Source organism: Anas platyrhynchos, chromosome Z (assembly GCF_047663525.1).
Source record: "Anas platyrhynchos isolate ZD024472 breed Pekin duck chromosome Z, IASCAAS_PekinDuck_T2T, whole genome shotgun sequence".
Taxonomy (NCBI): Eukaryota; Metazoa; Chordata; class Aves; order Anseriformes; family Anatidae; genus Anas; species Anas platyrhynchos.
The window spans coordinates 65,956,277-66,100,455 of NC_092621.1; the positions used below are offsets into that span (position 1 = coordinate 65,956,277).

General features: G+C 39.7%; 2 protein-coding genes and 1 long non-coding RNA gene across 11 annotated transcripts in view; 1 reads left to right on the plus strand and 2 right to left on the minus strand.

Annotated features, from left to right (window-relative positions):
* Window positions 1-7,227: 7,227 nt before the first annotated feature.
* Window positions 7,228-97,291, minus strand: SNCAIP (synuclein alpha interacting protein). 6 transcript variants are annotated; one of them, XM_038170531.2, is made up of 13 exons: window positions 97,133-97,291; window positions 96,639-96,714; window positions 61,641-61,743; window positions 53,913-53,985; window positions 38,981-39,843; window positions 37,077-37,256; window positions 34,451-34,564; window positions 29,922-30,047; window positions 26,297-26,466; window positions 18,703-18,795; window positions 15,112-16,174; window positions 13,314-13,384; window positions 7,228-7,796 (listed from the first exon to the last, which is right to left on the minus strand). In XM_038170531.2, the coding sequence occupies exons 3-13, from the start codon at window positions 61,695-61,697 to the stop codon at window positions 7,712-7,714; spliced, it is 2,895 nt and encodes a 964-aa protein (XP_038026459.2). In that variant the 5' UTR covers window positions 61,698-61,743; window positions 96,639-96,714; window positions 97,133-97,291; the 3' UTR covers window positions 7,228-7,711. The 6 variants fall into 6 exon arrangements, with proteins under 6 accessions (XP_038026459.2, XP_071887110.1, XP_038026458.2 ...); XM_072031009.1 differs by lacking the exons at window positions 61,641-61,743; window positions 97,133-97,291 and adding exons at window positions 40,400-40,463; window positions 96,873-97,126; XM_038170530.2 differs by lacking the exon at window positions 97,133-97,291 and adding an exon at window positions 96,873-97,126.
* Window positions 97,292-128,764: 31,473 nt separating this feature from the next.
* Window positions 128,765-144,179, minus strand: part of ZNF475 (zinc finger protein 475) — a 25,219-nt gene continuing 9,804 nt past the window's right edge. For all 4 annotated transcript variants that reach the window (XM_027446859.3, XM_027446860.3, XM_072031415.1 and 1 more), the window contains exons 2-4: window positions 143,792-144,179; window positions 135,251-135,431; window positions 128,765-131,772 (exon numbers count right to left, since the gene is read on the minus strand). The exon at window positions 143,792-144,179 is cut by the window's right edge and continues 502 nt beyond it. In XM_027446859.3, the coding sequence (XP_027302660.1) occupies window positions 131,621-131,772; window positions 135,251-135,431; window positions 143,792-144,179 (721 nt within the window). In that variant the 3' untranslated portion in view covers window positions 128,765-131,620. The remainder of the gene's footprint in view (window positions 131,773-135,250; window positions 135,432-143,791) is intronic.
* Window positions 139,877-144,179, plus strand: part of LOC119714559 (uncharacterized) — a 13,751-nt gene continuing 9,448 nt past the window's right edge. The window contains exons 1-2 of the long non-coding RNA XR_005261879.2: window positions 139,877-140,094; window positions 140,235-140,323. This is a non-coding gene — a long non-coding RNA (uncharacterized lncRNA). The remainder of the gene's footprint in view (window positions 140,095-140,234; window positions 140,324-144,179) is intronic.

Below are 144,179 nucleotides of genomic sequence, written 5' to 3' on the forward strand. Positions count from 1 at the left end.
TGTGATGTCTGTTGCTGCATTTGCTCAGCTTTATGAGTTTTCTTTGTACATGTTGTCTTTTAAAGCTTTGACGTATACTTTATAGTATCTATCTTCACCACCATTACATTTATAAAGAAAGCACAGTTCTACTGAAAATGGTGAATTTTTCATCAGATAATTAGTGTTGCCCATAAATATGTTTGTCCGTCTCCTAACTACTTCAGAATACGGTGGGAAAATAGCTTCTGAGATGAAGCTTAGGAGGGGATGCCTGGGAAAATGCTAGACAAACACTTTCAAGAGATTGAGACTTCCGAGTGCCCTTTAGTTGGGAACAGTCAGAACATTGCACCCAGAAGCACTTGCACTTTATTTAAAAGCCATGCATTGAAAAACGCTTTCTTATGAAACCATTGACATGGAAAATGTTAGGCTAAGTACTTTGAGGATACTTCTTATTACTGGTAAGATTTAATAAAGTTCAAGTACAATTGTGAACTGAAACATCATCTGAAAAGAGTGGCCTGAAGCATATTCTCATTATTAAGCACTTGAGAAAGTATTTTGTACAAATGCAGATGCCTCAGGTGCTGTCCTGGGGAACAGATCTTCATCCCAACGTGAAGCTTATTGTCTCTCCTAGGGGAACAGCCAGGCATCCTGCTTCAGAAAACAAAAGAACTTGGCTGGTTTGTCCAGGTACATAAAGGGCCTGGAGTGATAGAGGTGCAGCCAGCAATCTCGTGTGTAATGCCAAGTGGGTCCTTGAGCAATGCCAGCGAGTCAGCCCCAACTCCGGCAGCAGGCAGTGAGAGGTGCAGCATGTACCATGAAACAAGGTCCCAAGGGAGCTGGCAGTACCTGTAACAGACTTACCCAACAGCATCCCACAGGCATTTTCCTCTGAAGCAGAGGGAGAGGCTCACCACCAGCCTGTTTTGCACACACTTTCTCTGTCAGTGCAGCTCTCACCCTCTACACAGGCCTTGCTCCCATTGCAGATGTCTGGGCAGCAGAAGTGATAGTGGCTATTGCTAGGGGTGAGGCAGGAGTGCTCAGGGCAGCAGCTGTGGCTGAGGAAGCAGCTCACCTCTCCTCTTTTCCACCCAGAACCTGGCAGCAGCAGCAGCAAGTCTGCCTTTCAAGAGCCCTTTGCCACTGTGGCCTTTCCATGCCAAGAGCCCAACCCTTTCTCACCGGAATGGCAAAAGCAACCTTTTCCCTTGCTGCTGGTAGAAGCCACATTTATCTTTTTGATATCTCTGGCTTGGTTTTTGATGGGTATCTCTAGCAAGGGAGAGACAGCATACACATTTCAGCAACAGGGACGGGAGCTGAAGGAAATGGGCACCATACAGGGCCAGGATCACTCTCAGCTCTGCCACTTTGCCATCCCACACTTGTTTTTATGGCAATGGCAACTTCTCTTCACCAAACTGGGCAACTTTAGTTGCTGCTGGAGGCTCTTTCACTAAGCATGAACCACTCTCAGTGAGAGATCTCTCTCCTCTTTTCTTCTGCACCACTACTGTTTGTACAGCAAAACCTGAGGATGCTGGAAAACAACCTTTTCTTATGGCTCAGAAACCTGGTACCCAGTGAATGTTCAACCTTGCACTGAAGAGATGGAATTTATCCGATCTGTTAATGGACCAGAAACACATTTTAGAAGCTGCCAGAATTCAGACAGACATTTTCAAGGAAGTCTAAATGCATGCCACCTATTAGATTCTTTAGCAAACCCATATGTGGATATTATTTGATCAATGCTCTCAGATAATAAATGCCATATCACAGACCTCTGGCAGAGTTGCTGGTTGTCTTGACAGTGCTATAAAAGACACGAGTTGTAACGACCACAACAGTTTTCTCCTCTCTTAGGCTGATTCTGCCACAGCTGAATCACAGACCCATTAAAAGAGAGCAGCTTGAAAGGCATCTCAGGAGGTCATTGAAGTTCAGCTGCCTGCCCCATCACATTTCTGACAGTTTTTTCTCCCACCTGTTCTTAAAATCCTCCAATTATGACTCTCCCGCATCTTCCCCCAGACTATTGATTATGGTGCTATTATTACTTGTGGAAAGTTTTACTAACACATGACCTTTCTCCCCTTTATTACAGTTCTATATTCACTGCTGCTTGGACTACACATATCAGACAATGTGTAGGGCAACGAAGAGGGGCAATATATTCCCAACCTCTTTTTTACTTATGTCCTGGAAGACAGTTGTTTTGCCTTCGTCACTCTTTTTATTATTAATTTATTTATGTATTTATTTTCTCCAGTAAATTACTTGTTTTCATTGGTTCCTTAGGGCTTTACATATGCTTCTTTATTAAATATATTCCTTAAAGATTGCTGTCCATATCCACAGCTGTGACAAAAAGTGCAAAGATTGTCTTATTCTACTAACAGCACTTCCATATAGATATCTAATCTATCTGCATGCATGCGCAGACACACATAAGCACAGCAGAGCCATAGTCACTGCCAAACCTGTGACTTGATCTCCATACTGCAGTGTTTTGAGATACAACAGAAATCTCTACACCATCAACATTTATGTTCACATCTATACTTGAAGCAGGTTAAATTCATTCCAGGCCTCTTTGCTTCCCTTGCAGACCCACATGATTTTATTTCATCTTTTCTTGGAGCAGTACTACTGACTCTGACAAAAGAGATACATAAAAGCCAGCTCTGTGTTCTAACAGCCTCTGGATTTCTTATCAGTTTCCCAAATATACCCAGAATAAATCCTTTCCTTCCTGCTTACACTGCTTGCTGGTAAGCACAATACCAAAACACCTAGCAGTTAGAGTGGGAAAGGAAGTGGCTGTGCAGATGTCAAAGACAAAGAGTAATGTTCTCTTCAGGAAACAGATGGCTTGAGCTGGTATTTATAGCAGTCCATATATGTTAGACAAAAACAGACCGTGGTACAAAAGCTGAAGTATCTGGAAAGCTGGCAAGGCATTTATAAATGTGTGCTAGGGGGATGGATGGTGGATGCTGTTTATGTACTACCTCTTCTTTATTTTGAAGAGGTTATGTGGCATATTAAGGATCTACCTTGTTTCTCCTGGCTTCAGTCTCTGATACTTGTGTCAAAGTTATGCATTCACTGGTCAATATAATGAAGAAAAGATGGGTAAAGACAGTGGTAATGTCTGGTGCATGCAAGGAGGTGATTTAACTGTGATACTGTGCAGAAGCAGGGGATGACAACTGCAGGTTAGCCAGTGCTCACCTACATTACTTGGTCCTCATGCGCAATTACCTACTTACTTGCAACTTAGTATTTGTACCTCAAAATGTTTTTATAAACAATGAAACAAGATTGCACAAAATCCAGCTAGGTAACAAGCTGCACCTGGTCACAGCTGATGTACAGTCAGACATTTTTGATGTTACAATAGGAAATGCACAATAATTTGAGAGATTATTCCCACTATGTCATTAAGAAACTACTTCATGCCACAAAATTAAGCCTAGTAGTTTGATACTATGAATGCAGAGACCATATTTTTTCACAGTCTGTTCTGTCAGATTTTCATCAAGTAGGTTTTTAAAAGGCAAAAGAATATTTCCGTGGTACAAGGGAGCTGAATCTCATTCCACAAGCAGACAAAAGTTAGTGCGCCATGAGATCCATTCACTAATACATTAATTCATACCGAGCAGATGACATGCTGACACTTTTACTTTCAACTGTGTTGCACGGCCGTATTCTGACATTGTTGTAATGGTAGGTGATAAAAACATGCAATGGATTGCCTCTCAGACAACACATTTTGAGACAGTTGCCATTTTATTATAAATAAGTGGACTTTTTTTTTTTTTACGGCTATGCTGTCAATCATATTTTGTCATGTTATTGATCTTATGCCAGCTTGATGCTACAAGAAGGTTTCTGAATGACAGTCACAGTGAAGTGAATATTAGATCTAAACTGTTTCCTTAACTTGTCTCCATCTCCTTCATACACCAACTTTACCGAATATAGTTATTTTCCTCACTTGTAACCCAGTACACCAATGTATGTGCCACCTAGCCTGGAGACTGAAAGGGAAATAAATAAAATATTACTAAAATGCTTCTTTATTAATACAGGACAAAGCATAGCCCACCATCCTACTGATGACAGAAAGAGTCATATCCTAACACTGCACATATCTGGGTGTTGTCCATCCCAAATACCCACAACAAACAAAACAATTAGACAAGCACAAAAAACAAAGCTCCCAGCAAATCTCTTTCGCTCATTTTGAAGAATGGTATCATTCTTCAAAAATTAGGAGAGCCATGCAATATGAAACTGTGAATTCAGGGCTCTCAAATGCCCTATCAACTGGCTTTGATACAGATCTGCAGGACATACAGAGAGAGGTCTTCTTCTGCAGTTTCTGGGAGACAGTGAACATGAAAAGCCGTTCTTTATATCCACGGTGCTCACAGATAAGAGCATTACTAGGACACAGAGAGATTCACTAGCAAATGACTCCACTGCCTCCTTTTGACCAGAAATTTCCCAGTGGGCAGTCAAAGACCTTTTCTGGCAAGGGCTGTGATTTAAAAGCTTTTGTGCTGCTGTTGAAAGCTGTGGTCAACTGATATTTTCTGAAGATGTTGGAAAATCCCTGATCAGCTCTTCTGGGAAATGCTTATACTTCGTTGACAGAAGCCTGACGTAGACCCATGCCAAGGGGATCTGCCTGGAGGATTATAAACCAAACAGAAGGAGTTATGGCACCTGGACTCTATAGCTACTAAGGATACAAATATACAGAGCACACGCTTCAGCCAGCCGAAGATCACAGAATCAGCATTTCTCTAATAGGAATGACATCAGAGTGTACCACGTGTAGGCTTTGGGGCCCTAGGTAGGAAACAAACTACAAATTAGGAACAATAAAACCAGCAGTTTATACATGAGTTCACCTTCTCCAGGGATAAAACCCTCCAGACACTACTTTTCATGCTTGCATCAAGTTGGCGACTGCTTTCTGCCCCAGCATGCTCAGAACAGTGGGGAGTCATAGAAGCAGCATGTGCAGCTCTCACTGAAAACACCCAGGCTTTCCAGCTGTATGCAATTATCCAATTATCCGGGACACAACATTGATTACCTAGCAGATATCTTTAACCACAAACCCTGAGTGTCTTCTGGCATCCCAATCCTATCTCATGTAGTAATCTCTTATTGCCCTACAATTTCTTGTGTAATTTGTTTTAATGTGTGCTGTGTAAGAATACACTCTACAGAAACTGAAACCCGGCAGAAAGCAGGTGACTTTTAAATCTTCATTCTCCACATCTGGTAATTTATTTATTCCAGGATTTGACAATATTTACACCTTAACCTGTTCCAGATCATTTCACAGTTGTTCAGATTTATTCCCTGCTGCACCTAGATATTAGATAGCTACGGTGGACTTCACAAATCCCCAGTAACTCAAGATCACCAGGCATGCTTTCATCTTTTTTCCTGCACAGTGTCCCTTAAGACTGAAACTGTCCTTCGAGCCTTTGTTCACTGCTCTCACACACACACAAAAAAAAAGACCAAAAAAAAAAAAAAAAAAAAAATTAGGTGAGTCATTTTGATGGTGATTTGTGAGGGTTGAGACCTTTCAAGCATATTGTATATTTGCTTTTTCGAATTGAATATTTGTCCTTCACAAATCTTTATTTAACTCATGCTTCTGCCATGACCACAGTCAATGATCTTCATGTTCTCAAAACTGCAGATTACAAATTTGTTCTGAGCCCATCCACTGACACCAGATTTCTCTTTCTTATGCTCTATTTCAGCGCACAGGCAATTGCAGCACATGTGTCTCTTCTCACTTCGCATTTAGATTTTTCATGCACACACAGACGATGGGAGGCCCAGTTAGAGGTACTGCTGTTCCTGGCTGACAGATATTTTTGGAGGTTTGGTTGTTTCTTTAAACAACACAGCTCAGGTCAGCTACAGTGCTAAGTTTATTACTTTAGCTCAAAAACCAGAACATTGCCAAGTGACAGATAAGAACTGTGGAAAGAAACTCAGAATTTCATTTCTGTAAGTGGATGCTTTTCTTATTTCAAGTTGCAGTTTTTTCTGATCTCTAAATTGGCTCCATTTTATCCAGTAGTACTCCGTGCTTATCCAAAGCCCCTAAGTAGGGTGTCTGGGGCATTCGGTCATCTTGGTGTATGGCAGCTGTATGGCCAAACATGACATCACTCCGAAGAGTGAACCAAGTTAAGTACATTCATACCACTTAATTATAGGTATCCAACTACAAAGTAACTCTTCCAACAGCTCTACTACCTCCACTTCCCCTGCAGTAAGTAAGAAGGTGCTGGCATCTAAAAAAGCTCACATGAATCATATTCAGGATGCCTCTTAACTATTTTCATGGAACGGAAGCCCAAAGGTTAAGGTGTGCACAGCAAAAAACAGGCAAGAAGAACTGGAAAAAAAAAAAAAAAAGAAGTAACTCCCATCATCAAAATCCTATTGGGTGCCCACATTATTCACTGACAAGTTATGAAATTGTAGGAAATTAATTTGCATAATTTCAGCATTGTGGTACAACTTCTGTGTAACATTTTTGAAAAAATGTCTTTGGCAAGCTTCCTCTGTCTTCCATATGTTTTATTAAAACAATCATTAAAAGAAATCCTCATGTATCTGGATCTTTCTCATCAAGCCATAGCAGTCTTCAAAATGGAAATGGCTCAATATAAATAAAACAAATACATACCTAACTGTTTGGTATAAATAAACGCTTCAAATGAAGATTGCCTCCAAGTCTGCTTTTGGATGCCGTGCTGTATGTGACACACCTATAGAAATTACTGTAGTTTAAGAGAAACAAAGTGGATTCAGTAAGCCACTGAAGATTCACTTTCTCTCAAAGGTTCCAAGTGCGTTCAGTACAAGGATCATAACAACTTTGAAAAAGTATGGTCAGGGTCTTAGCAGGTCACCTGGTGATTTGAACAGACCTGAGCAAATTGCCAGTGTTTGGCTTGTTAACAGTAAACTGTAATTTCAAATTGCATTAAAAAATAATCTATGTGTTTTAAAATTGAAAAGAACCATTGAACATTCAAGCAATTCTCGACTCAACTGACTGTACCGAAATTCTGATATTGGACATTGCCTTCTTATCAAATGAACATGGAAAAGAGAAACAAAACACTTGAAGCTTAGAAGAGTTAAATATGAGAAGTATTTGCACTCAGTGTGTCCTATTAACACTGTTTTATTTCCTTTTTACAAAAGTAGAAATAACAACAGACAAAACTTACTTGAAAAAAATCAATGCTTTTGCCTCAGTCTCATTGAAAAGCTGAGCAGGCAGAGTCCTGGATGAAACTTTGATAGTATATTTCATTGACAAAGGGAACTAAAGATATATGACAATATATCCATGCAAAAGACAAAGTACAAAACGTGCTCTGTGGCCCAACAAACATTTTGGAGGTTGCCTGTGTCATAACAATTTTCAAATTGTTACTTTTGCTCACCCATGCCTTTACACAGTACAGCTTACAAACAAGTTACATATACACACATATCATAAAAAAAAGTCTTGTATATGGTCTAACTGCTACGAATTAAGGCATCCTAACAGCTGCTGTTTTGCTGGTGAGGGATATGTCTCGTATTAGTGTTTCAAAAGGATTTATTTCAGGCATTTCAAACAAAGTGAGACATCATGAGATGTGGTTTAGAGGAAAAATTCCTGCAGCTCTGGCTCTTCAGAACTCTTTTGACTGTAGGATTTCTGGCTTTTCTTACTGATGTCATCATGCCTGGAGAGAAAAAGAAGAAAATTACTCCTGGTAACACTGACAATTAAAGGGATTTGTCTTGTGTTTATTTACCCTGTTTTATCTGATTTGCAAGTTTTGAAGTCTGAATTACTCTTTTTCTTTGGACTTATTTCTCTACACAGGTATTACATACATTACTTCTTAATACTGTAGATTGCTACTGACTTTCCCATAGCTTCTACTCTGCAATCAAAACTGGAAAGCAATAAAAAGATTAGTTTTTTTTTTTTTAAAAACGCATCAATAATTAATAAATTGTCAAAAATTTTTGGTAATAATGGATAGAATGTCCCAAATGTCCTAAATCCTTTAGAATACAGTACTGCAGTGATAAAAAGATCAACTACCACAACCATCACACTTATCCTGCTTGTTCCTGACTCTACCTGAAAGGGAATCTTCTAGATTCCATCGAAAATCATCAGAGAGAAATAAGCAGTGACAGGACCCGCGGGAACGGGGTTAAGCTGAGGCAGGGGAAATTTAGGCTTGACATCAGGAGGAAGTTCTTCACAGAGAGGGTGGTTGCACACTGGAACAGGCTCCCCAGGGATGTGGTCACTGCACCGAGCCTGTCTGAATTTAAGAAGAGATTGGACTGTGCACTTAGTCACATGGTCTGAACTTTTTGGGTAGACCTGTGCGGTGTCAAGAGTTGGACTTGATGATCCTTAAGGGTCCCTTCCAACTCAGGATATTCTATGATTCTATGATTCTATAAGCATTTTCACAAGGTAGTTCACTGGACTTACTTTATGTGTCTACTTCAGGAGAAGATGGTGGCACATGCAATAGGAAAAATGATAAGGACTATGCTTCTTTCTAAGACAGGCACCATACCTTATTTGACATTGTCATTAGGTAATATCTTAATCGTAAGGGTTAAGACTTTTACCAAATGCATAGATAAGGATTGTTTCTCTATAATACGTCTTCATTTCCACATTATGTAAAATTTAATTAAAGAAACCTGTCTATATTTGACCCAAATGTTACTTTCCAATTGAAAGTAGAAAAACTAAACATTAAACATTTGCAATGTTAAGTTTCTTCAGTTCCTTTCATATGCCCTTATTCTGAATCCCCAGATGGTTCCCCTTCCTGTCAATTAACCTTTAAAATGAAGGATTTTGGATTAATCATCCAGCCCACAGCAACTTTCACAGAAAGCTTTCATTTTTAGTTACTACTGCTGAATGGTGAAACTCCTACAATAATCATGACTAGCTGGTTGGTGGCTGCAAAGGACAGATCCTGATGGTTAAAAATCCACAGCAAACAGCAAGAATGTGTATAAAACTTTTGTTTTTGGCTTACAAATCTGTGAGTCTGATTCTTGCAAACCAGAATTTCACTCTAATTTATTCCAGTCTACTATCACTACAAAGAACCAAACATCCCCAAAAGGCTGATTCTTAGTATGCTTAGATATCCTTCTGGTTACTTCAGGATTCAGCAGTGGCTGACCTTCTGAGGGACCACCCTTGCAGATGCTGGTAAGAGGGTAGAAGGGAGCATTCTACTTTGAGTCCCCTGCATTCATCACACATACTGTGGCTTACATACCCAACATAAGAGCAAAAGACTTAGAACCGACTTAGGGGAGGCAGAATTTGCAGGACTGAGAGGAGGAGGAGCACTTAATTCTTTGCCAGTCTTGGCACTTAGCATGTGTTACACTTGTCAGAAATATGTTTAGTGTTAAATATGGAGCTTTATGAAGTGATGCTTTCTAAGGCTAAGATAATTTGGATCAATTAACTACTGAATCAGCTTGGGTTTGCGCTGGTGAAAGACACTGTGTCCCCGCATTTAGAGGCAGCCAGGCATTTCAAGACCTCACTCTGCCATTCTACAGTTGCACTGTAGAATGACCCTTAAAGAGGGTCACGTTTATATTACTAACTAGTAATATTACTAATATTATTAATATTACTATTGCCAATATTAATAATATTATGTATGTTGCTATTAGTAATATTACTAATATTACTATATCACTAACTAGTAGTATTACTAACTAGTAACCAAATTTCTAGTATCTTCTGGAGCCTGTAGGAACAGAAATATCCCCAGAACTATCCAACATCCCTTCATGCAACAGGCACCAATATATAACCGTAACAGTTCACAAGAGAACAACAGTAAATTCTGTGGAACAAGACCTAAATTATTTCTATATTGATTTTATATTGTATTAGTTTGACTCAAAACTGTTTATTAGACATACAGATAAACATCCTTTTTATAGAGCACATATTTGGGATGAAGCTGCAATTTATCCCGCACTGTATCTGGCAGTGGGAAATCTGTTAGGTTAGAGGCACTTACTATTTTAGAGGCATGCCCAGTTTACTATCTGACAGAAACCTGATGGTAGATTCTGCTGATTGCCCCTGATGTATGAAGCAATTTTAGCTGTTGATAGCTGCAGCTAATACAGGGCTTTGTATTGATATGGTGAGTTAGTGCTTACTTTAATGTTCTGCAGATCTCAGATGAGTTAAAGTGTGGTGAAGAACAGTTCATTGGCCCACATGAAAGATGGATAAAACTACAAGCATTTGCTTGGAATTGTAATACACAAGAAACTAGCTGATCCTTCCAACAGGGGAAAAAATATCCCAAGATATCCCACACATCTGAAATTTATGCTAGAACCTTAAGAAAAATAATGTGTCTGAAATTTTATAAGGACCCTAGGAAATTTAATAAAGTTCTCTATGATTAAACCGTAACCAATATGAAAATATAAACTACACAGCCCGGATGTACCTGGGTATTTTAATGAAACAATAAAAAAAATGCAATAGAAGCTGAAGAAAAATCACAGGAAATGGGTGGAAAAGAATGTCATTTGACTCCAGATAAATTTTGTATAATGATTTCAGATTTGAGAAGATTCTAATACTATCCCTTATATAAAGGTCTAGAGTTAAAATGGGCTTAGGACTGTGCCCCTGAATAATAAAACTATCTACACAGGTTTAAAACACCAAAGACTGCATTGTTTTCCAGAAAGGTTGTTTTTCCAAAACTACTCTGAAATAGTAATAACACAGCCTCCCCAGAACACCCAGGGAAGAGTTCAGACTATGTACAGAGACACACAGCACACCTGATGGTGATGATTTTCCATTAATTTTCACAGGCTAGACAGCAGCATGCAGTGGACTAATGACAGGCACACATTGTGCCCTTTCAAAAATCACAACCCATGCTGAAAAGTACACCAAGGGTTGACTCAGAAATTCTTGAGAGACCAGATATCTGTGTTCTGGTTTGTGAAAAGCACAATATATTGCATGAAATTTGTAAATATCATGCCACTTAATCTGACACACAATTTGCCCACTTCTGTCCTACTCTGTTTGTACAGTAACAGCCCGATCAAGCTCTGCTCCAAGTGCATTCTGCTCCTTGTTTCCTGCTCTGATTTTTCACATGCTCCACTGCCATGAGAGCATGAAAAAGGACAGCAGCTTCAGGACATGGTGCATTGATCAGCAGTGCCCATGTGGATGGTGAGATGTGGGAGCTCAGTCCTCATGAGACTCTGGTAGCTGCAGCCAGACCTGCACCATTTTTTACTGCCTCAGGGGAAATGCCACCCTGCCAGGGACTTCTCACACAAGAGCATCTACACAAGGCAACAGCAAATTACAGCAACTAGCTAAATCCATGAGATGGCTCTAACATAAGTGTGCGATTAATGGCTGTTTCATTACTCCGGGACTGGACACACAGCTGGGCATTTTGACTGGAGACTGCCCGCTGATGTTACCTCACACTGCTGCTGTACAGGCAGCTTTCTACACTGGAATTTCCCTGTTTCCAAGACAGAATGAAACTTCTTGGAAACTTTACAGTTCTTTGTTTCACATACACTTTGCCAATGATTTCAGAAAAAAAAAAAAAAAAGACTTTCCTTTGCGTTACTGGAATTGACATTTTAAATATGGGAAGATCCTGGCACTAGAAAACAAGTGAACAAAAAAAAAATTAAGCATTTAGAAAAAGGTAATTTGAAAGAAATTTAGGCTCCTGAACTGCAGGATGACTAATATATAGTTTTCCCAGAAGGATCTTGAAATGTGTAACTTTGGTGTGAATAACAAACATTTCCAGGCCCAATGAAAGGATTTGTATCAGGAATGCTGTAGCCAGCAGAAGCAGAGAGGTGATCGTCCCCCTGTACTCTGCTCTGGTGAGGCTGCACCTGGACTGCTGTGTTCAGTTTTGGGCCCCTCACTACATGGACGTGCCTTCTCTGGACATGCCTGGAGCAAGTCCAGAGCAGGGCTACGAGGCTGGTGAAGGGCCTGGAGCACGAGTCCTGTGAGGATCAGCTGAGGGAACTGGGGCTGTTTAGTCTGGAGAAGAGGAGGTTCAGGGGAGACCACATTGCTCTCTGCAACTGCCTGAAAGGAAGGTGTGGGGAGCTGGGGGTCATCCTCTTCTCATAGATAACCATTGATAGGACCAGAGGGAATGGCCTCAAGTTGCACCAGGGGAGGTTCAGGTTGGAAATAAGGAGACATTTCTGCTCAGAAAGAGCAGTCAGGCATTGGAATGGGTTGTCCAGGTAAATGGTGGAGTCACCGTCCCTGTGAGTGTTTAAGGAAAGGTTGGACATGGTGCTTAGGGATGTGATTTAGTGGGTGACATTGGTGGTAGGGGGGTAGTTGGACCAGATGATCTTGGAGGTCTTTTCCAACCTTAATGATTCTAGGATTTACATCCCAGTTTAACAAAAACAAAACAAAACAAACAAACAAAAAAATCAATCAACTAACCAAAAAAAAACATATAATCACATTTAGAACTTACCAGTTGAAAAGCAATGACAGGTAAACTTTACAAAGCATTTGCTTTTACAATGTACATACATTTTATCAAATGTTTTTTTTTTCCACATTGCTTTTACAGACCTTGAGGAACTTGTCTCTATCTGCCTGAATAGTCTTCCTGGAATACGTCGTCATTAAGCAGTTTAAATGAGTCAAAGTTATCTTTTAAAAACAGACTTAACGTCAAAGTTTGAAGGACAGTAAGAAAAATCTGTAAAAAAGGGAGAGCACTAGACTTAAAGTGCAGTATTTAGCCTCATGTTCTCTGTACTCTCCATTTAGAGATGAACTGTGGCATTTCTGGTCTCCTCGTGAGAGGAAATTTAATTTCCATTCTCATCTGGTACTTCACTTCCATTCAACAGAGGCTGAATAGTCAGCCAAAGTGAACTATACTCCCTGGTGGATTTATGACTACTTTTTATACTCACTTGGAATTGAAATCTTGTAGCCAGTTCAATGGTGACATCAGCAAAAATCCATCATAAATTTCTGCTTTTCTAGGAATTGAGATGTTCATCTACTCATGTATTTCCCTGCTTCTACATCAATCAATTCTACTATTTCAGTTATGAATAATGTTAGCAAATACATGCAATTTGAGAAGACAAAGCGACAGAGATGCTAAATATCACCATGCACATACCAAGCATAGTTACACAGATGTTCTTCATTCAATGTGCTAGAGGAAAAACTGGTGTGGCTGCAGTAAGGCCCCTAAGGAAGTACAACATCAAATCAGTTAGAAACATGCACTGAGCTTATCACATGCATAACATGGAACACTATCAAAATAGCCATGGTAACATTTTAACAGATTTCTTTTTAAGTTAGTAAAAGGTCTGAATCTGTTACCTCTTCAAGATACAAGCTGTGGCTCTTTGGGCTGATACCAAAAGGTATACCTTCCGTGTTCTGATGTTCATAACAATGACGTGCAGACATGACCTTTTCACAGATAACATGCATGTTACAGTGCAAGCAATAATACTGTTAGAATTACCTCATCTAAATCCTTAAACTTGTTCTGGAACTATAAAAAACACTCATAAACTTGCAATCTATCAGAACATCTTTGAAGAAGGATTGTCTTTTCCTCTATCACTACAAAATCTGAACCACCCTTTAAAAAAAAAAAATAAAGTGCTATTTGGTTATGAAAATGTTTCCATGGTAAATCAGCACTTTGATTAGACAGCGTGTCTTTAAAGGCTGAAATCAGCAGTCCATACTGTGATTCTGACTAAACTTTAATAAATCAACTTCCACTTTAATTTGGCCCATTAGATCTTCTTAATTTCATTTCATGTTCTAATATCAGTGTTTTAGCAGTACACATTAATACAGACTGCTTGCTATTTCCCAGTTCTCTCTTTCTGATTTTTCCATACTCATTTTGCCTGCTTTGTGCTTAAGATTTTCCTGTGTTTTTCTTCCATTACCTCGTCATACTTTTTGCAGTATATAATTCACTATTCCTCCTCCTACACATAGTCTGTTTTATGTTCTTTCTCTTTTTTTATCTTGAAATTATCCTTTTGCCTAATGTCTTTCCATCCACTCCTCCCCTTTCACCCTGTCTTTCACAGAAGATTAAATGATCTACTGTTCTCTTTCACTCAACCCTTTATTATATCTCCAGATACCCAAACTTCTTTCTGTTCCACACACACACTATGCTCACACTATTTCCTACCTGTCTCTCTCATTCAATACCTCTTTCTTTCTCTTGGAAGACACATTAGTTCAAAGTATATTTCTCCCTTCTTTTGAGCAAGAGAGCCAGCCTTCTAGATGGACATGTTCCTTTTTCTGTTGTGATCCACAAAAGGGAATTCTGTTCTTCACAGAGAGGGGATGATCTGGACCCAGTACATTTTGCTACAGACCAAACATACACTCTGCAAAGAGAAGACCGTGTGCTCTGAGGAGAGGGTGGGTACTGGCAACTTAGATACTTAGAGGATGGCAGTAGATGCAACAGAAGCAGGGAGAACCCCTTCTGCTATTTTTACTCTTTATATTTTGACACTTACTTTTATCCTGTCGGCCTTGTCAGTCATGCCTACAGAACAAAAATGGACGAGTCCTTCAGGAATTTACTCCTCAGAAAATACCACGGATTCAAGTATGGAATTCTCTTTTTATGACTTGTCATTCAGAGCAACATTAAACATCATTTCCAGATGAATCATGTCTCTGCAGAGAGCTTTCAACACAGAATGCATGCACTAAAAGGATGGACTAGCAACGCCTACCATTCCCTGAGAAAGCCTTCAAAGACTAAAACAGTGGACTGGCTTTCTATTGCTCAAATAAATTACTTGTGTATATCCTTTTGCTATAGAAAGATAGGAAGAAGAAGATGTCAAACATTCATTACTTTAAAAGAAAAAAAAAAAAAGAAAAGAAAAAAGGGCCCTTCCTCCTTTCAGTGCACTCACTGGCTTGCTTCTTCCTTTTGTGAAAGCTGCTGGATTTCCCTTGCTGTCTGCTGTCTTCCTTCCTAATGACGTAAAAGGCAGCGTCGATGAGGTTTTGATCAGGTTTGCTGTTTGGCAGTTGTTGTTGTTATTTTGGTTACCACTCAGCGTCTCCATTATGGATCTAAAGGTTCCAAAAGGCCTTTTTAGCTGGTCTCCTGCTGGTTCCCCAGTGCTGGGTGGAGCCCGCAAAAGTGCTTTGCCCCGATCTTTGTCCTTTTCCTCATTTAGTTCTGACTCTGCTAGCTCCACCTGCACCACCGGCTCCTCGAAAGTTACTCTGAGTTTCAAATTCTGGGAGGTTCTGCGCTTTGAAGATGGAGACTTGAGAGCACTCTTAGGGCTTGTGGCAACCTTTTGAGCAGTGGCACTGTCTGTGCTGGACGGAGAGCTGTCTCCACAAAACTGGCTCTGAGGTACAGTACCAGACTGATACTGGGCTTCATTATCTGGATCACTGCTCTCCGAAGTAGGGGAAGGACTGTGGCCATCCACTGACTTAGAAGCTCTGGTACCAAAAGGGAAGCGACGCCCTGCTGCTGAAGTGTGTTTCTTAATCATCAGGTGCAAACTTTCTGTGCTCTCAACACTTTCCACTATGGGCTGAGGCCTTGGCTTGTCAGTTCTTTTCACAGGGGTGTTCTTATGGTCCTCAGAATTAGCTGAGTCTGTGTCAGACTCACTGAGAGACCTCTGCATAAGCTGCCTCAGTCTGGCTAACTTTAGCTCCCTTTTCTCTGGCAAAATCTTCTTCACGTTCTTGGAGGATGCATGAGCATCCTGAAATTCCAAAGTCAGCTTTTCCTGCGTACAGACATTTTCAGAGATTTCCTTTCCCAACAACTGGCGCAAGATTTTATCTGAGTCCTCATCTTTTATCTTGGCTCGAGTGCGACTAGAAGTTCCCAAGCTGCCAAGAATCTGAATCCCATCTTGGGTGTTCAATTTACTTTTTGGTGGAGACAATTCATCTGCTTCAGATGGTTTCCACTGGGGTTTGCCAGAGGCAGGGGATGATGGCGAGCTTAAAGAAAAAAAGAGGAGGAAATACCACGGCCAAATTAATGCACATATAAAATGCAAAACTGCCATTTCCAGTTTACAAGTCTGTCTCAGCTTATTGTTACTTATCCTCTTTTTTGCTACTCACGTGGAATTCATTACTATGATGCTACAGTGAAGAACACAAAGAGAAGGATGCAACCCTGCTTCCATTCCTAATGAGGATTTGAGCCTCTTTACTTTCTTTTACAAAGAAAACTCCTTAAAACAAAAACTTAGGATCATTATTTCAATGCCAAAGATGAGTTTCTCAGGAAAACTTTTGAGAAACAACTGTCTCCTCTTTGTGGGAGTTGACATGGTTTAAAAGGTGAAAAAAAGCCACAAGGACAAATGCCTACTTGGAAGTCATATCATAATACAAAAGTAGGCTATTCTAAATACGGACAAGGTATCATCTCTCTGGATAGCAATGATTTCATAAATCTAAACTTCATCTGGTACTAGTAAACTTCATCTGGTACTAGCCATGTAAGACCTCATAAAAAATCAGATCCATTCACACTCAAAACCTTCTCTGATATGAAATACTGAAAAGCATGTGAACAGTGACATTGATTCATTTCAGAACAATTAGATTGACGAATTAAATTTAAAACTCCAAATGTTATATAGTGATGAAACAGTTATCTTAAGTCTCATTTGCAAAGAACATAAATTACACAGGCTATTTCTTTCCCCATGACATATGTCAGAGCTCTTGATAATCCAAGTTCTTATTTTAAGCAACTTTTTCTCTAAGCAATGGTAAAGTGACAAAATTAAGGTTGGTGTAAGGCAGTGACTCTATATATCTTGTTTTTTTTTTTTTGCAGGCAACTTCTACCCTGCTGAGTCTATGAGCAGTGTACAAAATTCACGTGTATATACTATCCATTTCATCTTCAATCCATTTTGAGTTCTCCTCTCTGCCAGAAGACAGGAAAACCAAAACAGTCACTGAAGAATATGCATATGTCTAAAATAGATAATCCTATCAAGATGGTTACATTCTCTTAGATCAGCTTCTGGCTGCTTGGAAAATGATAAAATCCACAAGGGATTTATAGCTGGAAGAAAAAGTAGTAGCCAACTATGAAATCAAATTTAAAATAATAGTTTATCATTTTCAGGCTTGCTCATTTAACTAAAATTATGATGAAACCTACTCTTTTACAGAAATAATGAATGATGAGAGGTCTGCTCTCACCTGATCTTATCTGATACTGAAAGTGAAACAGTCCTGGTGCTCACAAGCACACAGATGAAAGACCACTTGGAAAGTCCAGTCAGCAAAAATCACAGAAACCAAATGAGCTGGAAGACAGCGTTTGGTCCCATTGCCCCTGCTGAGCTGGCAGACATGGAATACAAAGACCATGAGTCTATTAAAAAAAAAAAGAACAGAACAACTCTTTCCAGTGTGGTTTTCTACTTCAGAAGGAGTTCAGATTTTTCAGCCCTTTCCTAGCCAAAATTCTTTCAAAGAAATGCATCACCAATCCCAGTGTCTTTATCTACTGCTGTAACTGTTTGCACTTGTCTGAAACACTGACATGAACTTCACGGACATGGTGTACTTATTCAGTGCATGAGATTCTGTAAAAACAGAACAGAAAGCAGTCACTGCTCCTACACATGATGTCTCAAAGTTCAGGCCACCAATGCCAGTGGAAGAAGATTTTGTGCTGGCTTTCTGTTTTAATATATATTTAATTCCCTAAAAATGTTGTGAAACACTGCATGTATCTTCCAGAGAGGAAACTGGATTAGAAGGTCATGATACACCGTGCTGTATTTGTACATGAGTTACTTAATTTATTTCAATGTCATCTTGAGATTGCTTTTGGAGGGAAGTTGTGTGCTTACCTGATTACCATGCACCATATTGGAAATCTATGGCAAAAGTCAGAGAAAAATATCAGGAGACTATAGGCTCCAGACATGGGCCTCTACTGGAAGGACCTCTTTCCTCTTCTTTAAGGCTGCTCATTTTGTATCTATTTCCAGGACTTGCACTGACAGAGTATAAACAATATATAAAATTTCTGGAGTTTTGACTTTTTATACAAGCTACTGCAGGCAAAAGATTTAATGAGTGTAAGGAGTCTTATTAATCTGAAAGCAGGTTTTGCTGGTAACTGGCTTTATGAATCACAGCTGGCAGTAATGTATGGTGGACCACCATAAGGTCAAACTTTACAACTTTCCTAGGGGGTTCTGGGATTCTCTGCAATTCATCTAATACAAAATATATTCTATTCCACTATAAATCTGATTTTTACTCTGGTGGGAAACTGGGACTATTAATACCATACTCAAAATGTCCAATATTTATACAGTATTATACACTGTCAAGTTCTAAAAGCTCAGCTTCAAGCCCACAAGGTAAAAGAAACACATTTGCTTTGACAGAACACATCTACTATTTGGCAGGTCACAGCTTTTCCTGATAAGTGTTACACCATCGAACTGTAAATCCATGCAACAGTAGAATTCCAGTCACATTACCTTGAGGACATGGGCAGTGACTTGCCCTCTGACCGCTGGGCTTCTAAAAGCTGCTGGAGCTGGTTCTGTAATGTCACGCGTTCTACTGTCTGCCTGCAAGAAAATGTAAGGCTGTTTACCTTGAATTTCAGAGCTGTCAGCATTAGGAAGCTACAGGATAAATGATACTATTTGTTCAACTGTGCATTCCACAGAGAAACCTTGTTAACTTATAATTTAGATAGTAAATAAAGCTGGAGATTTTAAATTATGACATATGAAGAGACCATACTTCTATAAGCTATCTCTGAAATCCTGAGGGCATTTTGTGATCACTGTACAATATAAAGGTACAACATAAAGATGTTCCTTTATCAAAGATTATTTATTTTACTTCATATAAGGACAAAAGTGGGATCATAAGCAGCAGTTCACTGGATTTGAGTCACTCACAGAAAGTAATATTCCAGAAACAAAGATCTGTCAGAGCAAAAATAGAGCCAATTGGTTCTTGTTTGTTTGTGGAAAGGAAAAGGACAGAGTAAGAAGTCACTTGCCATGTTTGGTGGATGGCCTTTGCTGAGCAGACAATGGCTCAGACCACTGCTTTCTCCTTTTCTCCCTGCAAATGGACTCATGGAGGAGTCTTTGACTACTGGGAAGGGCAAGTCCAAGTTTACTCAGCTGCAGGATGGAGCTATGTATTCCAAGGGAGTACAATAAAAACATATCTACTTACTGCCCAACCTTCCTGAAAGTCCTACCTGTGCTCTGCACCCACATTATATTCAGTACTGCTGTACATCCTGCAGTCTATTACCTTCAGTGTGGTATTATGATCTACATTACTCTGTAAATAATTTTATAATCCAATGTCAAAAAAATTATAGTAGATTCAAATTACCAGCGGTACGAAAGTGACATCCATAGTGGAAACTCCATTTACCACAGAATTGTAAGAACATTCTCTGTTTTCTTGCTAATGTGCTTATTTCCATAGGATTTAGTTTAATAAGTAAACTGCAAATCTTCAAGAAGTTCAACCAAAATGAATTTGTTACAAAAGTTCTTATCCATGTCCCTGCCCCCATCTAATTTTGACCCTCTGTTCTAAAATCAAAATATCTTTTTAGCTTATTATCAAAACAGATAACATTCAATCTTGTTTAGTGACATATGTAGGAGTCAGTGCCTCTAAACACTGCACAAACAGAATTATTGGGAAACTACTGGAAAAGAAGAGGCTTCCAGCTTTTCATTAGCGTATATGCACTGTCTTTCACCTGGAATATAATCAGCACATTTGGTTTTATTCCCTGGTCCTGATCAGAAAAAATGAACATATGAAAATGACTTCTTATCTTTTTCTTCCAAGCCCTACTTCTCTTGCTGGAGAAGTAATATGTTTTCAGTACTTCTGTTCTTATTAGACCTGCAGAACTAACACAGTTCTCCAGCACTGAGCTGGATTCTTTCCTAGCTCACATACCAACAGCAGAAGAGCTAACTATGTTCCAAACGCAGTCTTTATAACTGGCAATGTCAAAGCCAGAAAGAATCCAGATGACTTTCAGACTACGGGCTTGTACTTGCAGGGCTAACAAAATTAAATGTTTTACTTATATCAACGTGGATCTGAAAAGTACTAGAGAAATAAAGAGGGAACTTGACATACTGCCTTGCCATTACATTTTATAGCACAATCATGCTTTAGGTAGATCTTGGCTTCCTTTAATTTTCCATCTTCCTTCCTCTTGCCTACACACTTCCTTACACTATTTTAAAATCACTCCTACCATCTGTCAACACTGGCTTATCTTGCAAGTCTTTGCAGAGACACTCTCTTTTGACAGATAGGGAAATTTTGATTTGAGATTTGATTGTGATGCAGTTTATCTGATTACTTGTCCTTTATATTTTTTCAACTTCTATTTTCTGAATATCTAAATAATGTAATTAATGTCTTAAACCTTTAGCTTTAATGGAAATGTCTAACAGCTCTTCTGCAGAGTTAGCATCCTCATTGCATTTAAAAATTTGATTGTGCTAAAATAATTAAAGTTTCCTCTATTTTCACAGTTCAGCTAGTTAATAAATACCTCACAGTAGAGAAACCTACACATCTTGCCAGTAGGATCCCTAAGGATGTATAACATACACACGTATCTACGATAACATTGAAAATAAGGGATCTCAGCTCCTTGGAACAGCAATATTGCTAAGTATTAAAAATGGGCTGATTCAGGAGACAAGACCACTGTAACATTATAGGTAAAGTGAGAAAAATCTCAATTTTCTTCAGATAGGATTTTCTGTGAAGTTGTTTTGCGATTGCAATGGCAGGTGTCCTGTCAATCAGGAGCACATTTTAGTAAACAAATCATAACCTTTTATTCCCTATTATCCAACGCCTGATCACCTCCCCTGTTTCTTCTTCGGCTGAGTACTACAGGTTCACAAGCTACTCGATTCTCCTCTATACCATATATGTACAATTTTTCTTTTTTCCAACCATTTAATTTCTCCTTTCTTATGCTTTGAGAAGATGTGATCTTTGTTTTACTGTTCTCACACTGCTCATCCTGTTTTTCTCAAGCTTCCACCTTATTTTGGAACAGTGAGGTCTTCTACTGTCCACTTATTTGCTTAGCATTTCTCCTTATTATTACTACACAACTACCTTGGAATACTGAAAATCAGTTTTCCACTGCATAAACAAAACTTAGTTTCTCCCAGTAAGAGGCTCTATTTACTTTAGGATACCTAAATAACTGTGGACCACATCTACCTCCAAATGAAATCAAGGCTATTCAGTAACTGAACAGGGAACAGGCTAAGGAATTAGGCTCTAATGAAGGTTCCATGGTTTGTTGCTTTACTCCTTCGTTTCAAATAAAACAAACAAGGACAACCCTATAGAGCAAAACCAAAACATCTTAAATAAGTTAAAACAAACAAACAAAAAAACAACCAAAGAAAATAAACAAACAAAACCAGACAACCATTATAAAGTTTATATTGTCTGTTATTATACTTCTATACAACATGTATTAGCACACAAAAATCTCCCGTCAACTTGTACACACTTTACTTTACCACCACTACAATATTTTTTTGTCAGTCATTTTTACAACTATTCCTGTGAAGTTTCAGGAAAAGTATGGCTTTTGTCTACAGAACACAGAAAAGTGTTGTCAACAGAGAGCATTCGACCTTTTCTCACCTTCTTTTGTCTCATGGTGTGCTTTGACCTTTGCCTTGCCAGAGATTTTGGCTTGATAGTGTATCAATAAGTTATTAGTAAGTGTCTGATTCATTATTTGATTTGTAAATCCAGGTCCATAAACACAGGAAGACCCTTTCACAGACCCTTCAGGAATCCAGTTCTGTCATCAAACAGCATTGTAAAAGAAGCCTAGGCAAGCATTAATTTTATGTCATTGGTTCTGACCTGGTCTCTTCAGGCCAGGAAAGCCCAAACAATACAAGTCATTACAGCTATAGTCATCAGCGATGGAAACCATACACCTGTGCAGGCAGAAATTTTCTACTTTGTAGACAGCTGACATTTTTATAGACTCATGAAATCAGTGAGAGAATAAGTAAGATTGTAAGGCCTGCAGAGATGTTGGAAAGCAAAATGAAAACCAGTATTTTGATAGGCTCTGTGAAAAACTTGTGACTACATTCAGAAAACCCTACTGGTTTGACCAAACCTCTACAGTTAACAAAAGATGCAAATAAAAGATTTTATTTTCATGCTAGTAATGGCATTTCATTTATTTATTCATTTATTTATTATTGTTATTTACTATTGTTATTATTATTTTTTTGTGGTCTGCTTTCCTGTTTTAGCTATGGAAAGGACTTTTTGGTTCCTTTGCTCTTTGGGGGCAATCTCAGTTAATCCCCTTGTAATGACTGATGGACAATTTCTAGTTAAAACTTATTTCCTTCTTTCAAATATCAAGGCTTTTCGTTCTGAATGAAGACTTCGATCCAACTCAGACGGTTTTGTTATCTTCTCATGTTTGTATCTTTAATCTGAACTGCTTTGGAAGGAAGAGCTGCAAGATGTGAAAACTCTGGCAGATTGTGATGTTATTGTTTTCTGCCTTCTTTTCAGGAATGGCTCCAAAGCTTGTGAAGGATTGGGATAATTTCTCTCTAGAACCACTCTGTGTGGTCCTGATGACTGGAACAGCTCAGAAGAGAATGAAAGAAGGTTTGTTCTTTGGATTCAGACTTTTGAAGATAGGTCTTGTTAGTCTGAGACAGTTTCTGTGCTGCTGTTCTTGCACAGTGTCAACCATTCCAGTCTTCCTGTGGTTGAGCACATAGCAGAGAGAGGCTCTGGTTGATAAGAAGCCCAGAATAAAAGCAGCTTTCATGATCAGCTCATGTTTACAGCAGCTGAGAGAAAGTTGCAAAGCAGCAGATAAGCACTTGGTGTGTTGATACTACTACCCTGTGTTGATACTACTACTCTTCCGTTCAAGTGATTCATCATGATCCAGCTGTATCTGAAACAATTAACATCAGCAGAATTAGGTGGAGAAAATATAGCAAAGCCAGCACAGCTGACCATGTGGGACCCTTTCCCGCGTAAAAGAAGTTTCAAGTGACTTGGACTGTAAACTGGACTTTAATCTGATGCTTTTGGTTTATCCAGAGCTGTTGCAACCAATGAACTCCTTTGCTATGTTACAGGTAAGGTTCCTTGAGAAGGTGAAGAAACTACCCCAGCCACATGCTTCATGCTGTACTTGGATTTTTAAACATCCTCTACCGATGATAAAAGTCTTCTTCCATCATCTCCCCTGACTCCTGAGAACAGGCCTCTAAACGTGGTGCAGTGCTTCTTTAGGAGCCTACTCACAGCTTGAAGAATGCAGCCCAAACAGCCATGCAGTACCTATGCTTTCAAGCAGAAAATAGAGTGTTTCACTGACTCAGTAAACTGTAGCAGGGTAGCACAGCAGATTCATGTCTCTTTGTGTTTGTAGAAGAGGAAGAAAAAGCTGCTGTGGCACTTACTGGATGTAAATAAGAAGCCTGAAAAAATAGGCTGCTGAAGGGAAGAAGATTTAACTCCAGCTGAGACAAGCAAAGGAACACATCAAGAGTCAGATAAGAATCATTTAAATGACTTCCTGTGCATGTAGACTGTGGGAGGATAGAGGGGATGCTTGGAAAAATGATAATGCTTTTGTCAGGAAAGTCACAACCACACTGTGTCTATGGGGGTAAATATCCTGCTATCTGACATAAGAGGTTTATTTTCCATATGAGAGGTAACACGTATCAAGTACTGAGTGAGCACTGAAGAGACTGAAACATGGAGAATCCATGGTTGCCATTGCTACTTCTTGTGCTTGTTGTTTGTTTTCCTACTGAGTTATGGGGAAAACAAATCATTAGATACTGAGATGAGGCCGGGGTTAATGCAGGCTATTCGGGAAATACATTTTTTTCTTCTTCTTTATATCAGTTGATCTGTATATTTTAGTGTTCCTTAGCAAATGAACAAACAACATAACACCTGTTATTTCAAAAAGCCTAGTGAACACAGTGCCAGAAAGTAAAATTATGAAAATTATGATACTCCTGAATTCACTGTTTGTATTTACAAGAGTATAAATGTAAAAGAAGACTGATGATTTCTTGCAGAGAAAATGCCTTTATAGCATAAAAGCTTTGAGGCATAAACATAAAAAGCATACTTTAAGTGCAGTAAGTTATTCTGCAAAGACAAAGGACTACTACTACATACTCTCTCTAAAAACAGTATAAAACAGAGAGTTGATTATAATAAAATAGTTTTATCTAGTTTATTTTATATTTTATTATTCTAATAAAAACTGTGTCACTGTGGCATGTTGGCTCTGGCTGGCAACTGAGCACCCACATATCCAGTCCCTTATTCCCTTCCCCCTCACCCCCTCAGTAGGACATGGGTAGAAAACAGGAAGAACAAAAGTGAAACTCCTATCCTCCGCCATTCCAGGTTCAGCTTCACTCCCAGGTTCATCTACACTCCAAGCCCCTCTCCTGCCTCATTGCCAGGCTTCCCTCCAGGCAGCTCTCCTATCCCCTTGTTATTGTTGCAGGTCATACGAGCCTCTTCCGTGATGTAATGACTGACACAGGTCAGGGTCAGTGAGTAGCAGTTTCTTTCTGCTGCTTCTTCCTTCTCACTCTTTCCTGTGCTCTGGTGTGGGTCCTCTACAAGAGCTAAAGTTGCACTAGGGGAGGTTTAGGTTGGACATTAGGAAGAACTTCTTTACCGAAAGGGTTGTGAGGCATTGGAACAGGCTCCCCAGGGAAGTGGTGGAGTCACCATCCCTGGAGGTCATTAAAAGACGTTTAGATGTAGAGCTTAGGGATATGGTTTAGTGGAGGACTTGGTAGTGTTTGGTTAGAAGCTGAACTAGGTGATCTTGGAGGTCTCTTCCAACCTAGATGATTCTGTGATTCTGTAACTGATATGGCATAGGCTTATGCATGGGCTCCAGTCCTTTCAGGAGTGTACCTGCTCCAGCAGGAGTGCTCCATGGGTCACAGTCCCTTTGGGGGTGTGCCTGCTCCACTGGGGAGCACCTGTTCTCCTCTGACCTTGCTGTTCCCTCTTTTTGTCCCTCTTTTGTACTCTTCTCCTCTCTCTGTGTCATCTTCTGCCCTTATTAAAATGTTTCCACTGAAGCACCCTCAGCTTGGCTGATAGACTCAGCCATGTTCTCCAGTTGGTTTGCTGTGGCGCTGTCTGAAACCATCTGTGTCTGCTGCCAGGCAGCCTCTAGCCTCTTCTCGCAGAGGCCACCTCTGCAGATCACATGCTAATAAAACCTTGCAGATTACAGCTAGTACTATTGTCCACATGCTGTTTGCATAATATGATATGGTCCCATTAAACATGTTATTTTCAACCAGCATTTTCATGGCTGGTGAGAAGCTCTTGGTCATATATCTAAGTTGGAACTAACCTAGATCAGTGCTGGTGTTTTCTAAAAGTCTCGAGACTATTTAGATGCTAAATCACAATTACTGCACCTATAATAAAAGCAAGCAATTGCCTAAATTAATGTTTCAATATAATAGGTTCTTTACAGAGCACTTGTAAAAAACATACTAAAATATTCATGCCAGTTTCTGTGAAGAAAAAGCAGAGCACAGAATATATCCTGTGTGGTTGATGTAGGCTTAGTTATCTTCTGAGTTGAAAAAACACCCTGAAACTGCTATTTTCATTTTTCCTCACAACATCAGAAAACAATACTGTAACTGTGAAGAGACTCCCGCTATATAGAAAACAATGCTGTGTGAAATGAAATTATGATCAGCAAAGATGTTAACTCAAGGGAAAAGGGACAGTACTGCTTATATACATATATGTATCTCATGCGTGCCTTTTTTCACTCCCACTCCCTTCGTCTGTGTTCACAGCAAACTGCCTGAAAAACTAGCTGCTAAAGGTGAAGGGGCAAGAAAGTGTGTTGAAATAAGGGAGAAACATGATTTTAAAAGATCACATATGAGAAGCATAAAATGGACACTTAAACTGAAGACAACAATATTGTTTTAAGAATGAACCCTCTTTTAAGAATTAAACACTTACTCCTTTAGTTGCTTAGTTAGCTTCACAACCTGAGAGGCCAATGACATACATGTCTCCACAACCACTAAGTAGCGGGAACACATGGTGTGCCCGTGTCGCTCAGCACTTTGTGAAGGTTTCTCTCCTACATGGTTTTGCATGGTGACATTTGCTCCATATTCAACCAACGTCTGTAAAAACACAAAAGAAAACACTTACATTTGTAAACATAAATCTCTGTGGTGAATTCTCATCAACACAAGAAACTTCTGGGTGCAAACCACTCCTGAATAAAAAGCTTGAAAAATTTGAAAAACCAATCACTTTGACAAGTCTGTATGCACTTGGAATTCAAAATACATACTACTAAAATCCATTATTCAGGGACAAGGGTAACAGAACAGTATTCTATGGTGCAGAAGAATTATACTACACTTATTGCTGCAGTTTCAGTGGCCTTTAGACATGTAATATATGTATCTGAAAACTACGGTAGATACTTTCCAAAAAATTCTTCAGGTCGAGCAGGCACAAATTTCTTTTTGCAGAAAATTTTTTTTGCAGAAAGAAATTTGTTTGATGATAATTTCAATCTTTTTTTTTTTTTTTTTTAATGCAGAAAAAAGTCTCGTTTTATAGTTGCTTGGTTACCCCCTATTACCTTTTTAAGATACTGAAATAGTTGTCAGATCCTAGTCTTTAGGAAAAACAATGCCTCTTGTTCTGGTGGATACTGATGTGCTACTCACTATAATAGCCCAGAACCTTAGCTTGTTGCTGGAGAACTGTCCACGCTGTGAGTATGGTCTCTCAGTTACCCCTGGAACTTGAATCCAGAGCATTGTAAAGACAAAAGAAGTTATGTCAGGCTGACTTCAAGACATCCAATAACTGAAGCAAGAACTGAAACCCAACCTTCACTCTTTGTCATTTGTTTGTGATAATCAGTGTTACACACTATTCATGCCTACAGTAAGACTTAAGTGCCTGCAGCAGTGTTCAGATACACACTGCATACAGCAGTCTGAAAAAAGTGCTGAACAAAACCATAAAGTGTCCAAAAACTAGAGCATCATCAGAGGAAGTGGGTGGCTGAGCTCTTGGCTGATTTATTCAGGCAGAGCTGGTAAGCCACCCAGGGTTTAGAATGGCCTTGTTGATGCAGAATCACAGGCACAGAGACATTTACATCTGCAGACAGAAAACAGGAATGGTAGGCTATCTTATTTGCTAACTCTATAAATGAAAGAAACTTATGAACAGTCTTGCACTGCATCTTATGTCAAAAATTTGGGGTTAACTTACCAATAATAAGGAGGTACGAACCTGCAAAAAGCAATCATATGGTCTGGAAAATGATAGGCATGTTGCCTGTTCATAACAACTTTGAATGAGAGAGAAAGGGAATCATTGACTCTCTATTACACTAGATTTTCTACACTAGTACTCATTCTCCCTCTGCTTTCTTTATTGCTTCTTTCTTTTTACCAAATCATACACTGCACCCTGTTTAAAACTAAACTGTTATCTCACTGGGCAGGGGCCTTATTTGGTTTCACAGCACAGCAAAACATGAACTGCATTTAGCACAGTGAGTTGTTAATGAAGTGATATATACTAAAATTGTTTATTTTTGTTGTCATTAGATATTTTCATGATTTATTCCTTGTGGCTTCACATCAACAGAAATCACTATTTGATTTTCATATTTATATACAATAAAATAGTTTTAGAAATTCTAAGCCATTTATTAAGGTTCATTTTTCATAGAGGAAGCACGGCAATTCTCTTTCTTGTTCAGCTTCATCCATGAAAACAGCCTGCAGATGTCACCACTCTGTTCAAAATAACTTACTGCCATTTCTCCCCTAAGTACATTGTACATCTTGATGAGGATTTGTTGAGGTTAACAACAGTAAGCCCAGATCTACAACAACAGTTTCCATTAGTGAATCACAAACATCTATTCTATCAACTTTTTTCCAACTGATCATAACAATTGTCTAGAACACAATAACAAAAACACTAAATTTTGCACAGGTGTTATGACGTATTTATTAGATTCTTATAAGAGTCTGTATAGAGTCCATTCCTGACAACTTTAAAAGAAAAAAACATGTTCCATCAATAAGAAAATACAGAGGTGGTCATGTCCTCTAAATGTACTTGACTGTTTTTTTTTTTTTTGTTTTGTTTTTCCCCAAGTCTATTCATTCAGCTCAATTGCTACCTTGTTCTCTTTCTCTCTCTTTTTTTTTTTTCTTAATTGTGTCAGATTCTTAAACTGGCTTGTATGTAGTTAGGTCTTCTCTGAGCCTAGACATATAAATAAACTGTTATAGTAATAATAAGCAGCTATGCATCTGTAGCTTCAATGTTATAGTGTACATAAATATTTTTAGATCCCTGAGAGGTTAGCTAACAAGAAATAACTAGGTGTATTTCTTTTAGGGTTGAACTATTACAAATCTTCTGTGTTTGCAGTGGTCTAAGATGTGCTGTGGGTCAGCTCACCTGTGGAAACAGGACTAACATGTTTATTGATATAAGCTGAATGCTTAGACTCTGAGAAATACTCCTCCTCCTTTGACATATTTTCTTCCCCATGTTGACTTGATCACCTTGACTTGTATTTCTATTGATTTCTATTTCTTGGCTTCATCTACTCTTTTAGCTGTTCTTTCCCAATGACTAATTTGTTCTTGAAACACCTTTCTGCAATCATTTGAAATAATTTTACCATTAATTATTCTCCAAACAGCTTTCACTCAAAGTTATCACAAACCCCAAACACTAGAATGTACTCCTATGACTAATGGTCCTAGTGACTCTGATGGACAAAGGGTACATCCGTGTTCTTCAATTCAAGTCAAGATACTTGTACCTAGCCATCAAGCTCAACCATAGAGCTTTTTTTTATGTCTACACTGAACACTGGTACCGTAGTACCGTACAAAGGTATCTAAACTGGTTTATTTAGATATGACTCTCAAAAGCACTATAGCTGTGTAAACCTTTTCAGCAAGCCAAACCATCCTTTATAGCAGCTCTGTACAGCAGAACTGTATGTTGGCCACTCAGTGGCCAACCTGATTCACTGAGAGCTGGTTAAGAAATCACCATCACATTATTTTGTTTAGCATAGATAGGTTTAAAGATTAGAAGTCTGGAAGGGATGATTTGCTAAAAGTGTAAGTCCTTCAAAGCAAAACAAACTGCAACTGTTAGACTTTCATACAGAAAAGATGAAGAGCTACAGCTAAACAGAAAAAGAAACAGAAAGAAAATATCATAACAGTAAGAAGAGCAGGCTTATCTACAACGGATGCTCTTTTTTAACATAAAAACATACATTAGGTATTTTTGTGTATATACTACGTACTATATAATCATGCTTTCTTCTTGCAGTATGATTACTTCAGATTTATAATAGCACCAATACAATAGCATCCAACAGAACAGAATTCAGAAAGTAGAACTTTCTGGTATTTTAGTTTGAGTCCTACTTGTTTAAAAGCTATTTCTTGCAGTATATTTTAGGGTATCAATAGTTATTCCTACTTGTAAGACCTCCTGTAAATGTTTTAATAGTTGTTATTATTCAAATTTGATTTAAATTAGGTTTCTGATGCAGCTATTACTCTACCTGTATGCATCCTAGATAGCCATGTTGAGCAGCTATATGAACAGCAGTATTTCCATCCTGGTCAACTTCATCCAGTGAAATCCCTTGTTCTTGCATAAACTGAAGAAGCCACAGAAGTATTTTCTCCTAAGAGAAGGGGGAAACAGATGCCACAAAAGATAAATGACGAAAAGCTACAGGTACAGGAGGAATACTGGTACTGTCATCTGGTGTCAATAATGATCAATAATTCCTTTCATAAGACCTTGCTTTCAGCCTCTCTTAACTTTGTAGGACATAGTATGTCAGGAGTTTATCTCTGACTGTTTTTTTGTTTTTTTGTTTTTTTAAGGAAATATACCAAAGTATTTTAATCTGCTTTATAAAAAGACGTTACATCACTGTAACACATTCTGACAAAACTGCACACTGAAAAGCATGCATGCCTATATCTTGCAGAGGACTCCTGAAGTACAACAGCTTGTGTGTCAGCCTGAAAATCTTTTTCTGAAAGCTTCACAAGCTTCTTTGGAAAATTACAACAGGAATATGTACAGATCACAAAGATGAGCAGTTAGGTTCTTCAAATCAATCATCATGCTCCAGTTATTGTGCAAGAAGAGAAGCAAGGCAACTAAACTCAGGAAATCTGTCCATCCTGAGCTCTCAGTGCACTGATTTTTCAAGGAAAAGGAGATGGAACCTCGGATTCTTTAGGTCTCCTCCAGAATATTCCATCCATTCAGGATCTCTGCTTTCTACTTCATAGGGACAAATTGTCTGGAACTTATCTCCTTTGCATTTCCATTTTAACAGCAATTTTGTTTTTTGTTACAGGGTGAAGGAATAGGTATTTATACTTGGCTGAATGCCAAATATAGATGACAGCCAGCATGGAGGAATGACTTAAGATCGCATATCACTTTTAAAATGCTTTCGAGCAATTTCTGGAGATGCCTGTGGTGTTGGCAAGCAGTGGAGAAAGATTGCACTACTCCTGTAAATTTCCCTTATGTTTTAATAATAAAAAGAAAAATATTTTAGAGACATTCCTCTGCGGAACTGGAATACAGTTATAGCTGTGAAATTATATATATCTTCAAAATGTAACAGTGACTGAAATGCTGAGCATGGCCTATAATTTTATGATCACAATCAGCACGGAGAAAATTAGGCTTTCCAGTCATTTATGTTATCAACATAGAAACATAGAAATCAAGCACCTATACGACTAAATGCCATCATCTCTACTTAGAAGTGTCTGCGTATTAACTCATCACAGGCACAACATTAGAAACCTACTGAAACAGTTTGTGTTTCTCTCAGATGACTATGTTTTTTAACAGATGTATCCTTGACATGACAAACACGGGTAAAATAACTTCAGTTTTCTTCACTTTCATACTGAAAAATCATTTATCAAAATATACTATACAACCCTTTTGTAACACTCATATTATATACCTGGAAGAAAATTCTTCTTAGGAAAAGGTTTATAATCATCTATTTATTCAGACAAAATGAAGAATAATAAAATTTATTTAGAAGGTTAAGATAATGGAAAATAGTCACATACTTGTTATGTAACAGGACCTGATATATACTGACAAATTACTCAGTACAGCTGATAATTTTAAGACCTTCAATGGACTTACGTTGTAGCAGTGGTTATTGTCCCTCTGGCATATTCCACACCTACAACTATGCAAACCTCTTTAAAAAAAAGATTCTGGGAAAAAGTCACAATACATAATTTCTGTTTTGGGACTGGCTCCATCAGCTTTTGAAACAGAAATAGCAGTTAACAAAGACCATTTAAATGATTAAATATACTACAAATGGAAGGATTAGCATGGTGAAGAGTACAGACTTGACAGTCAATCTTTGCCCCATTACTTGAAATTGATTAAATAAATACTAGGTTTTCTGAATAAAAGACTAAGGTGTGTGAAAGGAACACAAAAATGACATTACAAAGGAAAAAAACAATCATCTTGAGGTGTATAAATGTGCATTTACATATCTGAATGCCACATACTGTGCCCACATTGTGGTCTTTTGCACTACACCACTGCTGAGAGGCACACAGAAACCCCCCGAGGCTCCCAGTAATGCTGTAGCTCTGGTTCCCCAAAGTCCCTCTTGACTCCCTTGAGCCTGCAGGGAACAAACACATGGCATTCCCCACCCTCCGTCTGTTACCAGTGTGGCCCACGCTATGATAGTATCCATGTTGGAAAGAAGCTACAGCCCTTTGAAGCTCTTAGTCAGGACCTATTATGTACATCTGGGATTGCACCATCACTCCTTCCTGTTGTTCAGGAGCAGCTGGTATGTGATCTACCATGCACCAACATCCTGGTGTGAAGAGCCCTGCCCACCACGGTTGCTTCTTGCAAAAGCTCATGGTTAAAGAAGCCCTAGGTAGGAGGTATGCAGACCAGGCTACTGGGTGACTTTAAGCTCTTCTTCTCTTTCATCAGATGAATTTATGCGGTTCCTCTCTCATTTGACAAAATACAGTATTGTTGAGATGTTTTTGGAGTCTGTTCATGACTGTGGTTTGATGACCTTTAACTTAGGAGCTTTGCTATGAAATCGCTTTTGTTGCCCATTCTAAATTATATTTATTGAAGACAAATATGGTATGTATGCCTAATGCCTGGGGAAACAATGGATGGGCTGACTCTGATAGAAAATGATTCAATAACAGGTCTTCCTTGTGAAAATATTACTCTTGTAATTCTGCCAAGACCAGTGTTTACATGGATTATCTCTCATGTAAGTAATGGTAAAATAAATTAAAACTTTGAGGATAGTGCCAATTACGCTTTGGAATATCTCAACTCTTTTTTCTTCCTAACACAGTTGGGCAAGATAGTCTGGCTTCCCTTCAGCCTCAACATTCCTTCATGTTTGTAAGACATTTATAGATTATATAAAAAAAAAGATAGTTGACATTACATATGAACTTTCTTTGGCATTCAGTTAACTAAGAAAATTTGGCAGTGATTTTTATATCACCTTTGTAAATTTCATGCATGGTTGACTGTAGCTGGTGTTTCTTAACTGGTGGAGCTTCCGTCCTGCTCTGAAAATAATATCTAGATAAACTGTGCCAGATCTGCTCCTGGCAGTACACAGTAGAGCTTGAAAAAAAAAAATAAATCTTGACTGGATTTAGTTTGTATAAACATCTTTAGAGATGAGGACAAAATTAGGCTAATGAAAAGAAGACATTAACATAAGTTCATATGAAGCTTTCTCTTCCAAAGTTTCTTCTCAGTAGTAAACATTTCTTTCTCAAATCCAGCACTGATTGGGCTCCCAGCTTCCTTGTATCAGTTGTAACTTTACAAGCCCTTATAGTTATAGAAAGCAGAATAAAATCAATCAGTATATCCAGCAGGTTCCTAATTTGCACCAGTGACATCTGCATAGCAGGTGACTGAAGAGTAATGGAGGTGTTTGCACAGCCAAGAACAAAGGTGTCTGTGTTGCCTTAGGAAACAGTAGGAGAAAGGGTAGACTTCCAGCTCCATAGCTGTCCAGATCTGCTCCTCTCTTTCCATCCCCCTACAGCAAATCCACCCTTGCAAAGAATCAACTAACAGCCAAAACATGCCACAATATTTGTAAACCACTGGAATAAGATAACCATGTTTGTACACGAAAGAAAAGGCAAATTTTCTTAGGGAATACATTTTGCTTATCCTCTCTTTTACCAAGGAAGAGAGAAAACAGCATGAGCACATAAATAGTTTTTTCTGCATTTATCCTTAATGTTTGTTGAAGAAACTGGATGATACAACTGGTCCATCTGCCAAAGGCATTAGAGAAGAATAACCAATCACTATTACTTGTATAGTAAATCCTGGAGAAGGTCCTTTGAAGAGGGGTTATTGCAAGGTCTATTTAGGAAAAACAGACTGTGGGAGGAGAATCTGGTCTAATCAAGCGGTATATGTTTCCCCAGACATTAGCAAAACACCAAAATGCTGTACTTCTGTGGTTTCCCAAGATTAGATTTATAGATAAGTTAGGTGTGGAACAGGATTGGTTTACAACATATTTTATATGTAATTCTTAATACGACTGGCTAGAGTTAGGCAGATGATTAAGTTCTGTCACACTTCATTTTACTGCCAATATACTGAATTCATAAATTGCCACAGTTTGCCATTTTTTTGAGACTAGTCTCTCCTGGAAAACGAATGTGAGCTATTCAAAATGTTTGATGATTTTCTAATATCCAAGGGGACCCGTAAGGGATAATAAAGGCTAAATTTAGAAGATGCTCTTGGGAATGATAAGGCTGGCATAATATGGCATCTAATCTTCTCTAAGGCATTATTTAAAGCTTAAAAAAAAGGACTTAAGAGGGAGAATACTGAAAAAATACACAGATTAAATGGGAAAAAGATCTTTCAATATTTAAACTGTTTATGAACACCCGTGTTTAAAAGCCATAAAATAATAAAGATGCTTTAAATTGAAATTCCTGTATAAGCATCACAATAATCTCTTTGAAAAGTAAATGAAAACCATACCTGACCATAGCAACCTGCATAATGAATAAGGCTCGGATGATCTTTGGAGCAACTTAATTCTGCAATAGCTTCTGTTTCACTCACCATCCACCGAACACATTCCAGCTGACCATTCTAAACAAACAACAAAAAAAATTATTTAAATTCCAGCTGTTTCATTCCAAACACATCTAATAAACAGGGAAAAGTATATCAGAAATGCAGTATGTCACAAAACTCCACTTTTTTTTAAAGTTTTTCTTTTATCTGTCCTCACGTATTGCACTTGTTTATCTTGCTGTCCTGGATCAAATATAATTTGGCTACTTATAATTTACAGTTGCCTCAAGCTTACCTTGTGATTTCCATCTTTTCCCTCCTAAAACTACAGCTGAGCAAATGTGTTGGCACAGAATGTTTGCTGAATAGCATCACAGAAGACACCAGCTCAAGAGGTAGTGAAAGAATACTACATACACAGTCTGATTCCTATTGTTCAATTATTTAAACCAAAACCATAGCTCTGCTTTTATCACTCATACAACAAGGCTTCATATTTAAAATTAATAAGATCATTTACTGGAGCAGAGTGAACAATCACTCTCCCTACAAACTCAATAATTAAGTGTATATTTCCTAAGTTATTATTAAGTATGTAGTATCTGAACACCTAAACCTCTTAGATTAGGACGTGCGATAAATATTGTACAAACACAAACAAGGAGAGGTTCTTGCCCTGAACTCCTTTCACAGCCCATTCTCAAGTGTTCCAAATTACCATGAATACTCAGGGAGGTTTACAAGTTTCTATGAAGTGGGATGTAGATGCTGCAAAGACCTTGATCCAAGTGCAAAGTCTTGCATCTAGTCTGGGACAATCCCAATTACAAATACAGGCTGGACAGAGAATGGATTGAGAGCAGCCCTGAGGAGAAGGACCTGGAGGTGTTGGTTGATGAGAAGCTCAACATGAGCTGGCAATGTGTGCTTGCAGCCCAGAAAGCCAATTGTATCCTGGGCTGCATCAAAAGAAATGTGGCCAGCAGTGGGAGGGAGGGGATTCTCCCCCTCTACACTGCCTTGTGAGACCCCACCTGGAGCACTGCATTCAGCTGCGGGGCCCCCAGAACAAGAAAGATGTGGACCTGTTAGAATGGGTCCAGAGGAGGGCCATGAAGATGATCAGAGGGCTGGAGCACCTCTCCTGTGAACACAGACTGAGGGAGTTGGGGTTGGTCAGCCTGGAGAAGAGAAGGCTTTGGGGAGACCTTGTAGGGGTGGGCCTTCCAGTACCTAAAGGAGGTCTACAGGAGAGCAAGAGAGGGACTCTGTCAGGTAATGTAGTGATAGGACAGGGAGTAATGGTTTTAAACTAAAAGAGGGTGGGTTTAGATTAGACACTAGGAAGAAATTCTTCCTGCAGAGCATGGTAAGGCCCTGGCACAGGTTGCCCACAGAAGCAGTGGACGCCCCATCCCTGGAGGTGTTCAAGGCCAGGCTGGATGGGGCTTTGGTCTACCTGGTCTGGTGGGAGGTGTCCCTGCTCATGGCAAGGGGTTGGAACCAGAAGGTCTTTAAGGTCCCGTCCAACCCAAACCATTCTATGATTCTATGAAAGACTGACGAACATTTTCTTCAGAGCATGTTTGTGACCCAGATTAAAAGCAACATCTTTTAGCAGCTTCTCTTGCTGCAGTGTCTTCTCTTTCAAAAATTATACCTCACTGCATGCAGGCGTGACCTGCTCCTATTTCACTATTCAACTGTCTTTTTCATAAATGTTATTATAGTCTTTATAGCTAAAAGAATCATTTCAAGCCCTCAGTCAAAACCTCATACAGGACAACAGAGAAAACATAAAATACTCTCTGCATTCATAGAAAGGAAAAAGCTATTTTGGAAAGGAAAGAAATATCAATTTCAAGTTTCAGATTTGTTTTACACAGAGAAGAATGCAAACCTGCAGGTTGGAGTCCACCAGTTCTCTGCCAGTTTCTAAAATTTTCCCAAGAAGTAAATAACAATTGAAAAAACTATATCTGAAAAATCAGAAACCCTTGTCATTGTTTTGTCTTAAGGTACTCCATGACTAAGATGAATGGCATTCGACCATCCAATCTTATTGAAGACCCAGAATCAGTTTGTCAAAATTATCAGCCTTCCTATACACCTCTAGGTTTTACTTTAGGGCAGCAACACCAATTATCCTCACATTTCCCTACATAATAGTTGTTTCTGTAAGTTTTAACAGTAATTATCACACTTTCTGACTGGTTGCTCTGCAATATGTATATTTTAACTTCAGTGCAATTGTTGTAGACAACTGAGACGTTTCATCTCCAGATGCGGATCAGATTTATTTCACGCTTTGTAAACATGGTCTCACGCCTTTTTTTTTCTAACTCTCTTACACTTTTCTGAAGACACAACTGAGCCTGATTGATGAATGTTCCTCAGAATACTGCATTTTTATAGACAGTTAACAGATTTAAAAATGAACATATATTCATTGACAACAATGTATAAAAATGTCATTTAACAAAAGGCTTGAAAATGACTTCCTGATAGATGTAATACCTACTGCTGTCACAGAAAGAAACTAAATCACCTTTATGTCACATTACAGTAGAGACAGAGACTAAATTACCTTTATTGCTAATCCAGCTGGAGTTAGCTGCTCAATGTTTCTTTCATTCAAACAGTCTTCGCCCATCAAAGAAGTGAGATGCTGCAGGCACTCTGCATGTCCCTTTGATGCTGCTACATGCAACAGATTGTTGTCACATTCATCATGAATCTTATCCAGATTATCTGCTGCTAAATGTGGCTGATAAAGAAGGCGTTATGTTAGTTACAACTAGGGATAAGAACACAGAACTCTAAGCCTCGGAACCCAAGATACAAGACAAAAGACATTTTCCCATAGTCACATTCTTTTACAACTCATAACCAGCAGCTTTTAATTTCCTGGTACAGCAATTGGCTACCATTAGTGAAAGGATAGAGGCAGTACGCTCATTGGCTTCATTCACTGCTTAATTTCTCTCCATCTAGGGTAAATGCCATAAAGAAGTGCAAGGTTCTTGAATAGCTTTAAGTCTTTGTACTAGTTTGTTCTACAATGCAGTTGTAAGAAAATATATTTTCATAATTTCTGTCAATTTTGTGATTGGTTTCTTTTCTCTTTTTTTTTTGGAAGGGATGGGGTTGAGGAGAGGGAGGGGAGGAGGGACAGTAGGCATAATGTGTAATTCAAGAGAAATCATTCACAACTCTTAAAAATCTTCCTGTTTAATTTTGCTCATCACAGAGTGGTAGCTTGTATTGTTCAGCACAATCTAAATCGTACTTAAAACATGAGGCAGAAGACTCTTATTTAGTAGCTTGTTTCCGTTAAAAAAATAATTTGTTGGAATATTTACACAAAGTAATTCATAACCATGACTTAATACATTATTCCTGCCCAAGTCTAATTTTCAGACAAAACAATTAGTCTGATAAACCCCAGAAGGAAAATGGAAAAAGGAACACAGAGTTAAGCAGTAACAATGACAAGTTTCTCGTGTAGTGCAGGCTTGTCAGAGTACTGTTTGATGAATATACTTTACTTACAGATTTCGATCTGTTTGGAAAAAAAATACATATTTTCTGTCCACCTGCCTACTTATTATGACCTTTTTTTGTTTGTTTGTTTGTTTGTATTATTTTTACCAATTCCTATTTTGGGTGAATTCCATCTACTTTTATTTCTTACTGAGCACTCTAATATACTCTTCTGCCTCTGTCTAGTCTTTGAATGTCTGTCTTTGTTTTTACTGCTATGTTAATACCATGCCTTTGTGCTTGAGCTAGACTGGTAAACAGAGAAGCTAAACAAAAATCTAACAAAAACAGTTCTTATACATACACAGGGCCTCCACCAGCCATTCTGACTGCAGATCACATGCTCTGCATCATTGTGTTCACTTGCATCTAGTTACTTTGGAAAACATCATTGATAGTGTCTGATCACTGTGCTAGAATTTACTGAAAACTTCATATGGGTCAGAGGCCATTGAGGCTTTAGAGAAAGCCCCTGCCTGAGAATGCTGCTGCAACAAGCCAGCATAAACACTCCTGAATAATAATCAGAATACAACAGAAGCCCCTCTGTTCCCACTGTCAGCTTCTAAATAACAACTGAGGTAAACCATTAATAACTGAACAAAACAACCCACAAATGTTGTGAAAAGCAAAGCCCATTTAAGATTTAAATTTGATATTGAAATGATCTCAAGAGTTAAAATGCCTACCTTCTATATTATTTCAGTTTACTGCATAAACTAGCAATCTTGCCCATGCTCACATAAAACTAGTATCCTCTTTTTGGTACATACTTGTTTTAAAGATGAAAACTTTCTATCTGGAAGACAATTTACCCAATTTATAAGGAGCATACAGGATACAAAGGGTGGTGATGCAAAATACACACTTCATAAATTTTGCTGACGTAACGAACCACACCACAGAACCCTCTTATTCTACACGGTTTATGAAAAAAATGATACTTACCAGTAATGATATTTGGCCTTCCTTTACAATGTTTAAGATGCTCTTAAATTTTTTCACCTCTTCATTCCTCTCTTCTGGGCCCCCTGCACTGCTCCAGTTCATATTCAGTTCCTCAAGCTGCTTGTTTTCTGCCACTGCTGTCTGCAGGTGAAAAGTCCTCAGGTGGCAGTTAGGCATAGTCTTCTCAGTTTTGTGAGCCTGAGGATCAACAAATGTCCTACAGAGGAAACCCTTGCCCTGGGCTTCAGATTCATGGACTGAGCTACACTTAACTAAAGGCTGGGAAAGCTCTAATTCTTCTGTTATATGCTTGTGCTGATCAAGGACAATGGGCTGCGTTTTTCTCAGCTGAGAGCCTTTCACAGGAGAGAGAACACAGAACTGTGTCACCCCAGAAGGCGAGTTCTCTGTGCTCCCTGTAGGGCAGGTCTTGCCACTAACACCATTGACTGTTGAACATACACCCAAAATTTTTTTCTCAGGAGCTACCTTTGAGAAAGGAACAAGTTGCTGGCTTGATTTAATATAAGGCACATCCAAAATTTCATCCATATCCAGGTCATAGTGCTCCAGCTCCCCAAGCAGAACAGTAGGCTCAATGTTTTTACTTTTAAGGTTCTCTCCTTCTCCTGGGCTCTGGTCATCATTCGGAGGTGCAGGTTGTGATTCGCTGCCCTTCTGGTATTCTCCCTTCTGGTTCTTTTGGTCATCGCTTTCATTGTTCTCAGAGCTCTCTGGCTGGTGCTTTAGTGGGGAAACCCTCTTCACTGGTCTGAATTTATTGCACACATCTGCAATGCCTGTTGGTTTCTGTGCATTTCCGATAAGAGTTGAGACTCCACAGTTCCAGCTGCTGCTGGAAACTGAAGAAATAGAGGAATATGATTTAGAACTGCTGATCACTGCCAGATGTGTGACATGATATATATAGCATGCTTCAAAGATATACCTGGATAAGCACTGGTAGCCAGAATTACATGACACCTTGCCAGATTCATATCTAAACAGATTTAACTGCAACTCTAAGAAAACAGCTGAAGAATTTCACATTCTAGAACAGAAATCTTCAAACAGGACCTACACTGTAATCATTTACAAATAAAGCAGTTTTAATCAAGTAATAGGAACCTGTAAGAGTCCAGTAGCATTCACAGCGGCCTTACCCAGCTATGCTAGTTGGAACTGCACTTTTTGCACATTTCTAGTTGAACAGAAATACATAAGAAGAGTAGGGCAACCTCCCTGGTTAAAACTGTTTTAAGTCAGTTTGTTTTAGTAACAGCAACAATTTATTCTTTTAAGGCTTGTTATCTCTGGAAGATGTATTTTTGACACAGGAAGTGGAAATCATGTTTTCATTAAAACAGCAAGTCAATAGAGGTGATCCTTCCTCTCTGCTCAGCCGCAGCAAGGCCCCACCTGGGGTCCTGGGTCCAGTTCTGGCTCCCCAGTGCAAGAAGAACACGGACTTCCTCGAGCAAGTCTAGCACAGAGACACAAAGACAATTAAGGGACTGGAGCTTCTTTCATACGAAGAGAGGCTGAGAGAGCTGGGACCATTCAGCCTGCAGAAAAGAAGGGTCAGGAGAATCTTACCCACAGGTACGAAGGCATGTTGGGAGGTAAGGAAGAAGAGAGAGCTGGGCTCTTAGTGGTACCCACTGACCAGATAAGAGGCAATGGGCACAAACTGAAACACACGAAATTCCAGCTGAAGGGAAGTGTAAGGTTGTATAGAAGCAGAGTGTCTGCTACTTTAAGGGCACTTGGCGAAGAACCTTTTCCAATGCAACAAGGGATAAGGGAGGAGGTGGTGGGAACCAAAACTTGGTCAGTTTTAACAATTGATAAAGAAAGATGGAATGTGGGAATGTTATTTAAGCAAGGTTGACTGAGTTGATAAGAAGTAAAGTACCATGAGCAAAATGCTGAGACACAGACCTGACAAAACAAAAATTGGGACAATGGCAAGAAATAAACCTCCTAGTCACACTAGTGGATGGACTGTCTAAATACAGGTGCAGCTTCCAGGAAGATCAACCTGGATTTTGCAGATGATAATACTGTGAACCGGAGGGTGAGGGGAGCCTCGACTGGGAGGCTGCAGAAACTTCAGACCTCTGCAAATCCATGGGGGTATGTAAGAGAAAAGGGGAGCAAGAGGAACAAAGAGAATAAGAAGAAAAGGGTATAAAAGAGTGCAGTATAAATTAAGAAGGTCAGTGTGCTTTTCTAGGTGGGCCGTGCACCTGATCACCTGGTGTGCCTGGGGTGTGCATGTGAATTCACCTGCAAGCTTTCAGCTGGACTCACTGACAAGTAGTGGGGCCCTTGGATCCTTGCTAGGGTATCAGGCATAGAGGGGGTCTCTGCCTGTGTGCCCATGGACAGCGTGGTGTGCGTGATGGCAAGTGTGTGAGTGCTGCCTGTCTGCATTGAGCTTCAAGCTGGACCAGACAGCGAGTAGGTGACCCATGAAGCAGGTAGTAGACCTGGGGGACAGGGTGCTGGGTGGACAAAGGGGCTGTGCCAGGGGTTTGAAGGATCCACAAATGTGTGTGTGCTGCACAAATGTGCGTGTTGTGAAGCTGCAGAGTGCTGTGTGCAGTCCTGTACCAGTGAACCTGTATCTCCTCTACAGCCAGGAGATACAAATGCGTCTGTGTGTTTTGGACATGTGCTCAGCTTTGGTACTCTTTGAACCTGCAAAAGGGAAAGCTTTCTGCTGGGCAGAAACCCTGGGTCCCTAGGCACCAGGCTGGGCTCCAGCAGCTGGGCAGGAGTGGACCTGGGCTGGAAGAGCTAGACCAGGCTGCCCAGAGAAGCTGTGGATGCCCCATCCCTGGAGGTGCTCAAGGCCAGGCTGGATGGGGCTTTGGGTAACCTGGTCTGGTGGGAGGTGTCCCTGCCCGTGGCAGGGGGTTGGGATTAGATGGTCTTTAAGGTCCTTTCTAACTCAAAACATTATATGACTCTGTAAATTCTGTGTCTGTGAAGATACTCAAAACTCAGCTGGACATGGTCCTGAGTAACCTGCTCTAACTGACCCCGCATGGGCAGAGAGGTTGGGCCAGATTTCAAGAGGTCCCTGCCAACCTAAACTATTCTCTGATCTGAAAATTAAGCCTACTTATTCAGCTGCAATGTTTCTTTTTCCATTTCTCCTCTGTATGCTGTGCTTCTCGGTCCAAATTTCCATCTGTTAATGTGCATACATTTATACACACACACACACACACACACACACATACCTATAGCTCTGGAACTTCCAGAAAATTATTTCAGCACATTGGAGCTTGACGAGTGAGTCTGAATTACAGAGAAGAAAAGGAGCTTAAGACACCTGAGCTCTTAGTCCTATTGGATCTGCATTCTTTCCTACAGTCCCAGTTGGTGATATTTATGTTCTCATTAATCAGTGAACTCTGGTAAAGAATTTTATTTATTTATTTATTTTCATTAGAGAGACAGTGCTAAAAACACTAAAGCCTTTAGGCAGTTTCTCCTTCAATGCTCCTCTCACTGTACATTAAGAGTTAATACGTTCTCAAACTCAAGAATGCAGTTTAAACATAGCAGATTTATTACACATGCTAACTGCATATCAGGGGGATCTAATTCGTGGTCAAAACACACAATTTGCCATGAACACCTTCCTAAGGAAACAGATATATACACTTTCAGTGCAACATTAATGTTTGAAGTGAAAGATTAGTATAGCTTAGTAGTTAAGGATATCTGAAAATTACCTTAATACTTTTGGAAGTGCTTAAGAATACATTTCCGAAAAAGAAATAAAAATAATAATAATCAGAAGGCATGTAACTTAGTGGGCCAATACAAAGAACGCACTGTACTGACTTATTTATGTGTTGTATAAGATTCTAGGTTCAAAGGCCTACACTTTTATGTTGGTTTTATTTACATGTGAAATTTTTTCCAAGTGATACAGGGAAATGGATACCATATGTTTCCCAGCTGTTTTGTTCTGACAGGAACTATTAAGCACTCGGTATGGAAATGAATTCTGTCTGCGTTTTATGAAAACACTGCTTTCAACACAGGGGTCTAGACAGAGGAAAAGGCATCAACATTTTGTTTGTCGTCACTTTCTTTAAGCTTTCATTTATTTTGTTGCTTTGCTTTTTCTACACTCTAACCTTAACAACAAGTATTTACAGAAACCACTGATGGTAAAACTGTAAAATCGGACACCGCAAAGAAGCAATGACCTTTGTTACAAATCTGTCTTGGATCATTGCACAGTCATATATTTCTCTTTCATTACATCTAGAGTGGCGTAAGGCAATCTCATTCTTCATTGTTTTCCTTCCCAACATATTGGTGGAGCATCTCTTTACAAATACTAGCTCCAGAAAAACAAACTGGGACACTAAGAACAATTAGCAATATTTTTACTGACTTATGAACATATTCTGTACTTAACTGGGATGATGAATTCACACTGCATTTAATAAAGGACTAGAACATGGCATTTAACCACAGAAGCACTAGGAAGGAAAGCTAGTCAAATTGGTAGATGCAATCCTTGGTGCAATTATTCACTTGGATGCTGTATAGGCTGCATTACTGCTTAGGCAGTTACAGCATGCTTTCCTCCTACAAAGCACCGAGAACATTGGTCAGAATAGTCCAGGGCATTGCTTGAATCTTCTCTCTTCTGTTTTCAGATGTTTGTTCTCTGAAGAAGCAAAGGCAAGCAATGCCTATGTCCTCCAAAACACCAGCACAGCAGGAGTTATGCAAGTAGTCTTCAACAGCTGCTCCAGGGGATAAGTGTCTTGCTCATTTCTCCATACTTATGAACGCAGGCAGGGGCCATTAAAAGTCTGGGTCAAATAAATACTGCTTTATTCTCTTATAAACAACAATAAAGGATGGTTTAAGCTTAAGGCAGTGGACTAGAATGTGGAACAGCTAAAATGATTCCCAAATCTGAAAAATAAGTCTGGTGCAATCTTGGATAAAACAGATGTCTTCCATGCACCAGTATTTACAAAATCATAGAGTGGTTTGTGTTGGAATGGACCCTAAAGACCATCTGATTCCAACCTCACTGCCATGGGCAGGGACACCTCCCACCAGACCAGGTTGCCCAAAGCCCCATCCAGCCTGGCCTTGAGCACCTCCAGGGATGGGGCATCCACAGCTTCTCTGGGTAGCCTGTGCCAAGGCCTTAGCACCCTCTGAAGGAAGAATTTCTTCCTAATGCCTAATCTAAGTCTCCCCCCTTTTAGTTTAAAGCCATTACTCCTTGTCCTATTACTACATTACCTGATAAAGACTCACTACCCAGCTTTCCTGTAGGCCCCTTTTATATTGGAAGGCCACTATAAGGTCTCCCCAGAGTCTTCTCTCCTCCAGGCTGAACAACCCCAACTCCCTCAGCCTGTCTTCATAGGAGAGATGCTCCAGCCCTCTGGTTATCTTCATGGCTCTCTAGACTCATTCTAATAGGTCCACATCCTTCTTGTTCTGGGGACCCCAGAGCTGAACACGGTACTCCAGGTAAGGTCTCACAAGAGGGAGAGAATTCCCTCCCTCACCCTGCTGGCTACATCTCTTTTGATGCAGTTGAGGACACAGTTGGCTTTCTGGATTGCAGGAACACATTGCTAGCTCATGTTGAGCTTCTCATCAACCAGCACTCCCAGGTCCTTCTCCTTAGGGCTGCTCTCCTTCCATCCTCCACCCAGCCTGTATTTGTGCTTGGGATTGCTCCGACCAAGGTGCAGGACCTTTCATTTGGCTTTGTTGAACTTCATGAGGTTCTCACAGGCCCACCTCTCAAGCCTATCCAGGTCTCTCTGGATGCTATCCCGCCCCTCTAGCACATCAACCACAGCACACAGCTTGGTGTCATTGGCAAACCCGCACTGTCCATGTCACCAACAAAGACATTGCACAGCACCGGTCCCAGTACTGACTGCTGGGGAACACCACTCATTACTGACCTCCACCTGGACACTGAGCTGTTGGCCACAATCCTTTGAGAGCAGCCATCCAGCCAATTCCTTACCCACCAAGTGGTCCAACCATCAAATCCATGTATCTCCAATTTAGAGACAAGGATATCATGGAGGACAGCATCAAATGCTTTGAACAAGTCCAGAGAGACAATGTCAGTTGCTCTTCCCCTATCCACCAATGCTGTAACTCTATTGTAGAAGGCTTCCACATTTGTCAGGCACAATCTGCCCTTAGCAAAGCCATGTTGGCTGTCACCCATCACCTCCTTATTTTCCATGTGCCTGTTTCCATGCAGAGTTTCCAGGAGGATCTACTCCATGATCTTGCCAGGCACAGAGGTGAGACTGACCGGCCCGTAGTTCTCTGGGTCTTTTTTCCCTTTCTAAAAATGAGGGCTATGCTTCTCCTCTTCCGGTCAGTGTGTACTTTGCCAGACTGCCACAACTTCTCAGCTATGGTGAACAGTGACTTAGGAACTATATCTGCCAGTTTTCTCAGGACCCATGAATCTGACCATGTCCCATGAACTTTTTCACCTTCAGGTTCCTTAGCTGGCCTTCTCCTACATGTACAGCGGGTGGTTCTTCATTCTCCCAGACCTTTTTTTTTTTTTTTTTTTTTTTTCTAACAGTGTAATCAAAATTCTTTCTTTAACTTTTAATCACAAATATGAGAGGCTTGGTTAATCTCACTGTTGTGATGCTTCACTACTAAGAAAGAATAACAAAAAAAATGGGAAAGCTTTTCATTGCCATCAGTTAAGATGTGAAGGTCTGACACGTCTGAAGTAGCAAAGCATTTCCTTGGCAGAAAATATTACCTGAAGAAAATCTGCAAAAGTCAAATTTGCAAAAAGTAGTTCTTTGCCATATATTATGCTCTGTGACGTTTGTGAGGAAGAAGCACAAAACTTGATTAAAGAGGCCTGTGGGCATATTTGCAGTTTTATTAATTTATAGGTCAATTCAATCACTTTGTCATATTTGATTTTAAGAATCAAAATTTACCTTGAACTTTGAGAGGAAGAGAGAGAGGGAGAGAGATCCTTAAAACATGTTTCCAATTTGAAGGATCTGCTGACAGTTTTTCAATGTTATCTAAGTATCTAGGGCAGGGAGAGGTGTGTGAGAGAATCTTATCTGGTATACATGTATGGGCATCTATGGAAATACATAGTAATTATATGAGTTTTGTCCAGCCATTGAGACTACCCTATGCACAGACAAATTCTGACAGGCAATTTCCATGATTCTTGCCACCCAATGCCAGATATTAGAATATGTTTAAATTGTCCTGACTATAATGAAAATAAAGAGCTCAGCTTTTATTTCAGAGAAACTACTGCTGAAATTCATTTCTGATGTTTATGCAAGAGTTCATCTCCCTAGCACAAGGGTACAATACCATTCTGTAACTGCTGATAGCTTCGTGAAGTTTACAGCACTTGGAACACAAGAAAGAGGTGGCAAAGAGCGATATATCATCAGAACCATGAAAAAATGAACTGAGTGTAATTTGTAGACGCTGCCATGCAAGATCTTCATGGATCCACCTAACAAAGATCCCAGAACAATTCACATTTTCAGAGCACTGACTGGTTGCAGATCTGGGGGAATGGCCAAACTTCTAAAAGTGTCTTTCTGTTACCATCACCACAGCCTCATTTAATTTATGCTTTGACTTATTTCTGTAGCCATGACTGCTGCTCTTGAACAGCTGGGACATACAACAGGCAGTGGTATAGGCAAGCAGCAAACGGCTGAAAAGATATGAGTCAGTTGCAGATCAGCTGGCATTGAATCCATGTTGTTCTAGCAGATCACCTGATAGACCTCTGTTTAAGATGACTGAAAAAGAGTATTAGTTTATTCCCATTCTGTGGGTGGAAAGTGGTGACTCTCATCATTGTTATATCACTACGTAGCATTTTTAGCTTGCTGTCCCTGTTCTTTCTCTGGATAGACAGCAACACCTTAATGGTAAACTGTGTTGAACCATTGTCCAGGAGAAAAACTGCCTGACATCCATTTATGCAAATAGCTATCAGTCATAAATGCTATTAATGCTACTTCTGTCCAGTGACCTGATCCAGACTGTGCTAACTCTAAATTTACTGTATTTCAAACTTTGTTTTCTATAAAATCTATACATGCACAGTCACAAAACACAGGAAAATTATGAGTAATGGAGAACAATATTCTGCTTGAGCAATGAAGCTGATAGTCCTACAGTAGGCAGGTTTATCTGCTAATTTTATCATGCCTAGTAGATTTCCTAAAGGTCTATGAATCAGTCATTTAGAGAACAGATCCTTGAGCAATCTCCTGCAACTAGACCTGCTCTGAGCAGGGAGTTGGACGATTCAGATTCAGATGTGCCTTCTGACTTCAGTTATCCCATGATGAAGATGTAACCACCTTGAAAGAACACAACCTGTTTGCACATAGCAGCAAGACTGGAATTAATGTGAAAAACTGTCAAAGAGACAAGACAGGAGACGGTTTGTGGGCTTTCGCCTCAACAACTTGTCACTACATATTTGAAAGTCTTCCAGTATGAAATACAGGAAGGTACTCTCTGCCCATGCTGAGAACATAACAGCAAGCTTCTTTACCATGTAGACTCTGATTATTTATGAGAACAAACTCTGTTAGGTTGGCTCTATTGCCACCAAAGGATGAATGCATTCTAATGACTTATCCAAAACAGTTCCTCCAAGTTTTACAAACTCTGTGACTATGCAGATTACTTCCCATCATTGTCATTAAGGAAGTCTGGCAATTTACAAATGCCCATACATATATTTTTTAAAATGCAGTATTTCACCATATTGTTCAAGAACTATGTAATTATTTGGGATCACTAAGTATGTATAAAGTTTCACATCTGGAGTTTTACTGTCTTTAACCTCTGAAATAAACACCTGATCATCTTTGTGATAGAACTTCAGTAAATAGTCTTAAATCACTAAAAACTCATTGCAGATCCATTTAGAGAACTGTAATTCTGACTTTGTATACAAGCAACAAGGTGTTGTCTACACTAGGGAAATTTTTAGAAAATTTCTCACACTTTTTAACACTGATTTGTCTACAAAACAGGCAGCAATACTTAAGCTCCAAAGAAGGGAGGAAGGGATGTCCCTTACATATCAATGGATAATAAAAAGCAATTATGAGTAACTTTCTATTTATTGTTTCATTAATATAACTGAAATAATATTTAACAATTGTAACTGAAGGTGGCACTGTTTTACAGTTTTAATATATTAATAACTTCCAAGAGTACATTTTACAGTTCTTATGTGAGTGCTATGGATGACAATCTGAATCGAAGAACAACCCTGCACAGGCACAAACAGAGTGGGTTTGTTTCCACTTAAGTGGAATTTGAAGCTATTGTAAAGAAGAAAGAAAGGGTCTGGAAATAATAGAAAGAAGGAAAAGTAATAATTCATCCTTTTAAATAATGATACGTTATTTCCAGGTAATCAAACCTTAATATGAGCATCAGTAAATGAATAATTTTTCATATCTTGTCTTGAGGAAAAACACTGTAAAAGCTGTCATTTTTAAAGTAAATAATATATAAGAGGCAAGGAAATTTTCAAAATGAACAAATTGGTTTACCCTTGTCCAGACAGATCTAAGGATGTAAAAGGGAGGTAGCAAGTCAAGTTCTACTGAAAAATCAGAAGAGCTTTTCCTGGCACAAATATGTAAAACAGGAAGAGGAAGGATGTGAAAATGAGGTAGGAGAAGAAATTGAATAGCTATCACCAGCATCAGTGCATAGTCATCATTCTAATTTTGTTTTCCTTTATTCATTTATTTATTTATTTAGAGATAATTCTTCACTATTCTACCAAGGATTACCCAATCAATTTGGTACTATTTCAGATATATTTACCTGGGAGGTATCTGGAACTCTGTGGACACTTAGAAATAAATGCCATATGACACTGCCTCTAAATCAAATTTTAATTTCAGTTATAGCTAAAAAAATTACAAAGAGCTTGAGATAAAAATTGTCTGCAATTTTATATTTCCTGACATTTTACAGTCACTAATTTAGTTTTCTCAAATAGAAAGTTGATCTTCTGAATTCTTTGATGAGTAACGGTTCTGTGGGGAATTAATAAAGCACTGCATAAGGATGCTAAAAATAAACCTGCTTTTATCAACATGTAAATAAAGATCTAAAGCAGAATATTTTTCTTATTTGAGACAAACATTTAAGGACAACCAAAAGTCATTGTAGCTGGCAAATATACTTCAGCACAATGATATGGTTTAGAGAAGCCTGTTGAACACAGATGTGGTACTCAATGATCTTTGCAGGTCCCCTCCAACTCAGGATATTCGATGATCCTATGAGGTCCCTTAAACCATTTACTCAAGTGGCCTTAGAAAACCTGCCCAGAAAGAAAGTAACTAATTTCATGCTTAATAACAAAAGCATAAAGGACTGATTTCTGATGCCAGAATTCAGTGGGCAGGCTGGCTAACACTTCTTTCCTGAAAAATTAGTTTGCTAGATCCCTATTTAAAATACGTTCTTTAATTCTTGATCCCTGAAGAAGAACAATGCACTTCTTAGTGGTTATTATGCTAAGTAAAAAGATTGTTCTCTTGAAGGATGATGGATGAAAAAATGATTATCCTTATTCTCACATTATTGTGGGTAAAACAGGATTTGGCCTACACCTTCTCTCCAGTCCTGTAAATATTTTACCTTGTAGCCCACGGTTGCTGACAGATATACTTTGGTTCCAGGAATCCCCTGGAATTTTCCCCAGTTAGAATTCCCTCAGTCTGAGGACGAACATGGAGGAGTCACAGTGAGACTATTAACTGCATGACTTTCAGACACATCTTTCAAGATACTGAGGGAAAAAAAACAACACCTTCCCATAGTGACAGATCATGGCCACTGCAGTTTAAGGAAGGGAGCAGGCAGTGTAGAGTTGATCAATTCAGGGAGGAAGAACTATAAGCAGTTCAATTTCTCAGATTTTCTAATTTCTCCTCATGGAAAAGAACAATTTGAGCAAAGGTTATAGGCAGAAAGAAACAGTTAAAAAAATAAATCTTGTGAAAGGTTTATGAGAAATGCGTGAGAAAGCGTGCTGACTGGTAAACACTGGTATGTTTGCCTAGGGTTGAAAGTGTTTAGAGCAATTTGAAACAATGTAACCAAACACTTTCACATATTACTAACATATTATTCAACATTTAGATGAAATGTGGGAAGAAAATGGGACTTACAAGGCTATTTACTAAACTTATCTGTGAACAATGAACAGTAAGACTAGCCATGTAATTAAAAAATGTAATTCCAGAAAGAGGAACTGTTGTTTAAATCAGTTCTAACAATCTCATGGTGAAAATGTTTGCCAGCATATTTACATATATATTAAAGTTGAAACTTATTTTCTCTATACCTCGGTCTTAATTGTCTTAGTGAACTAAATATTTTTTCCGAGACAAGGCTAAAAGAGACATAATAGATTATTAGGGTACTGACATGTCTAGTCTGACAGCTAACTTTTAACTCTTGTTTGTTTGCTTGTTTTGTTTTAATTCTTCTATGGTTCTAATTCCACGTTCTTTGTTTTAGAGAAAAAATGTTACTTCAGCTAAACAGGAGTCAGTATGAGGCAAAAAGCTATACCAGCTCTTTGAAAGACTTCTGAATTTTTCTATGCCCAGTCACTTAAATTGCTACTGGACTACAGATACAATAACTTATGATATCATAAAATCAGATAATGGTTTAAGTTGGACGGGACCCTAAAGACCATCTGATTCCAACCTCACTGCCATGTGCAGGGACACCTCCCACCAGACCAGGTTGCCCAAAGCCCCATCCAGCCTGGCCTTGAGCACCTCCAGGGATGGGGCATCCACAGCTTCTCTGGGCAGCCTGTGCCACCACCTTCAGTGAAGAATTTCCTCCTAGTGTCTAATCTAAACCCACCCTCTTTTAGTTTAAAGCCATTACTCCTTGCACAATTACTACATGACCTGACAGAGTCCATTCCCAGCTTTCCTGCAGGCCCCCTTTAGATACTGGAAGGCCCGCCCCTACAAAGTCTCCGCGGAGCCTTCTCTTCTCCAGGCTGAACAACCCTAACTCCTTCAGCCTGTCTTCAATGAAGAGGTGACCCAGCCCCTTGACCATCCTTGTGGTCCTCCACTGGACTCATCCTAATAGGCCCATGTCCCTTTTGTTTTGGGGACCCCAGAGATGAACACAGTGCTCCAGGTGGGGTCTCAAAATATATATATATTGATGCAGACACACACACACACATATATATATGTTTATATATCTTTCAGTGCAGGATATATCTTCATCAGAAATAGCACACAACAACAGTAATTTGGGCAACTATTTTTAATGTTCTATGATAAGAGGAAGGCAGAAGACTGCAGCAGAAGCTACTATGATCAATTAGAAAATTGGGCCTTAAACAGCATTGACTGCTGCCGTTTCATTGATATTTCAGCGAAATCTGTGCAGGGATGTAAAGTGATACTTTCCTGTACAACACTATGTATGTGTACTTATTGACTGAGTAAAAAGAAAATAAAGAAAAAAAAAATAGATTTTAGTTCTATTTTCAATTCACCAAAACTCTTAAGTGATAAATAGAGTGAAAAAATAGATTTTAGTACTGTTTCCAGCTTGCTGATATTATTATCAGTACTAAAGACCTATTTTTTGACTCAAGAATTTTAAACAAAGCTCTGAATTAACTTCCACTGGCAGACTCCCCAGTGCTGCTACTGTCTTCCAGCAATGCCTGTATTTACTTCTGTCAACTCCTTTTCAAGCCAATGGATGAGTGGAGATGTAATTGAAGTCATCACTGAAAAATGGCTGATTGCAGAGGCGATCATGAAACATGACTACACAATAAGCTGTCAATATCCTAGGGCCTTAAAGAACTCATGACCAACGCCCCATCCTTGCCATTTGTGGGCATTTTCCTTTAAGACTACTATCTGTATTTCTGAAAGAATACTCTTTCCTTCCTGAGAGCAGATATTGATTCTGTCACTCTGGCTAAGCAGTACTCATGAATAGACCTAGGAGTACAATATGTCTTACGTGATATTCTTACTTTCTTTCTCTATCTTTCTCGCTCTTGGAGAAACAAAGTGAATAAACGACTGTCTATTTTTGTGAAAAGATGAGGCAATGTCCTGCTGCCACATATCACCTCTTAATACTAATAGGCAGAGAGAGGGAGGAAAATAGCGCTGTGGGAGAAAATGAAGGGGGGAAATGAGGGGTGGGAAAGGAGAAAGTGCATTGAGGATGGAACTAAGGGAGCAAGAATGAGAGTGGTGAATAGTGGGGAGGAGAATGGTGGAGACAATGGTGAGAAGAACAGGAAAAAGAATGGTCTAGAAGTACAGTGTAAAGAATATCAGGAAAGACTTGGTGGGATGATGGTGGGGATGACAGGGGAAGGGCTGGGAGGGCAAAATATTGGGGAGGAAATGTGTGTTAGAAAGGAAAATATTTGGGAAAGAAGTCGGGAAAGAAGGAGAAAAGGGGAGGAAAGAGACAGGAGTATAGGGGCAAGAATACGAGGGAGAATGGGGGGGGGGAAATTGGAGGAGAACAGGGAGGAGACAACAGCAGAGACAAAACAAGGTGAGAAAGGCATGGGGTAGAGGATGGATTGGGAATGAGGACAGGAGGGAGGACAGGGGCCAAGGACACTTGCAAGGGGTTGCAAAGATGGAGGGTGTAAAGGCAGAGAATGAGAGAGGACAGGGAGAGGATGGGACAGAGAAAACTGAGGTGGTGGGGAGACTGGGGATCCTCTCCCTTTCCTCTTATTCCCTGCTTTTCTGCTTGCAGCAGGTAATGCTGGTTGCACAATTACCACTGAGCCTTGTGTGCGCAAAAGCACCGCAAGAACATATGGTAAGGAAAGCTTCACTTCCCTTTTGGTCAAGGGCAGTGGCACAGGGCTATGGTGACCTGGTCTTTAATGACTCTGGCAGAAAAACCAGCTCATATAAAGTTTCAACTTAGTTACGCACCTTGGAAATTTACAATTCTCTGAAAGGAAATATAGAAATGAAAGTTGCCAAAGCATAGCACAGTTCCTAAAGCCTTCTATCATCCCACAAATTCCAGGTCTGCCGTTTCTGTTATAAAAAGTCTTTGATTCAACAACATTAATGAAAATTCAATTAAAGCATCAGATGAAAGCACAATAAACTTTTCATAGCTCAACAAAAATGCTCCTCTCACCAATTCATTTATCCTCCATCAGGAAGAGAAAAACAAAAAGGGATTAATCTGATTTACAGAGTGAAAAACAACACTGAATGCACTTTTTGTTGGGGGGGAGGGAAAGAAGGGGGAAGGTCCCCAGCTGGTTCTCATCTATATGCCATGATTCTTCATTTAGTTTACACTATTAAACTCAAAAACTCTGCTTTAATCTTAACTAGTACAGTATGCCTTAGAGTGGATTCTATCATGTAGCATCCTTGATACAGTTTCAGACTCTGGCAAAACATCATCCCTCAAACTGGTCGTGGCCATATGGGTAGTAAATGTATCCAACATTTTTTCATTGGCGCCTACATTATTACGTCTTGTCACCAATGGTTTCTCGGGTTTTCAAGTAAATTGTTGCATATACTGTGGTTTGGAGCTGCTGAGATGAAGCCCTACATTTATCTGTATACAGCCAAATCCTTTTTTGGAACTTTTTTTTTTTTTTCTCCTTCTAATGAACTAACATCTGTTGAAAAAAAAAAAAAAAAAAAAAGAAAAGTCATGTTTCCAGAAAGCTGTACAAAAATGAGAGAAAACAAAACAGAACACTGCCAAGAAGCAATTGTTGCCAAGTTGTACATGATAAAAAGCAGCCTAGAAACTGATGGGTGGACAGAAGTAGGAATCATACCTGATCTGTCTTCATTTTGTGAATCACACCTTCTACATAATTCTGGGATGGTCTTGAGAGAAGTTATAGAATACTGTAAAAAAAAAAAAAAAGAAAAAATTGTAATTTCTTTAAAAAGATAAAAAGTAAGACTTTCCAAGAGGTCCTGATACCATTGGCATTGTCTATATCTACCAAGCTGTTATATCTACTTTGGGTGGCCTGATGGTTTCTCATCTTTGCAGGAAAAAAGCAGATGACATTTGCTTTTGTGTCCCACCTCAAGAGATCTAAGAGACTTTCAAAGCCACAGCAAAGCATCTCCCCACCTGAGAGTTCTCCTTCCTGTACATCACCATTATTCAAGTCACAAATGTACTTTACATATTCTTTCCACGGAATGCACAGATATATCAAAGGTAAGAATAAATTTAGACTTCACAGTAAAGATGTACGGTCTGATTTTGCCCATCTTGGTATGTATTATGGAATTTATACTGCAAGATTCTTCATAATTAAAAACTAGAATTCAAGTTTTCACAAAGAAATATGTAAAATTAATGAAGAATATTTACAGCTAAGACATCTGTTTTCAGAGATGGATACATATACATGCATATTATCAGACAAACTAATTTCTGTAATTCAGGCTTTACTGAAATAATCTTACATTGTTACTGTGATGTTACAGTATATGACTGATAATGATCAGTATGTTTGTCTCTGAATTTAGCATTAAAAGGGTATTTTACAAAACAGAAATTTTTATTTTCTATTTTTTTAATAAACTTGTGGAACACATACGATCATTACTCAGTAATACATACGATCCAGAGTTATAAAACTATAAACTCTGGGAAAAACAAAACAAAACAAAAACAAAACAAACAAACAAACAAACAAAAATTAGGTTACTTAATATGAAGCCTTCTTTGCCTTCTTTAACCTTATGCTTAAATGTTACAGGAATCTTCACTTAAGCAAATGAAAATCATTATGCCTGTGAAAGATCAATGGCTTTGCCCATTAAAAAAACTATTAAAACAGTATTTTGGAAACTAAGACATAAAAAAGCACTTAGGATAAGCACAACTGAAAAAATTTAAAGAATACATAAACACCATATGTTTTCGAGGAAACATATTTTTTGCTGGTATGTGATTGACCAATGAAGCAAAACAACTACTTATACAACTACAACCCCATCAGCTTTTTGCACAAAACATAAATGGTCATACATTGTCCTAGTTTTTGCTTACAGTTCATCATTCAGACTTTGATTTGCTTCTAACGCACAGCTGGCACCCTACTTCAAAATAATCTAAAGCCAACCTCATTATCAATTGCAGAAGTTATTTACTTTTCTGGTGCAAGTTTAAGTAAGACTGTTGTTCACTTGATTGTAGATACTTTATTAAGCCTCAAAAACCTCCCATGCCTCACTTTTTCCTTTTCTGGCCTGATTCAGAGACGTATTGATAAACCTCAGCTACAACAAGAATCTCTCATAAGTATTCCCAGGATGAACATTGAACTTATTAATTAGTACGTGTAGCAGAGCTACTCAGTGACTCCAATCCCCATTAAACAAGGGGTTGACTATAAGGCTGTGACTGCTCTAGGATCTGACAACTTAAAGCAACAAACAACAGAAGAACTGAGACAGAGAAAGATGCTACTAAATACAAATTAATACAAGTTAAACACACACATTCACAAACACCATGTGCTTTGCTTCACTGTAGTTATTGTTTAATAAAGATTGAGCTGTTAAGCTATACATCTTGCTATTTCAGCACAAAGATTCAGAAGGCAATGTTGAACTGGTCTAGTAAGATTCTTAAGAAAATCCAAGGAACATGTCTCCAAGGAATATGGTAGCTTCATAAGACCAGCTGGTGCAGTTTAAACTATTACACAGTTTGTAATTCAATTAGAATGAGGTCTTTTGTATTCCATTGCTATGTGTTTTGTCAGGCACCCTCAAAAAAAAAAAAAAAAAAAAAAAAGCCTCTTCTCCTCTTCTCTTTCTGTCTTTTTTTCCCATTCTGTCCTGGAAAAATATTTTTTTTCTGCTTCAAAACTGCACTAAAATGTATTCAATTACATCTGACCCTCCCCACTACCAAAAATTTAATGTTATAAATTTGATTATGCATTTTAATCATGTTGGTTTGATTTCATTAACAGATTTCCTCCCACTCACCTCTGTCCTCACAAAGACTTTGCACACTTACATTTCTGCCATCTGTATTTTGTAGCCAAGTTGTGGAGAACTGGCTTTCAGTCTAGCAAGCAACTAAAATTGCTCTTTAAAATGGATCTTTCCCAACTATAAGTGCAATACATTGCCAGCTCTTCCTTCTATAACTACTTTCTCACATATTCTAGTTCCAGCTCTGATCTAACAGTAATGTCTATTAGCTTTTCTTCGACCAGAATTTCAAGGTTATTACGGGTACCAGAGTGACAGAAAAAGAGGCTGAGATTGCAGCTCTCCCCCAGAACATCATTGAGATTCACTGCCTATTCAATGGCTTTTAATATTCATCATTTCCCACTTGTTCCATAATCTTAAATTGTTCTACATACAAAAATAAACCTCATTTCTCACAGTTCCCCACCAAAGTAACCAAGTCAACCAAGAACTGAGGACCATGACTAAAAGCATAGGTGACAGTGTGAGAGGTAAGCACATCAGGCTGCTTTGCCAGTTAATGTATCTGTGCTCTTTGCTATTTTATAAAAGTGTGTTGTGGTTCAGAGTGAAACTCAGTAACAGGCTTCTTCCCAGATTAATGCACGTAATGGCCTTTTTGACTGCTGTGTGAGGGTTGTTTGCTTTTCCGCTGCTTTTAAGGCATTCCTATGGCCAACCTGACATAGTTAATTTTAGAAAACCCTTAAGAACTTTGCAAGATGGAGGAAAAGTATTAACAGGAAATAAAAGTCAAGAGGCAGTAACAACTATTCCATGTAAATGTAAAATATTCCCATATTCCCAATTTTCTTCAACAGACACTACCAATTCAGGGGAAAACAGAACCTCCCTTGTCATACAAACATTTATAAGTCATGTAAAACTGGGCTACAGAATTTGAATGAATGGAAAATGTCAACATTTTACATTTCACTTGGTTCTCAAATTTTAATGCAAAGAATTTTAAAACAAGATATGAGAAAGAAAACTTCAATCTCTAGCAAGGCTGTTCTGGCTGTGCAACTTGTCTGCCACTTGCAGACTCACTTTTACCTGTGAAGTAGCAGAAAGAAGAAATACCAGATCATGAACTGTGGCACAGAAATGCATGTATGAGAGGTAAAAAAAAAAAAAAAAAAAAAAAGTGAAAATGACATTTTAAGTTTCTGTTGTCGAGAACACCTTAAATATTTCCTGAAACAGAGTCAAATGGCAAAGTTGGACAGATAGCATGACTCTCAGACCATGTCATCAGAACAATGACAACTCCAGAATACAGAATCACAGAATCACAGAATTTCTAGGTTGGAAGAGACCTCAAGATCATCGAGTCCAACCTCTAACCTAACGCTAACAGTCCCCACTAAACCATATCCCTAAGCTCTAGATCTAAACGTCTTTTGAAGACTTCCAGGGATGGTGACTCCACCACCTCCCTGGGCAGCCTGTTCCAGTGCCTAACAACCCTTTCAGTAAAGAAGTTCTTATACTACGCACTATGTCCTGGTTCAGCTGGAGTCAGTACCAAAGCTCATCTAATTTACCTCCACTGGATCAAGACCCTTGTGATTATGTCCTGATCTGAAATTCACAGCTCCTTGATTTTACTTAGATAGAGAAAACAGACACCCTCCTTCTTCATAACGTTCCTAGGTGTTGTTACTACTGTATGCCATCCAATAGCCTCATTTCAGTTTATTTGCTATAGTGGAAAAGAAACCACTTCATTAATACGGAAACGATTGCCCTCTGGTGAGGCTGCAGCTTGAACACTGTGTTCATTTTGGGGCTACTCACTACAGGAAGGACATCGAGGTGCTGGAGCATGTCCAAAGATGAGCAAACAAAGCCAGTGAAGGGTCTGCAGAACAAAACTAATGAGGAATGGCTGAGGGAACTGGGTTTGTTTAGAATGTAGAAAAGGAAGCTCAGGGGAAACCTTATTAGGCTCTACAACAACCTTAAAGAAGGCTATAGTGGGGTGGGGATCGAGCTCTTCTCCCAACCGCCAAGAGATAAGATGAAGGGAAAAGGCCTCAAGTTGCACCAGGGGAAGTTTAGGTTGGATATTAGGAGAAATGTATTTAATGAAAGTGTTTTGCAGCACTGGAACAGGCTGCCCATGGAAGTGGTTGAGTCACCATCCCTGGAGGTATTCAAGAAGCGTGCAGATGAAGAGCTTAGTAGCTTGGTCTAGAGGTGGACTTGGCAGTGCTAGGTCAATGGTTGAAATAGAGGTATTTTCCAACGTAATTGATTCAATAATTAATATTCAAATCCCCTTAAGTTAATATCTTTATATTACTTTAGCTTAATCATTTATAACTCTGTAACGCTAACCTTTGTCCTAGATGCTTATTTGGGAGCAGCTAGCTACATTAAGAAAAAGTAAGGCAACAGTAGTTGATCTCCCCCCTTCAAAAAGTTTCTTACTTCATATCTGCAATCAGCATCCTCAGAATACCAGTTCAGTTATTTGGGCTATGCAATACAATTTTATATACACATTTAATGCTATTGCTTTAACTTCAAAGGATACCTATATTGACACTAATTCTGTTAAAGGTACAAAATGTCTGTCTGAATCTAGTATCTTCTAAGTACATTTTAGTTGCTATCTGCATTTTTTAAATTCTGAGAAGGGAGAGAGTGGAAAAAAGACAATTATGTAGGTGTTAATCACATGGGTGGGAAACAAATCAAGCAGTCACAAACAAATCATTGCAGTCAGTGACTGTCTCTGCACAGCTGTGTAGGACTCTCCATGCTGAGCCCTGAAGTCCTGATTGCTGGGTAGAGGAAGTCTGGCTGTGCATCACTTGCACATTTGTGGAAGTCTGAGGGGTGCACCAACTCTGACCATGGCCAAGGTGGGGTTACAGCAAGCTCAGGAGGTGTCCTGCACCTGGTAGGTGGGGGGTCAGGAGATAGGCCATAATCCTGACTATAAATAGTTTACTGATGTACTGCCAAGTGATGATGGACGTGGAGTTGTTTTTTAAAGTATTTTGAAATTTTTGGCAACAAGGTAGCTTCTTCATTGTGTTTTAACCCATTCATTGTTTTTGCTGCTTTCACATTTCACAAACTTTAGACCCAGTCCTGCATTGGCTCCACGGAGCAAGGCTTTTTTCCTTACAAAGCTATTTGAATGATCTACAAACTCAGTTTCGGGTAGCTTACAAATATCTAGCACCAGGAGCTCTGGTTTATATATATTATGAATAGGCATTTGGTATTATTTCTGTAAACCAAGAAATTATTATAATAGTTTCAATTTGCTTAATTTGCCAATGCAATAGAAATTCAGCATTTTAATTAAAGGATGAGGAAAACTTCAAGTAGTTATAACAATGGTACACAACCTAGAAGCAGGGATGAATTTATGGGGAAAATCAGGACTAGTAATGGGAAAAGGGAAAGTTTAAAACATACTGTCATTTAATGCAACAAAGGTCTTAGCTTTTTTTTTTTTACTTTTTTTGTGAATAGTTATTCATGAAGTAATAAAAGAAAATAGTAAGTTTGGTTTTTAATGTCACTGTGAACAGAATATTATTTTTGTTTAATGTAAGCAAGAGTCCCATAAATCTATTCTGTTGTCTAAATTACACTCAGATGTACTATACCAGATGGGTCTGCAAATGTTATCATCTTAGTTTTCCAACGAAACATGTTATTTTGGAGAAATGTAGTTTCATTTACTTACTTACAATGTTAATCAAAAAACAAAGCAAGAACACTTACAAGTCCATTTGCCTTTTAAAACAAATCCTAGTCCATTTTCTATGCCTATTACATTTTTGCTGAAATGGTCTACAAGGACCTCTGCTAACACAGTGGCTTTCTAACTTAGGTACTTTTATGAGCGCATCATTTAACAACCTTCTAGCTGCCCTTATTTTTAGCCAGTACTTTTCTGCTCTGGATTAAAACCAGAGGGCTAAAAGGAGCAATTTAAATTGCTAACTCCAGTACTGTGCAGCTGCTCTTTCCATGGCAGGCTAATGGTAAAGTGTGAAGGTCAGGTATCTCTAAATTGTACACAGTAACAGACGAGTAGAGCACTAGAATAACCAGATTCTCTTATTAATCTGGCTATTGGCAACAAATCCTTTGTTCCCTTACCTGCTGAAGTGGGAATAAAACCACCACCTCTATAATTTGTGCTGCTTTTTAATTCATTGTTCAGCATCCAATGAGAGAACAGCGTATTAAAGCAGGCAGCCTGAGCTGTTCAGTGGAAAAGTGAGTAACCTAACCCAGCAGTATGCAGCAACAGTCACAACGGGAGAGACATGGAGAGGTTACATCTATTATGCTTTACAGTTCTGCAAAACTGAGCATAGAAACAGATACCAGGACATGATCTACTATATAACAGTAATAAAAAGAAAGTTGCCCTGAATAAGGTATTCTTTCGAGACTGGCTTATTGTCTTGTAATATTTTGGGCATTTGCCATATTCCTCTTTAATAAATTTCAATGTTACAATAGGTAAAAGTAAAATCCTCTCCAAAAGGAATCTGTCTGTGAATAAAGCATCTGGAATGTTTTAAAATGAATCAAGAGTCCCCAATACTAAAGGAAAAAACAGGCCTTTCGTATTGTTTTGTTTTTTTAAAAAAAAATAACAACAAAAGTCAAACAAAACATTACAACACTATCCCAAACTAAGTTTATGAAGAATGTTGAAGGAGACAGGAGCATACTTTCTTTGACCTGAAAACTGAATTAATAAATTCTTCTTATGGTGTATTTAATTTGTGTATTCAAGTCCTTTGTTTATCAGACATTCAGCATACTGGCAACTCAAAAAAGCAGGAATATTGGCAGGAGCAACATTTATATGAGTAACAGAATACACTACATCAGTGCTTTCTCTAAGAACCACTAACAATATAATTTAGAACAACAGCCTTTTTGCTTGCAATTACAGTTGCAGTTATTTTAGGTGTTACATTAAAGATCAGTACTTTGAATCTATGGAAGTCTTTCTGCTTCTTGCAGACATCTCTCCCATGTCACAAGAAGCTGTATGACTCTTACTGATAAATCTTGCTGGACTGGAGCTGGCTTCTGTCAGTAAGGGCAAAACAACAACTTACGTGAAGAAGGAGCAATTCACAGATGAGAGGTATGAGGTGTTTTTTGTTTGTTTGTTTGTTGTTTTTTTTAATGGAAATGTATTTGATTAAAAAAAAAAGAAGTAAAATATCATTTTAGTGACTATGGCTAGCCTTAGCGTGTAATTCATTCAGGACAATTAGAGTACATAAGCGATCCAGAAATAAAACTCATTTATTAATGTGACTTGCAAATCATTTTTACCACCTGAAGGAGAGGGCCTTAAGCTGATTAGAAGTTTCCCTTACAAAATACCTTATTTTATTCAAAAATCAACCTGTTTAAACATCCCCTTGTATGAAGTATAAAGAAATGTGACTTGCAACGATAGTTCTGTTTGTTTTATCAGGACTGAGATACCTAAAAATCCCTCAATTTATATTAAATTTTAAATATAAATAAATAAAAATGCATGTACTTACTGATATATCATCACTAAAATCTATTTCATCCAAATCAAGGTATTCAGGGGCTTCCATTATTCTTCTATGGACATCTTGCGTGCCTCAGCATAGTAGTAAAGACCTGATTAAGAAAAGAAAAATGGATTGTCTACTAAATAGTCAAAACCTCACATAAGAAGTTTAATATAGTTACTAGACTGTTGAAAACATATAGGGTGCATGGACACGTCTTCCATAAATTAATACTGAAAACTAAACATTTTTTCAACTCTAATCTGCATATCAGGTAGAAGTCATTTGATTTTTTAGAAAAGATAGCTAAGTGGTACTTGAAATGGAAGTCATAAATACTTTATCCAGCATCACTCTGTCTTTCTGGAAGTTCAATATAAGCACAAACACCTAAGCTGTTGAGCATACTCACCACCCTTTAACCACAGACATTAATGACCTATCTTCTCTTAAGGATGTTGTTACTTTACTGGCCAGAACACAGCAACTTCTGCTATTACAATTTTCCTCTGCTCAAGAAGGCAGAAAAGAACTGAGCAGCATGCTGCGCACAGAAACCACAGTCCTATCACACCTTATCTCCACTTCTCCATACAGACACACAATGCAGACAGTGCTTTATAGACTAGTGGTTTATCTATCCTCAGTCTGCAACTTCACTTCCTCCTGAACAATAACCAAGGCAACAGCAGAAGTATATCTACGTGCACTGATTTTCAGGGCTCTTCGACTTTTTCTCACTGCAAGGGGAAAAGGAAGCAAAAATTCTCTTCCAAAACAAGAAATTTGGCCACAAAATTCAATACATATTTATGAACAAATTGCAGTTTAAGCATTCAGAAGATCAAAGATAAAACACTCATAACTTTCTTAATCCCAAGTAGAATGAAGTCTTGCATTGTCACTAAAGACAAGTATAAAAGCAGAAGTTAAAGTGGAAGAGGAAGCTATTTTAGAAGAAGATAATAAAAAAGTGATAATCTTTTTTACATGATGTGAGACACTACGTAAGTGTTAAGTATTATTATGGAAGGAAATTAATCCTGCTAGTGCTTGTACATAACAAAAGGAAATGCCTGAAGGAAGAGAAAAAAATGCAAGCCCAGATTATCCATGTGGCAATTGCCAAGAAATACATTTATGAATACTGACAAGTCAGCTGTGTAGGTCTAAATAAAATCATTGTATGAGTCATTTATATGTGGGTAAGACTGCCCACTTTTCTGCAGGTGTTAAACTTATTGGCAGACAAAATCTTAATCATGAGTCTCCTTCTCCTTGATAACAACACAGACAAGCACAAAGCTGATCCTAAGACAGATGTTGAAAAGTTGTCGAAAGAAGAACAAAGAAGCACATTTATAGTTTTAAGCTGAAAGAGCTGGAAAACATTTTTTTTTTATTTTTTCACTGAACTACTGAAGGCAAAGTATTCAGTATAATTTTATAATTGTGCATGAACAACTTCAGCTACCTATTTTTGTCTCTTACTCTGGCTGTTAGTCTTGAGTGAAGCACGGGAAATGAGATAGCTACAAAAGGTAAGCACAGTATAAAGCCCTCATTCCAAATTTATGTGAGAAAATGGAGCTATAAAGTAAAACTAATCAGAAGGTGTTCATTTTTCAAACTTTCGAAATGCTAAATTTATTCTTAGAGGGAATCACTAAAATCAGACAACATCTTTGCAATGAAAGGAACTAGCTGTGAATAATGGTGACACAGATTCTTCTTATCATTGCCAATTTTGCTTCCTTAAAAGAAGCATAGAATTTCAGAATACTTCTCTTTTTTATTATTTTTTTTTTATTTTATTTTTTTAAGGTTTGTGCTTTAGCATGTATTTGGGCAACATTATAGCTTACTTGTGGCAAAGTGCTCTATATCACATATACCATCATGACACTAACAACCAAGTTGCTTGTACAAGCACAAGACCCCAGAAAAAAAAATTCTGTTTGTTTATGTACATATATATATGGACACTTGGTGATCACTGTTGCATAGGTACAATTTAGATTTGGCCAAATGACACAAAATTTCCACTGTCAACCATTTTAAAGTGAGCAATTTAAGAGCCAAAATAGCTTCTGCAGAGCTACTAGAATATCTCTTATAATGTAATAGTGCAGAACAAGACAAAGAAATGAGGCAAAACAATTAGTATGGAACAAGGCTACAACGACGTGCTCAGTGGTATGGAGCACAGAACAAAGTTACAAGTTTTCATGAATATTAAATGGATTAAAAAAAAAATTAATCCCAGTATGTTTAAAAATTAATGGAAGAGGTAAATAAAGCTACTCTAAACAAGCCACATAATAAACCATCCTAATGTGTAATCTCAACATTACGTTTTTCTTTCTTTTTATTTTTTACTGTTAAAACTGGTTTATTTTGGAAAAATACACCTGCCCAAACAAGAAAAAGATATAACTTTGATAAAATAACTATAATCCTGGCTACCACATATCTCAAGATTCTCAAATGAAAAGATCTCATCCTTTTGAAATTTTTTAAATCCTAAATTACATGAAGCCATAGAGGAAAACAAAACAAAACAAAACAAAAAACACACTGCATCCATATGTGCTGATGAAAAGGCTGCATTTCAGCTGGAGATGTATAAACCTCATCATGTCTGTCCACAGCCTTGTAACATTATTTCCCCCAAATAGTGTCTTCTGTCTCCTTGAAAGAAAAAGACTATGAGACACAGAAGGGTTGAAGAGAAAGTCAGTAACAAAAACAAACAGATTTTCTCTGTGGAAAGATTCTCTTTCTGAAGATGGTGCTTGGTTATGTGTAAAGACAGGGAACGAAACTCATGCTTCGCTCGCTATACCTACAGATTTTCAGTTTTTTCTCAATGCAGTGAAACTGGACATCAACTGGGTGAACAAATACTATTACTAAATAAGATTTTCCATGACAGTACCTAGAGTGTTATTCAGGAGGTGCACTTTCTGAAACAAGTTCACAGGGTGGAACTACACCATATATAATGCAAACCACATGGTAAACCCAGTACCCAGGGTTGTGACTGTTTTGAGACCTTTGCAATGGCTGAATCCAGCATATCATCAGAGGTATACACAATTTGAATAGCATTCACAAGCAGACAATAAGCAAACTGGTGAAATTAAAGGTAAAAATAATTACAAAGTTGCACCTGCCAACAATGGATGATAACAGATGAATAATTTATTCCCAAAATAAATCTCCTAACTGTATTTTGGAAGCTGTACATTAAACACTTTATAAAATTTTAACCCCCAAAAGGTATTTCCTTTCTGGCAATTTGGCTTGCAGGAGAGAGACATACACATACATACTTATACAAGTAAAAGAAATCCTGCCTGCCCAAAGTATTCAAAGCAAATAGGAGAAAACGGCATAAAACATCATCTAAAAGTACTCAAGAAAAAGTGTTTTTTATTGTTGTATGAGACATTTCCATTAGGAGAAGTCATACAGCTAAAAATTACCACACAGAAATGTGGCAATAGTTGTATTGGCATAATAATATCTTGCATATGTTGCATTGCAACAGATACTGAACAGTGATTAAGTAGCAAAATAGAACAAAATAGAAAAACCACTATCCTTTTCAAACAACAATTGTTGCTGTTTTTCCAAAACAGAAGATTTCCTCTGATGTTGTCCTTCTTTGCTAAAACTATTTGTCTGAAACCAAATCCTGTTACAAACATTAAATACAGTTAGGTGAATCAGGAAAATAAAAATAAAAATAAATAAATTACCCAAAGAAAGCAATTCACAGTAAAAATGAAACAAAACAAAAAAGCAATGAAGTAATAGATAAAAGAAACAAATCTGATAATTTCTGTGAACACTAAAACTCCATCCTATGCTGATGGCAGGCATTGCCTACAGGTGAAAAATTTACATTGTTTCTTCTTGAACCTAGATCAAGTCATGGATTTGTCTCAGCTCACAGACTCAGAAAACAGCCATACCAACAGCAGCCCCAAGGGACCGGTATGGACTGCCATATGAGGATGAAGAAGACTCACTGTGAGAACACTAGGAATGCTGTAAAAGCCAGTCCTGCCACTGATTTTGCACTGGAAAGTCAATGGCCATTGTCTTACCATGCTGATACACATCAAGCAAGAACAAGGCTACACAGATGAACATTTGCCTGTTTGTCAATTAACTGAGTGAATGAAAAGACAGGTATGGAGGCAGAAAGTAAATAAGCATCAGGTTCAGTTTCTTCTTCTGTTTGTTCAATGTGAAACTGTGGAGTAATGAGGTTGTAGTGAATTCAGTAGCTTCAGAAAGGAATCTGACCCAGTACCTCAGCCAAGAACAGTCTCAGCGTTGCTCATGAAAGACTAAATCCAAGAGGGTGCACAAGGGAAATGTCCTTTATTGAACCAAAACAAAACAACTGATCACTGGTAATTGAGAATGTATCATTTTAATTATTTATGGATATATAAATAGCAAGAACAAATAACAATAAAGATTTGCTGTTGATTAAATGTCTACTTCAGCTGTAACTAAGAAATCCCGCTGAATGCCACTTGGGATTTTATTTTCCACATCTCAGAACAACTATACCAAAATATTTGGGGATTTACTTAAATTTTCAATCAAATGTAAAGTAAATCAGATGTAAATACTTCTATAGTGGTTGGAAAAGGCTGTTTCCTTAAGCACAGTTAATATTAAAGACTTAGAACTTTAAATCCTAGAATGCCATGATGGTTGCTTTTTAATTACAGGATACTGTTACATTTTACAATTATACGTTTGAGATAAAGAAATAAACATGTTGCCCTTTCACATGCATCGGATGCTATAGTAGCTCAGGATTCATGGGTAGGAAAATGAAGGCTTTACATATTTAAAATAAGGACACAATACATGTTTCAAATAACACTCGAAATATGTTCAACTGTCTGAACTTTATTCTCTAGCATTAAGAAATGTCAGAAGAACTTAAAAAAAAAAAAAAAAAGAAATATATATATATTTTTTTTCCCCATCAAAAAAGTAGAACAGTGTAATTTTGCATTATGTTGAATGACAGGGAAAAGCCTAGCACCCAATTAAAGCCCACAGTTCAGGAAGGCACAACATGACATCAGGAGGGGGTTCTTCACAGAGAGAGTGGTTGCACACTGGAACAGGCTCCCCAGGGAAGTGGTCACTGCACCGAGCCTGTCTGAATTTAAGAAGAGATTGGACTGTGCACTTAGTCACATGGTCTGAACTTTTGGGTAGACCTGTGCGGTGTCAAGAGTTGAACTTGATGATCCTTAAGGGTCCCTTCCAACTCAGGATATTCTATGATTCTATCATCTTACAGCAGGAGAAAATACCAAGAATGTTGAATTCAGTCCCTCCACCTTTGTATTCCACTTTAATAGTGAGTGAAGCCAGATGAACTTGGCCTTGTATTAGCTATTTTACTATAAAGCGCTATAACGCTGCCATAATTAGGGAACATGGGAACTGCACTACTGAATGAAAGCAAAAAAGCTTGGTCACTGGGTCCTAGCACAGCTAGTCTTGGCTGAGACCACTGCCTCTCCAGCCATCACACCGGTCTTAATGCTTTATGCTACTGCTGTCTGCTGCGTGCTATCTTATGTTAAAGACTATACACTCTTTGGGACAGGTATTAGGTCTATTTCTCTGTGTCTGTCTGGCCTTTTGCATAGTCTGTGTCCTTGTCAATTAACAGAGCCCCTCAGTACAAGAGTAATTCAATTAGCTAATGAACATGACGCAAACACAGTGCAATGGACTTTGGCGGAGGTTCTATATGAGGTTGTGTAGGAGCTCCCCAGAGCAACTGAAAATCCTCATTCACTAAATACAGATGGCACCTCTGCAGGTAATAAATGCAGAACATAAGAGGAAAGCATCAAAGACATGAAAAGCTTGCAGCTTCATCTTTATGTCATATGTGTGAGCAAAACCTTAAATAGTATACAAACATGCACTTTAAAAAAAAAAAATCATTCATATTAACATTCTCCTCAACAACACTAAGGAGGAAATTACTTGAATATGATCAGTAAAAATTCAAGCAGACTTAAGAATGTAAAGGGAAACGCTGTAGCACAAACAGAGATTTATTTGTTTCTGAAAGGTATCACTTCAGGTTCATGCATTGAAATAAAATGACAACCTGGCATGGTTAGACTGTGTTAACACTATTAAGTCATTCAAAGATTTGTGATCCACAATGCAGTCTGAAGTGTTAACCACTTTTTGTAACCTTCTAGGGCTCCCAAAGTGTTTTTTTTTTTTTTCTAATTATGTTAAATAACATTTTTTCTATTACTTGTTCTGCTCAGTGTCTGGATTGTCACTCTCTGACTGAGCACCTCTTTTGTACTAGTTTGTTTTATTTACTTTTCTTCCTTCTATGTAAGCCAAGAAAAATATATCATGCAAAGGAAATTATATGTCTAGTCAACTTTAAAATATAAAAAAATATATAGAGGGGAAAGCTTAATAGGAGCAGGAGGAGATTTAAAAAAATAAAGATGAATTTTAAAGAACATCTTGTAAGAAAAATGAGAAGTTAACAGTGAGGCTGAAAATGATGTGATTTATTTCAGTGAAGGAATGAATTCTGAGACTGGGATTACCTTATCCCTTATCACGTTTATTCAGAAGTTTTCCTGAGTTTAAAAGTTCATAGCAGCAATTTATAACAGTATGGTACTTCTACAGCAAGTCAAAGTAAAAGCGCTGCTTTTAATCAGCATGCAAGTACCATTATTGCAAAAGCTATGCTGATAGTACAGGAGGAAGGAATGCAGCAAAGTACAATGATTTTCCAACCAGCAAAAGATGCTATTTTTAAAATACAATTTCAGAAAAACCCTGCATTCCTGACATGCAGAAACAATGCACCCGCAGCCCTAAAGAGGCACAGATACTTAGCCCAGTCCTGTTCCTAATGCAGTCAATGAATATTCAGCACAGATTTTAGATGAGAACAAATGTATTTTTTTCTAGTCAAATGTAACCAGACTTCTAGATCTCGAAATTTATCCAACAATGCATATAAAGCAATTTTATGGAGTTTCAGAGGAAACTATTTTAAAGAAGTCATGTGAAGACAGGTAATAGTGTGTGGTTCACTTACTTTATCATATTATGAATTGAACAGAAAATTCTTCACAGCTTGAGGTATTTTGACATCAAGTATTTTTAACAGTTACAATGACTGGCACTGTACCAGGCACATATGTATCAGGATCCGCAGCGTGACAAAAAAGTAAACAGCAATTTAACAAATATGAGGTCAATATTCAGGCTACTGAGCAACATGACTTACTGAATAGTTGTTTGTACTCTAAAAAAACTTGGAAGGCATCTCTTCACTGAGAAACACTCCAGATTTCTCATAATAAAACCATCCTTTCCAGCATACAGTTTTATATTTCCTTCAAGATTCAAGCAGAAAGAAAAATGGACTCCAGGCATTAAGCAAGAATGCATGCACTTGAGTTTTCTGGAATGAGGCCTAGAAAAATAAGTGTGTTTGTTTCAATTATCCTTGAAGAAGAAACCTTTGGAGTTGGAAATTAATATTTGTTATTTTAAAACTGAAACAGCATACGTGATTCAAGCACTGTACAAAAGCTAATGCACTGTCTGCTTAACAGAGAGATCAAAATAAATAAGAGGTCAACTGATCTTTTTAAAAAGAGATGTTTGGTTAGTTGTATTTGATTGTTGTTTTTTTTTTTTTCTTTTTTTTTTCCCCTTTGAACTACTACAAGCCTATTTACTCATAATATGAAATACCATGCTGTTGTTCAATATTAATGTTTACTTCATGGTACTCTAGCTCATATGGCAATTGGTTCAGATATTTCCCACCAGCTAACTCTATTGTCTTTAAGATTCACTGATATGCAGATCAAAACTAGATCCAACAACCCACCTCTTTATATGACATCTGCACATGTACCTATAAATGGAGGGAACAACCAGACAGAAACCTCTCTAGAGTACACAGCAATATTACATGCTACACTATTCCACAGCCTTTACTATAACTTATTTCTATAATGCCACTGTTTGCAGTGATCAAGTAAAAACAGAGGCCATAGTAGGACAATGCATGTACTGAACTCAGAGTGCATTTGGGTTAAAATGTACAGTTGCTGCCTTTGATGCAGTCCAAAGCCATACTGCAGGAAATGCAGGTGGTACGATTTACTTCAGATTCTAACAATCTTAACTTTTGCACTAGAAATTGACCTTGGCCTGGCTCAGCCACTTATCTACCTGACAACTTCTGCTAGTAAGAAAAGCAGTACTTTCACTGATGTGCCAAGCACAGAGGTGTAATTTCTACTGAGCGCGCTGCAGCAGCATACTTTTCCTCTCCCCCTGTTAGATATTGTTACATGTTTTGTACACAGGGACCACAAAGTAATTATAACTAATAATCATGTTCCTTCCTTCCTTAGTAATTTTCCATATTAATAAGGGGGGAGAGGGGAGGGAAAGAACGAGATTTTACCTGTAATGTGGGATAGAACGAAACAATGCACTGTTCATTCATCTCAGTCATTTTTTTGACAAAGGGTATTAAACTAGTCAAGTGTAGAAATCATCTTGTAGTTTTACCTAGCTGATTTGCAGTGCTGCTTTCATTCCATTCACCTAAGCTACAGAAAACTACTTCCTGCCAGTCACTGACCCTATTTGGGCACATCTGTTCCCTTCACTTGTTTAGAAAGGGTCTTTAAATGGTAATGAGCTTCTGCTTCTTCCTTTAAACTGTTCTACGAATATATATTTAACCTCATGTTGTCCTCAGTTATGATTCATTCTCAAAACTTCTTTCCAGGGTCTTCCCACTAAACTTTTTGTGACATTAAAATGATGAAGCATTTCTGATAGATGAACGGGGAACTAGTTATCAAATCTAGGCTATAGGTGAAATACTGATATCAGTTGAAAATGACCTACTTGGAAATTTAAAATCCAGACATGTAGAGGCACAAGAAATAATAATATTAAAAAAAAAAAAAAAAAAAAAAAAAGGTATTCTACTCAAACTATCAAGTTCTTATCATTCAAGTATGAAAGGGTCACTTTTTCCTCAGAAAGAGATCAGCCTCTTCACCATAATATATACTTGATTTTCTCATATGAAATGTTCCAGTGTTGTTCTGGATTTTTTTGGTTGGTTGGTTGGTCTTTTACCTGTGGGTAAGATTCTCCTGAACCTCCTTTTCTGCAGGCTGAATGGTCCCAGCGCTCTCGGCCTCTCTTCACATGAAAGAGGCTCCAGTCCCTTAACTGTCTTTTTGTCTCTGTGCTGGACTTGCTCAAGGAAGTCCGTGTTCTTCTTCCACTGGGGAGACCAGAATTGGACTCAGTACCCCAGGTGTGGCCTTGCCAGGGCTGAGAGAAGAGGAAGGATCACCTCTATTGACTTACTGGTGGCACTTGTCCCAGTGCAGTTCAGAAGGCTTCTGCCCCCATAAGGGCATGTTGTTAGCTCTTGGCCAGCTTGGTGTCCACAAGATCCTTCTCTGCAGAGTGTGTTTCCTGCAGGTCAGCTCCCAGTGTGTATTGGTGCGTAGGGTTATACCTCCCTAGATATAGGACTTTGCATTTCTGTTTGCTGAACTTCAGGAGATTCCTATCTGCCCTGTCTTCAACTATACGCATGTCCCTTCGTCCATTTTAACTGCAGCACAATCATCTAGTGGGTCTCTCACTCTTCCTAGTTTCTATCAACTGCAAACTTAGTACCGGCACAAGTACTAGCCCTGATAGCACACCAATAATGACTTGCCTCCAACTAGACTATGCATAGTTGATCACAACCCTCTGGACCACACCACTGAGCCAGATTTGAATCCACTTGCCTGCCCACTGATTTAACGCACCCTCTGTAAGCTTTTCTGTGCAGATGTTATGGGAGACAATGCCAATAAGTCTCAGTAAACAACACGCACTGCTCTCCCATCATCCACAAGCCAGTCACCTCACTGTAGGTGACACTATCTGGCTGATAGGCTGATTAAGCTTGGTTTCTCCTTCATAAATCCATGCTGACTACTGTAGCTCACCTGCTTAGCCTTCATCTCTCTTGAAGTGCTTTGCAGGAAGATTATCTCCATTGACTTCCTAGTCATTGAGATGAGGCTGACCAGTGCTGTTTCCTAGATTTTCCTTCTTGCCATTCCTGGAGACAAGGGTGACATTTGCTCTCTTCCAGTCATCAGGAGCCTCTCAGCTGCCATAACCTTTCAAAGATACTAGAGAGTGGCCTCACACTAGGATCAACCAGTTCACTCAGCACTCCCTGGTGCAAACCATCAGACTCTGTAGGTTTATGTGTTTCCAGTTTAAGTGCTCCCTAACCTGGTCCTGCTCCACCAAGGCCAAGTCTTCCTTGCTTCAGACTTTCACTCTGGTCTCAGTAGCCAGGGATTCCTGCAGCCAACCAGGGTTGTGAAGACTGAGATGAAGAAGGCAGTGAGTACCTTGGCATTGTCCATGTCACTTGTCACCAGTTCTCCATCTCATTCAGCAGTGGCCTCACATTTTCCCTATCCTTCTTTATGCTGTTTATTTATTTGCAGAAGCCCTTCTCCTTGCCTTTCACATCCCTTGTCAGAGTAACCCCAAGTCAGACATGGCTTTCCTGGCCCTACCTCTGCAATTTCAGACAGCAGCTCAGCATTTCTCCTGGGTTATTTGCCCCTGCTTCCACCTCTTTTACATTTCTTTGTCATGTCAGAATTCACTCAGGAGCTCCTGGTTCATCTATGCACTGTGTAGGCCTCCTGCCACCTTTTCCTGAACTCCTGATTGTTGGGAGCTCATTACTTGAGCTTGGAAGTAATCCTTGTGTACTGACCAGTGCTCTTGCACCCCTCTCCTCTCCAGAGCCATAACACTGGATTCTTCCAAACAGATCTCTGAAGAGGTGTACAAATTAGTATTGGAGGCTGTTCTTTTATCAATTACTTCTTCCTTTATTTTTCATTATTCTGCTAGTATATAAATCTGTGTGAAATTAAATAAAAGGCAGTATTATTTATCAGCAGTCCTGCCTATGAGGGGAGGTCCCAGTTGACTGGCAGCTAGCAAAGGTGATGCCAATCTATAAAAAGGGCCAGAAGGAGGGTCTGGGAAACTACTGGTCTATCAGTCTGACTTTGGTGCTGGGCAAGCTCACAGAGCAGATTATCTTGAGTACCATCACACAGCACCTACAGGACAACCAGGTGATCGGGCCCAATCAGCATGGGTTTACCAAAGGCAGGTCCTGCTTGATGAACCTACTCTCCTTCTATGACAATGTGATGTGCTTACTGGATGAGAGAAAGGCTGTGGATGTGGTCTACCTAGACTTCAATAAGGCTTTTGACACCATTTCCCCCAGCGTTCTCCTGAAAAAGGTGACTGCTCAAGGCTTAGATGGATGTAGGCTTCATTGGGTTAAAAATTGGTTGCATGGTCAGGCCCAAAGAATTGTGGTGAATGGATTTAAATCCATTCACCACAGTCACTAGTGGTGTCTCCCAGAGCTCAGTACTGGGCCTAGTTCTCTTCAATATCTTCATCAATGATTTGGATGAGGGGATCAAGTGCACTCTGAGTAAGTTTGCAGATGGCACTAAGTTAGGAGCAAGCATTGATCTACTTGAGGGTAGAAAAACTCTACAGAGGGACCTGGATAGGCTGGACCAATGGGTTAACGCCAACTGAGGTTCAACAAGGCCAAGTGCCAGGTCCTGCACAACCCCTGGCAATGCTACAGGCTGGGGAAAGAGTGGCTGGAAATGGACATGGTGGAAAGGAACCTGAGGGTATTGGTCAATAGCAAGCTGAACATAAGCCAGCAGCATGCTCAGGTAGCTAGAAGGCCAACAGCATCCTGGCTTGTACCAGGAATAGTGTGGCCAGCAGGACTCAGGAAGTGATTGTCCCTCTGTACTCAGCTCTAGTGCGGATGCACCTTGAACACTGTGTTCAGTTTTGGGCTACAAGGATATCAAGGTGCTGGAGTATGTCCAAAGATGAGCAACAAAACTGGTGAAGGGTCTACAGAACAGATCCAATGAGGAGTGGCTGAGGGAACTGGGGTTGTTTAGCGGCTCAGGGGAGACCTCATTGTGCTCTACAATGACCACAAAGGAGGCTATAGCAGGGTAAGGTACAGGCCCTTCTCCCAAGCACCAAGTGGTAAGATGAAGGAAAATGACTTCAATTTGTGCCAGGGGAGGTTTAGATTGGATATTAGGAGAAATTTCCTTACTGAAACAGTTTTGTGGCATTGGAACAAGCTGCTCAGAGAAATGGTTGAGTCATCAACCCTCAATGTCTTCAAGGAACATGTAGATATAGAACTTAGTAGCATGGTTTAGTGGTAGACTTTAGTACTGGTTTAATGGTTGGACTAAATGATCTTAGAGGTCTTTTCCAATATGAATGATTCTATGATTTCAAATGCTTACTGGATACCATAATGCTAGTAATGTAGGATATCCAACATTGACAACTAAAACCAAGGCAGAGAAAAACACCAATTTTTCTTTCCATATACATTTTTACAGATTGGCATGGTTTCAGTACTTCTAATTTTAGTGTCCTTCTCCTACATGGAAGTCTTCAACTGAAAAAAAAAAAAAAAGAACAAAATAGAGACAATAATGCTTAAAAACTTCTTAGGTTGTGTAGAAACAGGAATACCCATTGAAATAATTGTGGGCATAATCATTATATAAACAAGCTGCAATTAGGATGCACTTATCATTGCATTATGCTGCTCATTATGACCAAGATATCCTGTTTGTTCTGCCTGTTCAAAAAGAAACAAAACCACCACCACTCCACCCTACCCCTTACCCCTCCTTCCCCACCCCCCAAAAAAAAATAAAAAAAAATGCCATGAAAGCAATTCTTTATAGTGTTTCAAAAGGAAGCTGGAGCTGGTAAACACATGTTCTTATGGGAAATTGCCATAATCTCAACTATATCCCAGCAGGCTCTGAAAATATTTCTCACAAAGTCTCTTCTATAAAATCTAGAACATATGTACAACAGACTATGTTTTGTATCCTTTTAAGGAACTTGCTAGATTAATACAGAGGACCTTGCTCCTGCATTTCCTCTGAAATGTCTGCCTTTTCCTACAGGTATTCTGCTCTTTTTTTTTTTTTTCCTATTTACATGATTTCTGCACTTTTATAAGCCTTGACATAGGCCATTAATGTTCACATCCAGACCTATTTCTAATGCAGTATATCCAATACATAGTCTATTGATAAATGCATTTCAATACATTCATATCATTAAACTCCCACCATTTTTCCAGGACAATTATCAGAGAAATCAATATATACATTATTTTTTATGTGGTTGGAAGAAAGAGGTTTTGAAATTGACTGTACTTTTTTTTATTATTATTATTTTTATTATTACTATTGACCGATACATCAAAAAGAACACAAACAGATCAACAGTTCCCTTACTAATTGTCATTCAGATAAATATCTATAAGCCATTAGGGACATATAAAATTCACAAATTTCTAGATGGGAAATGATAACATCAATGAAATTTTTTTAAAAAGTCACCATTTGAACAATGCAGATCACTCTTTATAATCTAAAATGGACAGCATGATTCTCTCAGCTGTTCTTCTCTTTGCTACTTTTCTGAGTTTTCATCCTCTCACATCAAACAAAACAATTCAGTTAAAGAAAGAAAACAAGAATTACACAAGACATGGAAACATTCTAAATGCAACTGGAGAAAAATTAATATGCAGAAAATATATTGATTTTTTTTTTTAATTATTCTCAGTGTGTTCCTTTCATATCTCAAATTACACACCTAGCAATTAGTCTTCCTGAAGAGCTCTGTCACTATCATCATTGGCATCCACTATCATCTACTGTAATTACCTATTTTTACCCCAAACTAGAACCACTATCAGTCAGAACTCTGCTAGGACTACTGTGCATATTCTGTCTGAAAGAATATATCAAATCCTATATCAACTGATATTTTTTCAGAATTGTTCACCAGACAGATAAACAAGCATATCTCGTTGTCTTCCACTCAACATTGACCATGACAATTTGTGCATGTTTCAGTCATGTGTTTGAAAGACTACACAGATAATACAGGTAAGTGGGGGGAGAGGGAGAGCACTTCTGTCTTGATTAACTTACTACATTTGTACATGGATTTAGAACTTCTACATTCTGACTTACCAGTATTTTACTGTTACTTGCACTTACTCTATGTTGATGGAAATAGCTGCAGTAAATGCAGGGGAAAAAAAAAAAAAAAGAAAGAAAGAAAAAAAAAAGACATTTAATGAATGTACAGAAATTTGTAACCTATGCCCTCCATGTTGAAATACCACAGATGGTAAGATTAGTTTTTAAACCACTGTGCTTTCCTTTACCACAGGCAAAGATATTGCAGCAGTATTTTTAACTTTTTGGATGTCAGTTGGCCACAGTGACTTGCTACTAGAGTTGGAAACTAGACCACAGACGTCCTACTGCTAAATTTTAAATCTATCTCTTGGGTTTGATTCCACACTATAAATTACTTAAACAAACAGAAAAACTTTTCATTTGCACTTTTGTTACTTTCCATACAGGATTTTACTCTCCAAACTCCTATTCAGACTCCCCTGCTCCATTACACGTGACTCTTAAAGCTCATGATTTTAAGTGCTCTGCCTAAAGGACTCCAACTACTTCACTGGGTGTCACTGTTAATTAAGGACACATGGAAAGGAAATGAAGAAGCCAAAAAGCACAGCCTTGTTGTCTGGAAAAATCACCAGCATACATGGATATGGGTGACAACAGTAGGAAAAACTGGTGCTAGATAAGGCAATGTTTGCAGCTGAGAAAAATAGTCAAGTGCCTCTTACTGAAGCATATGAAGAAGCTGAATGACTCAAAAGTCATCCTCAAATGGATCAAAAATTGCGGCCATGATGTCAGAGTTTCAAAGGTAATGAAGAAAAAAAACCTAAAAATATTAAAAAGGATGATCCTTTCAAAACTGTTGAAACATGTTTTACTTTCCATTTATATACTCTATTCAAACTGAACAAGGTGTAAATCATTCATAAAGCTATCAAACTATGTGGTGAGAACTAGGCAGTTTAATAAAAATGAGCAGACATGGCTTAATGATAAAGCAGAATAGGTACAAATTAGTACTGATTTGTAATCAGTACTAATCAGTAATACAGTTACAAATCACTACTGATTTGTAACTAAGTTTTTTACTCACTGGTTGCTTCACTTTTGCTCCACACCAACTACATTTCTGTTTAATGCAACAAGAAAGGAAGATAAAAATACAGCTCTAATCTCTGATTGCCCTTAACTAATTTCCAATTCTGACTCCTACCCACCAGCCTTCACAAGTCAAATTATGCAACCATATCACTTAGGAGAACCTCTGAAAGAGGCTGTAGTGTAAGATACAGGAACTATGTGTCTGAGTTGTTTATCATATAAAGAGTAGGATTGAGCTATCCCTATTGAACTACCATTTCCAGTTCCCCCAACATCTCCACCTCCACTGAGATAATCCGCACTGCACTCTTGAACTCATCTGTGGTAACGACCATTGGGCCTACCAAAACAACGATCATGTTTAGTATAAGATGTTAACAGTGATTGTTGAAAGCATGTCCAGAGAAGGGCTACAGAGTTGGTGAAGGGCCTGGATAGCACGAGTCCTGTGAGGATCACCTGAGGGAACTTGGGCTGTTTAGTCTGGAGAAGAAAAAGCTCAGGGGAGACCTTACTGCTCTCTACAACTACCTGAAAGGAAGGTGTGGGGAGCTGGGGGTCGGTCTCTTCTCACAGGTAACTAGTGATAGGACTAGAGGGAATGGCCTCAAGTTGTGCCAAGGGAGGTTCGGGTTGGAAATGAGGAGACATTTCTTCTCAGAAAGAGCAGTCAGGCACTGGGACAGGTTGCCCAGGGAGGTGGTGGAGTCACCGTCCCTGGGGGTGCTCAAGGAGAAGTTGGACGTGATGCTTGGGGACGGGGTTTAGTGGGTGACATTGGTGGTAGGGGGGTGGTTGGACCAGATGATCTTGGAGGTCGCTTCCAACCTGAATGGTCCTATGATTCTATGCATGACCAAATACCATAATATTTGTTTTTTCACCAAAAATTAGAACAAGCAATATTTCTACTTCTAGTTCTAGGAGGGTGTAAAAGAATAAGACAAGAAAGGAAAAAAAAAAACTAACTCAAAATGTTTGGCAGACAGCAGCTTAGCTTCATAAGCAAATATTTAGTTATCCACAACTGACAAGTAAGCAGAAACACTGATTGGTTAGATTTGGTTAAAAATCTGGGCAAGTGATTTGCAAAAAAAAAAAAAAAAAAATCACTAATGTTATAATATTTAGTTTTTAAGTAAACAATATTGTCATAGGAAAGTCTGTGCTTGTGGGTAGTAGCACTATAATTTCTAGTTTTATTAACATAACTTTCTGCATCTATAAAGCACATCATCAGCCTTGGCATGTGACCAAGCTGCAAGTGTAGTCACTTCACTGGAAATAAATGCAGTTGGCTAGGCAATGTTGTAAGACAGTTATTCCAGTTTTCCAGAAAAGAAAAATTTCTTTTACTACATCTTTTTCCCACATATACATACACTGAAACAAGCAACAATACTCCAGATAGGATCTGTCCCAGTTCCAGGAAAGACAGCTTTAATACCGTTCAGAACAAATCAGTGCCAGTTGCAACTGTTTTAAGAGATTATTCATTTTACACCAGCTCCAATTTCTTCCATTCACTTGTTACAACGTAAAGGTATATTACCATTATATCTGGAAAGCAGGGAGAAACATGGATTTCCTGTTTCATACATCCTACTACACAAATGGAAGTGTTGCCAATCCCATAATTTGCATTGTGGAGTACTGTAGACTTTGGGAATCTTATGTGGCTAGAATGTTCATATGGTGTTTCAATTGCACAGATGATTCATTGCTTTTTATCATAGCTGCATAGTCTGAAAGAGAACTCTACATCGCAATGTCAATTCAGCATTTAACTGCCAATGATGAATATGATCTTAGGTTGCTTGCTATCTAAAAAAATCTGTCTTCCAAGAAGGACTCTTGATACTCAAAAGTCAATTGTAACTTTTACAAATGCTACAAATGCTTTTAGGAGATGAAAGATGATGTCTTTAAAATTGCAGAAGAAAAAAAAAAAAAAAAAAAAAAAGACATTACCTGCAGCTGTCAGACTCTTCTTGTCAGTGATTCAAACTCATGTAAAATATGAAAGTCCTTTATATTACCACCACTTTTTTTTTTTTTTTTTTTTTTTTTGTGAATAGTCACAATGTTATAATACTATATGTGAACTACAGTACAGATTCTGGGCTGAGTAGGCAGTTATGTAGACGTATACATTTTGTACCTTTACCACCTTAAAATGATACTGAATTTATAGGTGGAATAACAGAAGCAAGCGGACCCTAAATCATAGAATAATTTAGGTAGGTAAAGACCCTTAAGATCATCCACCTAATACTGTCAACCCACCACTAAACCATGTTGCTAAGCACCCTGTCCATACGTCTCTTAAATACCTCCAGGGACCGCAACTCTACTCAACTCCACTTCCCTGGGCAGCATGTTCCAAAGCCTAACCACTCTTTCTGTGAAGTTCTTCATGATATTCAGCCTAAAGCTCCCCTGGTAAAACTTGAGGCTCTTTCCTCATCTTCTATCACTTGCGACCTGAGAGAAAAAAACAAAAGCCTCCTGGCTGCAGCCTCCTTTCAGATAGTTGTAGATGATGTATCCCGTCAGCCTCCTCTTCTCCAGACTAAACAACCCCAGTTCCCTCAGCCAGTCCTCTTAACTCTTGCTGTCTTGTCCCTTCACCGGCTTCATTGCCTTTCTCTATATATGCTTGAACAACTCAACGTCCTTCTTGTAGTGAGGAGCCCAAAAACGAATACAGTATTCAAGGTGTAGTCTCACCAGTACCAAGTACAGAGCAACAATCACCTCCCCGTTCCTGCTGACCACACTATTTCTGATGCAGGGCAGGATGCCGTTGGCCTTCTTGGCCACCTGGGCTCACTGCTGGCTCACGTTCAGCTGTCTGTCATCAACCAGCACTCCAAAGTCCTTTTCTCCTGGGCAATTTTCCAACCACTCTTCCCCAAGCCTATACCACTGCATGGGGTTGTTACGACCCAGGTGCAGGACTCAACATTTAACCTTGTTGAATGCCATGTGATTAGACTCTAGCCTAGTCAGCTCCTTCTGCAGAACTTTCCTAAGTTCTAGAAAATTGACACTCCTGCAGTTCTTATCATCCACAACATTACTGAGAATACCCTTGATACCCTCACCCAGACCGTGACTAAAATGTTAAACAAAGCTGGCCCCAAGACTGAACCCTAGGGGATGCCATTGGTATCCGGCTGTCGAGTGGATTGAACTCCCTTCACTAGCACTCTGAGTCCAGCTATCCAGACAGTTCTTCACCCAGCAAACTGTGCACCTGTCCAAGCCATGAGCAACAAGATTCTCCAGGAGAATACTGTAGGAAATAGTATCAAATGATTTGCTAAAGTCCAAGTAAACAACATCCACTACCTTTCCCACATCCACTAAGCGGATCATCTTGTCAGAGAAGATCTTCAGAGGTCCTTTCCAACCTCGGCCATTCTGTGAGATCAGGTTAGTCAAGCAGGATCTGCCTTCCACAAACCCATGCTGGCTGCATCTGATTGCTCAATTGTCCCATGCATGCTGGATGATGACATTCAAGATGATCTGCTCCATAACTTTCCCCAGTACCAAGGTCAGACTGCCAGGCCTGCCATTCCCTGGTCCTCCTTCCTGCCCTTCTTGTAGACTGGTGTCACATTAGCTAACCTCTAGTCAACGGGATAGCTGGTAAATTACTGCAAGCAGTGAGCACTTCTGCCAGCTCCTTCAGCACCCTTGGACGAATCCCATCCAGATCCACAGACATATGAACATTCAAATGATGCAATAGGTCACTTACAGTTTTGCACTGGATTATAGGAATTTCATCTCACTCCCTGTCACTGTCTTCCAACTCTGGGGGCTGGGTACCCTAAGAATAACTGGCCTTACTAGAAAGGGTAGAGGCAAAAAAGGCACTAAGGACCTCAGCCTTCTCAGCTTCCATCACTGTTTCACCTCACATCCAATAAAGGATGGACATTCACCTTAATCTCTCCTTTGCTATTGATGTATTTATAAATGCATTTTTGTTGTCTTTTATTGCACTAGCCAAACTGAGTTCTAGGTGGGCTTTGGCCCTTCTCGTTTTCTCCCCACACAACTTCATGACAACTCTATCATCCTCCTGAGTTGCCTGCCCCTTTTTCTACAGTTCATAAACTCTTTTTCTTCATGAGCTCCTGAAGAAGCTCTCTGTTTATCCAGGCTGGTCTTCTCCCCTGCCAGCTTGACTTTCAGTGCACTGTGATAGCCTACTCCTTTACCATTAAGGTTTTGTTGAAGAAGATCTGGGCTTCCTGAACCACCTCACAAAGGGACTCTGTCAACCAAGTCTGTAAATAGGCCAAAGTCTGCTAACCACCTTCCTTACTTCACCAAAGAGTGAAAACTATCATTTCAGGATTGCCATGCCCAAGACAACCTCCAGTCATCACAACACCCAAAAGTCCTTCAGTAATTGCCAATAATAGGTTGGGTGGGAAAATTTCCCTAGTTGGCTCAATCACCACCTGTGTCAGGAAGTCATCCTCCACACACCACAGAAATTGTGGTCCCAAAATAGAGTTCATCTCTAACAGCCAAGTTCTCAATGCTCTGACCATTTATGAAGAATTTTACCCTCTTCAGTTGTTCAAACAGTTGAAGATCCAACACATTTGCAAATGCAGATGAGAAACTGAGCTTTGCACACATGCAGGGTGCTGGAGATTCACACAAAGAAATTACTAAGCTTATGACTTGTGGGACAGTTTCAATACGAGGTCACTTCAGTAAAACTGGAACTGCTAAAGATTGTAATGTCCCCTGTCACTATTCAAATGGTGACAGAGCTCATCACCAAAACCACTTACTAAACCACATTTTTTCCTGCAAGATGACTGAACATCCTATTTGCCTGCAAGTTAGTTAAAGCTTGTACAAATTCTCTAAAAATGTAGCAGAACCTTTTAAGCAGTTATTTCCATGATGTGGAAACTGAATCTAAATAAGATCCATGTGCTCTTTCAGAATCAGCTGGCAGGCCCACTAGGACAGAAAACACACTGTTGTGTACTTGTGTATATATGGAAACCAAGAGTGCACATGACAAGTATTTCACTTAATATCATGCAATGTTTAATGTACTACAGAGCCTAGAATTCAGATTTACACTGAACAACCAGGAAGGATTTGCCACTAATATAACCGAGATTCACCTACCAGCCTGCAAAACAGAAATGCCAAATCAACCAGTCTCAAAAGTTGAACTCAGGGGAAGGTAACTGAGACCCTAGATGTGGTGATATACGTCCGCTTTCCAGTTCAGAACTTTGAAAAGCTTCCTCTGATTATCCACATGCTTCAACCAGTGAAGGACACAGCAGCTCTGGCATTGGCTGACAGTTCAGCTTCGCCACCTCTCCCAGCCAGGACAAGACACCTTAGAGTATTCCACAGGGCAAGAATGATGTATGGAATAAAAAAGGTAACTATTGCTTTCTTAATATAAACTAAATTTAGACTTCAAAGCAAGAAAGAGAATAACTTCCTTCTCTCTGCAGAATTACAGTGATGTAAATACAGTACTGGCAATTTGTTTTTCACTTTCTCAATTTTATGGAAGTAATTTCCCTCAAAGCCAATTATTTATTATGCTGCCATCCAGGAGGCTCATGTCTTGGAAAATTTGTGATCTGCAAATATTTTTAAAAGATTTTGCAAGTACTATAATTTTTCAAGCATACTGTTTGTTTTAAACCTCTCCATATAGGGCAAAAGAATTTTTGAGTCTGTTGGTCCTAGCGAAACTTGCATTTTTCATGTTGCAGTTGGAAATCTAAAATACACTTAGGGAACATAGTATTACATGATACCTGTAGTTAAAACATTGTTTCACATTCTTCCTCATCACAGCCATCAATCTCAACATGTTATAAAAATTATAAAAGACGGATTTATTTTTGTCTTAGATCCTGACCTCTTGCTTAAAGAGCCAAAATTACAGCAACCGGCTGATACTGCACTATTTTCTTTTGCAGGTTCTCATAAGATTAAATTTATGATTAATCACACTGCACTATCCCTACAAGCAAAACAACCTCTGAAATTGCAAGATTTCAATAACATGTAAAAAGCAGTTCTGTTAAGGAGGCCTACAGAATGGCTTTTTCTTTTCTTATAGAAGTGGTGAATAAAAACAGTAAGGTCAATGAATGGAGCAAAACTAAACAAAAACAACTGAACCAAAGGAAAAAAAGTACATTTCCTGTCAAGCTATGAATAATTTAGACCAGAAGCAAAATCTGGATCAATCAGTAATAAAGCAGAACACGCATAAGGGTGAGAAATCTGCCACTGATACATTTAGGAGCATTGAATATACAAAATCTCACATTTCAATTGGGCAACTAGTAACTAGTTCATTGTATATCCTCTGTGCTTTAGAAGTATTTTTGTAAGCAGAGCTACCCAAAGTAGTCTTCAAACACGTTCGTTCTGAATATCCATAATTTAATACTAACAATAAATCCAGGTTGAAATCACATATTTGCATACAGATTGGATGATTGCATACAATAAAGCTTTCCCTGGAAAACTGTGATTGAGCAGAAATATCAGGAATTAAAAATTCAATTCTTCCGTTTTAGAAATGTGAAATTTGAAGGAAAAAAAAAAAAGGCTTAACAAAGTGAGCTTAAAAGGTATTCCATCTGTTTTTTTCTTCAATTCCTGCAGAATTTAAGGGGGGGGGGGGGGGGAAATTAAAAAGAAAAAAAACACAACACTTTCTCCTCCAAAGTGTGACTCCTTTGAGGGGGGAAGGTGGGGGGGAGAAGCCAACACATTTGTGATTACTAGAAAAAGCCCACTAAAAATTGAATTTATGACTTTACAAGTGAAAATATAGTTGCTGAACTAACAACCTCTTATATCAGTAAATTCTGTGTATGGCACAAATAAATTTTATTTCATGTTACCTATCTGCTCTACTTTAAATACCAATGGCAATGCAGGAAGTTCATAAATGTGAATACTCTAGAGGCTTACACGCATCACTGAGAACAGTAAAATGAATGGTTACACATCTGCAGTCTGAACTTTGAGATGAATACAAGCAAATTGTGAATGCGCATTTTTCAAATGATTGCGCTCATTATTTTCCACTGACTCATGGCTGTTGGCAGAAATGAATAATACATTTTAATATAGCATAGGGGTTCAACAATCAAATACAAAGAGTATGTATGGGTATTTATCCATCTTCTATGCATACATAGTACTAAAGCTATAGGTTGTCATCTGTTTTTAATACTAAAACACCAAATAATTTATAATACAGAACTGTAAAATATATATAGAACACTGCATCAATCATGTACAAGTACTAGTGCTGTTCAACATTTCTGTAAATCCTCCATTAAACTTAGATTTGAGACTGAACCAAAGACTTATATGAATCAAGTCATGGTTGCTTGGAACACTGGAACAGAGGCATAAAATGTTGTTCTATTTCAGGTCAAGACTATTTGCAGTTCACTTCATTATTTCAAAGAACACTAGTGACTGAAATACAGCACACTCCACATTAAAGATAATGCTTATTTATTTTCCTTAATTCAGGAAGCAAACTACTAAATGGCAATTCGGGTATCAGCTGACGGAACTGAGTTGTTTGATGCCATGGGTACTCTCCCAATGCAAGCAAAGAAACAGCAGAGCTTTGGGCAGCTATTTAGTAACAGTGCCAAATAAGAGGGAGTTAACTATCTGAATGCCAACACAGTCTTGCTTTGCTCCTCTTACACATTCCACATCAAGTCCCATAATGCACCATAGACCTTTAGTCAAGACAACAAGTGTGACTTCCTTGTATGAAAAACACAGGAAAATGAAAATTCAACCACTACACCCTCAACAGCTGCTAGAAGTGCATAGCCGATGTATCACCATTCCACAACAACATAAAACTTTACCAAAGTAAAGAAATACTACATGAGAAAGCGTGTGTGAGCATGGCGATATTTCCTTAAGCAAAACTTCAGAAGCATGAATTTTCAGGAAAATTGAATGTAACACCGAGAAAATTAATGGTGGCACATCGTTCCCAATCAACTCCAGAAGAAAGGGATACATAGAAATATGCATGACATTTTGTTTTAACAGTAGTCTAATAGTACTCCAGGTACAATTTGAAAAGTACTGTGCTGTAAAAACGTCCGTAACTTCTTAAGTATTTGGCAAAGGTAATGAATATGGATATTCTGTAGAGCTGTTGCAAGTTCATGAGCTACAGAAATAAAAAAAGATGCCTTCTTTTGGTAGCCTAGCTCTCGTGCAAAATCCAAAAATAATACACCCTAGCAATGGCATCCACCAGGAATCAGACACTTGGCTCCAAAATAAGATGGAGCAGCAAAGGGCTTATTTCAAGTACCACGGCTAATGTAGGCTCCAGCGCTCACGTTAGGATGAAATCAAGCATAGCAGAACTCAGTCTTTCCAAGCCATGTGTTGGTCTGGGGGGAGGTGGGGAATTCTGTGTCAATGGCTTTATAGAGCAGATGTGACTCATTGCACTCTCATTTAACATCAGAAATTCAGGTCTCTCCTTCTTCCACTGAATCAATGGCAGAAGCACTGGGGGCTCAAGCACTGCAGTAGCAACTGTACAGAAGATATTTCTACAGTCAGTAAAATCAGTTCAGCTAAGTCATAGTGTCTGACACTGCCATTTCATGACATGATATTCACATCCTGACTTTTGTTTGTCTCCTTAGTGCCATGCAACACCCTTATTCAACTTATCTTCCACAGTGGCCCTGATCACAGAAAAATATGGAACTAATTTAATCAGTACACTATCCCCATAAATCTTCCTAAGCTTCTTTTTTCACTGAAGAACACATTTCATCTATAACTGTTGTTTCAATAAACCAAGTAATGTGAGATATCATTGCTCAACATATTTTGAATGCTGACAGCATCTTTAGGATATGTTTTTTTCATTACTATTATAATTATTTTTAAGATCAGAAAAAGGTTTTTTTTTTTTTTCAAACACTTTCCTACATCTTTCATTTTCTCATTAAAATTCCTCAGCTCAATTCAATAATCATCCATTAGAATTTCAACACCCTGTAGTCCCATAGTGGTCTGTTCAATTACTTTTAGAAATATCTTGGGAAAGTACTAATGCCAAATGGTACTCTCTTAAGTTTATAACATTCAAACGCTGTATTAAAAATCAGTAATTTAGAGCTTGCCTCATTTATATTTGCCTGCCAATATATATATATCCTGAATTTAGTTCCATGACAGTTTTTTTGCTTCATATAAGCTTTAATTATAAATTCAAGGGAAAACTCCTATGTAAGTAACATTCCATTCAATGGTCACAGTATGTGGAGTGTATCCACTGTTTGCACAGAGCCCATGCACTGCACTGCTCACATGCTAAAGGAGTCTTTCTCTGCTACCTGGCCGAGGCCAAACCACTTTCCCACTCTGTTCTCTATACTCTATTACCAATTCTTCACACACACATACCTTTTAAAAACAAAAACAACAAAAAATCAACAAAACAAGCAAACAAAACCAACAACCTTTGGAGAATCATGTCTACTGACCCATCACTTGCATGCTGAAATTCACCAGGATGTTCAGCAGTTAAACTCTGCCAACCAAGAGTACATGCAGATACAGACTGTACTTCAAATGCAAAGAGAAATGTCCCAGTGATGTAAAGTGGGCTTTGCTCTCAGCTGGGATCTGGTGCACTGGTGAGTAACCAGCAATACACTTATATTTGGTAAATGAGTCAGCCTCAGGAAGGGCACATTATGCAAAGCATGTATCTAAGTATACTGTGGCCAGAGCCAAAACAAAACAAAAAGAAACCAAACAGAAAACCAACCCAAACTCTGAAGTTGAAAGCTTTTCCACAAAAACTCACTTTTCTTGTTACTTAGACCACCCCGCTTTCATTTGAGACTACAGAATGAATTACATAAATTTGGTTGTATGCATGTATTACTACAGGTACATACTTTTAAAATAAATGTGTACTTTTGAAAACCGTTTAACAATTTTACCACAAATCAAGGCATTCATTTCCAACAATTAACCCTGGAACTTGACCATTAACGTCTATGCAAATGTCTTCATTTTGATAAAATTAAAATGGACAAAGGACAAAAAACGTAAACATTTTTTCACATTCTACTCCTTGAACAGAGCCTATGATGTTGCAGATTAAAATTATTAGAAGTCAAACCAGTAGTTTCATAGAAATTGGAAAATTCAGAAATGAACAGCCAAATTATTCTTGAGAGATATGTGTGCCCCTGAGATCAGGAAGTAGTCTTCTTAAACTGTCCTGGCTCTTTTTTAATTAGAATAATTGGAAATAGACTGCCACTGCACTTCTGCAATTATACAGTGCTGTGTTATGATAAAGTACTGCTCCACTGCTACGAATACTACTTGTTTTAAACCATATGGGCAGCAGGTACAACATAATATTGACACTCAGAGGTACAGACATTAGAACTATAACAAAAATAAATTCTAACTGTAGAAGTATTGCTATTATTTTAAGCTGTACTTTAGTAGTGTCTTCTTTTACGGATTCTTAAAATCCTCTAAAAATTTAACATAGTTTCAAAACTGAAATTTAATTAATAAATGTCACCACATCCAAACCTACCATATTAAATAATGTGTGCATTTGGGACAATCCTTTACTCATATTGACTTTGATATAGTCTAACAGAATTATCACACTTTAGTGTTTTTCAAAGGGATACGTGCCTCATACAGGGCACAACCAAAGCTATTCAGAAAATCAGGAAGCTATTTTCATTTCTTCTTTCCCTCTTCCAGCATTCACCTAGCCAAGTCTTGCTTATTTTAGTTTGTCTGAGACCTAAACTGAATGGAAGATCATTTACATCTTCACAGCATTTTAAAGGATGCACATCAGTATTGTCCAGTTATCTCACCCGCAGTTGTTAATTCATCCACAATCTCCATTAAAAGATAATAAAGCATTATTGACCCCATCTAGAAACTAGAAACAGAGACAAAGGGACTTATATGAAGCCACAGAATAGTGCACTAGAAGGGATAGGATCAGAAACGGCATATAACATTTCCTGTGTATCTGTTTGTATCTCCACACCGTGTTGATCACTGCCAGAAATGGGAGACAGCTCTCACTGCAGTTCATTTCCTTTACATAGCAAACACCCAAGAGACTTAATTTAGGCAACCTGAATGTGACAGCATACAGGTTTTGTGGCCACCTGCCACATAATAAATTGGGTTTCTTGCTTAGCATCATACAAGACCACCACCACAGAGGCAGGGACACAGACTGGTCAATGTTGCCTTGTCTGTATTAATTACAATGACATCTCTTTATTGCACAGTGCTTCCTTGCCCATTATCTGTGCGCTTGCCAGCTCCCCTGTCAAATGAGTCAAGATACCTGTTAAACATCCCTGACCACTATGCAACCTGCCAAAAGGAGGGAGAGTGAGGGCAGCACAAACTGGCACAGTAAACCCTCTCTCTCATGTTTTGTTTTGTTTTTAATTTGAGAGCACCCAATTTTGTAACTAACACATCTTCTACCTATTTATGTGATTTCCAATGATGGCTGTTTTTTCCTCAGGAGCTTCACCTGCAACGAAACACCGAGTTTTCTACCAGCACATAGCCAGCTTTGTGTGTAGAGCACCATCCTGCAGGAGGGCTCCTGTAGCATTATGCAGGATGAGTAAGGGGAATGAAGAAGACAAAGCACCCCACAGGTAATGTACTCAAACTGTAGCACCTTCAAACCGTGAAGGTGCTGGTGCTGTTCAGGAAAGGGCTAAATCTTTTTCGTAATGCAAAATAATAGGTAATGTTAGATTTCCATATTACAAAATGATACTGCCATAAACAATTCTATTACCCCGGTTCCCAAATACATTTTCTCCTCATTTTACAGAAGGATAAGTGAAAAGCTTAAGATAACTCATTCAAGGTCCCCTAGTGCTACAATCAGACTTAGCAGGTATATGCTTACATCTTGTGCTCCATCCAATCTACCAAAGCATTTTCCTCTGGAGGGCATCAAGTACGACCATAGTGCTTTTTTTATTTTTTTAAGGAAAAGATAAGTATTAAGGAAAATACTTAAGGAAAGTACGTCCACTTAAGGAAAGATGAGTATTTATTTCAGTACAATCATTTATCCAGAGACAAAATATTTTCTTGGCAGATAAGTAAGTGCAACATTCCACCAGGCTGAAACGCTCAGCTTCACCTTATTCTTCTACAACATGCCTCATGTCACAGAAACATATGCCTTGTTAGAGTCTATTTTGTACTCCTCTTTGTCTGACAATACTCACTTTAATGTGAAATATTTTCATGGCATGAAAAAACTTGCATGAAAACATCTTTTTACGTCCTAACCTCAGTTTTCAAGCCATCTTTTCTAAGGGTCTTAGTTAAATAATATGGAAATTACACAGTAAAAAGAAACTGACAGTCAACAGATCTTTTCAGACTATATCCCTAGATACAGATCATTTTTGTTGTTTTCTGTTGCTTTTTGTTTGTTTGCTTTTAAGTCAGAAGGGAAGTATATTTCTGAATAAAAATTACTAGAGTTTAATGTGGAAGTACACTTGCTGCTGCCAAACTTTGCTCTCTCTACCTTAAGTGGAAGCACATTTCATTGAGAAGGCTGTGGATTAACTTAATTAATCTGACAAAGTAAAGAAATAATCATTATTACACCCATAATAAAATAAAATAAAATTTTCAAGGAAAGCTCAGCAGGGCAGGGCTCTTCCTTGAAATATATATTTAAAAAAAAAAAAAAAAAAAAGATACTTACACAACAACACCTTCTGTTGAATATGCAAGTCCTTTCAAAAAAGACATACAGTGTTGTATATATGGTAACAAATGTGTTTTATGTAGATTCACAAGTAGCCACATTACTGTAGTAACTGATATTTTTCACAAAAATTATATTTTTTTTTCATATAATTCTGCTCTAAATTCAATGCTTTCATGTAGAATATTATACAATGATAGCTTTCTGACATTGCTCTGTCAATCCGGTCTCTTGTATTGATTTTACCTCTTGGAAAAACCTGTGACCTGGGACTGGAGGTTAAGGCTGAGCTAAATAATCTAACTTGGAAAATGGACTATAACATGAATTTTGTAGTGGAACATTGCCAGAAGTCTCTGCTATCTTTTGGTGCTCTCCCTATAATTCCCTGCAAAGGAATTCCAAAATAAACAACTAAAATCAGTGGAAAAGAAAATTAGACAGTATCAGTGCAAAGAGTAAGGGACACACATGCAGATGCAGAGCATCCACAGACAACATAGCAGAGAAGTAGTGGGCATGAAGTCATGAATTGATTTCAACATGTGCAGGAGTATCCATGGTAGTGCTAATCTAGACAGCACAGTTAAAAATAGCAGTGAGGACAGATGAAAGCGGCCATCAGCATGGCTTAATGATCTGTCTGGAAGGGCTGGACAGCCTGCTCTTACATCTAGGCTGGCATGTCTTCAAACCATTTATACATTAAAGGTAGAATTACAAGATCATCTAGTTTGGAAAAGATCATCAAGTCCAACCATCAGCGTGACCTACCAAGTCCCACCACTAAACTATGTCCCTTACTGCCATGTCCACACGCCTCTCAAATACTGCCAGGGATGGAGACGCCACCACTCCCTCGGGCAACACCTTCCAATGCTTGACAACCCTCCCCTGGAAGAAATTCCTCTTAGTGTCCAATTTAAACTTCTTCAGTGGAGGAGGGAGGACCTTTTTTGGACCTTGGACCTTTTCAGCTTGTTTTGCTTTTTTCCTTTTCTGAGAACTCTTGTAGTCACTGTCAGCTTTGTCATCATCTGCTCCTAAGTAGTACAGATCTGTCCACATGAAGCTGCAGTCACGCTACTCACTTGCAGCGTAGACACATCCAGAAAAATGTGCTACTGTAGATACATTCATCTAAAAACTGCATTTGCAAAAAGAAAAGCCTGGGAACATAGTGTAAAGCATATGGGACCTGATGAGGAACACATGCTTGAGAGAGTGTCCATTTTACTAAATTGTATCAGCAGGGCATGATCTCTCTTAACACGACTTGCTTTCCTTGAACTGCTGGAGGACATGAGAAGTTGCTGGTTGGCCTTTCTTGGCCAGAGTCAGGACAGATTAATCCAAATGTTCAGGTACAGTGACTCAGCCAGTTTTAGTGTGTAATGCAGAGATACTATTATACTCTCCAGGCAGCTGGAGGCAACTGTATTATGTGTAAATGGCGCTCACTCATCTTCATAAAGGACTAATGCCAGATGCCTAAATCCTAATCTAGGGAGGCACTTTCGTTATCTGCTGTTTCAAGGCCAGTTATTTCAGAAGCATATCAAGACATCAATAACGCTTTCAACCATAATCGCTGTTAACAGAGGCAGAACTTACTGCAATGCAGGAACCCAGCAGTTGATAAAGTCCTTTAAGTTCAGGACCTTATCCCCTCAAACGGTGGTTTGTCATATGGGGAGCGGCAAACACTAAGGAGACAGAGGCCACTCAAGGACTGCTCACGACAGTTTGTCCAGAAGTGACCAGAAGGATTTACACACATTCATAACCTGTATACTGAGTGATACACTCCAGGGAGATTTTGTGCCCATTTTGCTAAATCACAGCCAGAACATGAGTTAAGAAGGAACACTTCTAAGTGTTAAGTCTTAAGGCATGCTTAGTTGCCTTAAGAGGGGAGTGCAAAGACAAACAAGCTAGTGTTGCCTCAGATAATAGCACTTCTGGTTGGAATCAACTCACAGCAGCAGGGATTACATCAGGGCTAATTTACCACAGGAAGAAGTGAGGTAGTGAAAAGCAGAAAGTTTTGGGCACACGGATAAGAATCCGGTGCTGCTGTCTGTCTGCAGAAGCCCTGAGCACACGCATGGCCACGCTCCACTTCGCTGTTCAGACCCAGGCATCACAGCATATGGTCACAACTAAAACTCCAGACGCTTGGGCAGCACTGCTGCCCAAGGATTGTTCTGTGAGGTAACTTTAATAAGAAGTGCAGAGAGGTAGTGAGTTAACTCCTCTGCAATGGGAACACCACAGTAAAGAGCAGAAATACAGTCCCACTGCGTTATTTGCTCATGTGCTTCATCTGCGACCTTCAGGAACAACTGTGAGGAAGTGGATGAGGGTTTAATTCCTCTCCTCAGTCTTGGAGATGACACCTTAAGTTGGCACATGCGGTATGAAGAGAAACACATTATTAAAGCTTTTCAAACTGCTAAATTTGTGTCACATATGCCTGCAGCACATTCATAATGCTGAACAATAAGTAATGATTTCATATTAATTTCTGAGATAATGGTGCTCCCAAAACTCTTCTGAAGAACTGCTGTATTGAGCTGTTTGTAAACAAGGCCTTCCTGAACCTAGAACTAAAGAGTGAATTTAATGCCAAAAGTAGCATCATTACCGTTCACCAAAGATACAACGTGATACACTAGCACAAATGAACATTAACAGGAACATATTGAACTACATGCACAGATTTCAACATTTAATTTTTGGAACAGCACCACATGCTCACTAACAGAGCATCACAAATTTGGTTCTATTTTACCTTGTGACTAATTGCTGTACCAGCATTTTTCTTCTCCAAGATCTGTCCTGTTCAATCAAAACAGAAACTACTCTTATCATAATTAGACTTTAAGAGGTGGTTCTCCCTTTCCTAAGGGTGCCCTAAGATGCCATACACGAATAATTAATAGAAGCATGTATATGGAGCGATAGAAACAAACTCAGCCTTCTGAGAATTATGCTATCAAATTGCTGTAAGGAAGTACTGCATCAAGATGTTATAGAGTGTATCATATTCAAATGGGCAGTGAACAGCTGAATCCTCCTTTGTCTAACCTGTTGCTCGTTTCTTAGGTACATTGCTCCTCTTTGTTCACATCTGCCAGAAGACTGCCCGTTAATTTAGACATCGCTGATGTTAGCCAGAGGGTCCAGGGTTCTACAGATATAAAGCTAAAAAACATTGACAGAGCTCAAGATTGCAGAATGTATTCACATTTGCTTACATTTATCCATCATAAAAATCCTTCACCCCTAATTTAAAGTCTGGTTTAGGTTAATCAAAAGCAAATAATTATTTTTTTTAAGTATAACTCCATTTCGTAGTGATTCCATTCTGTTATTAAAGGTAAATTTATGCCCATGTCCTAGCAACAAGCGCAAATATTGTGCTCTATCCAGCGCTCAACATGTGAGTTACTAGAATGACAATTTCCTAATATTCAATGCAATTAGTACATACATCTTAGGACTACCTGAATGCACAAATGGGGGAAAAAATAATCAAATGTCTAGCCTAAGCACAACAGAATTGCGGGTCAAAGAGTATGACATACAGCCTATTTACCTTGCTAGTACTCTTCTGCTTCTGAATGCACCGTATTTCCTAGTTGTGCTTTGTTCTCTCTCTCTCTCTTTTTTTTAAAAAATTAAATCTTGGACACAGCACTTACAAACATTCACATAAATCTCTCATCATGGTGAAAGCTTTAATATTCAAAATCTTGGGCCAAATCAAAAGTAATTCTTAGGCTTTTTATAAATTTACTACTGTGACTACAACTGGAACTGACAGTGTAGCATACAAAAGGCAGAATATTTACGTTTGTATTTTATGAAAGAGAACATGAGATATGTACATGCATGTTGAAACACGCCAGCAGTTTTATGTTGTTAGTCTGGATAGTTAAAGGTTTTTCCCATTTTTAAGAAAAATGCCCACCATTACAGCCAGATCCCACAAAAGACCTTATGGATGAATAACCAGCAGGGCAGCATAACTCCAAATTATAATCATGTGCATAGTGTTGTCATGCACATGCAAGAAAGCTATGCAGCACAGATGTAAACACAGATTGCTAAAATGGTAGAGTTGAAGGGAAGTGTTAAGTTCCTGACTATAATTTCATTTTAAAGGACAAGTTCCAAACTGATAGAGTAACAATAGAACAGATGGGGAGGGAGGGATTTATACACAAGGAGAGGTCATGCAATACATTGTATTGAGTTTAAAAGATAAGTGAGACAATGCCTTTTTCTGCGGTATAAACAAAGAAAAATAATGCCAGCATTTCAACTGCAATCAAGAACTGGGGAGGAAACGGAACTGGAAAGGAAATGCTTGGGGCAAACCTTACACAGCTAATGCAGCATTTTAACCAGAAAAATACATTTTCAAGCGTTACTCAATAATTCTATATGAAGTGCAAATAGGCCAAGTTCATATTCAAAATAAGCTTTCATAAATGCTCCTTAATATACAAGAAAGTATACCTAATGAATGACTGTCACAGCTGCCAAGCTAGGACACCTAATTTGTACTTCTCTTTAATAACTGAGAGATTTCCACACCTCAGAATCACTTATAACTTTGGAAGATGAGCTTACAGTTCTGACTCAGACAGGTAAGCAGCAGGTGATATTTCTACTGGAACAATTAATTAATTATTTTTCCCCCATTGGTTAAAAACTCTCCTGGGACCTTAAATCAACAAGGTATGTGATGTATGTGTTTATCCTCATGGTTCCCCAGTTCATTCCATTGTGCACACAAATCTATTGCACAGCTACGTTTGCATTGAAAGAGATATTCCCTTGTGTTACTATGCACCTGCTCCATGTAAGCCTATCTTCTCTGCCTCCTTTGAGAAGCCGATATATCTGCCAGAAAAAGAGCAAGCCTGGACACAACCTTCTTGCAAGTCCTCTTGCCAATTATCTCAGGATTATTTCCCTTGGTTTAGCTATGAGCCTATTCTGATGAGTGAAAAGAATGGCTACACACCCTTCCAAAATCTATTAATTCCCAATGCTTTCTTACCATATTTTTCATCTTGACAGTGAAAATATACACCAACTGTATAAAACCTCTATTTTCTAGGTAAAACACAGCAAAACATTGGCAAACTGGCTTCTTACAAAAAACTTTAACCTCCCCACCCCCAAAAAAAAAAAAAAAAAGAGAAGTATTCTTTCACTTAACAGCAATTAACATGGCTTTATAAGGGAAGAGGAGAAGATTCCCGTTCTGCCAGTTTCAACTGTAACCCAGAAAAGATACAGACTTTCTCTCCGTAAATAAATCAAAAAAATATTTATTTAAATTGGATTTAAAAACCAAGCCGTAAATAAAACTGAAATCAAAATGGTAGGTTTTCCTCTCTCTTTCCCTCCTCCTTCCTGTAACCGTGCTAGTGATTCACAGATGGCTTCTGGAGCTTCAGGCAGGTAATCAGAGACAGCCGACCATGGGAACAGAGCTCTGCTGCACATTCCTTCTGGTCAGCTGAAACACCCAAAAACAGAGTGAGGGGAGATAACGCACTGCATTCCCCAAGGACTGCTGGAACTACTGGTCTTTGTGCTTGTGCACTGAGAAGTGCAGTACGCCCACACTGGTGTCACCACTCCAAGTACATGCGACACCAAATGATGCCACTGCTACGAGTGCCAGCACCCCCGCACTATTCCCAACACATCTTCTGTGCTGTTCTCCACCACAGTTGTGTGTCCCACGCAGGGCTGCTTCTGCCTCTGCACTCCAGCAACTTGCTGGCATCTCACCACAGCATCAGACAGCGCTGCTCAAACATCCCTGCTGCAGAGGACACAAACTAAAGCAGCTGCAGCAAGGCTGTCACGCTTTCCCTTTCCTGCTTCTAATCAAGCAAACGTCCACACAGGATGAAGCTGCCATGAGTGCAGACAGAACAGGGATGTCCTGTGTGAGATGGTGAATGGTACCACCGTGGGCAGTATCCCACATCAGGTTTGCTTGGGAAGAAGAAGTGATCCCAAAATACCACGGCCACCTTGTACTACAGGGTTTTGTGTGGGGACAGGTTTCAGCTCCCAGTAAGGCTGGACAACTGGGAAGCAGTGGGGAAGTAGGAGAGACTTCACACCTCCTTGAAGTTCTGCTGATGCCTTGCCAAATATGATTACAAAGAATGTAGATATTTGGGATCCTTGTTCCCCGATCATGAAAAAAATGAATGATAAGTTACTCATCACTTCTTCACAGTACCCAGGGGAGGTTCTGCATCTCCAAAGATACCATTCATCACCTCGTCCAACTGGTCTACCTTTCACATGTGGCTCCTAGGCTCAGAATTGTGTCCCAGAGAAATCAAGTCATACTTCCCGCATCATTGTGCGTCCTCAGAGAAAAAACACGGCTAAGGACAGGAGCCATTCCTACCTAGTTTATCACCTTCTACATGACTTCCTTACCTGAAAAACCACCTTTCTCCTTACGCTACAATACCAGCTACAATATTTTGAGTAGCCCACACTGGGCTACCCACTGAAACCAGCTACTGTCTGACAGGCCAGTCCCTTGGAGGCTTCCCAGATTGGGAGATAACTCTTCACTGGCCCCTTCCCCTGAAACATGCCTGTTTTACCCACCCTCTCAGCCAGATGCAAGCCACATCCCCTTTTGCTGCACATTGAGCCAATGGCATAGATCAGAAATCACAAAGACCCCAACACCCTCACGGATCTGCTGGCTGACGGGATCACCAGCGACCGGGTGAAACGCAGCAGCCTCCAAGCCAGTTTTTTGACACCGGGGAATGTGCAGACGGAGAAACATACCACGCCTTGCGAGGAGCGCTGCAAGTCATTCCTTTCCGCACCGGGCACGGATGCTGCGCGTTAACCGGGGGGGAATCTGTAGAGGCAAAAAAAATAAATAAATAAAAAATCGCGATTTGGTTGTGGAACCAAGCGGCGAGAGACCCAAGTTTCTTGCTGACAAGCGGGCGGGTCAAACCGCAGCTGCTCGGGCTCAGCCGCCCTGCTCGCCCGCTGCCTTCCCCCGCTACTCACCGCGGGGTCCCTGCGGACCCGGTGCCCGGCTGAGGGCTCCCCGGGCCGGGGCTCCCTCAGCAGCGCCCGCCACAACCACGCCGGAGCCGGACGGGGAAAGGCGCCGCGGGGCCGCCGCCTCCTTCAGCTTCAGCTTCAGCTTCAGCTCCCGGTGCCGCTCCCGCTCCCGGTGCCGGTGCCGCTCCGAGCCCCCCGGCCAGCGCCGCCCCCTCCCCGCTGCCCCCACAGGGCGGCCCCGGCCCCGCCTCGCCTCGCCTCACCTCACCCGCGCCGCGCCGTTAAACGGCCGCGCAACGGCCGCCGCCGGGTGATGGGGACGGCGCCGGGCCCAGGTGACGCCTCCGCGGCACGGCGCGCGGGGGGACCCGGCCACGCCCCCTCCCGGCATGGCCACGCCCCCACGGCCGCCTCCTCGCCCCTGGCCACGCCCCCCCCGCGGCTCCCGGGGCGGCGGCCGCTGCGTCACAATGCGGGAGCGGGAGGGGAGGGGGCGCGGGGACGGGGCCACGTGACCGGCGGCGGGAGCGGGAGGGGAGGGGGCGCTGCGGAATGGGGGGGGGGGGGGGGGCTGGGGGCACTGGGGGGGCTTTGCTTTATTTATGTATTTGTCGTTCTGATTGTTCTGTGCTTTTTTTTTTTTTTTTTTTTGGCCTTTTCGAACACCTTTTTAGGTGTCTTTACGTTTTGTAAGCTTTTTAGGCTTCTTTTTTTTTGTTTTGTTTTTTTGTTTTTTTCTTTTTAGGTTATTTCTTTTAGCCTTGTAGACTTCTCTTAGCTTTTTCTTATTTTTTAAAAAAGTTTCTTTTAGCTTTTTTTAAATCTTCTTGTAGCATTTTTAGCTTAAGTTTTCTTTTGCTTCTTTTACCTTTTTTTTTTAGGTTTTTACATTTTCAGCTTCTTTACCTTTTTTAGCTTCTTTCAGCTTTTTAGCTTTGTTTTTAGCTTTTAGCTTGTTTGTAGCTTTTTTCATCTTTTTTAGCTTTTTCCTTTTCATCTTTTTTTTCTCTTTTTAAAATCTTTTTTCTTTTCATCTTTTTTCTATCTTTTTTAATCTTTTTTCTTTTTATTTTTTAAATCTTTTTTCTTTTTATCTTTTTTTCTTTTCACTTTTTTCTTTAACTTTTTTTTTTTTTTTTTAATTCATCCCCCTCCCTCCCCCCACCACCTTTTTTTCCTTTTTTTTTTTTTTTCTTTTTCAGTCTCTTCTGAGCCCCCCCACCAGTACCACCTCCAGCACCACCATGGAGGGGGCCACATCCCGCCAGCACAGTGCAGATCAGCCCTAAAACACCCCAAAACTGCCCAGGAAGGGGGGAAAGTCAGGAAAAAAAAGGCCTTAAATCACCGGTTTTGGCATAAGGGCATGCTCAGGGCTGCTCATTCAATGCCTGCAGACACAAGGCCTGCGGAAAAAAAAAAAAGAAACTTCTCCTTACTGGTCACTCTGTTCCCAAAGGAGTAAGATGGACTGGGAATGTGTTGCATGTTGTTTTTTCTAGCACGTTTCTGCAGGATCGTTTCACGGTTCGCTGCGCGGTGAGGCGGAGGCTGGTGCTTGGGTAAGAGCTGTGCAGCATGGGCCGGGTGCATGCAGGAGAGGCTGGATCTGCGTGGGACAGCAGCGTCTTGAAAAGCTGAAGCCTGTGCCCATTATCGCGGGTCTGTGGAAGTCTGTGACGATCACAGCATCCATCGCTGGTCACATCCAGTGAATTCGGTGACTGCTCTCGTGAGGCCCCAGCTGGAGCCCTGCGTTCAGCTCTGGGGCCCCCAGCACCAGAAGGACATAGACGTGCTGGAGTGGGTCCAGAGGAGGGCCACGAAGATGACCAGAGGGCTGGAGCACCTCTGCTATGAAGACAGGCTGAGGGAGTTGGGGTTGTTCAGCCTGGAGAAGAGAAGGCTCCACAGAGACCTCGTAGCGGCCTGCCAGTGTCTAAAGGGGCCTGCAGGCCAACTCAGCCCACGCCGTTCTGTGGCTCTGTGTTTCTGTGATGATATGAGAAAAACTCTCCCTCAGTTTTGACACTTCTAAGAGGTGACCTCCAGCCAGGTTTAGAAGCATGCTGTTTGATAATACTGCTCACAAAGATGTGGCTGTGTTCCAGTTAAGGCGTGAAGCCCATAGAGACTTGTCCTGCACAAGCTTTTGTTGCCCTGTGCAGGACCAGCTAGCTCTCTGTGTTTGTTCAGGAAATGTGCAGCCCTCCTGAGGTGGGAAGAGTGGGCAGGAACAGCAAGGAGAAAGCAGGAACCTGGGAGAGACGGGCCCAGGGATGTGCAGCACATCCCTGTTTTTCTCCAGGGCAGCAAGGCTGGGAAGCAGCGTTCTGCTGCACAAAATGTTTTAACAGTTGGTGAAGCTCTAGGGTTTAAGTACTTCATATGTAAAAGCAGCCAGTGGACTCCCAGATGGTGACCTAGGACTGCTGGCGTGTGATATCCCCACCACAGAACATCGCAGACGGTATCATATTAAGGAAAAACTAGCAATTACAGAGAAAGCGCATCTCCTGAAATAACAAAGAACAAGCTTTAGGTTGGTCAAAGGATGACTCATGGTGAATCACAGTCATTCAGAGCAGGCATTGTGGCACTTAAATGTTCTCTTAAAAAAAACACATATATATAAATATATATATATACAAGGGGCAAGAGTAATGACCATTTTTAGAGCTTGACAGAATTTATGTACTCGTTTCAAAAGAGTGAGCCCAAACCAGCTGCTTTGTTCCTACCTTTGTTCCTACCAAGTGGAGATAAATGGGACACCAAACAAGTCTACCTTGCTTCTAGCATTCCAAAAATCATTCTTAGGTTTCCAATCTTCAGTTTTCCCTACAATATCTTACATTTTACTCAAATTGTGAAAGTATTTTCCTTCTGAAAACCATGCAAACATGTAGCAAATATAAGCGTTCCCTTTGAGAGAATGATGACGTTTCATAAACTATTCTAAGTACTGAGTTACTGTTCAGCTTAGATTACAACAAAGAGTACCGTATATACCACCTTAGATTTATGAAATGGCTACATCTGAAAAAATCATAACACTCTGTACCTGGAACTTCCCTTCCCTTCCCTTCCCTTCCCTTCCCTTCCCTTCCCTTCCCTTCCCTTCCCTTCCCTTCCCTTCCCTTCCCTTCCCCTTTTTTCACTTTTTCCCTTCCCCTTTTTCCGCTCCTCTCCTTAGTTTTCAGATGTCTGAACCTGATCTGTTAGCCCACATTGGATCACTCTGCTGTCAATGAATTTCAGAAAGCAAAATGTTGCCTTGAAAAGAAAACAGATGGGATCCTCACCCATAAGACAAGAAGAGATTAAGAAAACTTGAATAATTAATTTGAAGGCATTTTCGGCTCTGTTTCTGGGATTGTGCATTCAGGTATTTTCTGCAGTCTCCAGAGGCCATTTACTTGGCAGCTATCATGAGGGGAGAAAAGTCTCAAGCCTGGGCTTTATTAAATGCTTACTGATTTGGTCTGTTCTGTTGGGTGAATCAGTCAGATTATTCACAATGGGACATCCAAGGTCCTAAATTCACAAATTCAGCAGAACTGTGCAGAATAATTCAATATAACACATATGGTTGGAAAGCTAGTACATGGCATTTCAGATTAAAAGGTCAGAAAAAAAAATTTACCATAATCAGCTACTCTAGCTTCTGGCGTAAAAGCCCATCATTCCTGGTTGAGCTGGAGAATATTTTTCAGAAAGTGATCTAATCCCCATCATCACACTCCTTGCAACATTGTTGTAATAGATAATTAGTTTCACTGTTAAATTATGTGTGCTTTGTCCAGCTTCTCATTTGTCTATTTGTGTGTTCAAATTCTGGTGCTGTCTTTAGCTCTACCTTTGCCAGCCATAAAAAAAAAAAAAAAAAAAAAAAAAAGAAAGAGCTCTCCACTCTCACAGGTTTTCTTACCATCCATGTATTTCCAGTACTTTTTTAACCCCCCTTTCAAAATATTCAAGTATTTACTTGAATTTCCTGAGACTTGGATAATAATCAGAGCTTGCTTGTGGGATTGCTTGGCTACTGTATCATACCAGGAATACACATGTAGCTGGCTGTCCAGAGTTACGTTCTGCTTTCCTCCCTTCTTGTGTCTCCCTTCTTGTGTGTGAGATATGCATTCTTTGATATGACCTCATTGGAGAAGAAAGAAAGAAAAAAGAAAAAAAGAAGAAAAACAAAACAAACAAAAAAAAGAAAATAAAAAGGAGGAGGTATTTTTTTGTGTGATTAGAATATACAGATAGATGTTGTGTGTTGCCAATTTATACATAAGACAAAAAGTCAAAAGTCTTGGAGTTTAAGTTTAATGTTGATTTACACATGTATCCTTTTCAATTCAGTAGGGGTATGAATGAGTCATTGGAGGAAATCCTGACTGTGCAACACTGTGAATTGGATTATGGCCAAATATTATGTTTCACTTGAGCCTTAAGCAAGTACTCACATAAACTTGTTGTAAGAGCTGTAAGTGAATTCTGATCACAGCAATTCTACAATGTAATGATTTTTTTACAGCTATAACCAATACATTGCTCCTAATTAAGCTGTTTTGAAGACGCCCTCATTAATAACATGACTCTGAAAAATTTCAAACCTATGCTTACTGTCAGTCTCTTGGCAGAAGGTCCCATCTCCTGGATTAGGTCAAAGTAAGACATTTCAAACAATCTTTTAAGTGACTGCTAAAATAATGACATGAAAAACATTTCTGGAGAAATCTCGGGAAATCAGCTGACTGTGTAAAAAAGGCACAAAAGGAAAACAAAGTAAGACTCCAGACTAATTCACAATGATGCTCTACATGAGAAAGAAGGTACATTTCTTATCAAAATCTAAGGGTGGAAAATCTTCAGCTCTGGGAGTCGACCAAATGCCTTCATTGGAGTTTGGTATATCCCTGCTAAAATGAAGAATTCTGCAATTGTTCTGGGTGGAAGCAACTTGGGGGGCACAGAGATAACATAAGGAGTTTCTAAACAGTCAGAGGGGTGGCTGTTTTCTTTTTCTTTGTCCAGCTGGATCTCAGACAACACACACACACACACACACACACACACACACATCTGCCTATCTATCTGTGTATGAAAGGAACTTGTCATGATGATATCTAAAACTAGCTGTGAAAATTGATTCCTGGAAGAGAACACTGGTTCTTTCTCTCTCTCTTGCTTCTCCATGCATCACATAGGATGCAGTAAGATTCATCTGTCGAGGTCTGCTTTGCTTCTAATAACAGTAAGGATGCTAATAGTCACTTCACAGATCTCACGTTGTGGTGCTCTCTTAGACAATGTTTCAAAATACTCCTATAAAGATCAAAGATGCTACTTTGGGTAAAAATAATAACTGAGTTTCAATATATTGAGAAGGATGATATCCAATAGCACTGAAGTAGAGTACAGGCATTTCATGGATGAGTGTTGGCAGAACTTTATGGAAACTTTTACTAAATGTACTACTTTGTCCTAGAAAGCAGCCACTTCACCTGTAGTGTCAAAGAAAAAACAGTCTCATTTCTGTAATCAGGTGTTGTGGTTTTCCTTTTATGTGGCTGACACAACCAAGATACTAATGAACATTAAAGCTGCATTAATAGAATCACGGAATCATGGAATGATACCACTGACCCCACCTAATCCATGGAGGTGGTGGGTCGTGAGCACTTCCAGGGACTGGGCATCCAGAATGTATCTGGGCAACTTGGTCCAGTGCCCGACCACCCTCAGAGTGAATAATTTCTTCCAAACATCTATTCTAAATCTCCCCTCTTTAAATTTAAAGCCATTCCCCTTTGTCCTAACCTCACATTCCCTGACAAAGAGTCCCTCTCCAGCTTTCCTGCAGGCCCCCTTTAGGTACTGGAAGGCCTCTATAAGGTCTCCCCAGAGCCTTCTCTTCTCCAGGTTGATCAAGCCCCAGAAATTCTGATTCAAACAACTTATTTAGCAAATCTCTGTTCACCAGAACTTGCTAAAACCAACTCCCTGTCTTCTATGTGGTCTAAGATTTGAAACAGTAATGTGAACAAGGAAGAGCACAGGAGAATGAGGATGATACTTTCATTTACCATAATTAACACTTCAAATCAAAGATTTTTAAGCAATGTTGTAATTTTTTGGTGGATAAAGTGAATTCTTTTGTGACTCTTAGAATTGACTTAACGTGATTAAGGGTTATGTAGGGTATCTGACAGTTATGTAGGGAAAGCCCCTCTTTCTTACCCTTGCACAGAGAATAAGAAACAGGTCATTTCAGACAGCATTTTCTTTTGGCTATGGTATGTTTTATTTCACTGTTGTTTTCTGTCTCTAATCTAATTATTTATCTGTTTGCCATCTCTGAAGTCTAGCATATAGCTATTTAAAGAACTGTGAAGTAAAGAAGAAATTATTTGTGTTCTTTTTCTACAACTCTGCCAATGTTACTAAGTAATATGAACTCTTATTTGCTTGCAATAGTTCATTTGTAAAAGAACCACAATTATAAAGATGTGTTGGATGATAGTACTCTGTATGGATCCTTGACAATCAGATAAGGACTGGGGGCAAAATAGACCAACAGGAAATTAAGAAACAACATGTTATTTTCTCTAAGGAAAGCAAACAAAGAAACAAAACAAAACAAAACAAAAAAACAACAACATATTTTCAAAGCAGAAGTTGAAGTCTAAACTAACTCCCCCTGAACTCAGAATAACAATTCTCCTGACACGGTCAATGATACAGAATTTAATTTCTCTCTCTCACAACACTCAAACATATAATTATGAACCAGCAATAACACAATTAGCTAATTATCATTTGAAGTCCTCATTTAGTTCTTCTGATATCAAATAGGGTTTCTGCCAAAGAAAACCTTGTTAGTTATTCAAATAGCATTGCATTAGGCATTCAAAGGACTACAAAAACTAAAAACAGCAGACATGTCCCATGAGATTCACAGCTCATATTGTCAATCCATCTTCTGTCCCATGATCATCACTGTGATTTACAAAAATAAAAGTAAGGAAAAAAAAATACCAGCCAAATAACAGCTGTTCTAAATTGGCCTAGCTTTTTGCAGTCAAGGAAGAATGATGTTGATTTCCACCCGTGGAGATTCCAGCTCTGATCTTTCATTTTCTTCCTTCCAATAAGTCAATAAGGATCTTAATAGTAGCCAATGATAACACATTGGCTTACACAGTGTTCATATTTTCTTTGTATTTGTCTTTTTCGTATTGTGTACTACATTACAGTTATTTTTCTTTCTTCTCTAGAAGAGTTTCCTTTCTCCTCCTCTTTCTTTTGTGTCTTTCCCCTTGAGCTATTATTGTTATTCAAACTGGCAAAGAAACTGGTTCCTAATTTTTCTCCAGAAGAAAACAGATTTATTTAAATCTTTCTTGGCAGCGTGTTGCACGCCCTTGGGCCACCATGGAAGTACCAGCCTCTGCACTTAGTGACAACTCCATTGTTCTGGATATTTGTTGTTATTGTGGTGTGCTAGAGTAGTGAGGACAACTCCAGAATACTTAGCCTATTGAGAGCTTGGAAAAGCAAGATGTGGAATTGTATCTTCTCTCTCTTCTTCCACTCTCTTTGCCATACTAGAACAGTGTAAAGGGGCTTGAAACTTGTCAGCTGCCAGGACAGAATTTCCTAATTTCCAAGGAAGCCTTACATTAACATCTAGCTGGTGTCTTACATGCAATTTATCACCCCTTTGTAAGAACTGGAAGCTGCATAATCAGGCCATGACTGCACTGGGATGCGCTAAACTGGCAGATGCTTCCTCCGGAGCTGCTAGCAGCTGGTGTAGTTTAGAAATGCCTTTTGGTTGCTTTAAACTGTTTGGCAGCTGGCAGTGGACCAGCATGAGGATCAAGCTATTCCGCCCTCCTCCCCACACCCCCCTTTATGTGATTGCCAAGTTGAAATTGAATGCTTCACAGAATCTACATCAAGAACTTGGAGTTTAACCCAGAAACCTATTGGATCAGATGCTGTATCTGTACTCCAGAATTTGTACAGAGATAGGCTGTCACCTCCTTCACCCTGTAGGAAATTGTTCTGGGATAGATATTGTACATTGCAATAATGAAGCCTGAAGGCTTACAAGCTCATTGGTAATCATAGCCAAGTCTCCATCTGCCAAAACAGGCTGTCTCGTGTCCAGTCACAATAGCCAAGGCAATTCTGCCAGCTATTGCTATTTGGATATCTCATAATGGTGAAGCATGAATCACAGAATCACAAAGTGGGCAGGTTGAAAGGGACCTCTGAGGATCACCTGGTCCAACTCCCCTGCTGAGCAAGAGCACCTAGAGCACGTTGTACAGGATGGCATGTAGGTGGGTTTTGAATATCTCCAGAGAAGGAGACTCCAAAACCTCCCTGGGCAACCTGTCCCGGTGCTCTGTCACCCTCACAGTAAAGAAGTACCCCATCATATTGAGCCAGAACCTCCTGTGCTTCAGTTTCTGCCCATTGCCTCTTGTACTATCACTGGGCACAACTGAAAAGAGACCAGCTCCATCTTTTGACACCCTCTGCTCAAATATTTACACACATTGATGAAGTCACTCCTCAGCCTTCTCTTTTCCAGGCTAAACAGGCCCAGCTCTCTCAGCCTGTCCTGATATGACAGACAGGTGCTCCAGCCCTCTAATCATCTTAGCAGTCCTCCTCTGAACTCGCTCCAGTAGTTCCATGTCCCTCTTGTACTGGGGAGCCCAGAACTGGACACAGTGCTCCAGGTGTGGCCTCACCGGGGCTGAGCAGAGACCATCTCCCTTGGCCTGCTGGCAACACTCTTCCCAGTGCAGCCCAGGATCCCGTCAGCCTTCTTGGCCACAAGGGCACACTGCTGGCTCATGGTCAGCCTGCTGTCCACCAGGACTCCCAGGTCTCTCTCTGCAGAGCTGCTCTCCAGCAGGTCAGCCCCCAACTGGTACTGGTGCTTGGGGTTATTCTTCCCTGGGTGCAGGACTCCGCACTTGCCCTTGTTGAACTTCATGATGTTCCTCTCAGCTCAATCCTCCAGTCTGTGAAGGTCCTTCTGAATGGCAGCACAGCCCTCTAGGGTATCAGCCATTTCTCCCAGCTTTGTGTCCTCATCAAACTTGCTGAAGGTGCACTCTGTTCAGTCGTCCAGGTCATTGATGAATAAGCTGAACACTGGACCCAGTACTGACCCTTGGAAGACACCACTAGCTACAGACCTCCAACTGGACTCCACACCACTAAGCAACAATCCTCTGAGCTCTGCCATCCAGCCAATTAACAACCCACCTCACTGGGCAGTCATGTAGGCTGCACTTCCTGAGCTTGTCTATGAGTATGTTACGGGAGACAGCTTCAAAAGCCTTGCTGAAGTCAAGGTAGACCGCATCCTCCACTCTTCCCTCATCCACCAGGTCATCTCATCATAGGAGGGTATCTGATTAGTTAAACATGATTTCCCCTTAGTGAATCCATGCTGACTATTCACGACCATCATCTTATCTCCACATGCTTGGAGATGACCTCCAGGATGAGCTGTTCTATCACCTTCCCAGGGATGGAAACGAGGCTGACTGGCGTGTAGATTCCAGGTGCTTGAAAAGGCCAAGTTCACAAGTGAATCTAAGTGTTTGAGGACACTTATTTCATTTAAGAATGATGTTAGCAAAAGCAAGTGTAAGCAATAGTTCAACACTGGAGAGATCATGAAGGTAATTACTAACCAGCTAGGAACAGATTTATAAATTTTAAGGATAACCTAGACAAAGCAAGAGTAATTGTGATCTGACATTGACAGGTACCAGAACCCTACATCTCCCTTTGAAGCCACCTCAGTTAAGGAAGACAGGGGAGATTGGAGTCTCAGCACCTCTCAAGATTAATCATCCCAACTTCACATAATTTTTCCAGACATATTTTGGAACATGTTAAGTGGGTATAAACCTGAAAACAGAAAAGGAAGGCACAGTAAATACAGAAAAATAGGAAGCATTGTAACAAGAATCCAGAAAAGGGTTTATACAGGGTCTAATGTGTCTATATGAGAACTTGATCATGAGATGTGAGAAGACTGGGAACACTGTCAGCAGATCCAGAGAAAATGAGTCAGACCAGTGTTAAATGCAAAATAAATACCTTAAAGGAATTACAGACCACGTGCATAAAATGTATTGTTCCTTAATTGGTGAGAACAGGGAGTAGTGCCCAAGCAAGTGCCCAAGTGACACTGATAAGGTAAAGGAATTCTTCCATGTATTCTTTTCATTAGTCTTTTATATGAAAGTCCAGTGTTGTTTCCAGGGTCAGCTCATTGTTAGCCATCTATTCTGATACTGCATATAAATAGCATACGCCCCTGGACTGCTGGGATGGCTTTTCAAAGCCTTATTGACTTAAAGGAAATAGTAAAACATTTCATGCAGTTGAATATGAAATAATTCTGACACAACATCCAGATGCATATCTCTGTTGTGGTTATTTGCCTTGACAAGTGTTCTTTCAGTCAGCTGCTACTTTACATTGAATATCATTGACTTGATGCATCTATTCCTTTCATTTACTCTATTTACCTCTTTTTTCAGTTCATGTCATTCTTCCATATGTAACAGTAACCAGGGATAAACAATAAGCAAAGAACCTCAACCAGAGTATTATCAGGAAAAATATTATCAGGAAAAATATTATCAGGAAAATAAATAAATAAATCAATAGATAATAAAATAAAATAAAATAAAATAAAATAAAATAAAATAAAATAAAATAAAATAAAATAAAATAAAATAAAATAAAATAAAATAAAATACTGCATCTGAACTAAAATCCTGGCTACATAGTTAATTGTTCCCCAAAGGAAACAAAAATTTACTTGAAAATTTCTCCTAGGTAGCCATGATCTATTCATTGCACATCTCCTTTCTCCTCCCCCTACTACTTCAGCTCTTTGCACTTTCATACCTCAGTTGTGGAGACCTACATTTCCATACTTTCAATCTAGATCTGTCCTGCATTTTCTCTAGTGGCATCATAATGATGTCATGATGCTATAAGAAATAACGACAGTTTTTTCCACTTAGAGTAGAATCTTTATTTCAATCTGATTGCAGAGTGGCTTCAAGTTAAATGTACTAGGGATACACAGAACATTTGGTGAACAAGCTGATGTGCAATGAATTTAATTCCTGACATGCTATTTCAGCTATTACATCAGCAATAAATAACATAAATTTCTCACATTTTAAGTATATATGTCCTTTGGAGAGCACTATCCTTTTCCACCATTTCTCTCTGAGTTAGAGACAAACTAAATTTCCAAAATCATCAGTCATAAATACTGAAAGTATTGTACATAAAGTGAACTTCAGGATACAGAGAAAAACTATCCCGTAGATGGGGGTTTATGGTCAGTTATGGTTGGCTACAGAAACCCAACTATATTTAAGATTTCAAGGAAAGAGTAAGTTTGCTAAAGGTATTATTATGTTTATTTGAGTTCTCTTCATCTGTAGTTAATGGACTTCATTTTCCTGTTTCTGAATATTTTGGGGCTTCAAGATGATGGAAGACTTTGACAGCAAAGAGTAAGATTAGTTTGTTGTTTTTTTTTTTTTTTCTATTTGTTGCAAATAACACATAGTAATGCAGTTCCATTTTCAATAATGTATGGATTAATTCAACCTCTCAGGGACAACCTATCATTAATTTTGAGTTAATTGTTTGCCTTGTCATTTTGGCACAGCTCTTTGGAGTAAACTATGTATTGTCAATACATCCTTTTATTCTGGTAAAGAGAAGTGGACCAACTAAGTTGAAAAAATCTTTTTCAGTGTGCTGCCTCTCTTTTTTGAAAGAAAAATAAAAATGTACAGGGTTCAAAGTGTGTTGCAAAAGTGTTGCAAGCTCTCATGTAGAGAGTATTCTTATCTCTACCAAAAAGAAAAAGGAAAAACCTCCCCTGGCTTCACTAGGGTCAGGATTTTACTTAAAAGATGCCACACTTCCATACCATAGTAGTCAATGGATTTGCTACTTGACCTATTTTCCTTCTGCATATCCAGTGAGGCAGACCCTTAGAGTTCAAATCTTTTTGAGAGACTCAGAGAGTGTAACAACTGCTAATATAAGAAAAGTGTATTTGATGTAATTCTATACTGTTGTATTAAACTGTTTAAAATAGGAAGAAAAAAACAGCTTTGTAGGGGACAGGGTTGGATTGCAAATTAGTCCTGAAGTATCAAATTCCTCTATTCTACTAAAACAAAGAACCAACTAACCAACCAACCAAACCAAACCAAACAAAACAAAAAACAAACAAACAAAAACACTTTAAACACAGGGCTTAGTGTTTAATTTTACGGTGGAACTTAGGCCAAGGCTCTCGTTTCATATTTTTACCTTCAGATAGAAAGTTATGTGGTTATACAAAAATACAGATACTTGATGGAAATAGACATTTATTAAACTGTTTTCTTAATTCCAAGCAGCAAGTCCAACACCACTCTACTGTTTTTGTTCACACGCTTTTGATGTTATTGCCCATTTTCAATGTACACATTGCAACCTAAGAACTCATGCAACTAGGTTATAGATATCTCTGTTGCTTGTTTAGCCAAAGCAAATTTTTTAAAGCATGTACACTTATGAAGTCTAGGAGAGACAAAAGAAGAGGTGGGTGTTGTTCAGAGAGATTACCGTTTGAAGAAATAATGACAGACTTTTAGCTACAGAAGTGTTAGGGAGCACTGCCATGGTAATAGCATAAGCTGTGCTAACAGAGTCTTTAATAGGATCAAGCTGGATAAAACTTTCCCCTAACGCATGAAAGAACACCTTTATAAGTAGTGTTCTTGTCAGCTATAATCCTGGAAGTCTAATTCATGAAAAGTTTATCATATGAGATTTTCACTAAGGAGACTAGCAAGTCTGAAAACTAGGGCAGGAGTTAGATTTGTCAGCTCATGATCCAGCATGCAAGTACATTTATCTTTTTTCTTTAAATAAAATTTTGTGGTAAATAAAGGAAAAGTTTTGCATAAACATTCCATGTTGCTTCAATAGATTATGTACATGTGGAGATCAAATTCAAGTGCTTGTACCGTATGGTCCCCTGAAATATTTGAAGACCTTGCTGGTTGTGTGCTTTGCACGAAGTGCTACTGGGGGAAATGAGACAAAGCAAAAGGAATACAACTACTCCCTCACACCAGTACCCCTACTGAAACATTGATAGTCTGTAGTGTATTGAGGTGCTGAAAGCACAGCAGAATGTACATACTCCTTGGGGCACTGCAACAACCACAACAAAATGGTGTGTCTTTGGAAAACAACAACGCAATGATGGAAAGTTCACCTATCCTTCATGATTACCTTTTCTGAAAGTAAGGATGGAAATCACACACTTAAAATATCCAGTAAAGCTATCAAAAAACAAACAAACAAACAAACAAAAACAGTTACTTATTGTATCTTTTGCTATATTCTCAATTAACTTGGTTTCAAAATGAGATTCATGAAGTATGAAGTCACATCTAGGTTATCAAAGACTAAAGAAGAAGGGCTCTGTATTCACGAGATGGTACAGAAGAATAAAGGGATAACCAGCCAAAATAAGCAGAACACAGGAAAAACAGAAAATAAAATAAAGGAAAAGATACCAAATAAGAAATGTATTGTAGAAAAACTCAGACCAAATAAAAATATCCACTTTGGTATCTGTGCACTTACTTTTGGCATGTAAGTTTAGATGGAGGCATGGAAATTTAATAGGTATGTATATTTTCTGTTTCTGTCACCCACTGTTTGTTGTCGTTGTTGTTGTTTTTTGTTGTTGTTTGTTTGTTTGTTTTTAATGTGTGGAACTGGAATAAGTAAATGACATAGACAAATATCAGCAACATAGACAGTGGGAACAAGTGCACCCTCAGCACGTTTGCAGATAACACCAAGCTGAGTGGTGCAGTCAATACAACAGAAGGAAGGCATGCCATTCAAAGGACCGGGACAAGCTGGACAACTGGGCCCATGTTGAACCTAATGAGGTTCAACAAGTCCAAGTGCAAGGTGCTGTACCTGGGTTGGGGCAATCCCAGACACAAGCACATACGTGTATTGGGAGAAGAACTCATTGAGAGCAGCTCTGCAGAGAGAGACTTGGGGGTTCTGGTGGATGAAAAGTTCAACAAGAGCCAAAAAGAAAAAAAAAAAAAAAAAGGAAAAAAAATATTGATCTGACTTGTAAATCTGCTATTTTTTATCAGTAACAACAAAATCGTTTACTAATTTATTCATAGAAGAGAGAAATCCCGGTTTTGCTCTGTAAACATTGTAGAGCTAGTACTCTGGGCATAGGTGATGGCTATATTTCAGACTCACTCAAGCAAGTACATCTAGCAGACTGTGAAGACAAAGGCCTCTGTTTTCCACTGACTAGTCTGGCAAAGTCTTTTGGCATGCCATGGAGAAAGCAATCAGTGTCTGGACTTTCCTTACCCTTGCAAAGGTGGTAGGGCTTTCCACCAAGACTGACCTAGCAAGATGGTGCCTGTAAGCTAATCCAGATCTTGTTTAAGGTCACCTTCTTCACCTCTTGCTTTGTCTGCAGAACCCACTTTTACAAACTGGATAACCCCTGCCAGGAAAAAAAAACATATAAGAACAACTGACCAGCATAAGCATCAGCTTGGATCAGACAGAGCCCAGGATGCTTCAGTACCATGGATTCTGAGGTAAAGGAAATGTTCAGATTCAGACCGTGTCCAGAAGAAAACATGCTTTGTTTGAATTCCTGAGAGAAGGGGAGGCAGGGGAAAACCATGACCCTCTGCTCTGCCTGGTTTTGTACAACCGAAATTCAATCTATAAGAAGGAATGAAATAGTCAGCATTTCAGGAGCTTACCAAATAAATTACTAGTGCCACGTCTATTTGTAATTATAGGTCAGTTCTTAATACTGTTGTAAACCACACATTCCAGGGCTTTGCAAGCACTTAAAAGCATATTTTACTCTCTTTGGATAAGGGAAGCTGTCATTGGCAACAATAAAAAAAAACGCGGGCTAAGTCCCTTAGTTCTTACTATGAAATGGTGCTTTTCCCTGCTTTAAGCAGCTCCCCCAGCACACAAGCTGTGTGCACTCACATACCACCCAAATCTAAGCTATTTCTTGTGACAGTTTCAGCCATGCTATGGAAAAATTCAGTGACACACTAGGCAACAGCAGCACACTGGCAGCTCTCTTGTGGTATCATGTCTGGAGAGCCTGATAGTAATATCAGAGGCAATGTCTCATAAAACGCACTCCCTGCAATGGCTCCACAGATCCAAAAGGGCTGCAGGCAGGATACAGTATCAGCAGCAGGGGCTTTGCTTCATATAACTGATCCTCTTGGATTTTGGAAGTGGCATAATTACAATATGGGGGGGAGGGGAAGGTTTGTTCATTTTGTTTGTTTTACTGTAGAGACCATATTCAAAAGAAAGGGAAAACAAAACAAACAAACAAACAAAAAAAGATAATATCCATAACTCTTCCAGCTCTGGCTAAGTATTTGAGCATACATGCTGTATAAAACTACACACTAGCTGAGATAGCTTTAATACCAGTTATTATGGTTCTCACAAGTGGGATTTCTACAGCACCTGATGACATCAGAATGCCTTAAAGCAGCATTTACTTCCTTTCTATGGTAGTCAGTGCATTATCATACTTGTATTGTTATTATTTGCCACGTTGCAGTGCCTCCAAGCCAGCAGAGACCAGAAACAGCTCTGCACAGCTACCACACGACAATGATCCACACGAGTCAGTGTGGGAAGGGTGAGAGGGGCAGCAGAGGAGGTGGACAGGGTGGGAAGCACGCAGCAACAGCAGTGACTTCCTGCAGATGCACCAAGGCTGTCCTTCACCCTGAGCTCTCCTGCCTTGAAGCCAGAAAGGAGAGGCCACAGAGAGAGCATGTCCTGGGCTTCTCTGGCTCCACCTTTGGTAATGTGTTGATAAAAAGAGCAGATCATAGGTTTTTTACTATGTTTGGTGTCAAGCAGAATCAGAAGGAAACAACAAAACCCAGAATACTTCCCCATCCTTGTTCTCTCCCCTTTTCCAAGGATCACTGTGCCTTTAAACTGGGTAGCACTTCCAAGGTGAATAGTAATGTCCTTGTCCCTCAGACATGAGATGCCATCCTGAAATGATTGACAAGTCCATCTCGACACTACTGAGGCGGGGAATGGACTTGCAGTTGGGCCTTCCAGCTCAGAAAGGAATTAGACCAGGAGGTTCATCTACTGAGAGAGAGGATTCACATTGTGTAAAGTGCTCCCTTCACAAAGGAGGTTGCAAAAGCTGTTTGCGTCGATGGGTGCCTTGACAGTCTCTTGAGAGGAAGCACCTTTGTCTTCCAACAGCTCTTCAGCGCTTCATATCAGCTTCTTCAGTGCTTCATATCAGCTGGGAGTCTTGTAAGGAAGCGACTGAGACTGGAGCTGCCATATCTTGGTGGATTTTCTGATAACTGAGTTGTCATCCAAAAAAGATTCTATTAATTTATCTGCCATATCTTTTCTTATTTTGTTATTTTTTTTTTTTGAAAGTGCTCTGAAACAGAAATTCATTGTTTCTGACAATTATGGGGCTTTGTTGTTGCTGCTGTTTCTTTGTTTTTAAACAGAGACAGGCCTTTAACAAAACCTTTTTGACAGACCTTTTAAACAAAACAGACCTTAAATACTAAGCACTGTGTAGGAGGTGTTTTTGTTTTGTTTTGTTTTTCAAAAAAAGCTCAAAATGTATTTGTCTTTTTTGGTTCATCTATTTTACTTCCCTCCAGGCCATGGTAATATTAAGTCTTGACTGATCATTCTGAACTACAAGAGGCCAGGCTGCAGCAAGCTGCAGGAGCTTTAGAGCTGTTCTGTATCAGGACACAGACACAAAGGAGCTGCAGAACAGGTCTTACTGTCCCATTTTATTGTTTAATACACCAAGTCTGATTCTGCTTACACAAAAATGCCATTGTAATGCTGGAGGAAAACACTACTTGGAGTAAAGGTAAGAGCATGTATCTTGCAGATTAAGTGAGAGTCATATGGCCATAATATAAAATTCTCATACAGCAAACTTGGAAACGGTTTCCAAATGTAGAAAGAAAAAAAAATATCCCATTTCTTTTTGTGAAATTCTTTTGCAAATTTGCAAAATGCAGAAATCAGTCACAGTTACAAAACTTCTTATTCCTTCACCACAAGCAGAAAGTTTCAAATATGACAGACTACTGTAGGTGCACAATGCTACGTAAAGAGAAAAGGGATGCTATGACTTATATTGTGATAACATTTGGGTTTGGGTTGGTGTGTGAACACAGTGAGCTGCAGAGCTGAGGTCTCCATGGGCATAAATTCAAATCAGGAGAGAGGGATAGTTAAAGAGTCAGGATGCCTAAGCAGTGAAACCAGGCACTTTCCTTAAAATATTTTTATTTTTATTTTTATTATTTTTTTTTTATTTATTTATTTATTTTTTTTTGGTGCTGCTTCTTTGAATTGAACAGTATTTGGTTTGCCCACTTCACTGAAAAGGAGGACCAGTGCCATTATCCTTTGCAAACAAGTACGTTTTGGATAAACACTCTAAGGCAGCATAAACACTGCATGAGCATAGAAGGAAAACAAGTCTCATTGTTTTCAAAGTTTCTATATGTGCTGGTAAATTAGGAAAACGAGAATGCCTAATATAAATTGTGAAATCAGAACTGTGTTTTACAGGCTGGCATGAGTCACACAGGGCATGAGCATTTTGGAAGAACTCTGAGGTAAACTTTTACCAACCCTTTTCTTGTTTTGCTTTTTGCAAATGTTCTTCTTGAAGCTTCTTATTGTCCCACAAAACTGTTTTAAAGGAGACCAGCATTTTATTTCACATAGCATTTACTCTTCTGTTTGTGTTTTATTACAAAGAACTATTTGGATTACGGCTGTGCAGCATCACCGGGTTTTCTTTATTCCTCTGCAATGAAGGAGAGAAAACTAAGACACATGAAATACGTTAAGCAATAAAGAGAAGAAAGGAAGATTGATCAAAGGTACTGAAAAATCTCCTGCATAAAGTGCCAGAGAATAATTAGAATAACTCATATTCTTCTAACAAAGAAAAGGGCATGAAATTCTGATTTGATTTGGAAAGAATAGGTGAACTGATGTTATTAGGGCTTGGATTTATGGCTTAAAGGAATGAAATACTCACCAAGGTAAGAACTTTTGCATCGAACCATCCTTCAAAGTAAATGAAACTGTCTTTTAGAGGTAAGATAATTACAGCAATATCTAAAAGACTAGTTGAAATTATATGGCAGAAAATATGGACCCACTGGAAATAGGAGAATTTGAGCCTTCAGAAATACCCAGATTTAGTGTTGTTTTGCAGATCTAAAGAGTTGCTTCACTTAAGCATTTATTGCTAGCACTTCATAACTTTTTTGTGATGAGCCAAGATCGTGTTGCAACTCCATGCCACAGAAGAAAATAATTACCACTTCCCTGCTAGAAACACAGAATATTATTTTAATGCTCATAGAATAATGAGCTAATACAGAACAACTCAGCTACTCAGCTAGAGAACCATGCCCCAGGTAAATGCCCCTGTAGCTTTTGCTGTAAAAACAAAAACAACAGTGGTAATATCTTTATTGGCTTATATGGAATATCTTTATTGGCAGGAATTTAGCTTTCTTTTTTTTTTTTTTTCTTTTTTTCTTTTTCCTACAAAAGTTGCATTACACAAAGGCACGACAGATACAAAGATAAAACCCAAGGCCCTAAAGAATGGAAAAGGTCATTTCAAAGGCTCCAGAAAGTGGCTGGGCTTCATTTTGTTATGCTTTGTGACTAACAACAGCAGCACTGTAAACTGAACATCTGCAATCCCCTCATTAACGCGCATGCCTGAGCCAGTGAAGTAACATTGCTGGGCAGGCCAAGCAGCACTACCTCACTTGGAAACGGGAGGACCACGCTCCAGTGATGTTACAGGGCATGCTGGTGGCAGAGCAGACCCTCCGGGGGTGCTCCAAACAACCAAAACAGTCTTAGCAAAAAACAGCCTTTGTTTTCAAACTACAGGATCTCTCCCCAGCAACAGCATGTATTTAATGCTCAACAAGAGCAAGCATAAAATGGAGCTTGTATTGTAAAAAGTAATCCACTAGGGAATGATAATCTTTTGGCTACTGATACCTTGCAGCTTGCCAGGTTCACCCAGTCCTTGTTTTTGATAAAATCCATTCTTGTGGTATTTCCTGCCATGATGTATCAGCTTTTAAAGAATGACACATTTGTGTTGCACCCATAATTGTGAGCACATTTCATGCTTCACGAAGAGGTAGTAAATCTAGTATATAATAAACAACCTTAGAGGTGCTGAAACAAAAGCCTGCCACATGTATTTCACCTCCTTAGTTCATTTGTAAGGTAATCTTTCCCTTCTTTGCCTAAAAGAGACATCTAAACATGCACACAGAGGCAAACATACAAAGCAGTGTTGTGGATTTAGCTTGCTTACAGGGGTATATCTGTTAAGTCTGCAAACTGGGTGATATTGACTAGCTTTTAGTAATAAATGATTAATGAAAGTACATATTTTATGGAAAAAATCTACAACCATAAAGAACAGATATTTGTTTGACACCAGAGAGACAAGAGTAAATAACATTTCTGTGTAATTGTAAGCATTTCATCTGATTTTTCTGTATATCCTGCAGATTTTAAATCGATTAGTGCAGCGTAGTACCTGCACTTTGTTAATTACTATTTTTCCTAGAACACTTCACAGATAAATAGACTGGAGGTCTTGTATCATGGACAAAGATGAAGGGAAGTGTTTGCTGAAATCTAATTGATAATTCAGTATTTTACTTTTAATATTTTAGTCTGCTTACCAGTTGGTCCTTTGCAAAGTGTTTAACTGGTGAATACCTCTAAGACCCTAACATCACCCACTATGTCTGTGGACATGTTCTTTGTTCAGGACCTCTTACAAGGGAGTTAGTCAGAAGTTGTCATCGCTACATTAGAGGACAGGATTTGTTCGCAGAAGGAATTTTCCAGTGCTTAGGTCACATACAGACAGCATTCTTGTGGAAGAAGATGAATTTTACTTTTAACTGTGCATTAATCCTCCTTTGGAACCACTTTCAAATTTTATAGCCCTCTCTTTCATCTTCAGGTTAGAAACTTGACCTGAAGGCTCAGTTCCAGAGCTGGGTCATGACAGGAGCACGAGGAGAGCGTCTCACTGCTGGAGGCAGAGCCCCGCTGACGCTTGTGGTGAGAGAAAACCTGACTGCAGCTGACACACTTCATGGCTTCAGCATCAGGGCAAAGCTGTCACAGCCAGTCGAGGTGGGTATTACTTCTATGGATGTCTGGTGGGTAAGAAAAATGTCATCTCCCTGGAAGGGATTCTGGCTTGGAGACGGGGGCCAACCATTGCCCCACTTAAAACTGGTGACAACTTTCAGAAGTCAGGCTGGTTAATGCACTCCTGGCTCCGACAGCTGTGGCTGCTCCTCCTGGCACCCTCAGACACTGGAAAGGAGGGGAATAAATAATTGCCAGTAATCCAGTACCTAGAGGTTTTATTCTCCAAAGCCAGGTTCAGGTTCTGCTCAGCTTCTGTGTAAGTTTGCTCCTGTACCTTGGCAAACAGCATCTGTGGGGCACTGCACTAGCCCTGCCTGTCTTCTAGCACATCATGGGAACCACGTCCTCAGTAAGGAGATAGGGCAGAGAAAACCACCTCTTATCTTTAAATGCGTCTCTTACCACCCTTTAAAATAACACTCATTGTAGGATTCACTACAGGCGTTGAGGTGAATTGTGTTGCTGGGATTACAGCAAACCATCACTAAACTTCAGTACAATGCAAAGGTTTTCTTTTCTTTGGCATTACTGCACAGGACGTGCCATGTTTCCAGGAGTAACTGGGAACTCAAAGAAGCAAATATCAGGTGCACACAGGAAACAGTGGAAATACGGTCGTCTTTGATTCTGTCCAGTTGCTAAAGGGGGAGGTATTTCTTTAAGTGAACCATGTGTGATTTTGTACTGGCTTACATCAAACTGCAGTATGTCACATCTGATATTTACAGTAGTTTATGTACTGAAAAAGGATGAGGTGAATTCAGGGTCAGGAGGATACTGTAAAAGCTATTCCTGCTGTTCTCCCTAATCCCACATGCATGCGTGGGGAATAGTCCAATTTCTTTTTACACTTGTGAATACTGTTACTGGGTCATATCTAAATCGGTGCTGAGCACCTGCAGACATCTGCAGGTGCCAAACAGCTTCCCCCAGCCTGTTTCTGCTCCATATTAATTAGATGAGCTGAAACCCTAGAACCAAACGTTCCTTCCCAGCCCCAGATCTTGCAACGCTCCAGTCTGGACTTGAACTCATGTCTGTGGCTCATCTCTGATTTTGGCCATTAGCTTCTTCCTCATTACAGAACAGTTCATAGAGTCTGGGACATTTGCAGATCTACTAAGTCAGATGTTTGGGGAGAATAAACACATGATATGAGATTGCACCACCTGCACAGGAAAGGCAGACTGATGGTTATTTAATTGACCATTATCCCGAAGGTGGCTGTGGTCTTCTGCTTCTGACAGAACACATGGCTACAGCCAAAGTCTGCTCTCAGTTACACAGATTGAAATAAAAAAATAATTTCAGCCTGTTCTCTAATGTAAATGAGACCAAGGTTCAGGCTTCGTTCTTTTCTTTTCTTTTCTTTTCTTTTCTTTTCTTTTCTTTTCTTTTCTTTTCTTTTCTTTTCTTTTCTTTTCTTTTCTTTTCTTTTCTTTTCTTTTCTTTTCTTTTCTTTTCTTTTCTTTTCTTTTCTTTTCTTTTCTTTTCTTTTCTTTTCTTTTCCTTTCCTTTCCTTTCCTTTCCTTTCCTTTCCTTTCCTTTCCTTTCCTTTCCTTTCCTTTCCTTTCCTTTCCTTTCCTTTCCTTTCCTTTCCTTTCCTTTCCTTTCCTTTCCTTTCCTTTCCTTTCCTTTCCTTTCCTTTCCTTTCCTTTCCTTTCCTTTCCTTTCCTTTCCTTTCCTTTCCTTTCCTTTCCTTTCCTTTCCTTTCCTTTCCTTTCCTTTCCTTTCCTTTCCTTTCCTTTCCTTTCCTTTCCTCAAATATGATATTCCACCAAGTTTCTGGTCCTCAAAAATTCCAAGTCTGTGGTAGAGCGTATACAATGCTTATACAGAAACTTTCCCCATCAAGATTTGGCAACGTTTAGAATGTGTCAGCTGACACTTAAAGCAAGCTAACAGAGACATGGTCAGATAGATAGATAATAAATGAAAATAGGAGGGAGTGAGGGAGGGAGGACAGGGAGGAAAGATGTGGATGGAGCTCAAAGAATGTAAAAGGAGATAAAATCAGTGCATGCTACAATTCAAAAGGCTCACCTCCTTGCCTGTATTACTAGTATTCTTTTTTTTTTTTTTTTTCCCAGTAAACAACTATTTTTAGAAAAAAAAAAAAAAACCAAAAAACACAAATGTGGCTGTGCGGGGCACCAAGAAATGTCAGCCTTATGACTGTACTCTGATGAGCGTGACTTGCATTTCCTCTTGTTAGGAAGGGCAACTGGTGGGCTCTGTGGTTCTGCAATACATTTCAAAACTCAGGAAGCTGAATCTCTCCCGGAGACGTGCATCTGGTCCCTTACGGCTGCTCGCTGCGCAGTCCCCCAAGTGTGGGAACTGCGCCAGGGCTGTGGCAGGGGATGGATGCCTCCGAGGGCTGCCGTGAGGCTCCATGCACAACAGCAGCCATCGCTGCTGCTGTGAGCATGGCCTTGGGCTTTGGGGAGCCTGGCTGCGGGGCGGCATTCGCCGTAATGGGCATGGGAAGCTGCAGCGAGGAGAGCGAGCCCCTCCGTGCAGCCTGTGGGTGGTACGCAGCAGGGAGGAGTGATGTGGGAAAGCATTGGAAGCTGCTGACAGTTCCCACACCCCGCCCGGCGCCCCCCAAACGTGCTCGTTTTGCCACCCGCCTCCTCTTCACCCGGGCTGGAACAAGTGTTTGCGGTGCTGCGCCCTCACCCAAGCGGGGCTCCGGGGGGCTGTGGGCCCGCCTGGCACCGCAGAGCTGGGCTGAGGGACGTGTCCGTGCCCTGCGCTGGCTGGGTGGCCTCGAATCTGGGTGGTTTTCATCAAACCCAGATGGTGATGGTGGGCCAGAGTCCTGATGATTTTCTTCCACGTGGGGGCCGCATCTGAAGGCCGGGCCCTGAGGCCGGGGAGTCACCGACCATGAGTAACACCGTGACGTGACGCAGTGCTGGCAGGAGGGTTTGGCTTGTCAGGCTGTGGTCTATCCCCGTGCTTGGCTGTCAGACAGCACAACAGAAAAAAAAAAAAAAAAAAAAAAAAAAAGATGCTCTTCTCTTTCACTGACAGGGCCTCTGCTGTTGTCATGGCCAGCCTGATGCTGCTCCTGAGGAGACACGTTGAACCTAAAGCCATGAGGCCTCTCCTGGCCTCCTGGCATAGCCTGGCCATCAGACTGACACTTACCTCCTCTGGACCCTCTGTCTGACTCTGAGACACTCCCTTTTCTTTTTCTTTTCCAAAAACAAACAAGCAAACAAACAACAAACAAGCAAACCCACACCAACAGCTCTACAAGTAGGGGGTAAGCATAGTGTCAGAGAGCTGAGGGCCAAATGCTGAGAAAATTGCTGTGCAGCATGTGAGATATGGGTATTTATAGCACCCTCTGAATGGTTCTCCCATCACATAAGGGTATCTCCTGTCTTCCCTGGCATATGGTGGGTTTGAAAATTTTTGGAGGATTTCTTCATGAGATGTAAGGGCACCTGGTAGCCAGGACTAATACCTGGAGCAAACTAGTCTCTCATTTGTACGTGGCTTGTCTGCAGTAGAAGACATCTTTCGCTCCAGATGCATGACATAAATAGCAGGTATTATATCTGTACAAGTGGGCAGTAAGGGTCCTGTGGCTGAGCACACTCCCCAACACACTTCTCAAGCAACTGCACCACTGCGAGCAGAAGCAACCAGTTCTAGTCTCCATAATCTCAGTTCAAGACCTCATATGCAAAGACCTACTTACCTGCAACATTAGAGAAAACATCAAAGGTGTTACTGGGATCATAGAATCACGAAACGGCTTGGGTTGAAAAGGCCCTTAAAGACAGGGCAGGGACGCAACCCACTAGATCAGGTTGCTCAGGGCCTCATCCAACCTCATCTTGAGCACCTCCAGGGATGAGGCATCCACAGCTTCTTTGGGCAACCTGTTCCAGTGTCTCACCACCTTCAGAATATGATCTTTCAATATTAATTACAAATTTTAATTTGTAGATTGGTTGCTATAGTGCAGAAGATCAGGTCTCTTGCAAATGTCAAGTTCCTACCAAATGGCGTAGCTGGTGTGCCTTTCTTGGAGGTCAGAGTGAGTGAACCCAGGGCTGACTGGCAACGCTGCACTCCAGTGATCAGTTCCCCAGCTTTAAAATGGTGTTAATGAGACTCGCCTGGCGGAGGCTGTAAGCCTTAACTAATAGCTGGGTTTTAACTACTTGGAGAGCTCTGAATGGAAGGTGCAATGGGAGTGCAAAGCATTACAGTTATTAGAGTCTGTCAGATCTCTTAGTGATTCTTGCAGAGTTCCCACCGGCTCTGCAGCACTTTCAGTTCTTAATTTCACCCCGGGAGAATCTCCAGTTACCTCAGTACCCAGAAGCCCGGAAGAAAACTTGATGTCTTCTAGGCTCACTTTCTCAATATATTTCTCCAAGCATATACAGATACTCAGGTCAGTTCAAAAAAAAAGTAGCTTATAGCTAGAAACACCTTCCTTAAATATATACTTTGTAACCTACACGGCTCTTTTTCCATGAGCTCTTTGTTTGAGTGGGTTCAGGCGTGAACCATTCTGCTCCAATCTCAAGTATTTTCACTCATCTCTAAACAGTATACGTTCATGTACAAAAGTAATTGGCAATCAGTTAACTATCAGGAGACTTGACCTTGAAGTCATACTGAGTGTTTGAAGGAGGCTGATTAATTGCAGATAGAGCAAACGTTCTGAAACCTTAACCAGATGAGAATATTTACTTCATGTGACTCATACGTAAAACATGCTTAGACCAGCATTTCAGGAGAGCCCTCTGATCAGAGCTCACTCTGTCGACTTTCAGAAAGTCATTCAAAAATTATATATATGTATATCTGAGGTGTGTTTCTAGACGTAATCTGCTCCCAGCAGCTGCAAGACACCCTGTTCAACCCGAGATGAATGTAATAGTACTTGGTAAATCCCAAAGACACGAGAAAGATCCAGAGGTGGAAAGAATGCCAGACTCTCACACATGGAGTTTGCATTATTTTAGTGACTAAAATCACCTTCTGTGTTGAGGCTTATTTTCCATGCAAGCTAGAGCTATAAATGACTAAATCATAATGATGCTATTGGATGACAAGAGTTTAATGATTTCAAATTACGAGAAGTGCTTATATTGCCACCTGCTGGGCTTCACTGATTCATGAGCAAACAAAGCAGATCAGACAATTTCTTTCCCAAATGTGCACAACAGTTTTTCAAATGTCTCTTGCAGATAGAGAGTGGTCAATCATTTCAAGTTGAATGAGCAGACAGTGACACACACACAAAAAAAACCCACATGCATTAATGCCTCCAGCAGACTACTCCTCATGAATTTATACTTAGGCCAATTGTCTTTTGTTAAAATGGAAGTAAATCCATTTTAAGGTCTGTGTTTGGTAAGTCTTACCACACATGAAAATATCTGTTTAAAAGTGGGTATAAAATATATTTGGCATGCTGATTAGTGGGGTGTTCTTGTTGTACTGCAGTATCTAATACTGTAGAGATATGGTAACAGCAATTATATAAATGTGTTGTTTTTTGTTTGTTTGTTTCTTTCTTTCTTTCTTGAATAATTGACATCTCTACACTAAATATGCAGGTTGGATGCAGCTTTGAGCAACTTGGTGTAGTTGAAGGTGTCCTTGCCCATGGGAGGGGGTTGAAACCATATGGTCTTTAAGGTCCCTTCCAACCCAAACCTTTTTGTGATTTTATGATTCTCTGAATACTTTAGTCACTACTGTAGTCACACAAATATTTCAGACTGCTCTTTATGCTACTGTAAGATGAATCCACTTTCAAAATGTAATCAGCTGTCTTAATGCAGTTTATCATTTAGTATAATTTTATGCAAATTAGCACATCTACAAGAAGATGTACTTGGCATAACATAAGCAATGGCCAAAATTAGTTAAAAGTTTGCAGCAAAACGAAGTGTTTTACAAATGCATTTCTCTATTCTGTGTATGAAACTCCATAACTCTTTAGATTTAGAAAACTCATGAAAGTGGAGACTAGTAGAAAACTGCTGCATATGGGGCTCTGCCATTAAAATATCATATGTGCTGTAATAATAATACTCGCTCTTCCACTGAAATAGCTTTTAAGAAACAGGTGAAATTAAATCTAAGGAGACAATGTATTGGGGGAAATTTTGAATATGATATTTCTTTGGATGGAAAAAAAAATAAAAATGGCAGAAGATATTACTTTTGAAACACAAGGACAAAATTGTAGAAATAGTTCAGTCCTCTGTTTTTTATCCTCTACTGTGTTTGCTCCCTTCACCATCATGCTGTTGAATAGGAACAAACAAACAACTTACTAAAACTGGTAAAACATCCAAAACTAAAAATTATCAGCTTTCATTTGTGTAATTGTTTTGGTTCTCCCAGCCTCAGAAGAAAGGATTTACAAATACTTACTCAAGTTTTCTGGGAAAACATGCAATTGGAAAAAAAAAAAAAAAAAAAAAAAAGTTTCACTTATAAGATATGTTTGGCATTCTTCAAAGGGTTCTGGCTTCATGTTGATTCTAGACTTACGGTAATGCATGAGAAATGCAACATGAATGGGAATAGCAGGTATATTTTTAAGGAGTTTAGAACCTGATCTTAAGAATAAACACCATGCATACTGCAAAGTGTGCCTGCAAACAGAGTCTAATAACCTATTTGGACTACAATGTTTAGACTGCTTTCAATGTCAGATTTGATAAGTTGAAATTAGTTGGACATTTGAATGTAATGCCACAGTCTGTAGCATAACCTTGTTGTTGGTCAGCTTCAGTTACCGCCTTTCCTTTCAGAAAGCTGCAAACCTCCTGGCTGGTCGAAGCAGAACTGATCAGAAACATCTGTATAACCACACGTAGAAAAGCAGAGGGTATGTCCTGTAACCGTGCTCTTGACAACTGCCATCCTTTTGCTGCTCCACTCTTTACTCATGGCAAACACCTTGCTTGCACTGGAGACCCCCACTACTTATGTCGACTCAGCTGGCTTTTCATAATTGTTTTCACCAGTGAGGAGAGCAAAGTTTTACCATCCTTTCATGCAGATTTTGACATAAAATTTTTTCTCTAGATGTCTCTGCAAGGGCCAGTTCCATTTTACTGGGGACTCAGACTAGTATGGCAGCTTTTAGATGCCAAAGAGTAGCTATTTCTTAAGGTTGTTTTAATCTATATCATCAGTGCAATTATACTGACCAAAGTTTTCTATGAAATTTTCTTTAAAAGAATGAGAATACTTTAAAAAAGTAAATTTGAAAAGAAACTATGCAAGTCTAGACCACAAGTGAGCCAACCAATTCACCAAGCAAAACAACCATTTGCGGGGAGAAGTGTTGCAATCAGGTTTCAGGCATGAATACAACTGCAGGACTCAAATGGTGGATGATACAGACAGATGGAGGCTATAAACTGGACTAAGGAAACTCAAGAAGAAGGAAAAAAATAATGAAACAGAATAAGGACTGTGTTGTGTTAAAGTTTGGCTTTAGAAAACTATGAGCTGATTTTTCCCTGTACCTGGGGCTGGATTGCTAGAACTGTGTTATAAAGCACCAGCTATGAAGCACAAGAGTCTCTTCTTGAGCTTTTGGAAATGTTGAGGATCCCCCAGACTTGTCTGGATCGTGCTGATGTCTGTTGTGCACCCTGGACCTGCAAGTTAGCACCAGTTCTCCTGGCCTGGCGTCACTGTCCAGGGACCTCAGGGCATACATTACCACCTCCACCACCCTACACACAGCTTTTCATTAGAATAGTAGAGTCTACCAACATTTGAGAGGGTCACACTCAGGAAGAAATGAAATGAAACTATAGCTCTGGGAGGACTCCAGACATGTTTTCTTATTTCTAATAAGAAATGTCAAGACATCCATAACATATATATCCTTACTGTGAACTGTATGGGATAGAAACACCCTTCATTTTTCACTATTAGGGATCAGAGAATCACCCAATTACAGAATGGTTGAGGTTGTCGGGGACCTCTGGAGATCATCTAATCCAGCCCCCCTGCCAACCAGGATCACCTAGCACATGCTGCGCAGGATGGCATCCAGGTGGGTTTTGAATGTCTCCAGAGAAGGAGACCCCACAGCCTCTCTGGGCAAGCTGTCCCAGTGCTCTGTCACCCTCACAGTACAGAAGTGCCACCCCATATTCAGCTGGGACTTCTGTGTTTCAACTTATGCCCATCGTTTTGTGCTTCAGTTTGAGCAACAGCTCACTCTACCAAGACAACTTTACAATTATGGATTTAAGCACAGCTGGATCTCTGGGGATATGTAAGCACCCCTCCTTTGGCCATAGTCTCCCAGGTGAAGTAGAAAGGATCTTCATATCGTAGCCACTTTTGTGTTAACTTTCTGAGGCTAATCTCTCCGGCATTCAGCTCAGCTTCACAGACCATAACACATGGCAGACACTAGAGGACCCGCAGATACTTTCCATTGACTGTTTCAGGAGAGCTGAGTTCAGCTTGCCTCGGTGTCCTCACTTGTCTTTCTGAAGTGTATACCAGATACTCTGGAAATGTTATCGGGTATCTTTAGTGACACATCAGTGAAGAGTCTGGTAACTAGTGAAAACACACTTGTAGGTACCAGGCTACTAAAGATGGAAAGACTTTTAAAAGGTACTCATGTTTCAGTTTCTACTTTTTATTGCTACCCTTGTAGTCTTAACTACCTAATTCAGATACCTTTGGTCACTTGTAACATATTTCTCAGACTTTTGCAAATATCTTTTTCCTTGTCCTGAAGACTTATCGGGTAGATTCTAGCCCTATAGCCACTGCTCTCTTCTCAATCCTATAAAGACTGGAGCAATTTTCCCTGAACTGTAGATGGCAGAAGTTTTATTCTTCTAAGAACAATAGATTTAGGAATCTAGTGTCAATAATATTCTGTACACCTCAGGAGCTGAGACGGACTGAGGAGCAGGTAAGATGCCAAAGAACAGCATGCGAGAACACAGATGTTCTGTCCAAAGAATGTCCCTGCTGCAGACATTTAAAAACCTAAACAAGCAAGATAAATGCAGGACGGAACAAACTGATAGGACAGCAGACTAGCTGTCTCCAAAGGTCATGCCACTACCATAGTTAAAATTTAAAAAATCTTAATTTGCCTTAGAACTAAGTCACTAAAGACAAGAAGTAAGTTTGCCTTCAAAGAAAAAGGTGGATAAAAAGGGGAAATAGCTCAAAAGCAAGCAGAAAAAGCATGTGAAAGTTTTCAGGGAGGACAGAGTGAAGGTCAGAGACTCAGACAGTTGGGACTGCAAAAAATACACAGTTTTCACTGATGAGGAAATATCCAGAATGAAAAACAATGTCCCCACCTTCTGTCACTCTTGGTTACAGAACGTCCTCAGGCAACTTTTGAGAGGGTTTTCCAGGCTCGTAATTTCTGTTTCCTGGTGGGACTCATGCACCAATTGGATGCTTCTGTTGTATGATCCTACTGTCTTGTTGAGCGTGGCATCTCTCCAGATACAGAACACTTATTTGAGATCACTTTGATGTAATATAAAAATACAGACTTCAGGAAACTCTATCCCTTTGAGGATGAAGCAAAACTAACCATGTGGGCAGACAGGGACACTGAAGGAAACATTGAATCAGATGAGAACCTTCCCTGAATTCCTTGTGTAATGATCAGCTACCTGATTTGGGTAATAAAAACAAAGTTAGTTTGTAGTAATGGAATTCTATTGTTAAGGAAAAAGAAAAAAAGATAAATTTCATGAAGGTTTGCATAGCATCCTAAAAACCTCCAAGAAATAATTTAATTAAGGCACATACATGTCAATATCTTATCAACCCCTTGCTTTCCTGGGTCCATCCTGTACCCCTGTGCCAGTGGGGGATTTTGCTTCAGTGAAAGAAGTATCAGATTTTCCGTTCATGAAGACTTAACCAAAACTTAAGCATAGGCATTTTCAGTGGCCAGGAGGTAATGTTGAAAGCACGACTTTACAGTCCCGTATTTTATAGTCCCATGACTATACAGTTCCATGTTTTTTCCAGATCTATGTCATGTAGAAGCCAGAGCTCTGTGTAGGTTCCTTGCCACCTTTCAAACAGAAACTGACATTGCATCTGTTCCCCAGGCTACCAAGTACTGATGGTCTTTAAGAAAAAGAGTGTGTGAAGCCCTTTTATTAACAGCTAGGCAGTTTTTGGTACTGCCCTTGGATATGTGGGACCTTCTAAGACTTGTATAGTAACTAAAGGACTGAAGCATTGTCAACTTGCTAAATTATACCAGTTTACATATAATCCTTACCTGTAGTTAGGACTGGTTTCACTAATATCCAGTTTTTAAGGTCTGCAACTAAACTCATTTATGCTTCCAAGTTCTTCAGGACTGATTTTCTAAAACGTCTGCTTCTAAAATTTGAATGGTAGGTTCAACAGGCTGAATAAAATCACTCAGGGATTATGTTTGCAGCCTACTGGTGGATGTTTGCTTGTTTTTTAATGTGATTGAACTTTGCTTGTCAACTCACATTCTGACTTTCTGTACATTTTGCCCAAGAACAGTTTTAGCTCCTATCAGCACATTTGTAGCAAGCTAAATGGAATATCGTTGTTTTTGAAGTACAGGAAAACATTTTCCAGCTCTTTAAATGTAATGTGCCAGTAGGAAACACAGGATCGAGCTGGGAATCACTGTGAGCCAACTGGATGAGATAAGGTTAAGTGACAAATTACCAAAGTACAGAAACAAAGGAGGCAAAGTAGCTCAATTTCTCATTTCCTTTTCCTCTTCTGAAAGAAAAAAAAAAAAAAAAAAAAAAAAAAGTCTGAATGATGCCAAGCAATAACATAAAATGTTTGTAAGATCTTATTTTAACTCTACTGAGAGCAAGCCATGAAAGCACTACCAGTGCTGTTCCCACTGAACAAACCTTGCCACAGAACCCACCACCACTGTCAGCCCAAACTAACATCAATATCAGTGAACTCAGCAGAAAATCTCGTGGCAGAGAAACTTGGAGATGAGAGTGACAGCGACACCTTGGTGGTGTTTGCAATGGGGTGACTTGCTCTCCCGTGTCAGTGCTTTCTATCTCTATATATGTTTTGAAAATTGTTGCACTAACAGTGCTATGGAGGGAAGGGGATGTCACATCTTCCAAGCTCTCTCTGAGGTCTGTTGCCTCCTGCTGAGCTCCTGCGTGCTCTTGTCTCACCATCAGCCCTCACAGCCCAATATTATCTCACCTCTGAGCACGGTAGGGCTTCCTGTTTCACAGATCCCGTGTTAAATTCAGGGCTCAGCTGCAAAAACATATAGGCAGAGGCAGCCCTCACTTTGCCAAATCATTTTTCTCCCTTGAAAACTGACAAGGAAACTATTTGAGACTTATGGTAGAAGCCCCTAGGTACAGGCATATTTCTGGGCAAGACACACCACTTCAGTAAAAGTATGGTTAATATCAGTACTTCTGTGAGTGTTTATAATCATTCTTAGCTTGTGAAGCAGATTTTATTGCTTTTGGAGGTTGTAATCCAGAAAAGTAGACAGGAAGAGAATTTACAGTGAAATATGGAAAAACTCATCTTGGTAAAATTTCTGACAAAGCTAGTCACTGGCACCCCGAGTCCAACTTTCAGAACGACATAGGGACTCTGGCAGCTGGATATCACTGAAAGCTGAGCTGCTGAGTGTTTAACGCCAAAGACTGCACTGACTGTGCAGGGGGCGTTTATTCCCTTTAAAACTGTTTTTGCTCTTGAAGTGACTGTAACGAAGCTTGACAACACGGTGAGGGAGATGCAGTCAAGAAACGCTTTCCATGTCTGAAAAAAGGCAGAGGGGCCTGAGATGAGGAAGAGGGGACGCAAGACATTCACAATCCTCCAGTCACCAAGCCACTCTTCAGTGGGCCAGCACCTGATGTGAATTACAGCAGCCTCCAGGTTCCTGCAGCGTACGCTGCCAACAGCTCCTGGGAGCTAGTCCAGCAGTAACAAACCCCTGCCCCTCTCCTCTCCTCTCCTCAGGTCACTTGCCTTCTCCCAGGCAAACGGTGCAGGGATGGTCCCAGCCCAGCTCCACTGGTGGCTCTCCTCACGCTGGAGTTGCTAACGAGGATGGATCTGCAGAGTTTGCACAGTTTTGCGCTGTAGAGCAGAAACTGAACCTTGACTTCTGAAGACAAGTATCTTCAAACAATACAGTTTTCATCCTGTAGATGAAAGGGCTGCTGAGGTGCCATTGACTGTCTTGGAAATTATTTTCACCAAAGAATGCTGGTATCTCTCCCAGTCTGAATTAACAGCCCTCCAGGGCTTGAGCCAAGAGCGTTCCTCTTGGTAACTGGATAATGACATTACTCCTCATTTCACTTACACCACAAGTCACACAGCTTGACGGCTTGGAAGAGAAAAAGCTGGTACCCATATTTCATTTAGTGTGTTTGAGGACGTCCATGATATTTAACACTTAATCTGATTTGTGTAAGTGCAGTACTGAGTGTGAACACGGGGAAAAGCCCCACTGGTCACACAGTACGTAAGAGATACCTCTAGGGCTTTAAGCCTGGAGGTGAAAACAGACATAAGATAAAGTTTATTTCATGGTATCAGGAAGCCCATACTGGTGTTTAACAACTTGTACTGGATTTTGTCATACCTCTTGAATAACCTCACTGACTACTTAATAAAAAACTTCAAACTAAAACAACAATGAAAAGTGCTCTCTGCTGTACCTTGTTAAAGTGAGTATTACTTCCTTCATGTTTAACCTATTCACTGATGTGTTTTGGCACTGATTCTGCTATGTAACATAACAGGGTTTCTCAAAGGAACACATTCAAACCTTTTTGCCCATACTGACACAGTTATGGTCACATTGAGCACAGAGAGTGGGGTGGTATCTTACTCCATCCGCCAGACACACCACGCTTCTTTTGGACTGACATCAGAGTATGTTTTATCAGGTTCATGAGAAAGATGTGGTCCTCGAACATATGACTTTTGGCATGATTGGTTAATCTAGCTGAGGGCAAATCCCACTGTTGGTATCATTCTTAAACAAGAAGTGATCCAAGAAGAGTGCCCTTTTGGGGTGCTTTGTAAAAGAGCCAGCCTCTGCTTCTGCCACATAGATGGATCCCTTTGTATGGGGATGTTTCATCTGCGGCAGTCACAGGCTTCAGGAGCTGCACTGCCCCACAAGGGTATGAGCGCTGGGGTGCTGCATGGATTTAAGCCCTGTTTGGAGTCAGTGAACTGCCTTGTGACTGATGACAGGGAAAAAAAAGAAAAAAAAAAAAAAGGAAGAAAAAAAGAAAAAACAGACAAAGCCCAACAACAATGGAGCTACTTGGGTTCTTTGATTAGCCAAGTTCAGCTGGAGGTCCCTACACTGACTAGACAAGTCTTTGATGGAAGGAGAGGAAAAACTTGAGATGATTATTCAAAAACAATTTTCCTGACCAGCATCACTTGGTTTTGCTTCCACTGAAAATCCAGTCCTCATCAAAAATAAAAGATTTCCTAAAAGTTTTCTGAAGTTTCAGTTTCTGAAGCAGTAGGTGCATTGACTGAGAGCAGCGCTTGTAGCCAATTTGCCTGTTGACAAGGAAGCTCCTGACAGGAAGCCATCTCTCCCAGTCTCGCAGATCTGTTGAAAAGCAAGACCAGAAGATGGATCCCTGCAGGATAATCTCTTGGGAATCTCTTTAGTGGAAAACCTCCTGCAGCTATGGCTCATTTCTCTCTCTCCCTTGCTGAATACCAAAACATGGCACTTAAGTCAGGAACCACATGTGGAAGGTAAAAGTTCTTACAAAGGCCCAGCTAGCTAAATCCAAAAGGCTGTGAAAGGAGCAGGGCAGATGCCCTGCCCTGTACATGTTGCATTTGATCAAAAGTGATGAGGGCAGCACAGCAAATACAAAACAACCTGGGAGGATCCTTCCAGAAGAGGAAGGAAAGCACAGTGAGAAGGTGGTATTTAACATTACTTTCAAGCATTCTCTACGCCATCCCTCTCAAACTGTGTTTTCAAGGTGATGGTACCTGAAAACCCGAAATGAGGAAGCATATTTGCTACTGTTGGGCTCAGTATCACTGTATTTGACATTACCCTGCAGTAGCAGCTGCTGGTTTTACTCTGGAAACTTTTGGATCATGCGATTTAACAGCGCGCCACAGTTTTTATGCCCATGGCTCTCCAGCTGGATTTTATTTCTCTTGTAGTTTGGTTGAAAGGTACAAGTGCATGAGTGCACCTTCATGCCTACACACACAGCGGGTCAATTGGGGCGGGGGGGTACATGCATGCGTATGTATGTATGTGTGTCACATCCACTTCATGTTGCAGGTTTCGGTTTACAGGACTTCTGGTGTACGATCAGTCTGTCTGGAAGGAAAGTACGCCCACAAATATCACATGGAACTAGCTGGTTCTGGGCGCTGATCCAGGCAGCCTCATTTAAAGCATCAAGATCATAGAAACCTTTGGCTGGAAAATTAAAAAAAGAAAGTATCAGTTTTCATTCTGGAGACCCACATTCAACTCTTTATGGAAAATATTTTCAGGAAATACCTGTTGACTGAGCCTTTCAGTTTAACCAAACCATATTGCTTTTGCAAATGAAAAAGAAAGGAAAGAAAGAAGTAAAAATAAAAAATATATAAAAAAAAGACTCTGCTTTTTGTCCCAGGGGTTGAATTAAATTAACTTCAAACTGAATCATTCTGTATTGTATGAGACTACAGAGAAAACATCGTGCTGTCTGTTATGATATGCATTCTCTACTAATTATTAACATCTTTGCATACATACTATTATCAGCAAGTTTCACTTTTTGGCTTTACTTCAAATTCTGTTTAATAAGCATGTGTTATCTGACCATGGCAATGAGGGGGAGAGTATCATACTTCAGAATATGCTCTTTGTACTGCTTTGGGCAGGGGGGTCAATTTTCTTCCATTGAAGCCTGTGCTGGTTTTGCCAATAACTGGAGTAAAGCTTAGGTAAGCGTGTAACCTTATAGACAAAACCTACAGCTCTCCATAGCCACAACTGCCAGTGAGGTCATTGCACTAATGTACCTATTGTCATCTAAACACTAACCCAGCCTTACCCTCAGTTATTTTCCTTTTCAGGAAGAGTGACTGCTCAAAGCTCAGGAGCATTCTTTAAACATCCACCTCAGATGTATTTTCAAGATTGTATTTCATTATAAAAAAAATCTTTGTTTACTTCCATCTTGAAATGGCCTTGCACAGTGTTGCTACAAATGGATTTCCAAAAGGTAGGTTGCTTAGTACCTGAACTTAGATCTTAGAGTCTTCATTTGAAGTTCATGAAGAAAAAGATCTGCATGGTTTGATGTGAAGATGTTTGATTCACCCTTTCCAAAAAGTGTGACAATACAGAAAAAGACTAAAAAATTGTTTTTGTCTTTGAACTCTTAGCAGCACACAATCTTAAAAGAAAAGGATTTGTGCATTTAAAAATATTCCATGGTTTGTGTCATTGGCACATGATAGAGCTCTTCATTAAAGGCCCATACAGTTTTAATATGATTCATATCCAATGGTTCACATAACCACAATAAGCCTTAGATCTCTTAATATGCCTGTTCCTAATGTTCTTTTTGTTAGAAGAGCAACCAAGTAAAGTTTCTTTTCTTGGCTGAGACAAATACCCCTTTTGCTTGCAGGAAATGAATGTGTATTTTCTGTACTTTGGAAAGTTTATTGAATATATAAAAAAAAATAAAAGAGAGAGAGAGAGGGAAAGAGAGAGAGAAAGAAAGAAAGAAGGAAAGAAAGATGACTTTCTCCTTGAAGGCATGTGTTAGGCATTCCACAAACAAAACACTGTGTAATCAGGGCAGCGGTTGTCTTCCCGTGACACTTGAGTTTTCAGAAAAAGATTTATGTAAGTTATAAAAAGTTTTATGTAAGCATTTAATATTTCTGAGCTTTTTTTGAACACTGACAGTTCCATTCAACAACAGGGGTAACTCCTCCTACTTAAACTGCGAAACTGAGAGACATGCAGTACGTGTATGTGGTCTGAAGGTCAGTTATAGCATTTACCAGATGATCGAGAGTAAGTCTTACGGAAAAAGAACAACACAGATTATTTTCTCGAGGCCAGGAGCATGAGGCAACCGCAGGGGGAACAGATTTAGCTCAAGCTACAGAACCGATCAGACTTGCATCAGCAAGCATTTAGGGACAGATGCTGGAAGCAGGTCAGTGCCCCCTGGGGAGCTGTGGGCACACAGCACCTCATAGGAGATGCGTGGCGCCTGATATGACTCATTGCACAAATGAGACAATTTTCTGATTCATATCTGGGAGCCTTATGCTGGATTGTTCTCTCAAAGAACAGTTGTCTTTCTGCTTCCACTCCCTCAAAATAAGAATAGCATATTTCAAAATAACCTGAATTGTCCTTTTGCATCCTCCTCTTTCAGATGGAATTCTCATTTTCTCCATCTTTCTTACCACATAACATGTGTAATTAAAAAAAGCCTAACAACAAAAACAGCAAATACAATTGAAATGTCTTTTGAACCTATCTTTTCCTGCAGATTCAACTTTGCTGCTTGGCATCTGTTAACCAAGCCTCAATTTGATCCTCTTTGAGCTGTAACTGTTTTGTACAGATGATGAGTGTTCTCACCGGTCCTGCTTTCTTCTGTGTGTGTCTTCTGGGGACATATTTCTTTGTACTGCTGTAAACTGATCTAGTGTATGGCTCTTTCCCAGAGAACTGGAGGAGAAGTTATCTATTTTTCCAGACATTAAAGGAAACTGTGGGAAATCATGGAGAGTAAAAATAAAAAGTGGGTGAATTAACAGCCTGTGAGCAAGTGGTCCAAACCTGGCACAAAGTATCTCAGAACAGCTGGCAGGCCCAGGGAAAACATCCAGCTGAACTGAAATAACTTTATGTGGGAATGGAGAGGTCTTGGGAGCAGCTTCCAGGCAAAGCACAGATAAGATTTCATTTTGGTCCTGCCATGAGCACACACCTCTGGGATACACGGAGGAGCCCAGCTCTGTGAGGTGCTGGGGATCAGCTATTTCACTGATTTGAAGAAGTGGGATCTAGGCCTCTTACAAAACAGAACCCAAAGCACAAATACACATACTCAGCAGAAAGAGACTGCTCTTCTTATACTACACATATTTTTCCCAGTATGTTTATATCACATTGTATCACAAAGTAATCTTCTCAGGCTTGTAAATAAAAAGGGACTGATGACATCCACTGGATGTTCACTGCAGAAGACACTACATTTTTAAAATACAGGTATTTTAACAAAAACATAAAACTACAGTATATGTATTTATGCAGTGTTTAAAAATACCTTTTTTTTCTACCACCCCTCATTCATTTGAATTGTATTTCTTATTTCACCACACAACTCCTATTTCCAAGGTCACCTACTATTTACCTTTGGGTAAGTGCTAGTGCTGTGCCTTTTTTACAGCTAACAGCACAGGTGTAAAACCTGGCTGAACTATCAGTCCCAATGCTGCCTGAGGGATATTTTATTTTAACGACTGTATGCGTCAAGTCTGCACATTATTCTTGGATCCTGCTGCTCATTTTGCAATATGCATTTCTGCAGTTTTGAAAGAACTCAAAAAGTAATGATGTAGTGGTGAAGCAGGTTGCTAATATTTTTGTGTTTTGATTCAGAATATACTGACACATAAAGAGCACCGTCCCAGGAGGCACATCCCGCAAAGCAATGACTACTTTTATTTCTCCTGGATGGAGCACACAAAGAGAACAGGATAATTAACAGGAAGCTTAAAACAAGCCGTGATAACTACCTTCCCTTCAGACTAACTGGAGGAAAGAAGTAGCTGCAAACTGCTAAACTAGTGCTTAAAATTCTTTTTTTTCTTTTTTTTTTTTTCTTCCTCCCACTTCCTTCCCCTTGTTTCCTGCTTGGTCTGTAGCTTACCTTGTATGGGATTGACTTCAGGCTTTTTGGGCTCTGGCCTCCTCAAGCGCTTGGGTAGCATGTCATTTTCTTGGTGCCATTTCTTCAGGCACTGTGGCTCATGGATGCTGATGGATGTTGTTCCATACTCACGGCCACATATGTAACAAATCACTGTTGGTGGCCGTCTTACCACTCGTGCCTGCAAATGGCAATAGTAAAGAAGGATAAGCAGTGTTTTCAACATTAATTTTGAATCAGAACAACTTTGAATGAAAACAAGCGTGTATGTTAAGAAACTGGTTCATACGTGTGAACTCGGTGTGCATGTTTCTGTCAGTTTTGTTACCTCTGGATTCAGTCCTGGAGCTTGTAGGGGGGACATTGCCTCATAAACTGGCCATTTGGAACAGGTAGGCTCCTTCTGCAGATACTGGGCTGAAAATTCGTGTGTGTCACCTAGTTAATACTTAGCTACGTAGATTTTAGCTCTTTTATTTCCCAACATCACATTCATGGAAATGCTGACTCTTCACTTGCAGAAACAACCCTTCTGCTTGATCGGATTGCTGCAGCACAGTAACCATTTTAAACATCAAAGCCTTTTTTTTTTTTTTTAATCTATCAAACAGAAGTAGCATGGCCAGCAGCAACAGAAGCTTCCTCAGCTGAACTGCTGAGACATGCATCCAGTAGCAGAAAGCCCCCATTCAAGCATCATGTCTGGCCTTAGCATCTCCTTTAAGCTGGACAGTGAAGGCAGCTGCCTCAGGCTTGTGATTCTTGTCCCTCGCACTGTGTTACTTCTATTACAGATCAGTTAGCCGGTGGAATTTTTGGCTTTGAAGGATTAAAACCGATCCAGGATATTTCAGTATTGGGAGAAAAAGGAACTGTTTCTTGTTTATCCCAAAGACCTCAGTGTGAATTTTGCCAGTGATTTCAAAGAGGGCAGAGCTAGGCTCCAAGCAAGTCATTGTTTCTGCACTGCAGACCTGCTTTTGTTTGCAGGAAAAAAAAAAAAAAAAAAAAAAAAAAAGCTCAACAAAAAGAAAGAAAAAAAAATTCTTCAAACCCAAGGCCCACAAATACACGTTCGAAGCTTGAAAAATATATAATTACTGTGGTATTGCAGATTATGGACTTGACTGTCTTTAGGCACGTCCTGTGCTAGGCGTGGTGTCAGCACCAGCCCTGCTTCAGGAGTAACGTGAAGGAGAAATGTGCTGCAGAGACAGGACTTTGAGACACAGCGAGGGTTCTTGCAGCTCTCACTGTTTCCTTCACTCCTGCCTGCAAAATGCCAGTAAGAGACAACCTACTCCCTGTCCTCTTAAAGGTAGGGGGAGAGCGTGCCAGAGCAAACACGGGAGGCCTTTCTCACTCAAACAAGGGAGGTGGGGATTTCGTTTTTTCCTCCGTGTAAGACAAAGCATAACCAGTTCCAGTATTTATGACTCCCTCTCTCAGCCCATCAGTGTATTCAAGAAAGTCTGGGCAGCTCTTCTCGCATTTATGCTACAGTCTGAAAATGTCATTAGAGAATAATCTGCATCTTTCCTTCCTGTAACACACATGTAAACTCAATTACATGAAGAAATACTACTCTACAAAGCATATTTTTAATGGGAAAAGTTGGGCTTTGTCTGGAAAGTTCTCACATAGAAATGAAATATAACTTACCCAAAGACAGTCAATCTGAGTACTTTTTCATCTTCTTAACTTTCAAATGCAATTTCCTTAGTCATCTTTGGTAACAAGGTAATTGAAATATGAATGCATAAGCGTCTCTCTCTATTCACAGCTGAATATAGCGACTGCTGATTTAAGAGTGCCCTTTAACTTTTCTTTATCAGCTTTCACCAAGCTCCTTACTTCAGCTCTTCACCTAGCTCTTGTCTGACTTGGGGATACGACTCTGGGTCCCAACAGAGACAGTGAGTGGTTCTCTGCAGGCTCCAAAGAGCTGTACATGAGGACACTGTGGCACAAACTGTTGGGGTTAGAGGACTCGTTTCAGTGCGCATGTTTGTTATGTGCATGCTTACAGTGTTTTAGAAACAGTTTTCTAAAAAAGAGCACTAATTGTAAGAACACCAGGAGCACGTTTTCTTGTCTAGTTTCCATTAGCTATGTTCCTGCTGTTCAGTAAAACAGCTGATTTACTGGATATAAAGTGGGACAGATCAATTTGACTTACATTCATTACGTAGGATGCTTTTTATGGTACCAGGATGGTAAAAAGCAATCCTAGAACAAAAATGGAAATCAAGCTTGCCTGGCCTGCACTGCTGGAATCATTTCCACTGTATAGAGTATTATAATAAAAACAAATGTGTAGCTTCAAGAAGACTTAAAGTCCTGATTTGACCCAGCTGAAAAAGCACTTAAAAATAAATATTCACAATAAATTTAAAAGGAACATTGAAAATCACTGTTGAAATCAAGTGTTTTCTATCTTAAAAATATTTCCCTAGTGATTGTGGATAGCCTATCATCTCTGACTGCTTCACTCAAACCAGTTACTCTTGCACTAAAGCAATTGCAATATCTCACTGCTGAGCAGCTGCCACAGAGCCACAGGACAAAACTGAGTCCAGTGCAACCTGGATACACTTCCACAGCTCACCAAGACGGTCTTTCTGACAGTCTCACCTGAAAACCGAAAGACTGAATGAGCAATCCTGTGATCCCTCCAGACCCTGACAGAGTTAATAGGTGGGTTTTAGGGTGCAAGTGAACAAAATCAGGCCTGCAGCTAAACAGAGGATTCTCTTTTCCAAGCTTGTCAGTTGAGACTGATTCAATGCTAAATCCTATTTGGTGAGAAAAATGATTAAGAAATCTACTGAAGTAGAATGTATCTGTTTTGTAACTTTCACAATTAAAGACTGCAGAAACAATAGCATGAACCAAAATTAATTCAAAGGAATCAGATCACTGTTAAGGACGGAATGACTTCTTCCAGAAATGTAGTGAGTCTGAACCATCACCTACACATTGCATACACAAATCCTTCTCTGCAAACACACTCACAGTAAAACAAAACAAAGCAACGATCCCCTCCTCCCCCCTCAAAAAAAAAAAAAAAAAGAGAACCCCACCAAAAACCTGAAGAAGAATACTACAATATTATGACAGTTGTAGTAATAGCTCATTCATTGCTTAACTGTGGAATCCTAGGTATGATATGCTTTATTTGGCATTTCTACAGCTGATCATATTTATCCTTCATTTCTTTTTTCTCTTCAGAGTATGCCTACCCCAAATGTCACATCTGGAGGCCTGCAGTTTGAAACTAAACTATTTTTGGAATCACCACAATTTTCCAACCCAAACTACTCACAGGCCAGTGGCTGGGCTGTCTGCTCCCTGCTTTGTTTTTCGCTTTTGAAAAGTGTAGTAAGAAAGGTCTGTTCCTGAGGACATGTGTTCTTATAAAAATACCTACAAATACCTCATGGTGCAGTTAGGCTTTCCTTTGGTGCCTCAGTATTTTCTTTCTTCTCCATGACTGCTAAGTGTGCCTGTGTTACCATGAATGAAGTCATTTTACTCAGAGTGCTACAAAATGGTGTGTTTTCAATAGACCTGACATTACTTGAGGTTAGCCCCAGGCTGCTGTTCTGGTGTTACATGAGGTCAAACCTTCCCATACTGAACAAAGCTTTTAATTTCTTCTTAAGCATATCCAACAAGACTGGCTCCCAAGCTCCCCTCCACAAATATTTGTCATCCAGGAATGAAAGTCACCTCCCACTTGTTATTTGTTTAATTGTCCGTGTATTTTAATGGGAGGAGGGGAGGCCTCCAGCTCTAGGCCACAGCTCTCATCATAGGCTTGACTTGCCCAAGGAACAGAGAGAGGTTCAGAAAAAAGATTGGCATAAGCACTTCGTAACGGCATCAGGCTGTATGAAAGCAGCAGCCTTTTCCAGACATTCCTCTCTGAAAAGCAAGAGGCATTTTGCACCAGGGGCAGAGGCAACCTGTGGAGCAGCTCTCCAGACCATCCAAAGGAGCATTTCACAGCCTCTGCCCCACCACAACAGCAGGCTGATGTCAGGACCGCTCGGGTGCCAAGGTATAAAACGACTTTGAACAACAAGGTAATTCTGCCTGGTGATGCAGGTTATGAAAGATGTTACCCTACTGGACTCAGCAGAATATCCCATTTTAATCCTGATGTGCTACCTTTGAAAAAAAAAAAAAAATGTATATATATATATCAGTACAATGAACACGGCACTTGTGTAAAAGTAGAAAGGCAGGAACTTCAATTACTAGCAGTGACAATATGCACTAAATTGAATTCAAAAAATTATTTCACTGCCTATTCTCATCTACTTTCTGTGTTTGCCAGCACATTTGCCGGTACTCACCTAAGAAGATATCAAGAACTGCCACAATTGAGACAAAGTCTATCATTTCCCACCCTCCTTTGAATTACAGGGCTGCTGAAGGTGTTTTCATTTTACCAAGTGAGTAGATGACTTTATGTAAGAGGAAGATACAACATCAACATTTTGTTATTAAACAAGTTTGCAAGACTTATCTTGTATTAAAATGAATTACAGGAACAGGAGAACACAAAAATCGGATTTTTAGGTAGTCAACACGATAAGAAGAAAACAGCAGATGGCAGCACCAGACGCTAGTGACACATCTGATAGGATTTTAGGCTCAATGTTATCACCATGTGTTGTCCAAAAACCTGTAAAACATATACCCACAGCAAGTCATGAACACTCACGTACAGAGGCAGAAGCACACATTTTGGTCTACGCAAGAATGAAAAAAAACACATTCTGCTCTACCACAAGTCTGAGTTTCAATAGTCCCAGACATCACTTCCATTGCCTAAGGTATCAGAGCAGAATCCCAGCGGTATGCAAGAAATAGGATTTCTGAGCTGACGTGGTGTTTGAGGCTCTGTGAAGTGTAGGCTGTTGTTTGTTTTATGTAGTCAGACTTGACTAACTCAGATCTGTTCATGTATTTGCAGAGCAAGGATAGAGGAAGCGACGTCTTAAGGAGGCTGTTGAGTGTCCAGCAGTAAAGGCATTTAACACCAAACTGAGCAAGAGTTTGTTGGTAAGTATTGGTCTGGCTGATCCTGCACTTGCTAATGGAAAGATTTCAGTCAGACAAAAGTACCTGCAGCTGGCCAGGGGAGGCCCATGGGAGTGCAGAGACCCACCAGGAGCATGCAGGTCATGCAGGAGTGGCTGACAAAGCAAGAGGGAAAAAAGAAAGACACGGGGAGCTACAGGCTGGTCAGCCTCACCTCTGTGCCTGCCAAGATCAGGGAACAGATCCTTCTGGAAACTGCGCTAAGGCACATGGAAAAAAAGGAGGTGATGGGTGACAGCCAACATGGATACACTAAGGGCAGATGGTGCCTGACAAATGTGGAGGCCTTCTCTGACAGGGTTACAGCATTGGTGGGTAGGGGAACAGCAGGTTACGTCACCTACCTCAACCTGTGCAAAGCATTTGACACAGTGCCACATTATATCCTTGTCTCTAGATGGGAGAGACATGGATTTGATGGATGGACCACTTGGTGGGTAAGGAATTGGCTGGATGGTCGCACTCAGAGAGCTGCAGTCAACAGCTCAGTGTCCAGGTGGAGATCAGTGACGAGTGGTGTTCCTCAGCAGCTGGTATTAGGACGGGCACTGATGAACATCTTTGTCAGTGGCATGGACAGTGGGATTGAGTGCACCCTCAGCAGGTTTGCCAAAGACACCATGCTGGCAGGAAGGGATGCCATCCAGAGAGACATGGGCAGGCTGAGAGGTGGGCCTGGGTGAACCTCATGAAGGGGAGACCTTACATCGGCCTTCCAATACATAAAGGGGTCCCACAGGAAAGCTGGGGAGGGACTCTTTGTTAGGGAGTATGGTTATAGGAGAAAGAGTAATGGCTTTAAACTGAAAGACCATAGATTTAGGTTAGATATGAGGAAGAAATTCCTTTCTATGAGGGCAGTGAGGCACTGGCACAGGCTGCCCAGAGAAGCTGTGGATGCCGCATCCCTGGAGGTGTTCAAGGCCAGGCTGGATGGGGCTTTGGGCAACCTGGTCCTGAAGGTGTCCCTGCCCACAGCAAGGGGGTTGGAACTGGCTGGTCTTCCAACCCAAACCATTCTTTGATTCTTTGATTGTATTCACAGTATTACAGACTCAGTTGTTTTTTGTTTGTTCATCTTTGTTTTCAGTTATTCCTCCCCTCTGATGTTTCACTGAATTAGGACTTTAAAAAAGGTGTGTAAGTAATTTACTGTCACATTGGCTAGGTCTGTTAAGAGAAACATGGACCTCCCCAAATATTTTTCTCCTCCAAGAAGCTTGCAAAGTCTCTCTATAAGCTCAGCGTGACTCTTTCCCTCATGAGCCACCATAAGCATTATATGAATTTACATCAGCCTACAGCAAACAGGGCTGGAAGCTGCTTTAACTATAACCCTTCATTAATCAGGGGTGACTGATGTAATTCCTGCCAGAACCAAAGCAAACTGCCATTTCATTCCACCAGCAGTATATTTTAATAGAATTAATAAGCAGCTGAATAGCTGTTAGAGCAAGCAAATTAAAACCATTTGCTGGAAAAAGATGAAGACTGTACACAGGACCCAGACCTTGTCTGTGCTCACAGTGAATCAGCTGCCCCTCCATGAGATTAGTGCTTCTCAGCATCCTTTGATGTGTGGGCTTTTCAAAAATTTGAACTGGAGGTGGAGACCCTCACACAGAGAGTTTAAATCAATGGAAGAGATGCTTTCTTTGGCTACTTCTTAGAAGAAGTCTTCCAATCCTGAACAGCCACTGCAATCACAGGATGTTTCTTTCACTCTTTCCATACCCATCTCTGCTTTGAAAGTGTACCTCTGTACAGACGGACAGCTTGAAAAACATTATTAATATTGAGTACAAAGAGAGAAAAAACATCTTGCCTTCTTGAAAGTCATCACTAACTGTGAAGTCCTCTAGAGTCAATTACAAACCGCGAACTGTACGGCCTCATTAGTAGGGCTACAATTGAAAAACTTACTGATTGGAAGTAAATGAGGAAAACTGCTGTTCACACACAGGGAAGAACAGATTGGAACACATTTCATTCTGGCTCTGCAGAGCTCACAGAAGTAAAAAGCGGCAATAATGTTGTTGTTCAACAAGTCAGCAGATGTGAGAGAATCCACACAGGGAGCCGACATGTTGTGCAAGAGGGCAGCGTTTTTACAGAGTCACTCTCAATGCCAAACCACATGCTAAACTTGTTTTTGTGTGTCACTATAACTATGGACATTTTTCCTCATACAACCACTTCCCCCTGTTTTAAACATACAGAACTGCACACGATGGACAAACTCTTGGCCTCACACCCACGCCTTTCATTGCACAATCACCTTAAAGCAATGCATTTGGTAAATGGTTCTCCAGTAAATAGTACAATGCATTGTAAGGCAACGAGAACTTCTCCTTTCCCACAGCTGTAGGTGTACCTGTGCAGCACTTCGCACTGCGTGAAACCAGCCAATAAAAGACCTGAGGTGTGGACATCATTTGCTATTATCTATCAGTCAGTGGCCTCAAACAGCTTAATATTGAAATGCCTCACATTTTTATCCTCATATTTGCCATTGCCTCAATCAACTCAATTACATTGAGCAGCTAGAGAATTGGGGAAGACCATGCTTCAACTTTTAAAACCTTTTTAGAAGTGCTCTGCATAGCACTGCATTCCTTCATTCTTTTGGTGACTGAGACAGCTGAAGGCCATTTTCAGAAGTCAAATAGGCAACCTAGAGTCCAAATCCCACTGAGAAAAAACATCAAGACATTTATTTTTGACACCAGGCCTAAATTTAGACATCTATCTTTTTAAAACATTCCAAGCCAAAAAGACAACTTGTGCTGAAACAAACGCAGGAAAAAATATGCCATTTTCCAAAACTTTGTGTAGCTTTTGGGTAATGTGAATCAGCTTTTTTTTTTTTTTTTTTTGATCTGGAATCAAATTCAGTGGAAAGAAATGTGCAGTCTTATTTATTTTGTTGCTATACTCTGCTGCCTTTGAACATGCAGTCCTCAGTAAATTCATATTTCAAGCCAAGGTTAAGAATAATGGCAAAAAATGAACTTCACTGTAGCGCTTACAGAACAATGAAGAATTGCATTTCAGGTTAACTAAATAAAAGGGCCTAATATCTACTAAAACGTACAACATTCAAAGCTTGCCTAAGCTGCTGAACAGATTATCCTAATAAACTATAGCACATAAAGGTCCCCTTTGGGAGCATAACCCTCATAGGAGCACAGAGTACATGTACCAAACCACTCTCTTAAACAGAAAAATCAAAAGAAATCGGAGTAAGTAGTTTTCTTTATTCAAACAATAGCCCCCTCAGCTTTGCCTACTATTCAGCAAAGAAGCATTGGCATGGAGCCAAAAGATTCTTCTAAAAGAAAGCGATTCCAAATTTTGATAAGAACTCAGTCTCTCCTGCAACAAAACACATCCACACCCTTTCACACAATGTGTGCTTTAGCAATTTACCTTCTCTAATGCGGCTGGTGCAGCCCCGCTCTTTCTCTGACTGGCCTTACAGGGATCTTCTCTTGCTGAGCCAGATTTATGGGGGTTAGCACCTGGCAACCCCACACCACTGCCATTTCCTTTGCAGCTCCTCTGGTGCACAATGAGACGGTCTGGAAGGAAGGTCCGGCCACAATTTCCACAGGGCAGAAGCTGGGCTTGAGCGCTCTGATAAGCTGCTTCGTTATCAGCTGTAAGCACGCAGGAACCACCAGTAAGGGCCTCAGGTCTCCGAGGCTCTGGTCTTCTCAGATGTCTTGGTAGCTGATCGTTTTCAATACGCCACTTCTCTAAGCACTGGGGTTCATGTATAGAGATGGACTGTGACCCAAATTCTTTGCCACAGATA

What these genes read in the sequence shown, in the direction of transcription:
- SNCAIP (XM_038170531.2), bottom strand. Translation starts at nt 61,697, where the DNA reads ATGGAAGCCCCTGAATACCTTGATTTGGATGAAATAGATTTTAGTGAT. An exon ending in AAGGCCAAATATCATTACTG is followed by an intron (nt 37,257 to 38,980) that starts GTAAGTATCATT and finishes CTTCTTTATCAG; the next exon opens with CCACATTTAGCAGCAGATAA. An exon ending in CAAAAGGAAGAAGCAAGCCA is followed by an intron (nt 13,385 to 15,111) that starts GTGAGTGCACTG and finishes GTACTTCCTTAG; the next exon opens with GGGCCTTACTGCAGCCACAC.